General features: G+C 32.8%; 7 protein-coding genes and 1 long non-coding RNA gene across 10 annotated transcripts; 5 read left to right on the top strand and 3 right to left on the bottom strand.

Annotated features, from left to right (window-relative positions):
* Nucleotides 1-1,549: 1,549 nt before the first annotated feature.
* Nucleotides 1,550-2,677, bottom strand: LOC144557149 (uncharacterized). The gene is made up of 3 exons (XM_078305677.1): nt 2,119-2,677; nt 1,650-2,040; nt 1,550-1,566 (listed from the first exon to the last, which is right to left on the bottom strand). Exons 1-3 carry the CDS (start codon nt 2,542-2,544, stop codon nt 1,550-1,552), a joined length of 834 nt encoding a protein of 277 aa, XP_078161803.1. The 5' UTR covers nt 2,545-2,677.
* Nucleotides 2,678-19,773: 17,096 nt separating this feature from the next.
* Nucleotides 19,774-27,154, top strand: LOC144556404 (1,4-alpha-glucan-branching enzyme, chloroplastic/amyloplastic-like). Its single transcript, XM_078304753.1, has 14 exons — nt 19,774-20,065; nt 21,402-21,518; nt 21,597-21,864; nt 22,085-22,154; nt 22,375-22,644; nt 22,997-23,903; nt 24,281-24,397; nt 24,487-24,549; nt 24,666-24,773; nt 25,316-25,417; nt 25,704-25,771; nt 25,887-25,968; nt 26,277-26,393; nt 26,875-27,154. The coding sequence occupies exons 1-14, from the start codon at nt 19,997-19,999 to the stop codon at nt 26,989-26,991; spliced, it is 2,475 nt and encodes an 824-aa protein (XP_078160879.1). The 5' UTR covers nt 19,774-19,996; the 3' UTR covers nt 26,992-27,154.
* Nucleotides 27,000-27,328, bottom strand: LOC144556405 (uncharacterized). Its single transcript, XR_013512381.1, has 2 exons — nt 27,150-27,328; nt 27,000-27,094 (listed from the first exon to the last, which is right to left on the bottom strand). It is a non-coding gene; the product is annotated as an uncharacterized LOC144556405 (long non-coding RNA).
* Nucleotides 27,329-34,025: 6,697 nt separating this feature from the next.
* ATSLY1 (Sec1/munc18-like (SM) proteins superfamily) lies at nt 34,026-37,101 on the top strand. Of its 3 annotated transcripts, XR_013512447.1 has the most exons (4): nt 34,026-34,159; nt 34,599-36,445; nt 36,731-36,932; nt 36,988-37,101. XR_013512447.1 is itself a non-coding variant. In XM_078304797.1 (3 exons), the coding sequence occupies exons 1-2, from the start codon at nt 34,129-34,131 to the stop codon at nt 36,434-36,436; spliced, it is 1,869 nt and encodes a 622-aa protein (XP_078160923.1). In that variant the 5' UTR covers nt 34,026-34,128; the 3' UTR covers nt 36,437-36,445; nt 36,708-36,733. The 3 variants fall into 3 exon arrangements, 2 of the variants coding, with proteins under 2 accessions (XP_078160923.1, XP_078160922.1); XM_078304797.1 differs by lacking the exon at nt 36,988-37,101 and having other exon boundaries at nt 36,708-36,733; XM_078304796.1 differs by lacking the exons at nt 36,731-36,932; nt 36,988-37,101 and having other exon boundaries at nt 34,599-36,646.
* Nucleotides 37,102-40,105: 3,004 nt separating this feature from the next.
* On the top strand, nt 40,106-41,644 carry LOC144556441 (protein ELC-like). Its single transcript, XM_078304795.1, has one exon. The coding sequence runs from the start codon at nt 40,233-40,235 to the stop codon at nt 41,433-41,435; it is 1,203 nt and encodes a 400-aa protein (XP_078160921.1). The 5' UTR covers nt 40,106-40,232; the 3' UTR covers nt 41,436-41,644.
* A 2,110-nt stretch (nt 41,645-43,754) lies between these two features.
* LOC144556403 (uncharacterized) lies at nt 43,755-46,594 on the bottom strand. The gene is made up of 8 exons (XM_078304752.1): nt 46,565-46,594; nt 46,307-46,509; nt 45,645-45,734; nt 45,458-45,538; nt 45,240-45,371; nt 44,645-44,863; nt 44,264-44,356; nt 43,755-44,148 (listed from the first exon to the last, which is right to left on the bottom strand). Coding segments are annotated over exons 1-8 (981 nt in total). The 5' UTR covers nt 46,566-46,594; the 3' UTR covers nt 43,755-43,986.
* Nucleotides 46,595-64,159: 17,565 nt separating this feature from the next.
* Nucleotides 64,160-66,324, top strand: LOC144557428 (NAC domain-containing protein 22-like). Its single transcript, XM_078305996.1, has 3 exons — nt 64,160-64,476; nt 64,646-64,926; nt 65,698-66,324. The coding sequence occupies exons 1-3, from the start codon at nt 64,311-64,313 to the stop codon at nt 66,094-66,096; spliced, it is 846 nt and encodes a 281-aa protein (XP_078162122.1). The 5' UTR covers nt 64,160-64,310; the 3' UTR covers nt 66,097-66,324.
* An 18,731-nt stretch (nt 66,325-85,055) lies between these two features.
* On the top strand, nt 85,056-87,765 carry LOC144557248 (NAC domain-containing protein 22-like). The gene is made up of 3 exons (XM_078305794.1): nt 85,056-85,362; nt 85,727-86,007; nt 86,623-87,765. Exons 1-3 carry the CDS (start codon nt 85,200-85,202, stop codon nt 87,019-87,021), a joined length of 843 nt encoding a protein of 280 aa, XP_078161920.1. The 5' UTR covers nt 85,056-85,199; the 3' UTR covers nt 87,022-87,765.
* The last annotated feature ends 13,979 nt before the right edge of the window (nt 87,766-101,744 follow it).

The raw sequence follows: 101,744 nt of genomic DNA, 5'->3' as shown, positions 1-101,744 counted from the left end.
TACCACTATAGGCACACCACATGCAATCACAGCAACACAAAGCAATCAAGACAAGCAAATTCACAATCAAATCAATCACAAGAGTTCATACAAGATCCAAATCAAGAAAAGCAACACAAATCAAGAAAATCCATCTACAAACCCTAGAAACGAAAGTCTACTACTCACAAGTCATGGATCTGTCCAGATATACAAGAAAAGAGATAGAGAAAGTCATGAAAGAACTAGATTGAAGATCGGGAATGGAAGGTGTAGATCCGTCGATTCTCGCCTCTTCCTCTTCCTTGATCTTCTCTTCTTGCTCCTTTGCTCTCTTTCTCTCTTTCACTGAGCTCTCAATCTGGAATGAAGTGGAATCCTCGAAAATGGAGAGATCCCCCGCTATATATAGCCTCTGCCAAGATTTGAATTCTGTCAGGCGGCACCTATGTACGGCCCGTACCAATTTGGTACGGCCAGGCCGTACAAGGTGGGAAGAAGGCTGAAACGGCTAAGTTTGGTACAGGCCGTACCAAGTTTGGTAAGGGCCGTACCAAGGTGTCCAAAAACGCCGTTTCTTCGTGTATTTTGCTCCAATCCTGCAGAAAACAAACAAACTCTCAGCAGTACCAAATTCTAAGAATATATCAATGAAATGCACATGGTTTTGACAATTTAGAACGTGAATTTGGTACGAAATCAAGTCAAATATAGGCTAAATATGCGAGGTATCAGGTGGTACAGCCACATATAGAGATAGCTTCGACAGACTAGCTGATGAGACAGTTAATTGGCGACCATACGTTGATTACTATGATCAGTTACCTAGACATGTTCGAGGACAAAAGAGGTATTGGATGAGCTGCGGTTACGTGATCCATTTCTGGATGATAGAGTATCAGCATGCGGATAGGGTCATGCGCCAGTTTCGACTGAGTAAATGTCTCTATTAAACATGATACATTTTAATTTTTTTTGCATAATGCATGATACATGTTAAATTTTTTTTGCAGAGGTACCTGAAGAGTAATTAGATTGGATCCATTAATGTAAGGTTAATGTTAGATTGGCTTTAAATTTATATTTAATGGACTATTGTAACTTTAATTAGACTGACTTTAATTATCCTTTAAATTATGTTTGTTTGAATTCTCCTGTACAAAAACTGTTTTAATTATGCTCTGGACCGAGTTTTACAAAACTGTTTTGCATGCATATAGATCATGACTTAAGGGAAATTTTCATATAAAGAACACAAAACTTGGTGTAGCCAATTGGCGGGAATTAATCTTTAAAGTTCAGGTGTTCAGAAAAATGCTGCTGCCTCAAAAGGATATGCTATGAAAGATACAAGTAATAAAAATGTGATACAACTTAATAAGATACATTAATACATGTCATAACATGATACAATAAAAATGTCTAAATAAGATACATCCCTAATGATACAATACAATGTCAACACAACCAATTCTTGGAATACAATAAAAATGTCTAAATAAGAAACATTAATGAGTACAACTGTTACAAATGATGTCAACACAACCAATTCTTAGAAATTCCTAGGAGTTTATCGAGTTGATTCACCTGTTACAAATGAGTACAACTTAGTTCAAATAAAATGGTAATTATGCAAACGAATTGTCTTTTGAATTTTAAAATTGTTATACCCGAATGTCTTGCTGAAGTTGACTCTTGATTATGTTGTCGAGCATTATGCCTCTTCGCAGGGGCCTCCATTTTGTCCATAGCCATTTTAATTCGCTTGTGTTTTCTCCTACCCTTATTTACTTTATCCAGATCTGGCCTTATAATGGGGCCATTATACAATGGCCAATCCCGTTTATTTCCAAATCCATTGAAACGACCAGACCAAGTGTTTATATAATTTTGTAAGCTGTAATATGAGCTAACATAGTCGTTAGGATTTAGCCTCCTCACGAAACAAACTGCAAGAACATGGTTACATGGGATTCCTGTTAATTGAGGTCTCCGACACAAACATATAGGCATTCCTTCCGGAGGGAAGGTAACATTGTACTTCACTTCGCCCCGAACACCCTTCAATTAAAAAAATATATTTACATCAAATGTATTACGTGAAAGTAAATAATTAGATTTTTCATATAAAGAACTTACTGTCTCGAGAAGTCCATCTTTATCAATAACCTCATAGTTGTTATGGCCATAATACATCGGTCTTACATCATGTTTTCTTGCTTTCTCATTACGACGATGTAAAACTAGTGTAATGTTCATTGAAAAATCCAATCCCGTTGCCTCCCATCCAATCGCGGCCTCCCGCCTATTTACAAACCAGTCGACGCACTTATAAAAGGTCTTATCAACAATTGCACACACAGGTAGTTGCCTGGCAATCCTAAATACACTGTTTAGTACCTCAGAGCCATTACTTGTCATTATACCCCACCGATTGAGGAATCCATCATGCACTTGTGCCCACTTATGCAGAGCCAAAGGCTCTGCATCAGAGTTGCGGAGCCGTTTACCAAATTTCATAATGTAGTCATGTACAGTTGCATCTCTTTGCTTAATCAAATCCATCCCCTCTTCAAATCTCCAGATTTTTTTCTTCTCAACAAATTTCTTGAATACCTTTTTGATCCACTTTTGAGGGTATCTTTTCCAAATATTTTCACAAATATGCTGTGAACACAGTCGGTGTACAGCTTCACCTTGTTCCTCATACCATCCCAGATTAGGAGCCTCAAACACCCCTCATATACCAAGATGCTGGTCCGAGATGACACATTTTTTTTCCTGGTCCGACAACATTGATACGCAACCAATTCATAAACCAACCCCAATTTTCTATAGACTCTTTTTCACAAATTGCAAATGCAACTGGCAATAGTTGTTGCTCTGCATCGTAAGCACAACCCATAAAAAGTTTACCCTTATACCTTCCGGATAAGAATCCAGCATCGACACTGATAACGGGTCGAAGATGAGGCCATGCCTCAATGCATGGCCCAAATGCCCATGCAACCCAGTTGAAAATATTGATATTAAACTTGGTTGATGGTTCACTTTCTAGTAGATACTGTGTACCTGGATTAGACGCTTTGATGGCAGCCAAAAACGATGGCAGCACCTCGTAAGACTTCTCCCAACTCCCAAACAAGTCCGCAATTGCAAGTTCTCTACCTCTCCACAACTTGTTATACGAGGGCACTACTGTCCCAAATTTAACTTTAACCAGATGCTTGACCATTTTAATGCTTAACTCCAGATCATCTTTCAAAGCCGGTTTAATAATATCAGCAATTACTCTAGAAGTCATTTGATGACTATCCAACCTTTCAGCACTGCCAAAACATGTGTGGATAAACAGGTTGGTGGAAATTGTCCATGCACCTGTTGGTACTACAATTGCATATAGCTTCCATTTGCATTTAGAAGATTTACATTTAACTCTATACTTTGTTCTGTTGCTGTTTAGCACATCTAACTCTGTGTTTTTGGTTAGGTGAAATTTAGCAAGTTCTGATATTAGTTTGGCTTTGGATTCAAACATTTGACCTTCAGCAAATTTTTCATCTAACCTGGGGGGGTTTGCAAAAAATGCACGATCCGCGTATGGCATTGGCAATTCATCGTGGAATGAGGAACATGGATGCTTAGGTCCTCGATTGAGGAATGGGATTGAGTTGTGCCAATCCTTCAATATTTCTCGGTCGTTCATTTCAGCCTCTGCTTCATCCATATCTGCATTCCATTCTTCATCTGAATCATCATCATCAAAAGAACTTCTATCAGATTCTGTGTCTTCATCTGATTGCTCACAAAGGCCGTCACCGGCCTGAACCGGAGGTGTGTAGGTGGGTACAGGTACACTGCCCGAGTTAGGATCAAAGCCGGTTTGAACCGACGGTGTGTTACTACCTCCAGGCAAACTATCTGGACACGGATCATAACTGGTTTGGTTTCTAGCCTGGTGCGCCTCAGCTACCAATTCTATAACCTTAAATCCAGCCACTTGAGCTGCAATTTGTTTAATGACATCCCAAGTTTCCTCATTTTCTATCCGAAATAGTGAGAAATGGTACGATCCGGGCGATGCTGTGTTCATATGTACCCTGATTGTCAATTTGACTCGACTCGGAAGCAATTCAAGTCCAACGTATATTTGCCGTCTTATAATAGCAAAACTGGTAGAATCAGATACAGTAAAGGTAAATGCAGCCCCTATGTCATAACCAACACCTGTTGAAGTGCTTTGGAGGTTACCACCATAATACACATTGATCAATAGCAGTGACATTTTACTGAACAAAAATCAAACACTAAATTAATAAACATATGAGTAAAAAAAAATACTAAATAAACATATGAGTAAAAAAAACACACTAAATATATAAACATATAAAAAAACACTACATAATATATGAGTACAGAAAAACAATAAATATAAACATATGAGTAAAAAATAAACTAAATATAAATATATGAGTAAAAAAACTAAAAATATAAACATATGAGTAAAAAAAACTAAAATATAAACATATGAGTAAAAAATAAACACTAAATCAAACTCTAAATTAACTCCAAATATTTTTTAATTTTACAACACTAAATATAAACATATGAGTAAAAAAAAACTCACAATAATAATCAGGAGACGATGCTGAATACAATGGTGGTGGCGATCTATTCATATGGCAACTCCTCTATTCTATTGAAAAAAACGAAATAATGAAAAAAAAAATGAAAGAAGAATGGCGGCAGAGAAGTGAAGAAGAGAGAAGAGGGAAGAAGAAAGGTGCGGGATGCACCTGAAATACCTACATTCTCCACCGATCCACAGGATCGGTGCAGAGATGGTTTTGAGGCTCCACCGGTCCTAGGGACCGGTGTAGGGTTGATTTTGTAGCTTTTCGTGCATCCGTGTGTGGCAGGGCCAAATGGGCCTCCACCGGTTCCTAAGACCGGTGTAGGTTTTATTTTTTTCTTCTCCACCGATCCCTAGGACCGGTGGAGGCTATTTTCCGAAAATCACCCACTGCAGGGCTGGTTCTGTTAAATCATTTTACAGTAATTCTAAATAAAAAAAAATCGAGTTAGGGAGAAGGCAACTGCTCTCCTTTCCCCTCTAGATTTTGAAATTTTGTAGAAGATGTAAATGTCTATAAAATTTTGCCTCCTTGAGAATAATTTTGATCGTTCAAAATTCTAATTTATTTGAAGTCTTTATAATTGTATGTTCAAATTAAGTAAGTTAATTCCTTATTTTCTTCATTTTTTTCAATCAGAGTATTAATTAGGATTTGCTTATGAATTTAAATCCGATTCATTATTTCCTTTGCATCTTGACGAAACTTCTGAATCTGTACTTTACACATGTATCAAGCCATGAACTAAGCAAAAAGCATCAACTAAAAAAATGCTCTATGTTTATGAATTTGCTTGCACCAAATTTCATGCAATCAACTCGAGTAATTTAATTTATGTCAATTTTTTATTGTTAGGCATGCATTATCTAGCACACTAAAAATGCAGGAACTTGTTTATATCAAATTTGATCTAATATGTGTCAAGCTGGGAAATTCATATTTTCTGCATATACATAAATTATGTACGTTTTGTAATCATTGGTTATTTATTGAGGCCTGAATTAATTATAGACTCTAGTTATAATATACATTATGGTGAAATATAATTGGCAAATGTGTCATTTTTTTTTTTAGTTCAAAATATTTCCAGAAATGGATTTTAGTATCTACGATCGCAATACGTAATATGTACATAAAAAATAGAATTTGTTATGTATAGAGAATGATAGAAAGAACAGACATAATTTCAAAATATTATGGACTGGAAAATAAATTATCTGCTATCTAATTGTACAAGTATTAAAATCAGAGATTTTAGACTGATTTGGACTGTTGATTTTAGATTGGACGATCTAAGATCAACTCTCAATGTATATATACTATTTATATGTATATTCTGATTGATTTTTATTAATGCAACACTAGTTTTTAAATCTAATCCGTTGAATCAAAGAGATAACTCTTATTAGTGACAAGAATTATTCTCTATTTTATATTATCCTATTAAATATGACAACGACTATTCTTATTATTCTTTTATCTTATTTGTTATGCAATGTTTGATAGAGAGATAAAGTGTGGAATAAAAAGATAATACGACATTTTTTTTTAATTTTCTTCACTTTAACTGTCTATCAAACATAATCAGAGTCGTAATCTATTCTTGCACGTTCTCTCTCAATCAAACGTAACATTATATTTAAAATATACAATTTTTTCCTTTATTTTACTTTTCATCGTCTAAACATAATTTCGCAATATTATGAACTGAAAAATAAATATCTGTCCTTGTTGATTTTAATAATATAAGATTAGCTTTTTAATCAAATCCGTTGAATTTAAAATAATAGGCCAATATATATTTTTTTAGGCCCTGATAATTATCCCCTCACTCCCATTCTTCCATTATCCTCCAATTTTATTTGTTCAATCTCGTCCATATTTCTCATGATCTATAAGGAATTTTGCGAATCTAAAACCACGAACGTTTTCTACACAATTTTATCTTTCAAATTGATCCATGATGACATACTTTCGAGCTCTCGTCATCACCCAAGTATTTATACCTCGTCATTTAAGTATTTATACCTAGTATTTTACACATATGACATTGCTGACATTTAAAAGTATTAATATCAAGTATTACAAGTATTTATACCTATGCACTGAAGTATTTATATCTATGTGGTCAACTATTTTTGTTAGATAAAAGTTGACGCATGGACAATTGGGGAAGGTTGATGCCGAGATGCGGGGTTCACGATTAGGGATAAATACTTACAAGTATAAGTATAAATACTTGCACGATGAGGTATAAATACTTGTGTAACGATGAGCCCAAAAGTATGTCATCATGGATCTCATTTGAAAGATAAAATTGCGTAGAATACGTTCATGGTTTTAGATTCGCAAAATTCCTCATAGATCGTGAGAAATGTGAACGACATTGAAAAAAGAAAAAAATCACTTCTAAAAACGTGTATGATTATTCTCCCCATGTAGTTTGAGTGGTCCCTCATATAGTCATAACAAGTTAGACATGCAAGTATTAATATCTTGGATTGCAAATATTAATTTATTATCTTCCAAGTATTTATACTTATGAATTTAATTAAACTTAGAAGACCACAGTGTTTTGAATAAATTTAATTAAACTAGTTTGTTAAGTTAGTTTATGAAAGTTAAACACGATTGGAGATAAATACTTACAAGTATAGGAATAAATACTTACAAGTATATGTATAAATACTTGCACGATAAGGTATAAATATTTGTATGACGATGTGCCCAAAAATATGTCATCATGGATTTCATTTGAAAGATAAAATTGCGTAGAATACGTTCGTGGTTTTAGATTCGCAAAATTTCTCATAGATCGTGAGAAATGGAGACGACATTGAAAAAAAAAATTCATCTCTAAAAAGGTGTATGGGGTTTAAGAAATGGGGAGATGATTATAATTATTTATTTTTTTAACAATAAAGTCCAGGGGCTAATTGGCAAATATTTTGCTGAATCAACAACAAAAATAGATAAAGGTGTCAAGCACGAGTCCGTGTCTCCCCAAGTACCTGAGGTACAATTTATAAATATGGACGGCTCAGATTAATCCCATCTGGATCAAACTCATTCCGGAACCAGTTGGGACCATAGTGACAAATGAATAGTCTAGGTTCGGTGAGGTGATGTCAAAAATTCATAATTCAGGTATAATTCGGGAATAATTCGGTACAAATATATAACCAGGAAGCAAAAAAAAAAATTACCCAAATTTAAATTATTATACAAAATTTATGTAATTCCTAGCCACATAAGATCTTGATATCCACTCAAATATTTCTGACAAGGCCACGTGAGGAGAGAAGCTTGATATCCATGCGTTTTTTCCCGCACGGTTCTGCCAGGCCACGTGAGGAGAAGTTTTTTGAGTAGAAAATAGCTTCGGTTCAGACGAATTTTTACGGAAAAAACGCGAATAATTTGTAAAATTCGTGTTTTATTTGCATTTTATTCAGTCAAAGGTTCGGTCAACGTTTAATACGGTATTCAGTTCGGTAATATCAAAAAAACGAATTATTCGCGAATTAAACGCGAATAAAACACGTATCTTGTCACTATGGTTGGGACTGTGGGGGTTAGCTTTGAGATTAGTGCCACATGAAACAGGTACCTGGGATGATTCGGATTCGTGAAGGCGAAGCACAATGCCAAGCCAAATCCCCAGTGGCCCCCAGTTTCAGTTTCACCAACTCCCATCTCAGTGGGCCCCAGTTTCATTATCTGAAAACTCCTACCGTACACGTGGCACCGTTCACGTGGGACGAACAGTTCCAGTATCAAAAATTTTTGCTTTCAGGCAGCGTATTATTTTTATCCGAAATGCTGTATCTATCAGTTAAGATTTGAGGATGCAAACAAAGGAGGAATTTCACATTTTTTTTGGAATACTTCATAACAAACAAAAATTCGGATAGTTGATCGATATAAACAGAGAGTAATTCTGTCACACCTTCAATTTTGACAATTACCTTTCCCTTCAAATTTTCTGTGTAACAATCAGTCCCTATTTGTGAAATTAACTTAATATTGTTTAACTTTCCAGAGATAAATGCCTTAAATATATATATATATATATATATATATATATATATATATATATAGAGGATGGCTAAGCTCAAATCGTTTGTTCCTGGACTCAGGAACAAACGATTCAGTTCTCTGATTTCCGAAATTCAAATGGCCGATCCAAACCGTTAGATGTTTAATCTATATTAAAATGTGCTTGGAGACAAAATTTTATATTTTTTGGAATTTTTTTACTATTTATTAAGAGGGTTTGAAAGTCGCTGTTTTTATTAAAATTCTGCACCATAAAAAAACAGCGACTTTCAAACCATCTTAATAAATAGTAAAAAAATTCCAAAAAATATAAAATTTTGTCTCCAAGCACATTTTAATATAGATTAAACATCTAACGGTTTGGATCGGCCATTTGAACTTCAGAAATCATAGAACTGAATCGTTTGTTCCTGAGTCCAGGAACAAACGATTTGAGCTTAGCCAACCTCTATATATATATATATATATATATATATATATTATTTATAATTTGCATTTTTATATATATGAAAACAAAATGACAAAATAAAAGTTCTATTTCCAAAAATTATTAGAGAAATAAATATACACTATATGCAGAAGTAATTATCTTTGACGTTATTGTTTATATATGATCAAATTTTGGTACAATTTATTGTATTCTAATGTAAAACTAAATAAAAAATCTTCAAAATAAAAAATATTAATAAATATTATGTACTTTGAAATTATCTTTCTTAAATGAGGAGGGTTCAAATGCCTCGATGTTTTTGTGCCTCCATCACGCCTCCATCTTTCTCCATTATTTTCAAAATTCAAATAGTCGATCCGAACCGCTCAACCTAACCTCCATACTAAAATATGTTTGGAGACCAAATTTTATATTTTTAGGAATTTTTTTAGATAGGTACAAAATCAGTAAATCTGAACCATCTAAAAACAGTATTTTCCATAGTTGAATTTGAGAGGCAGATTGCATCAGGAGAGCTACTCGCCAGTGATACTTTCCAAGTGTAGATTTAAAAGCTAACTGGTTTAATTGAAAAAGAATTAATAATTGCCAAATATATAGCTTTTTTTATTTGGAATTTCTCTGTTGTCTTTGAAAATGTTATGATGGTCTTAATCACCGTTCTGGATTCAATGAATGATAATGACTACTTTACAAGAACAAAATAAGATAAACAAACAGAATTATCACCTGTACCTGCTTTTTTATTTTAATATTTTTTTGTCAATTATTTGGAATTTCTAAGATCAGCCTGACACAAACAAAATGTCACAAAGAGTGTATTATATTAGTACTAAATCATCTAAATCAACAGTTACATTTTTTTTTAAATAATTGCTTTACTTGTAAGGATGTCTTTTGAAAATGGGAAACATTACAAAAAAAAATGATTCTGAATAGAATGTCCCCGTTGCAACGCATAAGCACGATACTAGTAACTCTTATTAGTGATAAGAATTATTATCTATTTTATATTATTTTATTAAATATGACGATGGTTATTCTCGTATTCTTTTATCTTATTTGTTATATAATTTTTGATAGAGAGATAAATTGCAGAATAAAAAGATAATACGACATATTTTTTTTTCTTCACTTTAACTGTCTACCAAACATAATCAGATTCGTAATCTATTCTTGCATGTTATCTCTTAACCAAACGTAACATTATATTTGAAAGACATAATTTTTTCCTCTATTTACTTTTCATCCTCTAAACATAATTTTGCAATATTATGCACTGAAAAAAAAAGTAATTTCCTCTCTAATTGTACATATTTTTTTTATTAAAGGGCCTATGCAGATTTGGACTGTTCATTTTAGATCGGACGATCAAAGATCAATCCTCAACGAATATGTACTCTTTTTATATCTGTCGTCACTGATTTTATTAATATAATATTAGATTTTTAATCTAATCGGTTGATTTAAAATAATAGGCCAATATATATTTTTTTTAACAATAAAGTCCAGGGGCTGATTAGCAAATATTTTGCTGAATTAAATCAAATCCGTTCAATTGCAAAGGAACCGAATCAACTACAAAAATAGATAAAGACGTGAAGCACAATGCCAAGCGAGTGGCCCCCAGGTATCTGAAAACTCCCCCGAAATTTTTATTAATCGAAAAAAATAAAAAAATATATCGCTATCGAAATGTAGGTAGGACCATATTGAGAAATGAATTATTCGGATTCGGTTCGACGAGATAAAAAATTAGTGATTTGGGAATAATTCGGGTATAATTCGGAAATGATTCGAAATTATTCAGATCAAAAATCTTAATTCTGCAAGGGAGCAAAAAAAAAAAAAAACCAAACAAATAATTGTTCTTAGAAAAATTCGGAAAAAATTCGTGAATAATTCGGAAAATTCGGAAAAAGTTGATAAAATTCACGAATTATTCGGGTTTAATTCAGTCAAAATTTGGTTAACCGAATAATTCGGTATTCGGTTCGGCATCACCCAAAAAAGAATTATTAGAATATAATTTGATTATCTTGTCACTATGGGTAGGAGGGGTCCCGTGTAGGGATTGATTAAACCCGCCTACGGCAGCCCGTGACCCTAAACCCTAAAAGCCCGGGTATAGGTCGGGTAAACGGGTACATGGGTACGGGCAAAAAACGGGCCGGTCACCATTTTTTGGGCAAAAACCCGACCATACCCGGATCGAATTATACCTGTACCTGACCATACAAATTTTCGCACAAATAATTTTTATATATAAGGTACAGATTTTATTCATTTAAAAATTATAAAGATGCGACTTGGTAATTTCATGTGTATATATACACTATTTGATATCGAACTATTCAGATTTTAAAAATCGAATTATAAACACGTAATAATATTCGTACGACACTCTAAAAAAAACATAAAAAAAAAATCCGGATCCTACCCGAGGTACCCATTAGGCCATTACCCGTACCCGAGGTACCCCTTACCCCTACCCGAGACGGGCACGGGTATGAAACGGGTAGGGAAGAGTTTTTGAAAAAAAAACCCGCCTACCCGTACTCATTCTACCCGAGTACCCGTCCTACCCGTTACCCGCCCTACCCGTCCCAGGTTTACCCGAGGTACCCATACCCTACTCGAGAGCAAACCACTAGGTACGAGTACCTCGGGTAAACGGGTAGGGTACGGGTGGCGGGTACAACAGGCGGGTACGGGTATTGGCAGGTACGGATATGGGCGGGTTTTATTCAAAAAAAGGTGGGTCCGACCCGTCTCGTACCCGTGTACCCGTTTATACCCGGTCTCGGGTACGGATACCTCGGGCAGCAGGTACGGGTGGACCGGGTTCGGGTAACCCGTTACGGATTTTAGCAAACCACTAAGCACAATGCAAAGCCAAATCCCCAGTGGCCCCTAGTTTCAGAAAACTCCAATCGTAAGTGGCCCCCAGTTTCAGTATCAAAGAGATGACTTTTATTGGTAATAAAAATTATTGTTTATCTCTATTTTTTATTATCTAATCAAACATGACGAGGGCTATCATTTTATTTTTTTTCAGAGTAATAATCAGGAATTGATTAAGAGGTAGACGAAAATTCGGTGCATGTAGAAAAAACTTGAAGACTGAATTGTGGAAAAATAAGACTAATTGCACAATGTTGAATTTAATTCACCTTCATGTGGATCTGGACTTAATTTTTAATATCATAAACTAAATTTTAAAAATTCAGATGTGGTCCGTCCTGATTGTTTTATCTTATTTGTTATATTATGTTTAGTAGAGAGATAACGTGTGGAATAAAAAGATGGGGATCAACTAATTATTTTCCAATTAATTAATTTTATTCATTTCTCAGTCAATAACTATTTGTGGAGACCGTTTATTAACTGAATATCATTAATTACTTGGGAGATCACCTAATATTTGATAGATTTTACAACTGACGCGTGGAAATATGAATACATATGCGTGCAACTGTTAATATATAATATATCAAGTATTCATACTTAAGATACCAAGTATTTCGAAAAAAAAGACTAGACACAACACACACTCATCTTTTACACGTTTTTAGAGGTGGGTTTTTTTTTCTCCATTCAATCTCGCTAATATTTCTGACGATCTATGAAAAAATTTGCAAATCTAAAACCATTAACGTCTTCTACGTATTTTTCTCTTTCAAATGAGATCCATGATGACGTACTCTCGGGTTGTCTATCGTGCAAGTATTCATACCTCATCATGCAAGTATTCATACATCGTCATTCGCTAATATTTCTGACGATCTATGAAAAAATTTGCAAATCTAAAACCATTAACGTCTTCTACGTATTTTTCTCTTTCAAATGAGATCCATGATGACGTACTCTCGGGTTGTCTATCGTGCAAGTATTCATACCTCATCATGCAAGTATTCATACATCGTCATGAATACCTTGTCGTATCAGTATTTATATCTCGTTGAGCAAGTATTCATACCTCGTCGTGCAAGTATTCATATCTCGTAATGCAAATGTAAATAATTCATATCTGAAGTGTTTGTACCTAACATATATATATATTTTTTATATGACACTGAATGACGTCTGAAAATATTAATATTAAGTATTACAAGTATTTATACATCATCATGAAAGGATTTATGACGACCTGTGAGGAATTTTGTAAATCTAAACCACAAATGTCTTCGAGGTAATTTTCTCTTTCAAATGAGATCCATGATGAAATATTTTTGGGTTTTCCGTCGCGCAACTATTCTTACCTCGTCGTGCCAGTATCCATAACTCGTTGAGCAAGTATTCATACATCGTCGTGCAAGTATCCATAACTCGTCGAGCAAGTATTTAGACACTAGATGATGTATGAAAGTTTTAATATCAAGTATTGCAAGTATTCATACCTCATCATGCAAGTGTGAATAGTTCATGTATCAAGTGTTCGTATCTAACAAATTCTATCAATTTTTTTTGTATGACACTGGATGACGTCTGAAAATATTAATATAAAATATTGCAAGTATTCATACCTCGTCATGCAAGTGTGAATAGTTCATGTATCAAATGTTTGTATCTTACAAATTCTATCATTTTTTTTCCTTGTGGAACTAAATGACGTCTGAAAGAATTAATATCAAGTATTGCAAGTATTCATATATCGTAAAGTATTCATACTTATAACTGAAGTATGAATTGTTACGTTGTAAAGTATCTTAATTTAAAAATAGCGCAACCCATCAAAAAGGCGCAGCTTCTAGAAGGACCATGAAAAAGACCAAGAAGACAAGGCACACGGATGGAGGAGGACGTAGGGTCTTCTGACGTCTTGCATACTCCATGTAATGTCTCATTTTTGACACTTTTTTAGAAATCGCCTAAATATGATATTTTTGTTATGTTTTTGACCTAAATACGCAACTTCTCCAAAACCTGCTAAAATGACTCAAAAACACATTTGCGGTAAATAAATCGGAAAAATAACTACTTTGCATTCGCTTTTCGTCATTTTTCAGATTAAAAATAGTGATTAATTTGGCGCCATCACTAGAGTGGAAAAAACGCGTCATGCCGTGTTGTGACTAACACACCGTGACTTTGGTCTCGTGGCGTGCCGTGTCGTTACCAAGTTAATTTTTCACGTGCCGTGGCTAAAATGTCAAGGGATGGTCACGCCACGTGAGTCACGCCGTGCTTAAACGTGCCATGACCAAACGTTACTCGCGTGAAAGATTTAATCATAATTTAGATTAGTTTATTCAAGATTCACCATTTGGTCAAGATCTAACAACCATAATTACACGTGACTCGCGTGACTACATGTCGTGCCATGATTAAATCTTTCACTTGCTGTGTTGTGCCGTGATAAATTTTCTAAAGATGGTCACGGCACACAAATGGTCATGATATGTAACCGGCACATGTGTCGTGCCGTTCTGTGACAAAGCCGGCTTCGCCGTGCCATTTTTCCCACTAACCATCACATACCTCGTCATGTATGTGTGAATAGTTCATATGTCAAGTATTTATACCTAATATTGATTCGAATACATATACAAAATGAATAATTATCAAATAATTGAGTCCTATGTATTTGGAAAATATAAATATTAATTAATAATTTTTAGTATAAAGTTAAATGAATAATGCCTACACATAGCACTGATTCAAAATTTCAATCAATTCATTTTTTTTTTGTTAATACAAGCCTGTCAATTATTAAGCAAGAAAATTCATTAAAAAGTTTGTCAAATAAAATCTGAACACATGGCATAGAGTTGGGACAAAAGATGTCTCCACTCTTCAACCTATTGTAATGAAGAATTTCTGTTTTGAGAAAGAAACCAGTTAACTGGATTGGATTTCAAAGAACCCACGTGATTTTTTAATTTCACTTACTCACGTGATTTTACTGGATTTTACTTATCTGATTTGTTTCGAATATAACTGTGGAGAATGATTGGGGGATGGAGGATGGGGGAAATAAATTTTTATCCTAAAAGATAATACGACTTATTATTTATCTTCTTCACTGTAACCGTCTATCAAACATAGTTAAGAGTCGTAAACTATCCTTTCATGTTATCTCTCAAGTCTCAACCAAATGTATCATTATTATTCAAAAGTACAAAATATTTCTATATTTTCACTATCCAGTACTAAACATAATTTCAAAATATTATGGACTAGAAAAGAAATTATCTCCCATCTAATTGTACAAATATTAAAATCAGAGAATTTAGACTGATTTGGACTGTTGATTCTAGATTGGACGATCTAAGATCAACTCTCAATGTATATATACTATTTATATGTTCTATTCTGATTGATTTTATTAATATAACACTAGTTTTTTTTAATCTAATCCGTTGAATCAAAGAGATAACTCTTATTAGTGATAATAATTATTCTTTATTTTATATTACCTTATTAAATATGACAACTGCTATTTATTCTTTTATCTTATTTGTTATACAATGTTTGGTAGAGAGATAAAATGCGAAATAAAAAGATAATACGACATTTTTTATTTTATTTTCTTCACTTTAACTGTCTACCAAACTTAATCAGAGTCATAATCTATTCTTGCACGTTATCTCTCAATCAAACGTAACATTATATTTAAAAGATACAAATTTTCCTTTATTTTACTTTTCATCATCTAAACATAATTTTGCAATATTATGGACTGAAAAAAAATTATATCCTCTCTGATTGTACATATTTTTATTATTAAAGGGCCTATGCAGATTTGGACTGTTCATTTTAGATCGGACGATCAAAGATCAATCCTCAACGAATATGTACTCTTTATATATCTGTCGTCACTGATTTTATTAAGAGGAGGGTTCAAATGCCTCCATTTTTTGTGCCTTCATCATGCCTCCATTTTTTAAAACTTAAATAACTCAAAGTTTAAAACTTAAATGTCAAAATAAAACCGTTAGATGTAATCTATGTGCCCATAAAAAATTATCACATTTTGATTTTGTTTTTATAGGAATCAATAAGTTGAAAATTCAACGTCTAGAAATTATCCACATTTGTATACATTTTTACAAGCTCAAGATGACAATCAAAACAAAGTTGAAATGCCATAATTTTTTATATGTGCATAGATAAAATGATATAGTTCATATCCAACAGTTTTATTTTGAATTTTAAGATTTAAATTTTGAGTTATTAAAGTTTTTAAAAATAAAGACATGATGGAGGCACAAAAAATGGAGGCATTTGAACCCTTCTCTTTTATTAATATAAGATTAAATTTTTAATCTAATCCGTTGATTTAAAATAATAGGCCAATAAAAATAAAAAAATATCGCTATCGAAACGTAGGTAGGACGGGTCCCGTGAGATATCTTTTTTTTTTTTTTTTTTTTCAAAATGTAGAGCAAACGGGGATGAGTTAGTGGTACGGGTTAAAATGACCCGTCCCGTGGGACCCGCATTTTGAAATTCCGTCAAAATGATACCCAATAGCGATATCTTTTTATTTTTTTTCGATTAATAAAAGTTTCGGAAAATTTCCATCGTACACGTGGCACATACCTCTCTGGATCATGCGCAGTAATCGGAGGAGATTGTATCTGATCCAAACAGTTCAAAAGCAATCGGACGGTAGATCAATAACCTGACCAGAGGTTGCTCAAATTGACTTCTCCCCAGTACTCCTATTACTCACAACTCAAAACCGTCTGATCTATTTTTAACAGTTTGGATCAAAGAAAAATCTATCACCCTTTGTAGAGGATCTGAAGTAAGAACAATCCAATCTCCGTGGGCCCACTATACGATATGAGCGAAGAAAGCTTCACCAAAATATCACACTCATTACTGGCGCTATATTGGTTTTAGCGGGAGCCTATATTAGTCTCCAGCTGGAGCGACCGAATTTTTTATTAATAGAAAATAAATTATTAAAATATCGAGATTCAATACCGTTTGCAGTTATTTTCGAAAACTAAGAAGACCGGGTTGTGCAAACCCGTTCTAACGGACGGACCAACTAAACCCGTCCGGTGTTAACCCCTAACGTTTGATTAGTAATCAAATTCAGCCGATTAAAAACAAAAAAATCGAGACGGGGATGTCAAGCCCGTCCGAGAAATCGCAAAAAAAAAAAAAAAAAAAAAAGAAAAAAAGAAAACTCCGGACGGGAATGTCAAGCCCGTCCGAGAAGTCGCAAAAAAAAAAGAAAAAATGGAAAACTCGGGACGAGGACGTCAAGCCCGTCTCCAAATTTACAATAAGTATCTATTACAGTAGTATAAGTGTAGACATCAGGTTTTATCCCTGCCATCTCCATGTCCCCCATTGTTTTCATCGCTTGTTCTAGGTTGCCAGATTTACAAAATCCATTGATCAATGAGTTATAGGTGCACAGGTTTAATGCAAGTCCCTTTCTGCACATCTCATGCAAAAGCTCATTTGCCGTGTCCAGCTCACCTTGTTTGCACAGCCCATCAGATAGAGCAGTGTATGTCACCACATTGGGCTGCACACCCATTTCGAGCATTTTATTGTGCATATTAAAGGCTTCTTGTAGCCTTCCTTGTTTGCAATAGCCATCAATAAGACATGTATAAGTAACCTCATCGGCAATCAGCCCCTTTCTATGCATTTCTTCAAGGAGATGAAGTGCATCATCCATCTTCCCTTGCAGACAACTCACGGATCAATGTGGTAAAGGTGACTGCATCAGGCGCTAGACTTTTTTTCTCGGACGGGCTTGATGTCCCGTCCCAAGTTTTCCGTTTTTTTTTTTTTTTTTTTTGCGATTTCTCGGACGGGCTTGACATCCCCGTCCCGAGTTTTTTTTTTTTTAATCGGACGAATTTGATTACTAATCAAACGTTAGGGGTTAACACTGGACGGATTTAGTTGGTCCGTCCGCTAGGACGGGTTTGCACAACCCGGTCTTCTTAGTTTTCAAAAATAACTGCAAATGGTATTGAATCTCGATATTTTAATAATTTATTTTCTATTAATAAAAAATTCGGGACCGAGCAAGGCAAGGGAAGAGGAGAAGCTCTCTCATCAGCCGAGAATAGAGAATCCGAGATTAGATGCTGGAAGTATACATTGCTCGGAGAAACTGAGGAAGAGAGAGATTTGGGATAAATTTGATACCGAATTTCAGTAAACAATACATGAATGGAAGTATACATTTAATCTAATCCGTTGATTTAAAATAGAGGAGGGTTCAAATGCACCCAAATTTTTGTGCACCCAAATGCATTCTATTTTTCAAATCATTTTTCTCCATTTTCAAAGTCCGAATAGTCAATCCGAACCGTTAAATGTGATATATATATATTAAGATATGCTTGGAGACCAAATTTTACATTTTTTGGAATTTTTTTAATATTTATTAAGCCACTTTGAAAATCGCTGATTTTACATTTTCTGGACTATTGGATCAGTTTTCAAAGTGGCTTAATAAATAGTAAAAAAAAAATTTCAAAAAATGTAAAATTTGGTCTCCAAGCACATCTTAATATGTAGATCGTATCTAACGGTTTGGATTGACTATTCGGACTTTGAAAATGGAGAAAAATGATAGGGTACATTTGGGTGCATTTGAACCCTCCTCTTTAAAATAATAGGGCAATATATATATTTTTTTAACAATAAAGTCCAGGGACTGATTGGCAAATATTTTGCTGAATTAAATCCGTTCAATTGCAAATGAACCGAATAAACTACAAAAATAGATAAGCAAAACTAGTGTGATGTGATTATCAAGAGGGGTTGGTAAGCACAACTCTAAAAGATTATCGGATTGACTTCAAACTATGAATTCAAACCGTTGAAATCCATATACTTCGTAAGTGATGCATGTACATACAAAAAATTTATAATTTCGAATTTATTTAGCACATAGTCAAGTGGTCAAAATAATGTATATTTTTTAAATTATTTTATCTATTCATTTTTCGTTATTTTTTTGACCACTTGACTATGTACTAAATAAATTTGAAACTTTAAATTTTTTGCATATTCATGCATCACTCACGAAGTACATAAATTTTAATAATTTGAATTCATAGTTTAAAATTAATCCGATAGTCTTTTAAAAGTTGTTCACCAACCTCTCTTGTTGAGCACATTACAGTATTACACTGCTCAAAATAGATAAAGACGTGAAGTACAGTGCCAAGCCAAATCCCCAGTGGCCCCCGGTTTCAGTACCTGAAAACTCCCACCGTACACGTGGCACGTACATCTCTGGATCATGTGCAGTAATCGTAGGAGACTGTATCTGATCCAAACAGTTCAAAAGAAATCGGACGGTAGATCAAATAACCTGCTCAAATTGACTTCTCCCAGTACTCCGATCACTCACAGCTCAAAGCCGTCTGATCTATTTTCCACAGTTTGGATCAAAGAAAAATCTATCACCCTTTGTAGAGGATCTGAAAGAAGAACAGTTTCCGTGGAGTGCGTATCCTCTGAGATATCTCAACTTTTGCGTGACCGACGGTGCCTATTTGGGGGTAATGTAGGGGTCAGTATTATGTATGCTTTGAGATTCGTGCCGAGCTTATTTAAACGGTTGAGATTTTTCACAAAGTAACGCAAAGTTTGAGATATCTCAGAGAATACTAATTCGTTTCCGTGGGCCCACTATACCATAACAGCAAAGAATGCTTCACCAAATATCACACTCATCAGTCATCACTGGCGCTATATTGGTTTCTAGCGGGAGCCTATATTAGAGGGAAGGGAAGAGGAGAAGCATTCATCAGCCGAGAATAGAGAATCCGAGATTAGATGCTGGAAGTATACATTGCCCAGAGAAACTGAGAAAGAGAGAGGTTTGTGATAAATTTGACACCGAATTTCAGTAAACAGTAAGAATAGGGTCGAAGAAACGATGTTTTGCGGTTCATCTAATGCAGTTCTGCCTCATATCGCCATCTCAAATCGTAGGAGTCATAGAGAGGTGCGAGGTTTATTTTTCAGAAATGTCTCTCATTTTGTTTTTTTTTTAAATCATGGGTTGGGATCAAGCCGCCCAATACACTTTCAACGTCTTATGTATATTATAAAAGATTTTCTCACTTTGTGAGTTTCAAATCCATGATCTCATGTGTCTTTGCCACTAGATCAAATGCAAGTTCTTCTCTTATTTTGTTTTTTATTTCTAGTGGTTTTAAATGGGGTAAGCTTGGTTGATCAGATCAAGGTCTTTTATTTGTTTCTCTCCAGTAAGGGGGTTCTGGGAAAGTGACTTGGGACTTACTGGCATTAATTAGAATCATGAAAGAGTAGTTTCTGATTCACGGAGTTATTGTGATTGCAACTTTGGAAGTTGAATACAACACCGATTGAAAAAACAAATAAAGGACCAAAAGAGAAAATTAAAGAATTTAATATATATATATATATATATAGAGATAGGCTAATATACAATCGATTGTTCCTAGTCTCCCGTACAACCAAGTTGTTTTCCTATTTTTAAAGTCCAAATGATAGATCCAAACTATTAGATGTGATCTCAATATTAAAATGTGCTAGGAGACTAAATTTTACATTTTTTGAATTTTTTTTTTACTATTTATTAAGCCACTTTGAAAATTGCTGATCTAACGATAGCTTCTGATTTTATTGATTGGTTAAGCCACTGGATCAGCGATTTTCAAAGTGGCTTAATAAATAGTAAAAAAATTCTAACTTGGTCTCCTAGCACATGTTAATATGGAGATCACATCTAACGGTTTGGATTGATCATTTGGACTTTAAAAATCGGAAAACAACTTAGTTGTACGGGAGGCTAGGAACAATCGATTGTATATTAGCCCCCCTCTCTCTCTCTCTCTCTATATATATAGAATAAGGCTACGCTACTTCGCGAATTAAACGGGCTCTTTTAATTCGTGCTCATATTTCTTCGTAGCCTTACTCTCTCTCTCTATATATATATATATTTTGTTCAAGCACACCCAAAATTTTCCATGATTGAAAGTTAATTACCCGCTGTCGAGTTTCTTACTGGCACCAAAACCTTCCTTCTGTTGTATTAGGATGAATCATGAAGTTATCAGCTTAAGTCTCTCTTTCATGTATTTTTGGATGCTAAACTTCTTTCTTCATTTTTTTTTAAATTATAACAATATAAAACTTTAGGTGGGATTAAGTTCAGCACAAAATAATGATTGAGGGTCATTTGTCAGAGTTTCATTCATGTTTTTTAACTGCAAATAATGTGAGCTTCTATCTGATTTGCAAAAGCAATGGTCTAATCAATAAATTGTATCTGAATTTCTTCTATATTGCAGGGTTTGAGCAGTGAAGGAACGGTGAATTTAGGTTTGTTTGGCAATAGATCCCTGAGAGTTCCTTCTCAGCATATATGTTGGCACTTAAATAGATTATCTACTTCAATTGGTCGCAAGGTAAGATATTAACATACTACATTTCAGTGCTGTCTTGATTTCTTCCGTTAATCCATATTATTCGGGTGATATTGCAAGGTTGAGCATGATATATCTGTTAGAACGACCCTTGAAGATACCTCAACTATGACAATTGTTGAAGAAGAAACTGAGAATCTTGCTATTGTTGAAGAAGAAACTGAGAATCTTGGTATTGTTGAAGAAGAAACTGAGAATCTTGGTATTTTCGAAGTAGATCCTGGTCTCAAAGAGTACAAGGACCATTTTGCATATAGGTGGAATAGATATGTTGAGCAAAAATCTCTGATTGAGAAATATGAAGGAGGCCTTGATGAGTTCTCCAAAGGTTAGCTTTTTACAATACTGAGTTCAGAGAAAACAACCACTAAGAAATATAGTAATTATATGTTTATTTATGACATGAAAGATCCCTAAAATCTAGTGTGCTGACTGCTGATTACTATATTGTCTCACTGATTTTATGACATGAAAGATCCCTAATTATATTGTCTCACTAGTATTTTTTTTTGCAACCAATGTTTCTAATTTACTTTTTGCTTTGGTAGGTTATATGAAGTTTGGGTTCAATCGAGAAGAAGGAGCCATCATATACCGTGAATGGGCACCTGGTGCACAGTGAGTATTCAAATTCTATTTGGTAGTATATTTTCAGATTAATTATACATTCTACAGATTTGCTAGCAGGAAATTAAACTGTAATCTACTTAATAAATAAACAAGAATTGAATTTAACTTTTCTGCTTTTGTTAATCTCTGGCAATGGGTTTCCTTGGTGCTTCCAAGCATTTCTTTTACAGATTGTAAGGATATTTTTGTAATAAAAATCTTTAAATAGGGAGGCCCAGGTTATTGGAGATTTCAACGGATGGGATGGGTCTAACTATCTAATGGAGAAAAACCAGTATGGAGTTTGGAGCATCAGTATTCCTGACTTGGAGGGACAACCTGCGATCCCTCATAACTCTAGGGTTAAATTTCGTTTCAAGGATTGCAACGGAGTTTGGGTCGATCGGATTCCAGCTTGGATTCGCTATGCTACTGTAGACCCAAACCAGTTTGCAGCACCATATGATGGTGTTTACTGGGACCCACCTTCATCAGAAAGGTCAGTAAAATAGAGCTAATCAAGTTACCAGCCCATGATTTTTTTTTTTTCCTTTTTTAAATTGCGTCCATATAGTTTAAACCATAACCAGCATTTGTCCTGAATTTTTATTTTGCAAATTGTACAAAAGATTCTTTATTATTAGCAAATAAGTTCATCCCATTGGATCTCATGTGATTCCTATCCATGTGAGTTTACTTTGTTTAGTCTGTCAAATTCATAGTGCAACCAAGTGGATTTAGATGTTTGCTCTCAAAATGCATGAACAAGTCATGGGGAGATTTAAATGAAAAGACTAGGGCTAATTTTCGAAAGTAAATTGAACCTTTTCACTCTTTGTAATTTTATACAGGTATGTATTCGAGCACCCCCAACCTCCGAAACCAGAATCACCACGAATTTATGAGGCGCATGTGGGAATGAGTGGCCAGGAACCGCGTGTAACCACATATAGAGAATTTGCCGACAATGTTCTTCCCCGCATTAAATCAAATAATTACAATACTATCCAACTGATGGCGATAATGGAACACTCATACTATGCCTCCTTTGGGTACCATGTAACTAATTTCTTTGCTGCAAGCAGTAGATCTGGCTCACCAGAGGATCTTAAGTACCTAATTGACAAGGCCCATGGACTAGGTCTACGGGTCCTCATGGATGTAGTCCACAGTCATGCTAGTAATAATGTAACTGATGGCCTGAATGGGTTTGATGTTGGCCAAAGTGCACAAGAATCATACTTTCACACAGGTGAAAGGGGTTATCATAAACTCTGGGATAGCCGTTTATTCAACTATGGTAACTGGGAGGTTTTAAGGTTTTTACTATCAAATTTAAGGTACTGGTTGGAGGAGTTTAAATTTGATGGATTTCGATTTGACGGCGTAACATCTATGTTGTACCACCACCATGGTATCAATGTAGGGTTTAGCGGGAATTATGCAGAGTATTTTAGCCTTGATACAGATGTAGATGCAATTATGTATTTAATGCTCGCGAATGATTTGGTGCATCTGGTGGTGCCTGATGTGACCGTGGTGGCAGAGGATGTGTCAGGCATGCCTGCGCTTTGCCGACCTGTTTCGGAAGGTGCGGTTGGTTTTGATTACAGGTTGGCAATGGCCATACCTGATAGGTGGATTGATCTTTTGAAAAACAGAAGTGAATTGGATTGGTCTATGAACGAGATTGTTTCGAGCCTCACCAATAGGAGGTATACTGAGAAGTGTGTGGCTTATGCTGAAAGTCATGATCAGGTAACTGCTCTTCACATTGCTGTTAGTATTATTTTTTAAATAAAAGATGAGCTTGGCACCCATGAATTCTTCTTATATGAATTTGTCCAATATTTTCACATACTTTTTTATCTCTTATACCTTTCTTTAGTATACTTGTGATATATTTTATAACCTTGGAAATGCCTGTTGTTGAGAAGTATTCTGGTTTGCTGAAGTTTTCTTTTGCCTCTATTATTATTGGTATTCTGATTTTTTGCTATATTATTTGGAAGAAGTATCTCTATAATCATAATCATTGTTACTCTACAAGCTAGTTAGTTTTGATCAATTTGTACTTGCTAATCAATATTTTAATCTGTAAGGTTCTTTTGAAAATACAACCAATCAATTAACAGGCTATAGTTGGAGATAAGACGGTGGCTTTTTTATTGATGGACAAAGAAATGTACACTGGAATGTCAGACCTGGAGCCTGCTTCGCCCCTCATTGACCGTGGCATTGCACTGCAAAAGGTTTGAACTTTGAAGTCTCAGGTTGAATTGAACTATTTTTATCTTATTGATTCATTGTTGTTCATAATCTTCCAATCCCTGGTGTTTAGATGATCCATTTCATTACTATGGCATTGGGAGGCGAAGGTTACCTGAATTTCATGGGAAATGAGGTACGGTAAAATAAAATCTCCGCTACGCTTTCTCATACGTGAGTTACGGAACTATATTCTCTCCTCTTCTTCTTTATTTTGTAATGTAATTTGGTTTACTTCATTATTTCTTTTAGTTTGGGCATCCAGAGTGGATAGACTTCCCAAGAGAAGGCAACGACTGGAGCTACGACAAATGCAGACGTCAGTGGGACCTTGTCGACACTGACCATTTAAGATACAAGGTATTGTTCATGTCTGGTTGGGTCAGAACTTGTTTTGTAAAAAAATATTTTTGAGTCAAAACCAATCCATGTCAGCTTAACCTGGATCACTTTGAGTCTACCAATGGGTTGCCTGTCCAAACTACCAAATGCAGTACTTGCAATAGTATTTGCATATATATTTGCGGGCTCCCTTTTTTAACATTTCCTAAATAAACTTTTTACATTGAGGGCTAACTGGTAGCTTAGGTGTCGTTTATTTCGGAACACAGATAATTTATGATAACTTAGTAATGGTCTACTGAACCTAAACTAATCAACCAGCCAGCTGTCCAAAAGTCATAATCTACATTTGACCTTCTAATATGACTGTCTAAACCATGTTGGAAGAACTGCCCCGGTCAATATTTCATCCTTTGTATAATTCATTTCAATATTTTGTATTTCTCCTCTGACAGTTCTCCCTGTATTGACACAATTTCCAATGATTATCTATCTTTTTCTGCACAAATGTTATCTGATCGATTTTGTTTTTATCTTTTTTTTTTATTATGAAAAATCAGTACATGAATGCCTTCGATAGAGCGATGAATTTACTTGATGAGAAATTCTCTTTTCTTTCGTCAACGAAGCAGATTGTGAGTAGTGCAAGTGAAGAAGATAAGGTAATTGTGGCTTGAATAAGGTCTATTGCCATTATAACCCTGAATTAAAAGGCCTGAGTTTGTTCCCTGTTGTAAACAGTCAATTACTAGCATATACCAGCTGCATGTGCCCTGAATTTTTCTATTTAAGATGCTTAAGAGCATAGACATAAACTGCTACTGTGATCTACTTTGAAAAATAAAAAATAAAAGTAAAAGAAAAGAAAGGACAATTGCCACATGAAACTTTTATATCTTTCTTTGCATCCATTGTTATATATAATTGACCTTTTTTTTTTTTCTTAAGGTAATCGTTTTCGAGCGTGGAGACCTAGTTTTTGTCTTCAACTTTCACCCTGAAAACACTTATGAGGGGTAATTACAATTCATTCCTCGATGGATATATACTTTTTTTTTTCAATTTATTGATTAATTTTTAGAATAGTAACAATAAGTACTGAAGAGTTATTTCTTTTCTTAAAACATTCAGATATAAAGTTGGGTGTGACTTACCTGGGAAATACAGAGTGGCACTAGACTCTGACGCCTTTGAATTTGGTGGAAAAGGAAGAGTAAGTTTACATTTGGAACCTATAATTGCAATTCCATCATTACAGTAATTCTGATTGGTACATACCAATTCCCTAGATGTTCATCAGATTCATTTTGGCCCAAGTTCAGTTTAACAATATTTGCAACTAGACCTCAGTCAGCCAAGATTATATCTACACCTCAATTGTTACTTAATAATTTGCTATAGCTTCCCTCAGAATCGAATGCCATAAAGAGATCAGTTATTGAAAGCAAAAAAATTAAAGGGTTTAACTGTTATATTTATGGTACTTTAATTGATCTAACTGCAAAAAATTCACTATTACAGGTCGGTCATGATGTAGACCATTTCACAGAGCCAGAGGGCATCCCGGGCAAACCTGAAACGAACTTTAACAACCGCCCAAATTCGTTTAAGATCCTCTCGCCATCCCATACTTGTGTGGTACTACAATTTATACCTTTAAATATGCACTTTACTCTCAACCTCATGAATAATAATGGGAACTTACTAATGGACCCAAAATTTTTATTGATGAGAAATAAAAAAACAAATGGGAAAGGTTTTGGTGGATTTTAAAAAATGAGAAGACATCTTCTATGATGCCATAGAGGATGGCATCCAGGAACGGAAAAAAAAAAAATATGCTGGATGCTGTTGAAGATGGCATCCTGGCAAAAATTGAAAAACATAAAAATAAAAATTCGGGACTCCATCGTCGGCAACGTCCCATCCCTTCAATACACCCTGATTGGACCTTCTTCATTTTTCAAAACACGCACGCGCAGCCCCACAGATCTGAGGAGAGAGAGATCTTAAAACAACGTTCCCATTTTTGGTTAATTTTTTTTTTTAATTCCTACCAATAAAACATTTGGCTAATGGACTGCTCAATAATGTTTTCTTTCTATTTGTCCTGTATCAGGTTTATTACAAGGTGAATGAAGATGCTGAGACTAAAGATAAATTAAAAATCCAGGGAGTCATGCCAGTTCAGGTGGATTTAAAGGATCTGTGCCCTGAACCTTCCAAGGAGGAGTAAATAACTGGGCTGGTTTAGATAAAGCCAGATGTTGTGTTAATGTGTTTGCTTATGCTAGTTTTTTAAGTTGCTTGCTTTATATTTGGTTTCATGGGCTTGTTATCTAGTATTTGCTATTTTTTTTTTTTTTTTTTTTTTTGAATAAAGCCCTTATGCACTGGTATTTGCTACTTGCTTTATATTTGCTTTGGTAGTAGTTATGTATAGAACTATCTAAAAAATAATTAAGGTAGATGTGTTAAATTTGTATGGAGCCGTGCAGTAATTATTAAGAATAATATGCATTAAACTAGAATTATTTGGTCTTGAGATAAAGAACTGCACAATTAATGTCAAATGTTTTTTGTGTTATAGCATACTGGTCTTGCGAACGCGTATCCTCTGTATTATTTTAACCGTCTAATTTTAAACGGAGCCAATTCAGTTCCTACTTATAACATAGGAGGTCTTTCATATTAGTGTAGATCTAATATGTACAAATTTAAAATAAATTAGACGGTTGAGATTCATTAACTATAGCAGACTTTTAGGGGTGGATAGCTTTGAGATTTGTAATAAACGGTTCAGATGTCATGCATTCCAGTATTCTATGAGACGTGAAAGTCTTTATGAGTTCTGATCCTCTGCATTACCTCACCGTTTGAGTTTGAATCCAGACCATCCGATTAGAATCCTCACCAATCTAGCCCAAGCATATAATACTGGGGTCCTTTAAAGCATATAATACATGGGTCCTTAAAATCTATAACGAACGGACCGGATTCTAACTCCAATTAATCAAATCTTCTACATTCCAACAATGAATGAGTTTCTAAATAATTGTTAATTATTTTTTAAAAATTAAAGTCTTTGAATTTTTTAACTCTCACATTTCTAAAATTAATTTTAAAGTTTCTATTAAGTCACGTCATTAATCAATTAAAAATAATAAATAATTTGAACCAATCATTTAGTCAGAGAGTTTATAAACAACTTCTTTCCTCATAGTTTTCAAGTAAGAAACTCTTTCATGTTTCTGAAACTGAATTAAAAAAACTATAACATCAAATTAGAAACTCTCGTAACATCACAAATGTAGATGCCAAGATGTTTACTTTTTTTTTTTTTTTTATCCAAATATGAGATAGTATAGCAAAAAAAGAAAAAAAAAGAATCATCTAATGGATTCCATTTCGCAAATTTCCCGACATATCGTTAGAAATCTGACTCTGATTCAATGGAGGGTAGCCACATCAGCCCTTTCTAATTTAAACGCAACTCAATTTTAGGCCCTTCTTGAAATTGAAAAACGGAAAGAGTGGCTCTATTCGGCTACTCCACTTCTCTGTGGCATTATAAGAAGCTGGAAGTACTGAAAAAATTATGTTCAGAATTAGTATTATCTTTAATATTCTTATTGTATTTTTATGTATGCTTTTGTTATTGATGCATTGTACAGACTAGGTACTGCAATTATATAAGAAATTCACGTGTAATGTTTTGTTCTAGAAATTATAATACAATTTTATTAATTGTCTCGCCACCTTTATTTTACTTTAATTTTCAATTCGTGTTCTATTTTCTTTTCTCTCTTTTTTTTTCTGGTTTTTTAATGCCCTTAATTTAAAAAATAACAAATATGCTTTTAATTTTCTGGAAATTCGAAAACTGCCCCACTGTGGGGGTGGTTCTCTCTTTGTTTTTGTTTTTGTTTTTTTTTTTAAATGATGAGTAATTGAATAGTGAAATTGTTGATAAACTAATTTTTTTAATGATTAATATTAAATTGACAATACAAAATCCTGACTAAATGACAGAACAAAACATAAATATTGTATTAGTTCAATTAAAAAAATGAAGAACATTTTTTTTTCAGACAGATGTATATGAATGCTCCAACGATTATATACGGTTTTACTGAAATGATTCGTGTGTGATAAAAGAAATATAATATTTTCCCACGTCATCAATCCATGTCTTTCTGTTATAATGGATATTTATCTATTTTTTTAAGTTATTTCTCTCATTTCTAAAGCACATGTAGGTTGTATATATATTTATCTAAGACATCTCTCATAAACTTGCAAAACTAGGGCAAGAGAGAATATCTTCACTAAGACGGTGATAAATGACGAATAAACTTCAAATGACCATAAAACAACACTTGAGTGTCCGATTTCAGCAAATGACCACTTTTTAGAAAGCTTGCGAGAAGATGCTTGTGTTTGTGACAACTATGTTGTTTTTCGAAATTCAGAATTGCAAAAAAAAAAAGGAAAAAAACCTCAAAACTTGAGTTGAAGATTCCAATTAAGTTTTTCATTTCTAAATTTGATTTGATTTTTTTTCTTGTCCTTTACCATACTTCATCTTAGGCATTGTTCATGTAAATGTATGAAATCTCAGATCTAGGATTTTTTGCCATATTTTTGTTTTAGTTAGAATGTCATTCATGTAACTAATAATATGTGATATTTTTGCTTAGTCATTGTTCATTTAAGTGTATGAAGTATCAAATTTAGAGTTTTTTTTTGTTATTTTCATTTTTTAGTTCAAATATATCCATGAAAATGTTTTTATTTTGAAATTTAGTTTAGTATTTTTGGTATCCAAATCTAGGATATACTATTAAAAAAACAATCGATGAGATTTAGTTTAGAGTTTTATCAAAATTTTAATTGACTGTTTTCATTTTGAGATTTTTTTTAAAAAAGAAGAAGAAGAAGAGAGAATCGTTCCACTGTGTGGCAGTCCACTTTAGAAGATAACTGCTCTACAGTGAAACGGTCGAGACATTTTTTGAATTTCTAGAAAATCAAGAACATATTTGTTATTTTTTTTAATTAAGGGCACTAAAAAAATAAGCTTTTTCTCTCTCTAACACTCATGGTATTTTCAAAATGTCCTTATGTTATGTTGGAATGTGAGGTGGATAACTAAAGTGCTAACTATTAACTATAGAAATAAATTGGCATGAAATAATAGTAATATATTTTTTTTATCATGTGTATAATATTAATAACAAAAATGAGTCTATCTTTTAATTATATAAGTCCGGGACGGACTCAAGTAGGGCCCAGGGGGCTTGATTTTGAAATTTAGTAGAAATCTATAGGTTCAAACTAATTTTGTCTTCTTCAAAATTTTCTTTGCCAAAGTCCAAGGTTTGAACTAATTATGTATGTTACCACAATTATTTTCACAGTACAATCAATTTAGTACAAATCTATAGGTTTGAACTAATTATGTAAATTATCTCATTATTGTTATGCTAAATGTACCTCTAATTGAACAAAAAATGAAATTAAATTGCAATTGAAAGTAAATAGATGAGTTTAGATAAATTTGACACGCGAGATGTTAACGGAGTTCGGCAAAACAAAGGCCTACGTCTCCGGGGCTTCGCAACCTTGAGTGGTGCGCCTTTCTATTACCCAATACGAAATGATTACAACTTGTGAACCGTTGAGTCCTTACACACCAAGCGGGAAGTCAAACGGCCAACTCAAAGAGATGAGAACAAGGTCTCTTAGTTCAAGCTACTCAAGAGAAACACTCAATAGATCACTCTAACCTAATCTAATTTGAGATTAGTGAAGTGTGTTTGAGGTTGTTTGAGGGATTTTGAAGTTTTAAGCTCTCACAACAATGAAGTAGGCTAAGCTCTCAGAAAATCGCTTTTTAGAAGATTAGGGTTGGCTGAGATGATTTGGGAAGAAAGCCCAATCACCTATTTATAGAGTCAGCTCAAAAATGAGCTGTTTGACATAAAACGTTACCAACGTTTTATAAAACGTTACAACGTTTTAGTTTAAAGTGCGATTTTTAGGTTTAAATTTTCTGACAGCTTAGCAAAACATTATAATGTTTGTAAAACGTTATGTAACGTTTTAGCCTGTAAAAACTTGATCAAAATAGATGCTCTTTGAAGCTTAAATTTAATTAAAACGTTACAACGTATTGTATAAAACGTTGCAATGTTTAAATTTGAATTTTAATCTTTGGTACAGCTGTACTTAACATCCTGACATCCATAAAACGTTACAACGTTTCAAGTTGTTACTGTATAGTTATGCTTCAGTAGTTCTGTAACTATTAAAACGTTACAACGTTTATATAACGTTATGACGTTTTTAAATCGTCACAACGTTTATAAAACGTTATAACGTTGTAACTTGTTTCTGATTTTGATCAGTTTGTTACTTCTAACAAGTATAAAACGTTACAATGTTTTGAAAACGTTACCAACGTTTTATCCCTGTTTAGACAGCCTCACACATACTTTACCAAATTTCTGATTTTACAATTTGTATTCTTGATAAGTGTCTTCATGTCTTCTTCAGTCCAAGTATTCCATAATGCAATTTCATTCGACTTGAACCTACATATCTTTCAAAAAATAGAACACATCGTAAAATTCAATAATTGTATGTTTTTGCAAATTAGTCAAATAGACGAAAAAGATTATTGCTCAACCAACAATTATAATAATTAAATGGGATATATATAGTAATTCAATATATTTTTTTGTAGTAGTAACACCGTCGGTTAAATTGATGTACATGCATTGCCAATATTCCAATTATTTAATTATCACAGCTGCCAATCAAAAATATAACATCAGTTCAATAAGGATACCAGACAGTGTTGATCAATCTGACACCAACAAATCATGTACACAACGGATGGTAAAAGCAATGATAAGACAGTTACCACAGTTTATTATTCTTACAGTCATAATAAATATTTATGAGTGAGTCCATGGTACTATGCATATCACGGGCTGTTACCGTGCTATGTCTCTATATTCGAGTTTTCAAATCCTAATGGTCGATCCGAACCGTTCATCTTGTTCTTCATATTAATATGTGTTTGGAGACCAAATTTTACATTTTTTGAAATTTTTTTACTATTTTTTTAGATTTATTGAAAATCACTGTTTTTGGATGGTCCAGAATTTTCAGATCAAGTGATTTTCAATAAATCTAAAAAAATAGTAAAAAAATTTCAAAAAATGTAAAATTTGGTCTCCAAACACATATTAATATGGAGAACAAGATGAACGGTTCAGATCGACCGTTAGGATTTGAAAACTTAAATATAGAGCCGTAACATGGTAACAGCCCGTGATATGCATAGTACCATAGACTCACTCATAAATATTTATTATGACTGAAAGACTAATAAACTGTGGTAATTGTCTTATCATTGATTTTCTTTTCGATAATAATAGTATTAAAATATTGGTTTTGTATTAATTTCGTTAACAAATTGTCAGGATAGTTAGAACAATATAAGTCATGACATGACAGATACATGTTATGATATCTGTCAGTGTTACTGGACTAGAAATTATAAAGTTAAGAAACCAACTATTACCAGACTTAGTAATTGTAAAGATTAGGTCCCAAACGTTACCAGACTTTATAATTTAAAAGAATTTGACCCAGACCATTTATTCTGATAAGATTCTTGGAGTTCTGATTTATTTATGTAATTTTTGTTGTTCAATTGGATACTATTATTAAGCATTTACATTTGTCATTATGAAATGAACTGTAATTTCTCGTGCGGAGTTTTCATTATGAATATGAATTTCCTTCGAATCCAATAATCTGAGTGTCAATCAGCACTGAGGAATAATTTATTAATTCTCACCCGTTTTTTCTTGTGGGATTTACAAGTTTATTATACGAAGATAAAGAGCGCTTCCGGATTATAATTTACAGCAGGCCACCTAAAGATATGAGATTTTGAGTTACTTTATCTGACATGATGCAAATATTATTTCTCTAGCATCATTCGCTATAAAATTCAGATAATTCTTGTAAATAAATTAGGATGTGGCAAATAATGGATGCTATTGGTAATGCATAAAAAAGATTCATGTCTTGTGTTACGTATTTTGAATGGTAAATCGATGCGATAGAGTTGTTGCACCTCTGGATTGGGAGCGTGACAAAGTTGGTATCAGAGCACGGTTATGCAGTGTCAATAATCCATTAGCTGTCTAGTGAACGTTAGTGAGATCGTATTAAGTTATTAGTATTATTACGAACTCCCTTTCTAGTCTATTAACGTTATCTCTAATATGAAAAATGAACTGTATGAAAAGTAAACTGAATATTGTAAGAATTTATTAATCGTAAATAATGTAAAGATGCGTACATATGGTAAACGTAAATTGTTACATATATGATACTATTGTTAATGAACTAGTGACATGAATATGAAGTTTACTTCTAACAATTGATTATAAGAATCCTTGATATAGGTACGTTTATTTGAAAATATATTATATACTAGATCGTATCATAATAGTTCGCCTTATTAATTATAAATTAAAAGGAATCAATCGATTAGTATATACATATGAAATAATTGATTGTCAAAGTATATAAAATATATAAGTACACTAGAATTGTTAAACTAAACATTGTATACATTGTGAATGATTTTTCAAAGGTTAAACAAAATTTTCAAACTTGTCAATGTGACACAGATTTCTGATCCTTGAATCTATCTCATATTTTTGTTTGATTCCTTCTAAGATTGTATATTTTGTTCCTGAATGTGATATTATTTCTTGACACTGAGATCAGCTAGTATTAATATTGTTCTTGTTTTTCTGATATGGATTGTAATCTGTTTAGAATCAAACTGTGAAAATTAATGTCTAGTGAGGTACTTTATATAAGGTTCTCTGATTAGATCTTATCAGGACAATTGAACTGAAAATTTTAGTTAAAAAGATTAAGATAGGAAATGCTAATTAAAATTAAGTGAACTTGTTAAGTCAGATAATAACGTTAATAAAACAAAAGGGACTAGGTGAAATTTGGAATTCATCTCACCGAGGTAACAGAAATTTGAGTTCAGATCTGGACTGTCCAGATCTAAATTTGGCACGAATGTTAAAGAGAGCCCTTGCATTCCTCCTCGGATCGGATTGATTCGGATGCTTATTAGACGGTCCAGATCTAAATTCAAATATTCTGTTACTTCAGAGCATGGGGACTCGAAAATTTGCGGGTCTGTTCTCTTCTCAACAAGATTTATGCGAAAAGGCCCCCATTAAAATAGGGAGGCAACCGATGCATCTATTCTTCTTCCCTGATCTGTAACTCCTCTCTCGATCTCCCATCAGATCTCGCTCCCATGGCGCTCAATCTCCGTCAGAAGCAAACAAGTAAGTCTCACCAACTTCTCCTTCAAGTACCTCTAAGTCGAGACTGCTTGGAACCATTCTCTGATCGGTTTTGAACCTTTGGCTTCGTCTCAGTATGTTAGTTCGTCATAGATATATTGCATTCTACAAGCTGTGTATTCAGTCAATTTACTTTCCTTTAGAGAGGTTTTTACGATCCAAAGAATTAGTTTAATCTGTTGTCTCAATTTATTGGAGGGATCTGAGATATTCGATCAAAACCAGAACCCTGATTCGCACTGAATCTGGCATAAATGACAAAATCTGTTCATGCATTTTTTTCTTAACCAATTTGTATGCTTTCTGATCTTGTCTTGCACGTGAGAATACCAATTATAGCTTACTTATAAATATAACACATTACAACAAATTAATTAACCAATGATTTGCAAGTTATTTTCATTAACCAATTAATTTTCAGGTCTAATTGTAAGAATGCTAAACCTAAACCAAGCCCCTTCAACAGCCTCTTCACTCTCCCCAACAGAGAATGAAGAAGAAATTTACAAAATTCTAATCATGGATTCCTTCTGCCGCTCCATTCTCTCCCCGTTAATTCGTGTGAATGATTTGCGCAAACATGGTGTGACTCTCTACCTCCCAATTGAGAAGCCACGTCAGCCTGTACCCGGTGTACCTGCTGTTTACTTCATTCGTGCCACTTCAGAGAACATTGACCTCGTGGCAAAAGATGCTTCTGCTCCTTTGTATGATTCCCTGCATTTAAATTTCTCCTCCTCCCTTCCAAGACCCCTACTTGACCACCTCGCATCAAAAACAGTTCAGACCGACTCTGCTGCACGGATCTCAAAGCTGTATGATCAATACCTGGAATTTATTTCCCTTGAGGAGTCGCTATTTTCTCTAGGCCAGGCTGATACATACCTCCAGCTGAACGACCCCAAAGCCGGTGACCAGGAAATCGAGGCGATAATAGAGAAAATTGTGTCAGGTATTTTTTGTGTACTCGCCACTCTGGGTGTTGTACCAGTGATTCGGTGTGCTAGAGGTGGACCCGCTGAAATGGTTGCCTCAGCATTAGATAGCCGACTCCGTGACCATTTGATTGCAAAACCTAATTTGTTCACTGAAAGTGGCCTGGCAACCTCGTTTCAAAGACCAGTATTGTGCCTTTTTGACCGCAACTTTGAACTTTCGGTTGGTATACAACATGACTGGAGCTACCGGCCACTTGTACATGACCTACTCGGCTTGAAACTCAACCGGGTCAACATGCCACCAGGCAATGCAATGAAATCCTATGAATTGGATGAATCAGATCCATTTTGGGCGGCCAATAGCTGGTCACCTTTTCCCAAAGTGGCAGAGGAGATAGAGTTGCAACTAAAAGCATACAAACAGGATGTAGATGAGGTGAATAGAAGAACCGGTGGCCAGGGTGGGGTTGAATTCGAGGGCACAGATTTGATTGGCAACACCAAGCATTTAATGAACGCTGTCAATTCCCTTCCTGAGTTAACTGAGAGAAAAAATATTATAGATAAGCACACAAATATTGCGACAGTTTTATTGGGTCAGATAAAAGAGAGGTCGCTTGATGGCTTTTGTGATTGCGAGAGTGACATGTTGGCAAAAGGGAGTGTTGACAGGAGTGTTTTGTTGTCTCTTTTGAAAGGGAAGGGAACAAAAGAGGATAAACTGAGGTTGGCTATAACTTACCTCCTGTCATTTGAGTCTCCAATCCCATCTGAATTGGAGATGATTGAAACTGCTTTGAAAGAGTCGGAGGTGGATATAAGTGCATACCAGTATGTCAAGAGAATTAAGTCATTAAATGCATCTTTCGCAAGTTCTTCAAGCGTGGCTAGCCGAAGCAACATAGTTGACTGGGCTGAGAAGTTGTATGGCCAGTCAATCAGTGCTGTGACAGCTGGCATGAAGAATCTCTTGTCAGCTGGTCGCCAGCTGGCATTAACACGCACAGTTGATGCATTGATGGAGGCAAGACCAGGTACAGAGGTGGATTCTTATCTCCTATTTGACCCACGAGCGCCCAGAGCAGGTGCTGGTGCGCAGTTCAGAGGCCCGTTTAGAGATGCTATTGTGTTTATGATAGGTGGTGGAAATTATGTGGAATATAGGAGTTTAATGGAGCTGGCGCAGAGCTCGCAACCAACCAAGCATGTGGTGTATGGCACAACTGAGATTTTAAATGGAAGGGAATTCATCGATCAGTTGGCTGCCTTGGGGAAAAAGATGGGGTTTGGTGGTGCCACCACGGTGAATCCAGGGCAATAAGCAGAGCTGGTCAGTTATGCTTTGTTTTTTGGTAGAACTATACGTGGTTTTATGTGTGTTCATGCGGGGGCTAAACAGTTGATTTTGGGACTTTGTTTATGAGCAGATTTTTAGAAGATAGATAGTGTCTTTGTTTGGAGATTTATGTGATATTGGTCGGAATGCTCGTGTATTCATCTTACTTGTCAATTTTTATAGCAATTTTCCTTGTAGCTTGTTCTGTTATTTTATTTTGTAACCATTCGAGCTTTTTCTATGCTGGTTTTAACAGATGATATTATTTGAATTCCGTAGTGGTGATATGGTGCCCCCCTAAAGCTGTCCTGGTATTCTTTGTGCACAGTTGAACTTAGACACCTACAATGTTCTGCCATCATACTAGCATTTCTTGGCTGTTGAACTTAAATGTTCGGCCGTCAATCGAACGAATGCATGCGGGGAAAATGCTGGAGGCACCTTAAATTATTCCATTCGATCATAAGAAACATTTACCTTGGTAGCTACTACCAAGTTTTCAAAAAAAAAAAAAAGATCATAAGAAACATTTAGAGAGACTTCTGGTGCTGTAGTTTTCAGATGATAATTATTAATTTTTTAAATGAAATCTGTAATGGTGGTTGGAATTCAATGAAGAGCTTGAGTGACTTTATATATAGGTCGCAATTAAATTTATATTGTACAGTTTTCTCTTTTTAAAAAAGCGACATACACCTGCTTTTATTTTTTCACAAAAGCACGTATTGCACAGTAACACAACCAGAAAGGAGGAGGAAAAATACCGTTCAGACAAAACCTGAATTGGTACCAAAACATACAAGTCGGGATTTTTTGTATATTATTTGAATTGTAGATGAGAATAGAGATAAAATAATAATTTTCGAAATAGTTGTAGAAATAGCCTAATGTGGTGCTATTTGAATTAATGAAAATATTGTTTGAATTGTGCATTAGGAATAGTGGTTTTTTGTAACTCCTCTTGCGAGTGAAACAGTGGAGATCTAAGGAAAAGATAGACAACTGTAGTTTCAAACAAACTATCACGATGCAAAGATGACAGAAGCATTGTCAACTTCATTAAATATGAAATGTGTTGGTAAAAATACAAGAAAAAAATATTTCTTTTTCTATCTTTACACTCGGAAATAACTGCTATTCCATCCGGCATAAGAAACATCAAATTAGTTTAGGTACCCATAATTATTTTAAACAGTAGTTATTTTCGGAACAATGCAATTTCTAGCAATTCAGACACACCAAGATCTGAGTGCTGAAAATTGAGATTTGGAAGCCCATTTCTTAAATAAATTGAGGAATAAAAGCGAATGACTGTCACAAGTAACCATCACTGTTATGCAACTTCTTTAATTTAAAGGATTAGAAAAAAAGAAAACCGTGTTCGAGGCCACATCGAAACATAAATGGGTCAAGCCCGTTTCGTTGTTGACCCGAATTGTTCAAATCCTCTAAGACTTTTATAAGCATGCGGATCACCGACTATAGGGTCCCACAGCCATAATTTTCCTCTAACAAGGTAGCTGTCAAATGTCAATTCATTAACTAGCCACACAAAATGGCAAGTCCTAGCATGCATCAGAGAATCCGAACTTTGAATTAGATACCTGGTATGTATCCTCTGAGATATCTCAACTTTTGCGTGACCGACATGTCCGATGCCTATTCGGTAATAGCGCAGGGGGCTTTATTATTTGTGCTTTGAGAATCGTGCTGAAGGTATTTAAACGGTTGGGATTTTTCATAAAGTCACGCAAAGTTTGAGATATCTGAGAGAAGAGTAGGTGCGATGTCCGATGGACGTACTTTGGTTTAATGGGTTAATTAATGTCCGATCTGACCTAGGATGCGTGTACTTCGCTTTAAAAGTCGTGTGCATCTGTGTCAATTTTAGTGTGCACATATCATTAATCAGATCGGACGGTCTTAGAGCTCTTTACTCAAAAGTAGGTCCGATTCCAATTGGACCTACTCTATTGCTGACATAAACAAGGTTCTCAAACTCGAATTCGTATCCTCTGAGATATCTCATATTTTGCGTGACTTTTTGGAAAATCTCAACCGTTCCAATACGTTCTGCGCGAATCTCAAAGCTCAAATAATACTGACCCCCTACGTGACTCCGAATAGACACCGGACACGTCGGTCACTCAAAATATGAGATATCTCAGAGGATACGCACACCTCAAACTCTCTGTTCTCATCTCCGACCCAATTTTTTTTTTTTTTTTTTTGACAGTTGAAGCCCTTAGGCATATTTTATTGAATTGACTTTAATACTGTTACATTTTCCTAAATCGAGTAGTAAAAATCTCCTTTTTTTTTTTTTTTTTTTTTGAGGGAAAAGCCCGTAGGCGAGTAGTAAAAATCTCCTCCTATCACTATCAGAGGAGTCATGATATCAACACTACTAATATTTTTATTAACACAACACTATCTAAATATTTTAATATATAGACAAATTTACCCTTTATTAACTATTTCTTAAAAAACTGTATCTCTCATTCATCATTATTATAGGATTTTCTTTCCTTAAAAGTTTCTTAGAAAATAATAATATTCCTTCACTCTCATACATTACTATATATTTTTATTTCTTTAAAAGTTAAATTAGTAAATTAAATAAATATTTGATCATATTCGTTATTTATAAATTTTATCATACTTTTAAGATTTTTAAATATATTACAAATAAAATATTCTATTATATTATTGAAAATCTATCATTATATTCGTTTATTTTACCCAACTCCACAAATATCTACTTAAAGAAAAAAAATTGGCAAAATATTTTTTGTTGGATATATATCTATGGATACTAATTAATATGTATAAATTTCACCAACAATACTTTTTTCAGACGGAATCTTTTCAATTACTTTTCATTGAATATATTCATTGCTATATTTGTTATAGGTAATAAAACTCATTTAAATGAAGAAATCAAGAAAAACCATCTTAGCAAAAAGGGTTTTTCAAAATGAAAAACGTTTATAATATATCTTTTAAATGAAGATTCCATGATCTATGTTGTAATATTTTGAATATTTGTGTTATAATTAAATTTATTAATTGTCAAAAAAATTATTTTGCTGTTGAGAAAAGAGATATATAGATAAGTTTTTAATTTTATTATTATTTTTGGATGGGGAGAGGGTGGGAAAATTTCATGGGACGGTGGAAAGAGAGTATATGTGCTTTTTGTGCACAATATTTCAATTCAGATAATAGAAGGCGATCTATAAAAATCAGTTTGTTTTAAAAAAAATAGCAAAAAAGAACCTTCTAATAGCTTGATAAATAACAATAGAATCATTGAAAGCTCCAATCTATTGTTTTTTTTTTCTCTATGAAGAAGATAGACAGATTAAGAAAGTACATAAAAATATATTAGCATTAAAAAGTTTCCAAATTAAGAAAGCAACAGAAGTAATTGATTGTGGAGGGCAATTTTTGTCTATCAAATAGAAATTTTAAATTGTGTTGTGTTAATAACATATTTTATAGTGTTAATATCAGTTCGGACGACTTTTCCTTGAAACTAAAAAGACAAATAGATTGAAAGTAAAGCTATTGGAGATATTAATAGACCCGCTCCGTTCCATCTTGCGAATTTCTGAGAGTTTAGGGGATCTGTCGGTAACTTTCTCATTTTGTCCACCGACCCAATCTCTCCTCCGTGTCGAAGAAAACCCAAAACAACACGCTCGCTCTGTTGCTCATCCCTTTTTCTCCTGCCTCTCGCCGTACCGATTCCAACCTACAATCCACCTCTCAAAATCCGATGGCGCCGCCTCCTACTCTTCCGACGGGCTCCACCCAGGCGGCGCAGTACGCCGCACAGTTCCTCAACCAAGCCCTGTCTCAGCGCGGCCCCTCCTCTCTCCCCTACTCCGAAGATGTCAAATGGTTGATTCGCAACCATCTCGTTTCCCTCGTCGAGACTTTTCCATCTCTCCACCCCAAATCGTCTCTCTTCACACACAACGATGGCCGCAGCGCCACCCTTCTCCAGGCTGACGGCACCTTTCCCATCGTCTTCTCCGGCGTCGTGTATAATATCCCGTGCGTGATCTGGCTCCCAGAGCCGTACCCCCGCTCCCCTCCCCTCGTCTATCTGAATCCGACCAGAGACATGGTGATCAAACCTAATCATCCCCACGTGGATCGGTCGGGACTTGTACACGTGCCCTACCTCAGGTCGTGGATATTTCCATCGGCGAATTTAGTCGATCTAGTGCGGTCAGTTTCGCATTTGTTTGGGCTTGATCCTCCTCTTTTCACTCGGCAGGCACCAAGCCCTAGCCAGACCCCTACTCCAAACCCTAGTGTTCGGCCAGTTGTGTCTCAACCTGTTACTTCTGCTGCTTCTCCTAGTAATTCATATGGGGGACGGATGTTCCCGCCACCTCCACAGCCTACACCACCTGTGGCTGCAGAGGATCCTGCAGAGGTATTCCGGAGGAATGCAATTGGGAAGCTTGTAGGCATGGTGCATGAAGACATATCAGCACTGCGGCGTGCCAGAGAGGCAGAGATGGATGGGCTTTGCTCTGTACAAGCTGAGCTGAAAAGGAGAGAAGAAGAACTTTCTAGGGGCTTACAAGAGATGACCGAAGAGAAAGAGACACTTGAGCAACAGCTCCAGATGGTTTTGATGAACACTGATGTAATTGAGGGATGGGTTAGAGAGAATGAAATGAAGAGAAGAAGAGAAATTGACATTGATGATGTATTTGTACCGGCTGATGATCTGTCAAAGCAGATGGTGGAGTGCACAGCTGCTGACCTGGCTGCTGAGGATACAGTATATGCACTCGATAAGGCGGTCCAAGATGGTGCAATTCCCTTTGACACTTATTTGAAGAGTGTCAGAATGCTTTCTCGGGAGCAATTCTTCCACAGGGCATTGTCAGCTCGGGTGAGGGCCGCACAGGTCCAGGCCCAGGTCGCCAGCATGGCAGCACGGGCCCCACATTATGGGTGATAGCTGAATTGGAGGTTAGTTTGGTTGGTATTATTTGCTATTTTTGTAAAACCTCCGTTATGACGATGATGCGATTTCCTTGGGTATACAGGTGTGTTGTTTAGTTGATAGTTTTTTATGTGCTGTGTTAATAAGAAGTTTATAATTTTGATTGATTTGTCTCATGTATCGGTTCAGTTTTTTGCATGATCTAATATAGGAATTTTTTTACTCTGCCTCATTCTATTTATGTAAATCTCATAAATCAGTATTATGTGTCATGTAGATAGTTTATGCTAATAATGAATTCTGCAATTGCATTTAGCATTTATTCAATGGTAATTTTAGGAGGAAAATCTTTATCCTTATATTTTTATTATTTGTAACATTATATGTACATCTCAGGCGACAGGCAATTTGTGCAGCTTTTTTCATTGATGCGTGTTTCTAGAATTAACAATTGTTATGTGGAAAGTTCAATTTGGAACTTTTTCTTAATTGATTATGGTGGGATGTTGTTGGAAGGGTATTAGACATTAGAATACCAGTGGAACTGTTAGCTCAATTGATTTCAACTGTTGATATAATTAATGCGGGATGAATTTTTGTTTGTCCGAAATTTTTGGGTGTTCATTGTTGTAAGTCTGTTTGAGATTGTTTGTGAGTTATTTCAGGCTCAATGGATCCTTTATTTTATCCACAGAGAAAATAAACATAGTTCAATTTTGTGCTGAACTGGTATTGTAGTTTGGTGAGTCTGAAATTAACCATCCAATTGTACCTATAGGTGTAAATTGTACCCAATTACTTGAATTAGAAGCAAAGTCAACTAAATTGCATTGGTAGATTTTTCTTCCAATAGTTTATAGGAATATTTTTTTTTCTTTCTTAAATATATTTTGAGCTGTATATATGAATATCTTAGTTGTTATTGCATAAAGATTAAAGAATCATATTAGATAATCTTTATCTGGTAACTAACTTGCTGATTTTACTATTATACATCCTGTAGCGGTGGATATCATGGAAATGAGTCATTCAATCCTAGTAGGATAGGATTTTTTATGGAAGTGCCAGGCAGTAATTTATTGTACTGTTTAAAGAGGGTGTAATGTTCCCTCCTATAGTCTTACTTCAATGGGCTGTGTCCATTTGAATAATACATTGTACTTGCAAGCCCATGAATAATGAGAATATTCCAGTCTGATAAAAAAATCTGTAAGCATTTACTGTACTTAATTTTAATGATGCAAGGAAATAATCTGAGAGACCAAATTTCTGTTGTAGGTTATTTCATTTGGGTTGCTTTTTGCTTTATATCGTTCATATCAGTTGATCAGATGCAGTGGTATTCTTTTTTAATTTTTTGTGAACTTGCAGAATTTTGAGGGCACTTCTTCGTGTGAACCATTTTTCAAGGGCATGATTGCAACTTGCCAGAAGCAAATTTTAGTTGCCAAATGTTTCGTGTTACAGCTTAGAAGCAACTACATCTGGTTAGTTGTTACTGACGCATCAGTACGTTTCTGCCTTAGCAGTTAGCATTCTATTAGAACGGGATTTTATTTTGATCAGAAACTGAGTTGGGCGTTGACGCCCTGTTCCATTCAATCAAAACATTCTCTCGGCTGTTTCATTTTCCTCTCATAATATTTTCGTTACTTGCAAATTTTGTAACACATACCACGTAGTTGGAAGAGTTATTCACTCAATCGGTAAGATCAACGAATCATTTTAGAGCTAGTTTTTAATTTTTATCACTGCTGAAAGACGCCTGAGAAAAAACAAATGTTATTTTAAGAACCAAAATAGTGCGACCAATGCTTGGTGCTGATAAAAATCTTGTCATGTCCCTTTGTTATGAGATTATGTATCTTTGATCTTTGTTATTGACAAAAAAAAAAAAAAAAAATCTTGTTTTCACTTTTCACTTATTTCAGTTGGGACTTCTAACTTCTTACTTTATGTCATTGTTTCGTCCCAAGAATTTTTTACTGGTAGTCAAAGATAATCACAGTAAGATAAGGTCAGCATAGATGAATAGTTTATTACGCATGAGTTAAAACCTTGATTTTGTATACTGTACATAGATTTCTTAGAAACAGAAGAGCGATTTAGTCAATGGAATATTTTATTTGTAGCTAATCAATTGAATATTTTTAATAATTTCTGCTAGTCTTTCCTCAAAATAATTTCTGAAGTCGTCTCCGTCAACACGGAGAATTGGGCTCCACTTGTTTAATAATTGCACGAAAAGTTAACATTATTAATAATACTATCACAATTAAGTGCCAACTATGGAAATACTGTGGCTGACAGTGCATTTATAGTTTTACACTGTTTTAAAAGCACTCAGCAAACAAAATTTTTTATTGCAAGCATGTCCTTGTTTAGGATCATTAATTTTTGAAAATTTTGAAAAAAAAATTAAAAAATAGAGCCACATGCTAAATATTATGAAGCACAGCGGCTTCTATGAATCTGTCAAAGGCCAAGTGCCAAAAAATCACTCCAAACTCTAGCTTTGATTAGCATTATTAATATTCCTATATGTTCACACAAAATAAAAAATTCAAATATTTTCTCCAGGAGGAAGCTCCTGAAGTTTTGGAACAGCACCAAGAACTCTCTCCATGTCAAAACGCACTTCTATGTTGCGAATGCTATAACCAACTACCATTAACCAATATAGCAAATTTGCCAACTCAGGCGCACTTGATTCAGCCCTGGTTGTCTGAAAAAAGATTGACATAATTACGTTAGACCGGCAGCAAAGGACAAGGCAAAATTACCAACAAAACAGGATCAGCTGTCCAAAATGATCCAAGGATTACTATAAAGGATATAACCTTCATTTTTGTTGGATCTGAGACTGCCAAAAGACGTCTTATGAATGCATTCATGGCAAACACAACATCCTCTCCAGCACTACTAGTCAGTTCCTACAATAACAAAAAAAAAAATTATTACAAATTTTAATTTGTTCCATCATTTGATGTCTAATTTCTGTCAAGCATAAAAAGAGAATAGCACGTGTTCCTGTTAGCAACACAAGTTAACCCCAGTTATTAATAAAGACAGAACAACCACAACCAAAACAAAATGAAATTTTAAATTAGATAGGTACTCGGACCTGTATGTTACTGACTGAAAATACTGCCACTGTTATGAATTTTAATTCAGTTTCTTTCTATTTTAATCGTTATTGAAAAAATTTAAAATGAGAAAACCTTCAAATTTTGAGGTTCAAGGGATTTCAAGTAATCCAAGATCGGATTGGACCCACTTGTAGACTTCCTTGCCACCTGGCGGTTCAATTCCTCAATTTCGGCCTCAAGTAGTTCAATATATTTTTTTGCTTCAATTTTTTCAGGACCTGTAACATTATTCCACCTAATAACTTCTCCTGTCACTTTCTTTTGTGTCCCAGGTGCATAATCTGGAGGGTCCTACAGTAAGAAAAATCATCTATACAATTAAAGTAACTTATAACAAGGTAAGCTAAAAGCTATTCAATAAGATTGGCAGTTAAATAACACATTACAAAATTCCTGACTAGGTCCTGTAACAGTTGAGACTAGTAAGAACCACTGTACAAGACTGGTTTCAGCCACTCAGGTTTAACTGATCTTCACCTTGGTTTCTTTCTTTAGTTCCATCTGGTTCTAAGTCTTAATCCTATTCATGTCCAGTTGGGCTTAATGATATACTGGTTACACTAATCCATGTTAAAAATTGCCATCCGCAAACAAATTGATTTAAAAAAATATTTACTGCCACAGGAAAACATTTTAATTTGATACAACAACATAGAGATAGAAGTACCTTCTTCTCTGTTGATTCGGGAAGAGCAATCTGCTCCAAGCTCTGTTGCAACTCAATTCGATGCTGTGCATTTCTGAACATGTATCCAGTCATCAGAACACTGTACATAAGTTGTGCCAGATTCTCTGCAACCTTTACCAATTATAAGAAAATTTCAAAAAACAAACAAATATGTAGATACATATTAACATAAAATCAAACAAGGGTTCAGAAATTACCGTGGTAACAGTAACAGCAAAAAATTGGGGAGGAAGTGTGCCGATCATGTTTGTCACAGTCTGGCGCATTGCATCAACAACCTGAATTTGTGCCAAAATAGAAAAAAAAAATGAGATTATATTTGAATTTGGAGTAAAATCACAAGGTTTATCTCAGGTAGCACAGATAAAGGATATGTTAACCCACCTGAGGTGGTGCCCTCTTTAGAAATAGCTCCAAAAACTCGGGTTGCACATTTTTGACATATTCCAAAAGAATCTCTCTTCTGCTCTTTGGCTAACAAAAGAAAAGTAATGCTTCAGAAAAAAAAACGTCTTCCTATTTGCATCTAATTGACCTCATCTACCTTCTAGATATAATGCACCATGGTTTATCTCAAGTGGATTGTTTAGTCTAAATCTCTCTTCAAACTTGACCAAACTAATGCCCAATAAAAATCCCACTCAACCCTACAGACCAAGAAAACAGTTTCTTAATATATCCACAAACCCAGAACTAATTTGTTGGTGGCTATTCACAAAAATGATAGCAAGGACCAAAATGGGAAACACCAAAACAACATTTTTACTAATCCGAATAACATCATTTTCACACTAATTTTTTTTCTATTCTCATTACTTTTCTCAAATTTCACTATTCTAACTATTCTAGCTCCCATCCAAATGTACTCTAAAAATGATAGCAAGGACCAAAATGGGAAACACCAAAACAACTCGGGCAAAATGTTATACTCGAATAACATTTTACACACCTAATTTACTCCTCTTTTGTTACCTGTTCACTGTTAAACTGAGGTTCTTTCATCAAGTAAGAAGAAGAAAGAGAAAAAAAAATAGACCATATTATACCATATTGCCACTGGATGGTGACTGGGAATCAGCGTTGGAGGCGGTCCCATTCGGATCCGAGGCTTCGGCCCGAACAATCCTCAACCTACACCTACCATTAACGCTCTTCTTCCCCAACGAGAGGGCGAGCGGCGCAGATGCCAAGCGCGAGAAGTTGAGAAATGGCGAGCGGGAAGGTGCACCCGGCACCGAGAGCAGCTTCACTGAAAATATAGACGACATGAAGAAGAAAAAAAAAAAAATAGAACTCAATCTCACTATTGCTCTTTCTCAAAGAAATCGCCGTTGAAGGAAAATGCTTCAACGGGAGTTTGGGTGTCTCCGAATTCGCATCCTCTGAGATATCTCATATTTTGCGTGACTTTATGGAAAATCTCAACCGTTTCAATACGTTCTGCGCGAATCTCAAAGCTCAAATAATACTGGCCCCCTACGTCACCCTCGAATAGGCACCGGACACGTCGGCCACGCAAAAAATGAGATATCTCAGAGGATACGCACTCGGTATCTCCGGCTTTATCCTTTAATTTGGACTTCTTTATGCGGCAAATGGGCCGGAGCCGAACCCGGGCTGAGTCTAAGAGAATTGAACCAGTTCGGCCCGAATTTAGGTTATTAGTTCTTTTAGGCCTTTTGTAACTTCTGAGAGTTATGTTGGGCCTGACTTGAACGTTATCATATTTTTCATTTTCTTATTTTCATTACACTCCAATTTTAGAGAGAACAAAAATATATTTTTAAGAAGTTACATAACGTTAAAAAAGTAATCTCCATTAGTCTTATCCTCCAATTAATAAAATAAATTATTTCTACACTTCATTCACATAATAAACAGTGGCATAGTCAGGATTTGAATCAGGGGTAGGTAGAAATTGGGTTGGTTTTTTTTTTTTTTTTTTGATGAACGGATTCGGATTTGAATCGCCTCCATAATTCTCTTCTAGCCTCCGCCTGCGTACCAAATTGCATCTCTGCCTACTAAATCGATTATAATTTTTAAATTACTAATTGGTTCCAAAATTACTAAAACAATTACTTGTAATTTCTAAAACAACTGGTATCAATTGAGCAGAGAAGAATCGCTACTCCAAATTGAACAAAAATTTAAAAATACTTTTCTTCCCTAATTAGATTAAATGACTCACAGATCTATCTCTGAAGTATAAACTGACAATTCCAACTCTGAATTGAATCCTGGGGAGTAGGCAAATCAAATCTAGGAATAGACAAAACCTATTGAAGAACCTAGTCCAAAAATAAAAAATATATATATATATATATATATATATAGAGGTTGGCTAAGATCAAAGTGGTAGTTTCTGAGCTTTTGTGCTACCAATTTGTTTTTCAATTTTCAAAGTTCAAAACGTCAATCCGAACCGTTCAAGTTGTTCTCCATATTAAATTGTGCTTGGAGACCAAATTTTACATTTTTTTGAATTTTTTTACTATTTATTAAGCCACTTTGAAAATCGCTGATCCAACGGTGGCTTAACAAAACAGTAAAATCAGAAGCCACCGTTGAATCAGCTGTTTTCAAAGTGGCTTAATAAATAGTAAAAAAATTCAGAAAAATGTAAAATTTGGTCTCTAAGCATAATTTAATATGGAGAACAACTTGAACGGTTCGAATCGACGTTTTGAAATTTAAAAATTGAAAAACGAATTGGTAGCACCAAAGCTCAGGAACTACCACTTTGATCTTAGTCAACCTCTATATATATATATATATTCAGGGTAAACAACCGCCTACCCCTGCAGCACTGTAGCTCCGCGACTAATAACAAAAAATATTGGATTTAAACACTTCATTCACATAACAATGGATCTGGAATATTTAGCACTTCCCATTTAAGAAAAAGACAACATAAGAGGTCTGCTAAAGTTTGTAATTTGAGAAATGAGAACAAGAATCATTGAAAATGATTCATAAAAGCTTGTCATATTTTCCTTCCATTATTTAATTCCTTTCTTTAAGTAAACATGATATCAACAAATATTTGAAAATAAAACCAACTTAATGAGTTAATGTTACTTCCAAGCCATGTAGCTAATTAATCTAACTACAAATCACCAACAATTACTCTTCTTTATTTCTAAAGATAAATGCTCTCAAAATTAGGTCTCTTCGTAAGTGAGTAGCCAGAGGTTTGGGCATCAGACCATATTTGATTCGATGTCCGATCAGAGCCATCCGATTATTATCTTAAATTTGTTTGTACAAATTTTGATACTGATAAAACGGCTTTGATCGGACATCGGACCGTCTCTGATTTCATCGGTCAGAGTTTAACACAGAATTTTGGTCATCATTTCGTGGAGGCCCTCAGAGTCATAATTATAAGGTTTACTTCTTTCTGAGTCTTTTGTATGGACTTGAAAAATTTGAGAAAGAATGAAGAAAGAAAGTTAGTTGCAATTCATCCAAAAATATCCTTGTCTGCCACTATAAAGACTTCTCTCTTTCTAGAGAGATTTCACCATAATTCCTGCCAGAATATGATCCTAGTGAAAGCACCATTTAGGCAAAAGATTCGTCAAAATTGATCCTGGAAAAATAATATTCTCCCAGTGGACTGAGAACCAATGAACAAATGTTGTTACATTGTTCTTAAAAAAATGGTATCTTTTGTTTTCTTCTTCTCCTAAACATGATCAAATAAAATTAATCAGTTATGTGGTCTTGTGGAAATATCAAATTTTTCAAATTTTGTACTGTTGCAGTCTAAGTCAAGTGAAATGGAGAAAATTCATGAGTTATGTGGCCCCCAGTCAGTTATGTGGTCTTTATGCCCGAAAATTTTACAAATTCTCTCAACAATATAAAGATAAATCAAAAGACTACTGATTTTGGAGAATTCTATATTTATTCGAGCCGCAACGTAAAATGGTGAGCTTCAAGATTGGGGGCCACCATTTGTAGTTGCAGCCTCGCAAAAACCAAAAACCAAAAATTGTTACGGTGAATTTTATTGATATGTTTAATAATTTTTAAAAATTGAAAAAAAAAACTAATAATTTGAATATGTTAGAAATAATATCAAACAAAATATATAAAATATGTTATAATTTTAGATGTACTAGAAGGGCTCCAAAATATTTTTCAGGCAGGATTTTTCTCGGCCGTAAAAAAAATTAAACTATTTCTTAGTGTGTTACTGGAAAAAAAAATGCTTTGGATCTGAATTATTGATCTCGGTTCAAAAGTCACTTCTAGATAAATAAATAAATTATCGAGATCTTTCTAGTACATTCAAATTGTAAGATACTTCATCTATTTAAAAAAATGATTTGACATGTCGTAATAATGGCAACTTATTTATTCGAAAATAGATGGAGTATCTTACAATTTGCATGTACTAGAAAGACTATAGTAATTTCTTTATTTACTAGAAGTTACTTTTGAACCGGGATCAAAAATTCAGATCCGAAGCATTTTTATTATTTTCCAGTAACACACCAAGAAATAGTTTAATTTCTTTTTACAGCCAGGAAAAATTATGCCTGCAAAATGTTTCGGAGTCCTTCTAGTACATCTAAATTATAAGATATTTTATCTATTTTGTTTGATGTTCTTTCTAACATATTCAAATTATTAGTTGTTCTTTCTATTTTCAAAAATTATTAAAAAAATATATTAAAATTAACCGTAACAATTTTTGGTTTTTGGTTTTTGCAGGGTTGCAATAACAAATGGCAACTCTCAAAGAATGCATCCGCTATTTTATGTTACGACTCAGATAAATATGGAATTCTCACATATCAGTGGTTTTTTGATTTTTTTTATTGAGGGTATTTTTAAAAATTTTGGTTTTAATGCAGCAGAAAATGTACATAGAAATTATGAATTTTGAACCAGTCAAGGAAGAGAGAGAGAGAGAGAGAGGGGATAACGGCAAGTGGGTTGAATACTTGAATACCACAAAATAGTATTATGGCACTTATAGAGTGGGGCCATGGCATGCCAAAATATGCGACAAATAACTATAATCTATGGTCTATTTTAGTAACAACAAATTGGTGTATATTGGATAGTCTTATAAGCAATTGCAGTTTGAAATTTTCATAATAAGCAAGCTATACCAAAATTTCAAAGATATATATATTTGAACTAGGCACCAACATGACAATTATGGGCTGCATGTTATTATTATTATTATTATTTTTTTACTGAAGTACATTGACAAATAATGAGTGTCACCATACATTATGATTTATGATCAAGGTTCTAATTAAATAGCGATTACCGCGTCATAGCAGAAAGGCTAAAATAAAAAGCTATCGCGAATAGCGTAGCTATAGCGAAATCTATTTTACATAGCTTTTTTTTGTTTAAAAAAATTATATTATATATTTCTACTAATTATAAATATTATCTGAAGTCTGATAAAGCAATAAATAACACAAAATTGATTAAGAAATTATAATATTCATATTAAACCAGTGTAAAGTTCAAATTATTACTCAAAATATCTCTAATAATATCATAAATTACATTGATAAATAATGAGTGTCACCATACATTCTGATACATTAAACAAGGGATACAAATTTAAATAAGAGAGAACACGAGCTAGCATGTTTGTGAAAGAATTAAATTCTGTCTGTGTAGCTTTCGGTGTAACTTTTGCAGAATTAACATATTGACCCAATTGTGAAGACCAACTTTTCAACTGAGTTGAAATTTGAAAAATCAGCTCTGAGCATTATATTTGTTCAATATTAATGCCCGTTCCTTTAATTTTCTAACAAAAAATTGCAAACTTTCTCAACTAAATTTAATATTTCAACCTTTTAGATATCCTTTTGTTGAGTAAAATTGCAATCATTGTTCAAGAATCTTTTAAACCATTAACATTATATAAGTGTCATTCTCATTTAGTTAGATAGGGGTGTAAACGGAGCGGATTCTCATTTAGTTATATAAGTGCAAGTGTCATTCTCATTTATACCTTAGTATATATTCACTGTTTAAACTTGCATAATCAGATATCTATAGTTCGTATCATAGTGTTTAACATGATATATGAATTTAACTTGCACTATTTAGTGTTTAAACTTGCTTATATATATAAGTATTTATAGCTATTGTTGTAGTGTTTATTATATTTTTGAGCATTTTTTTTTGTAAAAATCTACTAATAACTGCAAATCTTAAATATTGTTGTAGTGTTCTTAAACTCACCGAGGTGTTGAGTGAGCTTAACTCCAAAATATATTATATCAGTTTCAGACAACAAATCCAAGCCGTTGAAATCCATTTACTTCACAAGTGATGAATTTACATGCAAATATTTTAAGTTTTCGAATTATTTTAGTACGTCAAGCAGCCGAAATTAGAAGGTTTATAAATTAATTTTAATGCATTTATTTTTTGAACATTTTTTTATCACTTGATTTTATACAAAATTCTAAAAATTTTACATGTTAAATTCATCACTCATGAAGTAAATTGATTTCAACAGTTTGAATTTATTATTTTAAAACCAATATAATAGATTTTGGAGTTAAGCTCACCAGACACCTTGGTAAACTTATAAACACCCTAGTTCTACCCTGGCTACAGATATAAAAGTCTCCTTATAACAATAAGAAATAAAGGGTGCGTACATAAATTAGAGTCCGCATCGTCTGCATTAACTCAAAAGAGCATCTTTTCAGTTAATACTTAACACACATCTTTTGAGCCCATCCAGCTCTGACCTGGGGAATCTTTAATATTAGTGTGGATTTAATTTGCATGAATCTTAAAGCTGATCGCACAGTCCAGATGCATTAACTCAAAATATTTTTTTTTGAGTTAATGCAGAGGATACGAATTTCAAAATTTATGGGGAAGATACTTGCTAAAAATGAAGGAAGAAAGGGTGGAACTGAATCCTCTGCCCCTCTGGGGGCAGGAATTTCCTACCCCCAGAGTCACTGCGTGTGGGTCTGAGGTGGGCCCCCAGTTCAAAAATTAACAGTAACCGGCCCCCTTTAACAGTAACCGGCCCCACACGTAGTGACTGAAAGGGCAGAAAATTCCTGCACCCAGGGGGACAAAGGATTCGGTGTCTGAAAGGGTGACGACTGACGAGAAGCAAAAAAAGGAAGACAAAAGATGAAATTTGGTAGGTATGAATGAAAATTTTCTAACTGTTAGTCTATCCCTATTGTATTCAATAAGACGATGTACTTAATTTTTTTTTGTTAGTATAACAGATACAAATTAATACAGATTAAAAACACTTTCAATAACTTATTGAATAGTATATAAATAAAAAAATTATATATGACAATTTAGTATAAAATTGTAACGAGTTATTTCGTACTTGTCACCCTACACAAATGAATACACATAAAATTATATATGATAATTTTTATTTGTATAAATAACTATAAATTTTATCACTGTGATGAGATTGATTAATTATACAACATTTTATATACTTCTTTTAGGACCTGTTCAACTGTTCACTGTGTGTGGAAAAAAAAAATTCACTCAGATTTCGTGAAAATTAGCCCACGTGCACAGTATTTCGGATATTCAAAAATTTCCATTCCTATACCCATTCCCGTTCTCTTTAGACGGCCGAACAGGTCCTTAATTAGTAATGTATGACAAGATTGATTTATACAAAGAACTAAAGTAGAATAAATTGAGTTGACAACTTTGGACTTTGTCTATTACTTCGAAATATAAAAAAGTCTTCTTCCAAAAAAATATATAAAAAAAGTTTTAGATGAAGCAATCAAAATGATTTTATCCTTACACTAATTAAATTTTAGTTAATTACTATTAGGACTGCATACTTATTTAGACTACATACTATATTCAAGTCAAATCAAATAATATAAAACACTGGTCGAAATATGCACACTGTATAAAAATAGGAGACAACAAGGATAAGAATATACTTGGTCAGAAGTCAGAACTAATATTTTTCAATGGTTTTTTCTTGCTGGTATACATTTTCTCAAAAGAGTTGGCATTCTTTCTTGCCAACTGACAAAATCATAAAAAAAAAAAACAGAAATGTTAAATCTGAGATTTGCTGTTTGAGATTTAATCTCAGTCAGTTTGAAATTCGGGCTAGCACAGCCAATCATGGCTAAGAAGAAGAGAAGGTAGGAGAAGAAGAAGAGAAGAAGGGAGGCTATTTTAGTCATTAATTATTTGAAGTGGCAAGATTACAAATTAATGAAGTTTGGAGTGGTATTTTTACAATTTCAAATTTTCAAATGACATTTTTACAATTTGAAAGTTTTGGAGTGGCAAATAACCAATTTTCTCTAAATTTTATTCTGATTATTATTAAGAGATTGTAAAAATATACTAATGTGAAAAATTTCTGCATGTTGAATCAAATCTAACCGTTTTATTTTAACATATAAATTTGAAATTTTTTATTAAATTTTTTTAAAATAAAAACATTTAAACCCTACTCTTTATTTTATCCCAATGTCATAATTATAAAATTAATACATTATCAATAGCCTCACTCTTTCCTAAATCCTAAAAACTACATATTACACACTTAATTCGTTACCAAAAGTTAAGACGGCCCATTAGTAATCTATTTTGTTACTATCAGGGGTGGATCTAGAATTTTCGTCAGAGGAGACAAAAAAATATCTAATCGAATTTAAATAACTAATTGTATTTAAATCCATTAATTAATTGAATATTCGATAAAAAAATAATACTTTGACTTATATTTTTCAATACTCTGACTTATAAAATTTAATTCTTTAAATTATAATTCTAATTACGAATCATAATTCAAGAATTTATTTTTGATTTTAACCGGAAATTTAATCTAAATTACGAATCAAGTGTCCCAAAGAGGGACAAATTTTTTTTTAAGAAATAACAAAATCGATCGGAACCACTAAATCAGTTACTATGTTTTTTTCAAGAGGTCTTTTACTATTGATAGTACCGATCCTGTGGCCATGTCTAAATTCATCTGGGGATTTCATGACCAGATCACATCATCTTCTCGTCGCTTTCAAAGACTCCAAATTAGGCATACTGGAATTAATGGCACACTAACGGCCACTAGAGCAACACAGCAAGTCTATGCACCAGACTTTTATAGTTTGATTGCGTCAAAAGTTAGTTCGTTTCGATTAGTATTATCGTTGAAGAATTCAACGCGTTTGCGAGAGATCAAAAGTAAGGCGCTTCTGCCTTGAATTGGAGAAACAAACAAAAAGACCATGACTTCTTCAGTGCGCTATAGCTATTGTTTGGATAGGTACAATTGACATCCTCTGATCCTCTCCGTGCAGATCAAAACAAGAGCTAGAGGATAGCTTTGAGATTCGTGTTGAGCAGATCATGCAATTCAGTTCGTACATTTTAGATGTATTCAAATCAACGGTGGTCAGATCGACGCGTGGGGAGGAGATTTGTTGTTTTTCTTATTTCTTTTTTTTTTAATAAATTGAATCAATGGCGGTTGAAGCGTACATTGTAGTACCTACGGCCTGTGGTAGACTGTTTGCTCGTTTCTTTCTCCTTCAGTGCACGAGTTTTCAAGGGTAAAAATCAGGGGGCGTAGTCAGGAGCAAGTAGAAATTGGATTTTTTATTTTTTTTCATTTTTCTAAACGGGTTTGGGTTCAAATCATTTTTATAATTCTCTTTCCGTCTTCGTCTGTCTACCAAATTGCATCTCCAGCTTTCAAATCGGTTGTAATTTCTAAATTATTAATTGGTACCAAAATTACTAAAACAATTACTTGTTATTTCTGAAAAAATGGTATCAATTGGACGGAGGAGAATCGCTGCTCCGAATTGAATAAAGATTTAGAAATATATTTTTTTCCTTACATCCATCTTTGAAGTCTTAACTGACAATCACTACTCTGAATTGAACCCAGGAATAGGCCGAATCAAATTAAAAAATAAACAAGACCCATCAAAAAACCTAATCCAAAAAATAAAATAAAATTCAGGGGTAGACAGCTGTGGCACTGTAGCTCCGCCACTGGTAAAGATAGTGGAGCAGCAGTTTTTATTTAATGCAGTGCGTTTATATGTAGTGTTCTTTTAACTTTATTGTTTACGTGCTGTATAAAGCAAAAACTCCATTGTTAATACTTTTACCCCTAATTTGAGGGAATTCGAATATCACCCCTGGTACCTGACTGAGAAAAATTTGATCTGAACAGTTAGAAATTCATTCCAAGTACCTAAACAATTTATAGAACCATTACATCAGGTACCTGAATCTACTGTTTGGATCTTGAAAATAAAGATAAAGAATATGAGACATGCATGTCGAGACATTTAAATCCTCCTATTATATATATAACTAATTGTTGTAATCAGTGTTCTAATTAGTAGTGTTATAGTATTTTCAGACCTTAAAGCTACAGCGCTATCAGTCGTTTTCGACCTTAAATCATTCTAGTAGTGAAGCGATATAGACCTTAAATCATTCTAGTGTGAATTAAAATTAAAGAGTTATGAGAAGTCTTTTTCATTTTGTCTATTTTGGAATAGATTTTTTATTACTAGGATGATTTTGAACTTCGTCTGAAGAATAAAATTTTGTATTGAAGAAAAGAAATTAAATTACTCCTCATTGATTATAAGAACTTTTCATATTTTATTTTGGTTCAATATAAAACAAATTAAAATACTCCTCATAGCTTCTGGCAACATAACCTACCATGTTAGTTGTTAACTTGTGGTTTTATATTAAAATCAATTGTCGTTTAATTAAGTTATAAGGTTGGTTTTAAGAGGTCTTGAATTCAAACCTTCATTGGCATACTATGATGAGCAACTCATGAGCCTTCTTTCTCAATTAACTCTTTGTTTCACAAATTGATTAACATCTTGTTTGGTAATGGAAAAAAAATAAAACTTTCTGTCGATTTGTATTTGGTTGACAAAATATTATGTCAAGCATGAAAGGTGCAGGAGGTGAAAGATTTAACCTTATATTATTGTAATCAATAGAATTGATTTCCTTTTCAATTTAGAGGGTAACGGATGAAAATAAATTTTATTCTAAATATTTTTAAAAAAAGTAATACAAATGTCCAACTATGTATTTTACAACAATCACCAAATTTTTCATTAACCTTCTAAATTTTAATCAACCAAACAAGAAATAAGACGAAAAGAAAAATTAAATTTATTTTTCTTCATTAATCATCCAAACACAAAGAAATTAAATACGTTAATCTTTCTTTCTATTTCATTCCTTTCTCCACCTCCCATTCCTTCCTCTACTCTTCATCCAAACAAGTTGTGGACGAACTGCAGATTGCCACATAAACAAAAGAGAGGTGTATAAAGAGACACTTGTTGGGGACAATAATAAATAAGTGTAATTTCTCACGTCTTTAGAAAGAACTTTTCAAAGCATTTATTACCGAGGAGGGTTATAATACCTCTATTTTAAATCTTTATAGTGCTTTAATTTTTAGAACTAAAATAACTTAAAAATTTAAATTTAAATTAATATCATAATAAAACAGTTAGATATGATATATAATATTTTCTGCATGTACACATAAAAAATTATGACATTTCAATTTTTTTTTGATTAGTATTAAGAACTTGCAAAAATACACTAATGTGAATAAATTATGGACATTGATTTTTCAACTTATTGATTCATATAAAATAAAATCAAAAAGTAATTTTTTTATATATATGTAGAGAAAATAATATATATTAAATCTAATATTTTTTATTTAACATATAAGTTTTGAAAATTTTATTATTAAAAAATTAAGATATAATAACACAATTAAGATACAAAAAATAGAAATATTTGAAACCTCCTTTTTATCATTAGCATACAAGCATCGACTCCTAACAACACACCAATCAAACTTAATTCAGACCCCCCTAAGGTAACCCAATTTTTGAGTTTTGATCCAAACTGTCCAATCCGCTCTCACACAGAATATTAAAGAGGCATTGAGCATTCCACTACGACTGGACTGGCCCGAATTTCTGATCGGATGGTCTGGATCAGAACTAAAAAATTAGGTTACTTTAGAGGATAAGAATTCAACCAAACTTGTATAAATTAAGCAAGAATTGTGAACTAAATTAAGTCAATTTTTTGTTTTTGTTTGGTTTCTTCAGTCAAAATGAAATATTCAGATTTCTTATGTAAAAAACAGTGTTTTAAATAGCGGCGCTATAGCGCCGCTATAGCGTTTTCCGACCAAAAAAGCTATGGCGCTATGCCCAAATAGCGCCGCTATAGCGCGCCATTCCGCGCTATAGCGCCGCTATTTGAGCATAGCGCGATTTTTTTAACCCGTACGCTATTTCGCGATAAACGCTATTTAAACCAGTGTAATAAAATGCGGCCTATGCGGCCGCATATACGGCCGCATATGCGTATGCAGTCCTCGACCGCATAGAATCCGACTATGCGGATTAATATGCGGATTTTAGTCCACTTCAAATATTTTACATATTTTAATTCTTAAGGGATATCGGATCACATAGCTGATACAATCCGAAATCCCTATTTAAATATCCATCCGGACAACAGTCCAGTCAGATGCTTCCTCCTCTACTATCCAGCTTCTTTTATAGGCTACCCGACGTTATATTTGTTTTGTTTTGGTGCTGTGGGACTAAGTATTACTTCTATTATGCCGGATACCTCCGAAGTCCAAACTCCCAAGCGATTCTCTTATTTTATTATTAAATACCAATACACTGAATGTTTGTTGGGCCGAAGGTTTGGAGACCAAATTTAATATTTATATTGTTGCGCTCAAGCCTGGAGCCGTTTTTGAAACTTTTTATGAAATGTTTTTTAATCAATCATATTTCATTAATACTGGAGACCTCGCATTGTTAATGAAATTTAATTAAATGCTCAAATATATTTGATATAGATGATTTTATTCAAATATTTGATTAGATTAAACCATATTAAAATATTAAATATTTAATTAAGGGTGTTATATTTAATATTAAATGAAAAAAACCCGCATATATAAATCCGCATAAAAATCCGCATATGCGGCCGTATACCGTATATGCGGTATGCGGTGGCCTTCCGCATACCGCATAGAAACCGCATTTTATAACATTGATTTAAACCATTGGTAAAAAATGATTGTGGTGTCAGCATTTTTTTTATCACAATAATAATATGACTTTTACGAATATAAATGATAATTACAATATTTTTTTTATTTTCAAATACGAAACACTATGTAGAAGTGTAAAATATGAAACCAAATTATCTTGGGACATTTTGGGCAATAGTAGCAGCCCCAAAATAAAAGAAACCCAGTGCATTTATTTTGAAAGCATTTGGAGTCAGTGTCAAGTGTCAACGGCTCAACATTTCAGAAAACAACACATCGATCTGGGTTAATTGAAAACCTCGAAATTACGTGTTCACATTTTAAATATCATAATGTAGCATTTGGCTCCGATTTTTTTAAAAATATTCAAAAAAAAATTATTTTATTTAAAATAACCAGGTTCTGAGTGGAATTTTAAAAATAATCAGGCAGCACATTTTTTCCGAGCCCCAGAATTTTTATTCTGGGCCGCGGAAAAAATTCGCACCCCGAAATTTTTCTTTTAATTTTTTATTCCGAGCGCGGATTTTTTTTTTTAGAGTTTGGAGAAAGAAAATATTGTTTTTTTTGGCCCAACTTGTTAACATATCAAAACACCTTCAAAAATCATGAAAATTTACCGACATTCATTATTGACTACATAGAACAATACTGTGAAGTTTCATACAAAATCTTAAAACAGATCGTGAGATATCGGCTCTCAAAAATTGCCCGAACTGCTGAAGGAGTGCTTCTGAGCCCAAATTTGCACCTCTGATTAACATATCAAAACACCTTCAAAAATCATGAAAATTTACCGACATGCATTCTTGACTTCATAGAACAAGACTGTGAAGTTTCATACAAAATCTCAAAACATATCATGAGATATCGGCTCTCAAAAATTGCCCGAACTGCTGAAGGAGTGCTTCATGATTTTTGAAGGTGTTTTGATATGTTAATCAGATGTGCAAATTTGGGCTCAGAACCACTCCTTCAGAGAGAGTTCAGTTTTGTTATGTTTGAGTTTTGATTTGTTATGTTCAGTTTTATTATCTTCTTAGTATATGTTTTATTATGTTTAAGTTTTCAATTTTGTTATGTTTCATTATCTTAGGATCTGTTTTGAGATTTTGTATGAAATTTCACAGTCTTATTCTATGAAGTCAAGAATGTATGTCGGTAAATTTTCATGATTTTTGAAGGTGTTTTGATATGTTAACCAGATGTGCAAATTTGGGCTCAGAAGCACTCCTTCAGCAGTTCGGGCAATTTTTGAGAGCCGATATCTCACGATCTGTTTTGAGATTTTGTATGAAACTTCACAGCCTTATTCTATGAAGTCAAGAATGCATGTCGTTAAATTTTTACGATTTTTGAAGGTGTTTTGATATGTTAACCAGAGGTGTAAAGTTGGGCCAAAAAAACAATATTTTCTTTCTCCAAAAAAAAAAATCCGGGCCGCGGAAAAATTCCGCACTCGGAATAAAAAAAAAAAAAAAATTTGGGGCGCGGAAAAAATGTGCGGCCTGGGTATTTTTAAAATTCCACTCAGAACCTAGTTATTTTTAATAAAATAATTTTTTTGGATATTTTAAAAAAAATCGGCATTTGGCTCCTCCTATATTTCAAAAATTCACAATTTTATCCAATTTATTGTTTTCTTTAACTAAAATTAATTTTAAATTTATAAAATTTTCATTTTATTAAAAAAAATATGTAACATGCCTCAGCAAAATATGCAATCTTCTAATTGACATGTCTATGAGAGCAAATGAATAATTGCCGATTTTGTTATTAATATCCAAAAATAAATAAAATTTAAAAAAATATTCAAATTCCGAACGAATTTCAAAAACTACCCAAACCGGTTGTCCAATAACTGAATTTGGGACAAATTTCCAGTTAATGGTTTTCCGGACTCAAAACAGTACATCCGGTTAACCATTAACCGGAAAGTTATATTTTTATTTTTATTTAAAAAAAAATAACATATCCGGTTAATGGTTAACCGGACTTGTATTTTTTTTTAAACAGAATTTTTTTAATTTTTTTAATTTTTTGTATTGAAATATTAGAAATGTTGAATATATTTCTTTAAAAATAGATGAAATACAATATAATTTGATTTATTAGAAAGACTGCAACAAATAACCCGGATCAATATTTTTCAGGCCGGATTTTTCGCGGCTGTAAGAAAAATTAATATATTTCTTTATGTGTTATTGGAAAAAAATAAAAATGCTTAGATTCTGAGTTATTGATCCCGGTTCAAAAGTCACTTCTATGTAATCCAGGAAATATTGTGATCCTTCTAGGACATTTGATTTATGAAAAGTTGTATCTATTTTGGAAAAAAAAACAAAAACTTTAAGTTATTTAATTATTGTTATTAAAAAAGAATTATTTATTAAAATAGATACAACTTTTTGTAAATTAAATGTTCTAGAAGGATCATAATATTTTCTGGATTACATAGAAGTGACTTTTGAACCGGGATCAATAACTCAGAATCTAAGCATTTTTATTTTTTTCCAATAACACATAAAGAAATATATTAATTTTTCTTACAGCCGCGAAAAATCCAGCCTGAAAAATATTGATCCGGGTTATTTGTTGCAGTCTTTCTAATAAATCAAATTATATTGTATTTCATCTATTTTTAAAGACATATATTCAATATTTCTAATATTTCAATACAAAAAATTAAAAAAATTTCTGTTTAAAAAACAAATACAAGTCCGGTTAACCATTAACCGGATATGTTATTTAAAAAAAAAAAATATAACTTTCCGGTTAATGGTTAACCGGATGTATTGTTTTGAGTCCGGGAAACCATTAACCGGAAATTTGTCCCAAATTCGGTTATTGGATAGCCGGTTTGAGTAGTTTTTGAAATTCGTTCGGGATTTGGATATTTTTTTAAATTTTATTTATTTTTTGGATATTAATAAAAAAAATCGGGAATAATTGCTCTACTTATGAGACACACAAAGTACCTAAATACCATTGTGTATGCATCACATACAAAGAAAAAACTATTTGTCCTCACAAACTAGCCAATTATAATACTGAATATTTTTATTACACATGCTTGCATATTTTTTATTTTTTAAATGAAATGTAAAATGAGAACTTTATAAATTTAAAACGTGTTATTTTAGAAAAGACAATAAATTGAATAAATTTGTGAATTTTTAAAATTTAGAACGATAGATATGATATTATGAAATTCAGAAGGAAAAAGTAAGTAATTTAGAGATTTTTGAAGAGTATACATGAAAGTGTCCCTTAATTAGTTATTAAATGTTGTTTACTTTCTTGGGCAAAAGTAGTTGGGAAGATGTCAATTACCGCGCGCAGATCAATTTTGCAAGAAAAATTTGCGGCAGAAAAAGTCCATTGTAGAGTTAACTGTCCCCATTATAACTAGAATTTTATTATTTAATATCAAATATTTAAATAGCGGACATAGCGGAATAGCTAAATGACGCTATATATGTTTATATAACGCCGATAACACCATAATTTTTATGGTCTGAAATCACTATAGTGCGCTATTTAGAATCTTGTTTAATATATATCATACATTTTTTTTATTATTTACTATACTTGCCTTTTTTCCGTGTTAGTGAAAGTGTGGGAGTTAATTCACTATAAAAGTTGTATTAAATAATATGAATTTTAGATAACATTTTTAAAGAAGAAACAAGTTAGGTTATTGTAAAAAAAAAACAAAAATTGTATTTTTTTTTGTCGGAATATTAGCTAATAGTTATTTTATTATTTAGAATTATTTTACTTTATTTTTATTTTTATTTTTGAAGATGACGCTACTTAATGTGCTGCTGATTTGTATATATAACCAGTGTTATAAAAAACAGTTGTTTAGGCCGATTAGTTGTTGGTGGCGATCAAATCGTCACAAATTTTCTCAACTAATTAACCAATTATTTCCAATTATAACTAATTATTCTTAATTATTTATAACACTGATGTATACTCTGTACGTAGTCCAGTTCATTGACTTTACAAGCGCAACAACGACTAAAATGACAGAGAGGCTCTAACATTTATAGCACAAATGAAAATGTCAAATGGCATACTGTGAGCCCAATAAATTCAGGCGCCGCCAAAACAATTGTTTATTATAGAATAACTTAAGATCATTAAATTACTATGCTGTACTAAATCAACACTAATCCGTGGGACTGTATTAGGGGTGTCAATGGTACCTTTTTAGCCGTTTACCTGACCCGTATCGTATTCGATAAGCCGGGTATGGGTAAGGTTTTTTTTTTTGTTAGCTTATTGGGTATGGGTATGGGTATGGGTAAGAATTTTTTTTCGTTAAATAAATGGGTAAGGGTATGGGTAATGACTATTTCGTACCCGTTACCCTATAGGGTAATTATAAAATTCAAATATATATTCAATTCAATTCTCAACCCACTTAAATGTATATTTAATTCAATTTCCAACCCACTTAAATGTATATTTAATTCAATTTCCAACCCACTTAAATGTATATTCATGTTTTTGAATTTTTATTCTTTATAAAAAATAATTTAGTTGGAATTGATTGCACATTTATTTTATTTTTTATTAGAAATGCAATTATATATGTGAATGAGTTTTTGATATTTAATTTGTAAAATATAATAAAACTAATTATTATACTAGTATTATCCGTTATTCACCCGCTACCGTTTCGTTACCCGATAATATTAACGGGTAAGGGTAGGGTAGGGTAGGGTAAGATCAATTTTTAATGGGTATGGATAGGGTATGGATATGGGTATGAAATATCTCCACCCGACCCGTACCGTACCCATTGACACCCCTAGACTGTATGATGTAATACTTGGTCAAAGAAGACATATATTAAAATAACTATTTCTTTTCTTCTTTTATATATTGTTCAGTATATATGAATATGATCATATATAAGTAATAATAATTTCAGATATTAATTGTTTGTAGCCAACTAAATTGACTTGCTGATAGGGGTGCAATTAAAATGATCGGATATTAGACAGATACAGATACGAATCGGATATTAACCGGATACGGATACAGATATCCGTTTTTTATAATAGTAAATAACATAATTTTTTTTATAATATATATTAAACTATATAGTATATATCTACTATTCAGATATGGATAATTAAAATTTAAAACCATATCCGTATCCGCATCTGCACGGATATTCGGATATCGGATATGTGTATCAAATTTTCAGATACAGTTGGATAATATCTGATCCGTTTGCACCCTTACTTGCTGAGGTTGTTGCTTGCATCATCATTTGCAGTAATACAAAGTCAAAAAGAAATTTGATCTGAAGCCGAACTTATAATACCTACTAAATCCGGTTCTGCTATAATATTTTAATATTCTATCGTAACCATTTAATATAGATATTAGCTAGATCGTTTAAGGATTTATCCAAATATATATTAATTAATAACTTAACCATTTAAGGGTTTATCCCAATAGATATTAACTTGATCGTTTTAAATATTGTCAAAAGTAACTGGTAATTTTAAAATCTAATGTAAGAAAATGATCTATTCAGTTTCCTGTTTAATTTAGTCCACACTCCACACTAGATATATTCTCCCAAGAATAAAAAAAAAATCAAAAAGAGAAAAAGAAATGCCACGGTGTCCGATATATATTTAAAATGGTACTCGGTAAAAGTCCAACACAAGAAATTCAAAGTAATCGGAACTTATATGTGGGCCCAACTTCCCTCATCCCCGATCTATAAAACCATCATTCCGTCTCTCTCTCTCTTCACACCACATCAGGAGCTACTTAACAGCGAGATCGTTACAATAACATTGTACAACGAAAAAGGAAACTAAAGAGAGGAGAAAAGAAAGCGAGAAATTAAGAACCATAGCTACTGTCTAGCTAGCTAGATCTAGTACAACAATAAATTGAGAGAAATGGAGAAAGGATGCGCAGAGATGGAGTTGCCAGGGTTCAGATTTCACCCGACAGAAGAGGAATTGCTGGATTTCTACTTGAAGCGAGTGGTGCAAGGGAAGAAGCTCCAGTTTGATATCATCCCAACCGTTCATCTCTATCGCCATGACCCCTGGGAGCTCCCTGGTAAATTTACTCTTTCTTCATTTAGTGCGCCATTTTTTTATTCTCGATATATGCACTAATTTTGAAAGATTGTATTTTTCTCATGATACAAACATGAACGGGAAGAACATAATTCCTCATGACGCTATAGCTAACTATATATATATTGCATTACTTTGACAACACACAGGTTTGGCAAGGATAGGGGAGAGAGAGTGGTACTTCTTTGTGCCAAGGGACCGAAAGCAGGCTCATGGTGGCCGGCCCAGCCGTACCACAGAGCATGGATTTTGGAAGGCGACTGGGTCCGACCGACCCGTCAGGAGTGTAGTCGACCCAAAACGACTCATAGGGCTAAAAAAGACGCTTGTCTACTACGAGGGTCGTGCACCTCGTGGCACCAAGACAGACTGGGTCATGAACGAGTACCGCTTGCCGGAGTCCAATTCCTCATCAGGATTGCTTCCAAAGGTAACTAATAGATCAAGAATTATGTATGTTTATGTGGGCTAATTTGATTGCCACAGAGAATCATGAACTAAAGCAAGACATTTTTGAGAGATGAACTGGAGATGTCCAGTTTGAGTTGGACTAGACTAGGGAATAATTGGAATTTGGGTCCATTCCTATAGTCAACATTTGCTTGACTTTGTGAAGATTAGTCATATTGAAAGAGACAAGATATGGAAATTTGGTTCCACGCCAAGAATTAAGACTGGTATTATGTCAGTATGATATATATCTTAATTTGTTGATAAAAAATAATTCATCCTGCACAGAATTTCTCATAGAAGTCAAATTAACTTTGGAATTGAAAAATAAACCTAAACTTTCTCACAGCAAAAAAGAGAGTATAAACTATAAAGTAATATAACTTCCATGGCAATAGCTCTGAAGGTAATTTTGAATGAAACAAGGAATAGAGCAAGAATATAATAATAGAGCTAATTTCAAATTTGAGAAGTAGCTAATCTAATATTTGATTGGATTAGTAGAATAGTTAGCTAACTCATATAAGACAAACAAAGAATAGTGAATTAGTGCTATTCTTGCTCCATCCAAACATTGAATAGCTCAAAAAATTAGTGTTATTCTCGGATTAGTGCTATTCTTGCTCCATCAAAATAACATCACATTAAATTTTTGCACGTATAACGTAAATTTTGTAATATTGCAAAACCAGGAACAACTAGTTGTAACATCATTGACTAAATAATTAATTATTGGTTGTTCAATATGCAGGAAGATATAGTGTTATGCAAGGTTTACCGAAAAGCGGTCTCACTCAAAGAACTAGAACAGAGAGTTGCCATGGAGGAAACAAAACATTCGAACAACTCCGATACACCAGTAGATTCATTTTCTTCCTCTGATCATGATCCCGTTCAAAATTGGATGCTTGTGGAAGATGCTATAAGTGTACTTCCAGAAGAAACCAAACAAAAGAAAATCGAAGAAGAGGTTGTGAAACTAGAGGAAGAGACAGTTGCACTGCCACTAGCCAAAGAGCTCAACTTGCCAGAACTCGAGTTGCCGAAATTTAATGAACTCGAGTGGATGCAAGATCCCTTCCTGACACAATTGAGGAGTCCTTGGATGGATCAGTGGTCTCCTTATTATTCTGGGGTGTTAAACTTTTAGAAGATTAGTAGGATCTTTTAATGGCCCACAAACTTTGATAACAGTCGATCTATATCCATGTAGAGCGTGTGACTAAACATCTAATGTTTTTTTAATAGACTGTTATGAAAGATTGTGGTGATTAAAGCGGAAGGCATACTGGTACAGACAGCTCTAGCGTTCAGGATAAGATCCTTGTCTCCAATATGCAAGCTGTGTGGTAAACTGTCATGCATTCGACATTTCTCTGTGATTTTGCAGGGGCAATGTGGATTGTTTCCCCCTTGAGCCTAAGATCCGATCGATCAACTAACTGAAGGCTTCAAAGAAACAATTACTGTAACAGGATGTGCTTTCTAAAAAAAAATGAATGGAGAATTTCTAAGTGCTTACTGTAACAGGAAAATAGCAGAATCAGGATTGTACATGGACTTGCAAATTAGGGTAGAAAACATTGTTCGAATAGGAACGGTTTTTCAATACCGCCGTTTAGAATTGAGGAAGTATAGCAAGGGGCCTACAGTCTGTGTAATCACCAAAAAAAAAACAAACAAACTGTGAATATTTTTTTTTGAAGGTCAGGAAAACCTGACATTTCTATTAGATTAAAAAAAGTTATTTACAGAACTCATTCTAATACTTACTATATTACAGTATTATTTATTTACCCGAACTCTCTATAACTCCCTGTCCTAATATATCAGCCTACTCCCTCCCTATTTACTGATAGCCACTGAGACACCTCTTGCCTGGTTACCTAAGCTAGGTGTTCGACCCGTCTCCTTTTGCTAGTGAAAAGTCTTCTATTTCTTTCCTTCTATAGGTTCCAGCATCGTGCTGCCCACGTCGCATCCCATTCTGCTTTGGGTGCCTCTGACATGGTCTCTCTTGGAGTTCACCAGAACAGATTAAGCTCCTCGGTTTGATTTGGCGTTTGGAGTTGGGGCGCCAGTAGCTGCCATAATCTGTTTGCAAAAGGGCAGTTATAAGCAGATGTCCTGTTGTTTCCATCTCCGTGTTAGTGCATAAATGGCAACCTATTGGCACACTACATCCCTTTATCCAAAGATTCTGTTGAGTGAGTAGTTTATCCTGAGATGCCACCCAAAGGAAAATCCTGATTTTTCTCAGGATTTTTATTTTCCACAGCACCAAATTATGCGGTATTGAGATCCCAGTATCCATCAACCGCTTGTATGCTGATGAGGATGAGAAGGCTCCACTGTCTGTCCATTTCCATCGCGGTTGTTGTCATGCCACTTCTGACTCTTCTTGCAGACTTATTATGGACACCTTGTAAAACCCTGCTAACTCAGTTAGTGATAAAAGGAAGGAGTACCTTGAATTAATGTTGAAATGCGCATGGTTGTTGATGCCATATAGCGCATTCAGTGTCTGCGCCATTTAGTTAGTAAGGCCTAATTCTGTGTTTCTAGATCTAGAATTCTCATTCCTCCATTTCTTGTCAGTGCACATACTCTATCCCAGGCGACCAAACAGTTAATTCCTCTACAGATTTGGTTACCTTTCCAAAGAAATTGTCTCCTGGCGGCTCTGTCTATTTGTTTTATATCTCTTTTGGAATTTTAATGGCCTGCATGTAGTGTAACGGTAAGGCCGTGCCTTCACCAGCGTCAACCTACCCCTGTATAACTGTGAATATTTTAGATCTATAATTTGGTGTTTAAACGACTGATAAGGTTCTTGAATTTACTATCACGATTATCAAATGTGAATTTCATCAAAAAAATTCAAAATGATTAAATATTGAGATTAGCTAACCATTCGAGATTAAAAAAAAAAAAATGATGCTCCAAACTCATACATTATTAAAGGTTCGAACACGTCTCATTGTACCAATTAAGATTGATTATTTAATCAAATTAATTTCCTTCTAATGATTTTTTTTTCTAAATCATCTATACCATAATTATTATTGTACTCGGACTTAACTAATATTTGTTAAGAACTTAAGATACGGGACAACATATTTAATTTTTAAGAGGTGAAGGGCTTGCGAGGGAAGAGATTGATAAATATATTGACAGAGCTATTTGGACTTTACACAGCATACGATCAATATATAGAACAAAACGAATGAACATATAATTAGTGCGCTGCGTGAAGTTTAAATAACTCTGCTAATATCTTTATCCGGAAGAGAGGAGGAAACACCCAAGGGGTGAGAAAAACAAATTATCATATTTTAATTTTATTCTCTTCTTAGATTGATCATGTTTTCTTTCCTTATACTCTAATCTAGAAGGTGGGATAATGCAAACTTTAAGAGGTTAAAATAATAATCTTCTTTAACCTTATCTTTCCATTAAAAATTCAACTAAAAAAATTATTTTTACACTTCTTTCCCTCTCCACTTTCTTTCTTTACCACCTATCAAAATAATTAAGGTATAAAGATATTTTGGATTCAATCTCTTCATTCACATAACAATAGGTCTGGATTATTTATCCATTTCAGAAAAAAAAAGGAAACAGAAAAGGTAAGCCAAAAGTTTTGTACTTTGAGAAGCAGAAATATTGAAAATGTTTATGAAAATTGTTTTTTTTTTTTCATTATTTAATTTGTGTTTTCCTTTCTTTAAGTAAATATGATATCAATAATTATTTGCAAAAGAACCAGCTTAATGTAACTTACAAGCCATGTTGCCAATCAATCTAATTATTACAAATCGCCAACAATTACTCTTCTTTATTTCTGATCAAGAGAAATGCCCTCAAAATTAGGTCTCTTGTTCAGAGAGCAGGGGCATGCAGTCTGATGGACATGAGATCAAATTTGATTTGATGTACAGTTAGAGTTATTTGATTCTCAGCCAACTCGTGCGCATGTCATTCATAAGAAAATTATAATTTTCCGCACAAAGCTTAATCCGAATTAAACAGCTTTTATCGGACATCAGACACCCCCCTCTCCTGGCCTCCATTCTATTGGTCAATATATTACCAACAATTACTCTTCTTTATTTCTAAAGATAAATGCTCTCAAAATTAGGTCTCTTCGTAAGTGAGTAGCCAGAGGGGAGGTTTGATGGGCATCAGATCATATTTGATTCGATGTCCGGTCAGAGCTATCCTATCATTATCTTAAAGTTGTTTGCGCAAATTTTGATGCTGATCGGACGGTTTTGACTGGACATCGGACCGTCTCCGATTCCATTGGTCAGAGTATTAATTTCGTGGAGGCCCTCAGAGTCACAATTATTAAGGTTTACTTCTCTCAGAGTCTTTTGTATAGACTTGACAAAATTAAGAAAGAAAGTTGGTTGCAATTCAATCCAAAACATCCTTGTCTGCCACTAGAAAGTCTTCTCTTTGTAGACTGATACACCGCAAAGTGAAAGCGCCATTTAGGAAAAAACACAGTAAAAGTAAACAGAGGTTGACTCATCAAAATTGACCCGGAAAAATAATATTCTCACAATGGACTGACAACCATAAAAAAAAAAAAAAGCTTGCTACATGTTCTTTAAAAAAAAGGTAATTTTTTTTCTTTTTTTTGGTCTTCTAAATAGGATCAAATAAAACTCATCAGTTAATGTGGTCTTGTGGTTATCCACTTTTTTTTTTTTAAAAGTGTGGTCTTGTGGGAATATCAAAACTCAAGAACATATTTTATATATGGATCCATGGATTTTTCAAATTTTGTACTGTTGCACTCTAAGTCAAGGGAGATAGAAATTATGAATTTTGAACCAGTCAAGGAAGACAGAGGGGATAACGGCAAGTGGGTTGAACACCAGAATATAGTATTATGGCACTTATAGAGTGGGGCCATGGCATGCCAATATTAGTAACAACAAATTGGTGTATATTGGATAGTCTTATAAGCAATTGCAGTTTGAAAGTTTCATAATAAGCAAGCTATACCAAAATTTCTAAGTATGAATTTTTTTTTTATGGTTGGCGGCGAAAAACCGACAACAGATATATTGATAAGAAAATATAATAATTACACAAATGAGAGTTTAGAATTTTAAACTACCAAAATCGGCTCTCACATAACTATATATACAATGGAGCTGCCTCAGTTTTGTACTTGTTCCTAGCTCCAGCCCGCATTCGGCCCCAATTGAATGCATGCCCTCCATCTATTAATCTCTAAAGCCGTATCATTTATTAGACGATACATCAGTTTTTGTTTGTCGGAGAAGAGTCTTCTGTTTCGCTCCCTCCACACATAGTCGGCCAACCAGGGCGACTGCTCCAGACGTTAAGATCAAAGGGTCCCAAAAAAAAATTGTATATATAAAAAAAAATAATTTGTATATATTAAAAGTAACTAAAATATTAGAGCTCAAATTTGTACATATAAATGACTCAAATTTTTCTATAAATAGGTATGATCTATTGACGTATCAATAAAAAATTAGACCGGTTATTCGCTTTTATAAGTATTTCAACATTATATGCTTACAAGTCATTTTTGTGTTTTAAAAGTTCAAATAGTCGATTCAAACTGTTCAACATATATGATAGCCATATTAAAACGTGTTTGGAGACCAAATTTTACATTGTTTTGAACTTTTTTTACTATTTTTTAAGGTAGGTAGAAAATCAGTCTTTTATGATTCGGAATCTTTTGAATCAATGGATTTTCTACCTATCTTAAAAAATGGTAAAAAAAATTAAAAAAAAATGTAAAATTTGGTCTCCAAGCACGTTTTAATATGAATATCATATTTAACGGTTCGGATCAACTGTTTGTACTTTGAAAATACAAAAATGACTTAATAAGCATATGATGTTGAAGTACTTGTGTAAGTGTATAATTAACTGATCTCATAAACAAATTGTATATATAAAGGGTTCAAAATTTTCTTTCTCTCCGGATTTCAAAATCTTCAGGACCGGCCCTGCCTCCACAGCCCCCATACACCAACATGGCAATTAATGAGCTAGCATGCATGCATGTTATTTTATTTTAATGAATTACATTGATAAATAATGAGTGTCACCATACATTCTGATACATTAAACAAGGGATACAAATTTATATAAGAAAGAACATGAGCTAGCATGTTTTGTGAAATAATTAAATTCTGTCGGTGTAGATTTCGGTGTAACTCTTGCAGAATTAACTTATTGGTCCAATTGGAAGACCAAATTTTCAACTGAGTTGAATTTTGAAAAATCAGCCCTGAGCAAGATTTTCTAACAAAAAGCGGAATATTATTCATTGAGCATATATACAAATTAAGCTATAAATATTGCAAACTTTATCAACTAAATTTAATATTTTAATCTTTTGAAGCCTTTTGTTGAGTAAAATTGCAATCATTGTCCATGAAATCTTTTAAACTCTTATTGACCTCTCTCTAATAAGACCTCCCTTGAAGAGAGAAATGAAAGAGAGAAGAGGATCCGAAAAGTTTTTGAACTTTATTTGATGAAAACATGTAATTTACGAAATATTAACAATTACTAATTCAGTCTTCGTAGATATCTCAATGAGACCGAATTATTGATTTGATCTTATTTAGTGGATTGAAAAAAAAAGTAATCAATTTTGTTTCTCATGATTTAATTTTTTAATTTCCAAAAATTAAGAATTGCAATATCTCTGATAGTGGTGAGCTCATAGCAACAAATCTTTCTGTCTTTCCCCCACCAGACAACATCAATCCAGGTAGGAGTGTCAATGGTACCTTTTTAGCTGTTTATCTGACCTATATTGTATTCGATAATACTGGTATGGGTAAGGTTTTTTTGTTAGCTTATTGGGTATGGGTATGGATAAATTTTTTTTTCGTTAACTAAATGAGGATATATATATAAATTGGAGATTTTGTCCAAAGGGTTTTGGACAAAATCTAATCTAAAGTCAGTTATAAACTGTTTAATCTGTGTTAAAATTTACACAGATGGTTTAGATTTACAATACCATTTAAAATTATTATGTTTTAAATATGTTGGCACAAATCTTAAAGCAAATCAAACGGTAAGGCCCGGCTTTGAATGAGATTTTGTCCAAAGCTCTTTGGCCAAAATCCAATCCCTTTCAAGTGCCAAATTTAGTATAAATTTGTAATTGGATAAATTGTTAATCTTTAATATATTCAGGTATGAGCTAACTGATGTAAAAGTATTGAAGTACTATATATACCTTCCCAAGTCCTCGTCAAAATTACCATTCACTTCTTTTCTTTCAACTTTCTAAAGAAAACTAAATAAACAAATGTACATTATGCATTAGTCAAATGTGCATTGAAATAATACTTAAATATTAATTTTATGAGGTTTAATTCAAAAATGAGTTCAAAAAAAAAAAAAAAAATCTGCTAATAGCTATTATAATATATATTTGGACTTGGTCAAAATTATGTAACAGCTGTTAAACAATTCTATGTTAACTAAAATAGATAATGAAGCATTGACACATGTACACAAGTGTGTTATAATATGTGAAAAAATTATGAGAAATGTTTAGAGAGTAAATTTAGGGGAGTGATTATCATGATTGAAAAATATTAATATTTTTAGTTATTACAGGTATGTGATTTGCAAATTACAGCGAAAAGAGTATCAAGTATATTAGTATTATGCAGATGTCATTCTATATACAAATAACTAAGGTTCTAAATAGCGATTATCGCGTCATAGCGGAAAAGTTAAAAAAAAACCATCGCGAATAGCGTAGCTATAGCGAAAGCTATCTTACATAGCGTTTTTTATTTAAAAATTTATATATATTTTATATTTCTACTAATTATCAACATTATTTAAAGTCTCATAGAACAATAAATAACACAATATTGATTAAGGAATTAGAATATTCATATTGAATAAGTACAAAATTAAAATTGCTATTAAAAATATCTCTAATAATATCATAAACTATCTATCTTTTTTCTTTTCAAAATAACCTAAGCATTTTGGTATAAACTATATTTTTTTATTAAAAAAAAACTAGGCAACATAAAATAAATTATTTATATTTTTCTATTTAAAAGCAAAATCAATCTTGAGCTTCAAAAAAGTTGATCTTTAAAATAATTTTAAATTTGGACCTTTAAATAAAAGTCTATGTAGCATAGCGCAGATAACGGACCGCTATTATCGCTATAGCAGTCGTAGTTAAAATAGCACACTTTTATCTCATAATTTAACGTTTAAGATCTAAAAACACTATAGCGCCGCTATTGTGTCATTATAACACGCACTATTTAGAACACTGCAAATAACTAAAGTAGAATATATAATTGAATATATTGATCTGACAACTTTGGACTTCGTCTATTATTACTTCAAAACTTATAAAAAGATTTAGACGAGGCAATCAAAATGATTTTATCCTTACACTAAATTATAATTAATTATTATTACTGCGTACTTATTTAGACTACATACTAAATACAAGTCAAATCAAATAAAAACAAAACACTGGTCGAAATATGCACACCGTATAAAAATAGGAGAACAAGGATAATAATATATACTTGGTCAGAACTAATATTTTTCAATGGTTCGTTCGTGCTGGTATATATTTTCTCAAAAGAGTTGGGATTCTTTAATAATAAATATATTGACAAATTTTACTAATATATATTTCAAATCAAGCACGAAAATTTAAAAAATCTAAAAAATAATAATAGAGATGTTGAACATATATATTGAACATGTATATAATTTAAGTGTTATTATGATATTTCATCAAAAACTGACCATCACAAATTTGAGGTTATTTCATTAATGGTAAAACTTATATCATTTTTATATGGATGATAAAGTTAATAGATCATATTCAAAAAATAAAATTCCAAAACTATATATTATTGTAGAGAAAAGTTTAGATGTCTTCACTTTTGGAGCCTCTAGTGTGTCTTTATTTTTAAAACTTTAATAACGTATGAAATACTAAAAATTGAGAACTTAAATATCAAAATAAAATCATTACACATGATATTTTCTCTATGAACATGTAAAATATTATTATATTTAAACTTCGTTTTGATTATTATCAAGAGTTCGTAAAATACATAGTGGATATTTTCTGAACATTAATTTTTTAACTTAATGATTTTGTATGTGAATGTAGAAAAAAATAGAATAAATAAAATTTAATAATTTTATTTTAACATACAAATTTTAGAATTTTGTTATTACAAAATTAAAAATTAAAAACATAATAAAACACAGAAAAATGAAAACATTTAAACCCTACTCATTATTTTATTCAATTGCCATAAATATAAAATTAATACATTATCAATAATTTTCACCCTTTCGAAAATCCTAGTAGGACTATATATTATACAGTTAATTCGTTACCAAAAGTTGAGATGACTCATTAATCATTAGTCTTCTCTTTGATTGAGGCTATGGTACTATGTATAGTGTGGATTGGTCGATGAATTAATATTTTAGTTTGCAAAATTCAGATAGTCAATTTAAACCATTCAACATGAATCTTTGAAAATGTACTTGCAAATCAAAATTTATATTTTATAGAATTTTCTTAGATACATAGACTTGAATTAAAAAATGTAGACCATTAAAAACTAGTGATTTTCTACTTATCTAAAGGGGTTAAATTTTTTTAAAAGAATGTTAAATTGTTTGTAAGTAAATTTTCATACGGAAATCATGTTAAACAATCAAATTGATTATTATTTGAATTTTGAAAAATAAAAATATTAGTCCATTGTAGGGTTGCAAACGAATCGAACCGAATCGAACTTATTCCAGTTTGAGTTTGAATAAGATTTGAACTGAATTGGTTTGATTTGTTTCAGAACGAATTAATTTTGAATCAAATTAATTGCGAATTACAAATTTTTCGAATCAAAGTCAATCAAATTAGGAACTACATTTTTTTTTGACAACCCTAGTTATATTAGTAGTTTATGCATTAGTTATGATCTTCTCGCGGAACAAAATTCACACGGTTTTCTTTTACCTTTCACGAATTCACACTAACGGATTATGGGCTAGCTCAAGATTTCCTTACCTTTTACGCTGCTGAATTGATTAAAATCATGGCATGGACCTAATCAAATGAAAACTTATTTCACTGTTAATTTGTTACGATTTTTCTATAATAAGTTACTGTTATATTAACAATTTTGAGATCTGATATAAATTTGGTTCCTGCATTATTAAAGATTCATGGTTGAATCCATTAGTTGCATTATTTGAGATTCGAACCTAAATAATTAATTTGCGAATCAATTTCGAAAGAATTATATCGAGTTTGAGTTTGATTTGAATAAGATTCGAACCAAACTAGTTTGATTTGTTTCATAATGAACTAACTTCGAATCGAATTAATTGCGAACTTTTTTCAAATCAAACTCAAATGAAATCACGAACCACGAACTTTTTGTGCAGTCCTAATCCATTATATGGATCAATGCGTTTATCCATAGCACCATAGTCTCACTCCTCTTTTGTTACTATTTTTTAAGAGGTGTTCTACCATTGATACCCCTCTACCAAAGTTAACATTCCAGCTAGTATATCCTGTGGCCATGTCTAAATTCATCTCTGGATTTCATGACCAGATGACGTGAAGGCTGAAGTATAATTTTGTCGTCGCTTTTGAAGACTCCAAAGGCATACTGGAAGTCTGGAATCAAGGGCACACTAACGGCCACTAGAGCAACACAGCAGGTCTGTGCACCAGACTTTGATAGTTTGATCGCGTCAAAAGTTAGTTCGTTACAATTAGTACTATCGTTCTATCGTTGAAGAATTCAACGCGTTTGCGAGAGAAAAATAAGGCGCTTCTAGACCATGACTTCTTCACTGCTAGACTGCTAGCTTTTTGTAGGTACAATTGACATCCTCTGATCCTCTCCGTGCAGATCAAAACAAGAGCGGACAGCTTTGAGATTCGTGTTGAGCAGATCATGGACTCGTACATTTTAGTTGTACGCAAATCAACGGCGGTCAGACGCGTGCGGAGGAGATTTGTTTATTTTCCTATTCATGAAAGATGGTAAAAAATAGCTTAAAATATTGACAAATTTTTATTTATTTTTAATCCTTGTTTTACCATCTTTCATAAATCATAGAAAAATAGTAAAAACAATTCTAAAAATAGTAAAAATTGGCATTCTACAAGTTCAATATATAATCAATTTATCGAGCTACTTAGTTCGAAGTTTTGAATTCAGTTTTTTGAAATTTGGCTCGGTCACACTTCGGCCGAAGTGCTACCGAAAGGCGAAAGCATATTAGCCAATCTCTCACTCTCTCTCTATCTATATATATATGAAATTTTGTTACCAAATATACTTTAATATGGATGTTATGTTAAACAGTTTAGATCAACTGTTTGGACTTTGAAACCTCCTGTATATAGCTAATTGTTGTAATAGCATGTAAGGAGTGAATTAAAATTAAAAAGTTATGAGAGGCCTTCTTCATTTTGTCTATTTTTGGAAAATGAGCTTTTTATTAATACCAGGATACTTTTGAACTTCGTCTGAAGAATAAAAGTTTGTATTGAAGAAAATTACTCATTTATTATAAGAACTTTTCATATTTTATTTTGGTTTAATATAAAACAAATTGAATTACTCCGAGCTTCTGGCAACATAACCTACCATGTTAGTTGTTAACTTGTGGTTCTATATTAAAATCTGTTTCGTTTAATTAAGTTATAAGCTACAAGGTTGGTTTTAAGAGGTCTTGTATTCAAAACTTCATTGGCATAATATGATGAGCCTTCTCTGTTCTCTCTCAATTAATTTTACTTTTTTTAATTGTGGTCCTAAATTAGCTCTCTGTTTCACAAGTTTAGTAAAGGAGTTATCTTAAGAAAAATAGGAAAAAAAGAAAATTATTTGGTTGGTTCAAATTGGCTAGTAATTAATGTGCTTGTCCACGAACTGCAGGTTGCCACATAAACAAAAGAGAGGTGTATAAAGAGACACTTGTTGGGGACAATAAAAGAAAAATAAGTATTGGTTCTTACGTGTCAAAGTATCAATCATTAATAAATTAATAAATAAGTGTTATTTCTTAAGTCTTAATGAGAAATAATTTTTAAAGTATTTATCCTCCTCAAATGTCTTTATATTTTGTGTCTCTATTATGCTTTTAATTTAGAACTAAAATAATTTAATTTAAAATTTAAATGTCAAAATGAAATAATTAGATATGATCTATATCATTTCCTCTACGCACACAGAAAAGATCATGATATTTTAATTTTGTTATGATTAGTATTAAGAGCTTGCAAAAAAACTAATGTGGATAAATTATGGATGTTATTTTTCAACTTATTGATTCATATAAATCACAATTGAAAAGTGATAATTTTTCATATGCGTGTGGAGAAAATAATATAAATTACATCTAATGATTTTGTTTTGACATATGAATTTTGGAACTCTTGTTATTAGAAAATAAAAAAAAATAGAGGCATGATAGAGGCAAGATAATAGAGACATTTGAACTCCTCTTTATCATTAGCATACAAGCGTCAACTTCTAACTTAGAAAAATATTAAGAAATGAACAACATGCCAGCCAAACTTGTATAAATTAAGCAAAAATTGTGAACTAAATTCAGTCAAAATGAAAATATACAGAGTCCTCATGTAAAAAAAAATGTGTTGACAGGAATTTTTATCACAATAATAATATGGTTTTTAAGATTTTAATGATAATTACAAGAAAAGATCTAAAATATGTAACACTATCTAGTGGTGTGAAATATGAAACGAAATTATCTTGGGACATTTTGGGCAATTGTAGCAGCCCCCAAAGGAAAAGATGCCCAGTGCATTTATTTTGAAAGCACTAGCATTTATGAGTCAGTGTCAACGCTTTAGAAAACAGCACATCGATCTGCTTTGATTAAGGAATAATATGGGAAGCCGACTGTATATTTAATTATTAACATCGTTAACATGCGAATCTTACACAGGATATATAATTTTATCCCGTTAACACGCGAATCTTACCATGATATATAATTAGGGATGGACTAACTATCCCCCAGTCAATTTTCCTCATTCACCCCCCAATCAATAACTACTTGTGGAGACCATTAACTAACTGAACTTCATTAATTACTTGGGGACCACCTAATATTTAATATAATTTATAACTGACGCGTGCAAATATGAATACCTATGCGCACAAGTATTAATATATAATATATCAAGTATTCATACCTAAGATACCAAATATTTCAAAAAAAAAAAATGGGCACATTACACACACATCTTTTACACGTTTTTAGAATTGAGTTTTTTTTTCTCCGTTCAATTTCATCAATATTTATGACGATCTGTGAGAAAATTTGTAAATCTAAAATAATGGATGTCTTCTACGTAATTTTCTCTTTCAAATGAGATCCATGATGACATACTTTCGGGTTGTCCGTCGTGCAAGTATTCATACCTCGTCATGCAAATATTCATCGTTGTCGTGTAAGTATTCATATCTTGTTCAGCAAGTATTCATATCTCGTAATGCATTACCTGTGGGGACCGCTAATTAAGTGGGGGATCACTAACTACTTAGGTAACCATCTAATATTTGATAGATTTTACAACTGTCACGTGTAAATATGGATGCATATGCGCGCATGTGTTAATATATAATATATCAAGTATGAATACTTGCGCGGTGGACAACTCAAAAGTACTTCATCATAGATCTTATTTGAAAGAGAAAAATTACGTAGAAAATGTCTGTGACTTTAGATTCGCAAAAAAATTCATAGATTGTCAGAAATATGAGCGACATTGAAGTAAGAAAAAAAAACCATAAAATGTGTAAAAAATGAGTATGTGATAAGAAAGATTATTTAAAGAAATACTTGATATCTTACATATGAATACTTACTATATTAGATGTTAATGCTTGCATGTATAAGTATACATATTTATGCGCATCAGTTGTAAAGTTTTTAAAATATAAGTGGTCCCCCAGTTAATTAGCGGTCCCCCACATTATTAATGACTAATACACGTTTTATTTTGTCTTTTTGTGCTGGAAGTTGTGGTCCCCTCATATAATTAATGATTGGAGAATGAATGGGGGAAATAAATTGGGGGAAAGAAATCTTTATTCATATAATTAAGGTGTGCAATTTTATGTATACCCTTCAAAAAGGTAAAAGGTGAAATAAATATGGGATAATATATAATCACTTCTATCCGGAGTAATAAAGTTAAATCTAATTGGGAGTAATTTCAGATCCGGATAATTGCGGATATGGATACAGATATTCACTTTCATGAAATTATCCGCATGTGTATCCGGAGCAATCCATTGTAGGGCTGCAAACGAATTCAAATTCGGATAATCTCCGGATACGGAGCGAATACGAAGCATATTATCTGTATCCGTTTACACCCCTAACAAAAGCGTATGTATAAATGCTTCTGTGTATGCATCATATGTAGAGAAATGAACCCATTGATCTTCACAAACCAGCTAAATTAGAAGACTAAATATTTATCTTGTACAAGCTTAAATATTTTTTTACTAAAAAATAAAATGAGAACTTTATTTACATTTAAAATGTGTTTTTATAGAAAAGGTAATAAATTTGTGTATTTTTTAAGTTTAAAAAGGATAAATATGAAATTATAAATTTTAGAAGGACAAATATGTAATTTAGAAATTGTTGAAGAGTATACATGAAATTCACCCATAATTAGTTTTGTTTTTTTTGAGTAAGAATAGGAGTCGTGCTCCTATTTTATTAACCGCAATTGGTTACATTGTTTGTTGAGAGTTGTGAGAAATAACCCTCTGATGGATATACATGTGATTGCCAAAAAAAAAAAAAAAAAACCGTAGAACATAACAGAAACATGATGATCTTCTTAATCATCTCAATCTTTGATTTGTATAATTCCACTGGGTTTTCACTTCCTCCGTCAATTCTTCAACCGACTTTGAACGCTCTCTGAACAATCTTGTACAACGCTCCCTCCATAGTATAAACAAAGTGATGAGCACTAATTCTCTGAGTTCCTTCGGCTTACTTCCGTCAATCAGCAAAGTTGCATAATCCATGTCATGGAACAGTTGCGTACTGCAATGCAGCATGTCTGAATTGAGGACCCGATTGTATACCTGTCTTGCAATTATACAATCTCTAAACAGGTGTATTGTGGTTTCCTGTTCTGCTCGGCATAAGTAGCAAATACTGACAAAATTAAAACCTCTCCTGTTAAGATTTTCAATGGTTAATACCCTGTTTAATAGAAGTAGCCATCCGAAGATTTTGAAACGAGGTGGTGCTGTTAGCTTCCATAATCTATGCAAAGGACTTCTTCCTCGATGTCCATCTTTCAGCAAAAAATACGCAGACCTAACCGAGAACATGCCAGTGGATTGTCCCTTCCATATTGCACCATCAAGTAAACCTTGAGATGCTGTCATTCTTGCTTGCACCACAATTTGGATCAGAATTTGCAATTCAGAGATTGCTTGATGTGTACTTACTGGTCTGAACAAGCTACCAATATTTGAAATTCACCCATAATTAGTTATTAAATGTTGTTCATTTTCTTCGGCAAAAGTAGATGGGATGTAAATTACTGGAGATCAATTTTCTGCTGCTACTATCATTAATACACTTATTGCGAGAAAAATTTGCGGCATGAAAAGTCCATTTTAGAGTTGTAAGTCCACATTATAATTCCTAATCTGGTTAGTACATTTAATCTTGTTCGTCAAATGTACTATTATACATGTTTTTTATTGGTATTTATTATTTTTGCCCTTTTCACATGTCTTTTAGGTACATAGATTTTGCAAGCCATAATGTTTAGTAAAAGTTATGTAGAACTAATTAGGGGTGAAAACGGAGCAGATACGAAGTGGATATGAGACAGATATGGATAGAAATCTGGATTAGATCAAATATTTATAAAAATAATATTAAAAAAATATTAAAATTCATAATATTTATCTAACTATAATGATGAATAACATAATTTTTTCATAATATATATTAAAATATAGGGTATATATCAACAATTCGGATACATGTAATTGAAACGTAAAACCATATCAATATCCTTATCTACACATATATTCAGATCTAAAGTTTCAAATACGGATCGAATGCAGATCATATATTATACTGTTTTCACCCCGAAGAACTTAATTCACTTCACTAGTAAAAGTTGTATTCAATAATAAGTAGGGTTAAAATGTATTATTGATTTTGTGTCCTAACCATACTTTATATTTTTATTTCTATTTTCAAAGTTTAAACAATCGATTCGAACCGCTCAATATAATATCTATATTAAAATGTGCTTGGAGACCAAAATTTATATTTTTTTTGGAAATTTTTTACTATTTATTTAGACCCTTAACGGCGTCAAATATCAAACGCCGTATGTAGGATCGTCATCGGTTCATTACAAAGTAGATCCGATGGTGTTCTACATTAAATGACTTATTTAACGATCGGAAAACTATTACTCCCATCGGTCCCTAATTTTTCAACATATGGCGTTGGTGCTTAACGCCATCGGTTTCCACCAATGGCCTAAGTCTGTGGATTTCCTATCAGGGCGATATGCATCGGATTGGACCCCGATGACGGAACGCGATTCTAACCGATATAAAAGGTTTTTTTTTTTGTAGTAGTGTGTATAAATATTTTTTTACATTGAACTATAAATCACCGGATTCAAAGTCCAAATAACCGATCCAAACTGTTTATCTTGTTCTCCATATTAATATGTCTCTGGAGATCAAAATTTTTTTTTTAAAAATTTTTTTACTATTTTTTTTAGATTGATTGAAAATAGTTGTTTTTTAGAAAATGTGGACCATAAAAAAAATAATAAAAAAAAATCCTAAAAATGACAGAGAGGCTTTAACTCTGTACACATACATACTGTGTACGTAGTCCGGTTCATTGACTTTACAAGCGCAACAACTAAAATGACAGAGAGGCTTTAACATTTATAGCACAAATGAAAATGTCAAATGGCATACTGTTACTGTGAGCCCAATAAATGATTACTTATTGCAGGCGTCGCCAACAATTGTTTATTATAGAATAAGTTAAGATCATTAATTAAATTACTATGCTGTACTAAATCAGGACTAATATGTGATGTGTACCTTCTGGCTGCCCGAGATTTTTAAATATACCATACTCTCAAAAATGATAAACTAAATAACCACAATTTCTGAAAAATTCAAATTTTAACACAGTCGCATTCCTTAAGTGTGACCACCCCTTTTTTTCTAGGTGATGTGACCACCCCTTTTTTTCGTTTAGATTGAATTGCCGCACGAAAAAAAAAGGTGGCCGCATCTCCTAGATGCGGCATGCAGAAAAGTGGTTGCATCTAAAGGATATGGCTGTGTCAAAATTCAAAATTTTTAGGAAACGTGGTGGTTTGGTGTATTTTTTTTGGATTATGGTATATTTAAAAATTTAGGTCTGGCTGCTTATCATGCACTGAACAAAATATATAATATTTGGTCAAAGAAGACATATATTAGAATTAACTAATTCTTTTTTTTTATATATATATCTCAGTACATATTTATCCGATAATATATGTAAGTAATAATTTCAGATATTAATTGTTTGTAGCCAACTAAATTGACTTGCTGAGGTGTGTGCATCATCATTCGCAGCAATAAAAACTCAAAAGGAAATTTGATGTAAAGCCGATTGAACCACAACAATATACTTCTAGGTATTTTTGGGTGTGTTAAGAATATGAGCTATTTTAGAATAGTACTATTCGGAATAACAATGCACATTTAAATAATATTTTTGTTATTCGGAATATTTAGAATAATTACTATTCTTTATTAATTCTTTATAAATATTATAATAGTTACTATTCGAAAAGTGTGAAGAGAGAGGGGAAATTGATTTTTTTTTTTCAAATTTCCACCAACACTCCGAAATGATAAAATTGATATCACTTCTATTATCTCCATACCATGACAATTTGTTTGAGACCCCACTTGCTTATCTTTCTTCTTAATTAGCACATTGTTAACACTATTATTTATCAGCACAGCTATTCATTATTCCAAATGTACAATCCAAATAATATTTTTACTAATTCGAATAACACCAATTTCACATTAATCTAAAAATCACTATTCTCAAATTTCACTATTCTAAAAGATATTAAATTAATCGTTTTAAAGATTGTCAAAAACAACTTTATAATTTTAAAATTCTTTTTTCTTAAATGACCTTTATTATATTTATATCGTGTACATGTAAAATAATAGAGCTTGATTGAAGTGTCAAAGTCAATCAAACAATTTCAAACTTACAAATGTTCATTTTTAACAATTTTTAATAGAGTAACAACATGTCTATAAATAATTTTCAATTTCTCTAAAGTATTTCGGCTTCATTCAATTTTTTTTTAACTCTTATATTGTGTGTTTAACTGTACCAAAGTGTTGTAAGGTATTTTATAATGCACCAAATGAAATGTTTTAAATTGGTTTTAGTGTTTAAATGTTTGGCTCTTTAATTCTTACTATTTCACTTGACATATATAATACTGATTCAAAATTGTTTCATCTCCTTACTTCACTGCTATCAAATACCAACAATTGAAAAGTAATTAATTATCTACTTTGCTTTGACCTTACTTAATTGTGAGCAACAATGTGAATGTATTAATTGTGAGAAGGATAGCATATAAACACAGTCAGTAGCAAAGTTAAAAATATTTATTCAATAATATCAAATAATACAACTTGTCACTTTTGTTATCAACTTGAGACTGTGGATCATCTATTTGTAACTTGTCCATATATCTCATCTATTTGGTGTTGGATAGCTTCTCATAATGATTTTACTTTTAATTGTACCTCAATTGATGATTTATGAGACTTAGATAAAGAATTAAATACCACTTAGAAATACATTACTTCTAGAATTGATTAGAGCTGCTATACTATGATCTTTATGATTAATTAAAAATAAAATTTGTCTTCGTAACAGTCTAGTTATTTACGGCAATGATCCGCATTAGATTCTCCAAACAATTAAAAAAAAAAGTGCCACAGTGTCCCATATTATTATATTTTAGAATAATTATATGAATCTCCCCACTCCCATTCCCACATCTCTTAAACATATTTTAGAAGTGGATTTTTTTTTCCTTTTTTCAATGTCGTTCACATTTCTCACGATCTATAAGGAATTTTGCGAATCTAAAACCACGAACGTATTCTACGCAATTTTATCTTTCAAATGAGATCCATAATGACATACTTTCCGGCTTATCATCACACAATTATTTATATCTCATCGTGCAAGTATTTATACCTATACTTGTAAGTATTTATCCGCAATTGTAGATCCTGCATCTCCGCATCTCCCCATCATCTCCCCATCTCTTAAACAGATTTTAACTTCCATAAACTAACTAGTTTAATTAAATTTATTCAAAATATGGCGATCTTCCAAGTTTAATTAAATTCATAGATATAAATACTTTGAAAATAATAAATTAATGCTTGAAAACTAAGATATTAATACTTGCATGTCTAACTTGATATGACTAGAGGGGGATCACTCAAACTACATGGAAAGAAAAATTATATACGTTTTTAGAGGTTGATTTTTTTTCTTTTTTCAATGTCATCCACATTTCTCACGATCTATGAGGAAATTTGTGAATCTAATACTACGAACGTATTCTACACAATTTTATCTTTCAAATGAGATCCATAATGACATATTTTCGGGCTCATCTTCACACAAGTATTTATACCTCATCGTACAAGTATTTATACCTATACTTGTAAGTATTTATCCCCAATCGTAGACCCCGTATCTCTACATCAACCTTTTCCAAGTAAAAGTCCAACAGAAGAAAGGGGACAATTATGAGGACTATTTTTTAATGGGTACACGGCTAGTAAAAGTCCAACAGAAGAAATTCAAAGTAATCGGAACTTGCCCCCCCCCCCCCCCCCCCCCCCCCCCCCCCCCCGGGTCCTATAAAACCATTACTCCGTCTCTCTCTCTTCACACCGTATCAGGAGTTCATTAACAGCGAGATCGTTACAACATTGTAAAACGCAAAAGGGAAACTATAGAGAAGAGAAAAGAAAGCGAGAAATTAAGAACCATAGCTTACTGTCTCGCTATATCTAGTACAACAATAAATTGAGAGAAATGGAGAAAGGTGCAGAAATGGAGTTGCCAGGGTTCAGATTTCACCCGACAGAGGAGGAATTGCTAGATTTCTACTTGAAGCGAGTGGTGCAAGGGAAGAAGCTCCAGTTTGATATCATCCCAACCGTTCATCTCTACCGCCATGACCCTTGGGAGCTCCCTGGTAAATTTGATTCTCTTAATTTAATTCTTCAATTTGTGCGCCATTTTCTATTTTGTTGTCGATCAATTTGGTTTCTGTGTGACTAATTTAGAAATCATAATTGCAAATTAATATCTAGAATTGAGTATTGGCGTGAGCATATATAAGTTATTAAATTACACAGAAAAATTAGAATAAGAGAGCATTAATAGTCAACTTCTTGGGTTAACAACTAATTATTTGCATTTGGTTGGGAAATATATACATATATAATATATATGCACTAATTTTGGAAGATTGCATTTTTCTCATGATACATACATGAATGAGAAAAACTTCGTCGTGACCCTGTAGCTAACTATGGTATTACTCTGACAACACACAGGTTTGGCAAGGATAGGGGAGAGAGAGTGGTACTTCTTTGTTCCAAGGGACCGAAAGCAGGCTAATGGTGGCCGGCCCAGCCGTACCACAGAGCGTGGATTTTGGAAGGCGACTGGGTCCGACCGACCCGTCAGGAGTGTAGTTGACCCAAAACGACTCATAGGGCTAAAAAAGACGCTTGTCTACTACGAGGGTCGTGCACCTCGTGGCACCAAGACAGACTGGGTCATGAACGAGTACCGCTTGCCGGAGTCCAATTCCTCACCAGGATCGCCTCCAAAGGTAACTAATAGTCAGATCAAGAATTATGTATGTTTATGTGGGCTAATTTGATTACCACAGAGAATCATGAATTAAAGCAAGACATTTTTCAGACATGAGCTGGAGATGTCCAGTTTTAGTTGGACTAGACTAGGGAACAATTGGAATTTGGTTCCATTACTAAAGTCATAATTTGCTTGACTTTAATTGGTAAATTAAAGTGAAAACGGAATATTGAAAGAGACAAGATGTGGAAATTAAAGTTGGTTTCCCACCAATTAAGGCCAGTAGTATAATATCTTAATTTGAGTACAGAAATGACGAGAGAATAGCATATATTTGTGTACATTTGACTAGAATTGTGATGTAAACACATTTATATTATTCATACTTGGTAGTCTCTACCAAACATTTAAAAAAAATATAATATCTTAATTTTTTGATATAGAAGTCAAACTGAACCAAATTTCTTATAGAAGTCAAATTAACTTTGGAATTAAAAAAAAAAAAATCTCACAGCAAACAAAATAAAATCAAGTATTAATATAGTTTAAATTTTGCAATATTGCAAAACCATAAAATACAAATCGTAACATCCTTGACTAAATAATTAATTATTTGTTGTTCAATATGCAGGAAGATATAGTGTTATGCAAGGTTTACCGAAAAGCAGTCTCACTCAAAGAACTAGAACAAAGAGTTGCCATGGAGGAAACGAAGTATTCACACAACTCCGATTCACCCCTTGATTCATTTTCTTCATCTGATCATGATCCCGTTCAAAATTGGATGTTTGTGGAAGATGCGGTAAGTATACCTCCAGAAGATACCAAACAAAAGGAAATCGAAGAAGAGGTTGTGAAAGTAGAGGAAGAGGCGGTAGCACTGCCACCAGCAAAGCAGCTTAACTTGCCAGAACTTGAGTTACCGAAATTTAATTCACTTGAATGGATGCAAGATCCCTTCCTGACACAATTGAGGAGTCCTTGGATGGATCAATGGTCTCCTTACTATTCTGGGGTGTTAAACTTTTAGAAGATTAGTAAAATCTTTTACTGGCCCACAAACTTTGATAACAGTCGATCTATATCCATGCAGAGCGTTAGCAAATCTAAAATTCATCACTTTCATGTGTACAACATGGTCAATCTGGAGAACCAGAAATAAAGCCCTATATGGAGGGAAGCAACTGACTTTCAAAACTTGGGAGTACCTCAGTAATACATAAGCAGCATCCAAACTGGCCTACTGGTGCAATGCGCAACCTAAAGGAGCCACACCAAGCAATCAAGGCGATCTGCTGCAGGCAGGTAGCTAGGCAATTACCAGAAAACTCTTACACTGTTTTATGGTAGAATAGGTATTAAAGATAATTACGGCTGCAAGTGCAAGTCAGGCTGATGCGCAAGTTGTGTTGGAAGGGTGCAAATTGTTGATTAAGCATGCAAAATGGGTCTGGGATTGTGTTATCGGGTTCAATGGAAACAATTCAATCCATTATGGTGGTTCAACCAATCATCCAAGACTGGAGGGCGTATGCGAAAATATGACAGATGTGCTTTCTAAAATAAATGAATGGGAGAATTGCCAAGTGTTTACTGTAACAGGAAAATGGTAGAATCAGGATTGTACATGGACTTGCAAATTAGGGTAGAAAACGAATAGGAACGGCAATACCGCAGTTTAGAATTGAGGAAGTATAGAAAGGGGCCTACGGGCTGTGTAATCACACACACACACACACGCACACACACAAAAACTGTGAATATTTTAGATCTATATTTTGGTGTCTAAACGACTGATAAGGCTCCAACACGTCTCATTGTACCAATTAATTTTTTTCTAAATCATCTAATATCTATACCATAATTATTATTGTACTCGGACTTAACTAATATTTGGTAAGAACTTAAAATACGTGACAACATATTTAATTTTGAAGAGGTGAAGGGCAAGCGAGGGAAGAGATGGATAAAGATATTGACAGAGCTATTTGGACTTTACACAGCATACGATCAATAGAACAATATCAATGAGCATATAATTAGTGCGTTGTGTGAAGTTAAAATAACTCTGCTAATATCTTAATCCGGAAGAGAGGAGGAAACACAAAGGAATGAAATAAACAAATTATCATATTTTTTATTCTCTTCTTAGATTGATCTTGTTTTCTTCCCTTATACTCTAATCTAGAAGGTGGAATAATGCAAACTCTAAGAGGTTAAAATAATAATCTTCTTTAACCTTATCTTTCCATTAAAAATTCAACTAAAAAAATTATTTTTACACTTCTTTCCCTCTCCTCCACTTTCTTTCTCTACCACCTATCAAAATAATTAAGGTATAAAGATATTTTGGATTCAATCTCTTCATTCACATAACAATAGATCTGGATTATTTATCCATTTCAGAAAAAAGGAAACAGAAAAGGTAAGCCAAAAAGTTTTGTACTTTGAGAAGCAGAAATATTGAAAAGGTTTTATGAAATTTTTTTTTCATTATTTAATTTATGTTTCTCGAGCTAAATACCTCCTTTTCTTTTCTGTAAGTAAATATGATATCAATAATTATTTGTAAGAAAACCAGCTTAATGTAACTTACAAGCCATGTTGTCAATCAATCTAAGTATTACAAATCGCCAACAATTACTCTTCTTTATTTCTCAAGAGCAATACCCTCAAAATTAGGTCTCTTGTTCAGGGAGCAGGGGCAATCCGATGGACATGAGATCAAATTTGGTTTGATGTCCAGTTAGAGTCATTTAATTCTCAGCCAGCTCGTGCACACATCATTCGCAAGAAACTTATAATTGTCCGCACAAAGCTTACCGGACATCAGACACCCCCCTACCCCGGCCTCCATTCTATTGGTCAATATATTCCCAACAGTTACTCTTCTTTATTTCAAAAGATAAATGCTCTTTGGAGGATGTCATGATTCAAAGAGGATTCCCATCAAGATGGGTGAAATGGGTGAAAGAACTTCTTTATTCGGCCTCCTCTAGAGTGGTTATAAACGGTGAAGTTTCCGATTACTTCCAACATAAGCAAGGTTTGAGACAAGGAGATCCTCTTTCTCCTATGCTTTTCATATTGGCAGTGGATGTATTGCAACGGATGATAGGAGTGGCGAATTCAACGCTTACCACTTCAATTTCTGCAAAAATAAGGGAGCCAATTCTAGCACTACAATATGCCGACGATACGGCTATAACATCCAATGCAGAAACTGAGACTTTGATCACGCTTAAGTTCATTCTAAGGCTTTTTTCAAAAGTCTCTGGGCTTAACATTAATTATTCCAAGAGTACTTTTGTTGGCCTCAACCTGTCAGTACCACAAGCTCAACTCATAAAGATCATTCTAGAGTGCCAAGAATCCTCACTGCCAATAACGTATCTTGGAATGCCTCTAACCATTAAGAAGCCCACAAAGCAATGCTTTATGCCGATAGTTGAAAAATTGGAGAAAAGGCTCCAAGGATGGAAGGGTAAACTGATATCAAGAGGAGGTCGTGCTCAACTAGTTAATTCAGTCCTCTCTTCTATCCCAATATATTTCATGAACTGTTTTAAATTACCAAAGTGGGTTGTGAACAAAATTGACAGGGTGCGTAGACTCTTTCTTTGGGGAAGAAATGACCGAGATGGTACGACCATTTTCTTAATTAATTGGAAAACATCTTGCTTGCCCAAGAAGTGGGGAGGTTTGGGCATCATGAACATAGAATTGCAAAATGTTGCGCTTTTATTAAGATGGTGGTGGAGGTTATATCATCAACCAGGGGCATTGTGGTCATATTGGGCTGAACGAATTCGGGATTTACGTGCTACACTAAGGATTTGGATGAGGAGTGGATCCTTTTTTTGGGCACAATTGCTTAAATTGGAGCCGATGTTTCAATGGTGTACAACTTGGATTATAAGAGATGGAAAGTTAGTATCCTTTTGGTCCGATAAATGGCATGAAGGAAGTTTGAGACCTGTTTCTGATGGGATGCCAAGACCGAGCAATAGAAGACTCTCACTAGCTGATGCATTGCCTGACATTGAAATGTTAATACCTTCTCTGCAAGAATTACCAGTTTTATGTAGTGGTCAAGATGAATTGGTATGGAGATGGAGCTCTACTGGTAGCTACACGGCAAAAAGTGCTTATGATATGTTACTGTCTGGTGGTAAGGTGTGTTGGGGTTATCACAAGCTGTGGGCCGCTAAGTGTCCTAAAACGACAAAAAATTTTGCTTACTTAATGTTAAGAGGAAGAACACTTACTCAGGATGTGATGAGGAGGAGGAGGATACAATGTGATTTAGGATGTGTTTTGTGTCTAAATTGTCCAATCGAATCGGCTTTGCACTTGTTTTTTTATGTCCCTATGCAGTGCATGTGTGGTTTTTGGTTTCCTCTGAGTTGGGGTTCAGAATTTTCTCTCCTCAAGGCACAGTTGAAAGGATATGGCATGAATCTTTAACAGCATATAAACATTCATCAAGGGGCAGTGTAAAGACTTGGATTATGTGGTTTGTTTGTGTGATTTGGTTTCTATGGAAAGAAAGAAATGAAAGAATTTTCAGAAGAGGGAGGAGGCCACCTGATGTAGTTGCTGGCAAGATACTGGTAGAAGGCCGCCTATGGGCTCTGTATTGCTAGAGAAAAGAAAGGAAGGCGCCTAGTCTGGGAGTTTTTTTTTTTAATTTTTCCTTTTTTCCTTTTGTGCTATTTACTTTCCTTTTATTTCTTTACTGTATTGGTTTGTTGTGTGAAGTAGTGAAGCCAGAGGATGCGGCATAGCTCCTCAAAATGTATTAATCTGGCAGTAACTGCCATTGAACTTTTCAAAAAAAGAAAGATAAATGCTCTCAAAATTAGGTCTCTTCGTAAGTGAGTAGCCAGAGGTGAGGTTTGATGGGCACCATATCATATTTGATTCGATGTCCGATCAGAGCTATCCTATCATTATCTTAAATTGTTTGCACAAATCTTGATGCTGATCAGACTGTTTTGACTGGACATCGGACCGTCTCCAATTCCATTGGTCAGAGTATAACACAGAATTTTAGTCACTATTAATTTTGTGGTCATGGAGGCCCTCAGAGTCACCATTATTAAGGTTTACTTCTTTCAGAGTCTTTTGTATAGACTTGACAAAATTAAGAAAGAAAGTTGGTTGCAATTCATTCCAAAATATCCTTGTCTGCCACTAGCTAGAAAGACTTCTCTTTCTAGACAGATACACCGTAATTCCTGCCAGAATATGATCATAGTGAAAGCACCATTTAGGAAAAAACACAGTAAAGGGAAACAGAGGTAGACTCATCAAAATTGACCCTGGAAAAATAATATTCTAACAATGGACTGAGAACCAATTAACATAACTTGCTACATGTTCTTAAAAAAAAGATATCTTTTTTTTTGTCTCCTAAATAGGATCAAATAAAACTCATAAGTTAATGTTGTCTTGTGGAAATATCAAAACTCAAGAACATATTTTATATATGGACGCATGGATTTTTCAAATTTTGTAGTACTGTTGCACTCTAAGTCATGTGAGTCTTTATGCAGCAGAAACTGTACATAGAAATTATGAATTTTGAACCAGTCAAGGAAGAGAGAGAGGATAACGGCAAGTGGGTTGAATACCAGAAAATAGTATTATGGCACTTATAGAGTGGGGCCATGGCATGCCAAGATTAGTAACAACAAATTGGTGTATGTTGGATAGTCTTATAAGCAATTGCAGTTTGAAAGTTTCATAATAATAAGCAAGCTATACCAAAATTTCAAAGTATGAACTAAGCACCAACATGGCAATTAATGGGCTAGCATGCATGTTATTTTATTTTATTTTATTTTAATGAATTACATTGATAAATAATGAGTGTCACCATACATTCTGATACATTAAACAAGGGATACAAATTTATATAAGAAAGAACATGAGCTAGCATGTTTTGTGAAATAATTAAATTCTGTCTGTGTAGATTTCGGTGTAACTCTTGTAGAATTAACTTATTGACCCAATTGGAAGACCAAATTTTCAACTGAGTTGAATTTTGAAAAATCAGCCCTGAGCATGATATTTGTTCTATGCTTGTTCCTTTAATTTTCTAACAAAAAGCGGACTATTCATTGAGCATATAGTCATATACTAATTAATTAAGCTATAAATATTGCAAACTTTATCAACTAAATTTAATATTTTAACCATTTGAAACCTTTTGTTGAGTAAAATTGCAATCATTGCCACGAAATCTTTTAAACCCTACATTATTTAAGTGTCATTCTCATTCAGCTAGGTTGATCAATATCTACCATTTTTTTTAGACATTAAAAAAAAATTTGTCGGAAATAAGATTGATTATTTTTTATCTCGGTAAATGAATGAGACCGAACTAATGGCTCGATCCCGTTGAGAAGATGCTAATAAAGCAGAACTAATGGCTCGATCCCACTATTTTTCACAATTTATCACACAACAGCCACATGCACAGTGTAAAAAATCAGTATGATCGAATCATTGATTTGGTCTTATTGACCTCTCTCCAATAGAAGCTCGTTGGAAGAGAGAAGAGGATCCGAAAAGTTTTTGAACTTTATTTGGCGAAAACATGTAATTTACGAAATATTAAGAATTACTAATTCAGTCCTAGTAGATATCTCAATGAGACCGAATCATTGATTCGATCTTATTTAGTGGATTGAAAAAAAAAGAAAGTAATCAATCTTGTTTATCATGATTTAATTTTTTAGTTTCCAAAAATTAAGAATTGCTATATCTATGATAGTGTGCGCTGGTGGCAATAAATCTTTTTGTCTTCCCCCCATCGGAGACGACATCAATGCAGGTAGGGGTGTCAATAGTACTTTTTAGCTATTTATCTGATCCGTATCATATTCAATAAGACGGGTATGGGTAAGATTTTTTTTTTTTTTGTTAGCTTATGGGGTATGAATATGGATAAGAACTTTTTTTCGTTAACCAAATGAGTAAGAGTATGGGTAATGACTATTTCATACTAGTTACCAGGCCTATAGAGTCATTATAAAATCTAAATATATATTCAATTCAATTTCCAACTCACCTAAATATATATTTGTGTATTTAATTTTTTTAATAAAAAATAATTTATTTGAAATTGATTGCATATTTATTTTTATTTTTTTATTAGAATCAATTGCATATATGTGAAATGAATGAATTTTTATGCTTAATTTTTAAAATATAATAAAACTAATTATTATATTAGTATTATCCGTGATTCACTTGCAATCGTTTCATTATCTAATAATATTAACAGATAAGAATAAAACAGAACAAGATCAACTTTTAATTAATGAGTATGGATATGAAAATTTTAATAGGTATGAATATGAAAATTTCCTCCAACACACTTTGCCACGTGTCATTTTTCTAGTTCCCTGGTCCCGTTCAAAAATTCTGTTTGTCAAACTGCTTTTATATTTATTGTAAAACATGGTTTTTTGCAGTTCAGAAAGAGAAATTGAGGTTTAAGATATTAACAGATCAGTTTTATCTTCATGCAGTGCATGTACCTTATGGATTGTTGTTTTAAATCTATATTCCACGTACAACAATTTATATAGTTTATTAATTAGTAATTTATGACAAGATTGATTTATTAACAATTTATTCATTTAGTAATTTATATATTTTCTAAATAATGAGATCGATAATTATAATTTGTCAAATTTTTTTTATATATACAATATGTGTTTAAATTAACTATGTTATATTAATTAGCTAGATACTTAAATTGTATGACCTATTAATTTATTCAAAAATTATCCACTATTCACTTGTTATCCATTAATATTAGCGGATAAGGGTACATGCAAGCTAGGCTTACTTATCCTGGTAGCTAGATTATGAATAAGTCTAATTATAGACAAATATTAGCTCCTATATATATATATATATATTTTATCCGTTGACACCTCTATCGTATATATGTATCTGAAAGACAGAGGACGGGAAAATAATTATTTTTCAAGTGCCAAATTTAGTATAAAATTTGTAATTTGGATAAATTGTTAATCTTTAATATATATATATATATTCAGGTATGAGCTAAAGTATTGAAATATTATACATACCTTCCCAAGTGCTCGTCAAAATCACAATTAATTCACTTATTTTCTTTCAACTTTCTAAAGAAAACTAAATAAACAAATGTACATTGTGCATTAGTCAAATGTGCATTGAAATAATACTTAAATATTAATTTGAGAAGGTTTAATTCAAAAATGAGTTCAAAAAAAATAAAAAAAAACATCTGCTAATAGCTATATTATAATATATTTGGACTTGGTCAAAATTTTGTAACAGCTGTTAGACAATTCTATGTTAACTAAAATATATAATGAAGCATTGACACATGTACAGTGTACAAGTGTGTATTTTATAATATGTGAAAAAATTATGAGAAATGTCTATAGAGTAAATTTAGGGGAGTGATTGTCATGATTGAAAAATATTAATAATTTTAGTTATTCATTAACAGTATCTGATTTGCAAATTAATTACAGCGAAAAGTGTATCAAGCATATAAGACCATGCATCTACATCTCTCGTAAATATTACGAGAGTTTATAATATAATATGGCAGCTTCTAATTCAGTTTCAGAGATGTAGTAGAGTTTCTTATATAGAAACTATGCAAAAAAATTTTTTTATTGAGAAACTGTTTATAAACTCCACGCTAGCCAAATGATTGAGTCAAATTAGATATGTTTTTTTAATTTATTGCTGACGTGTCTTAATAGTAACTCTAAAATTAAGTTCAGAGAAGTGAGAGTTAGAAACTTTAGAGATCTTAATTTCTAAAAAGTTATTAATAATTATTTAAAAATTCATTTGAATTGCTGTGATGTAGATGCTTATATATATTCTATATACAAATAACTAAAGTAGAACAATTGAATTGATCTGACAACTTTGAACTTCGATCGTCTATTACTTCAAAAGTTATAAAAAGTTCTAGACGAGGCAATCAAAATGATTTTATCCTTAAACTAAATTATAATTAATTATTATGACTGCGTACCTATTTAGATTACATACTAAATACAAGTAAGTCAAATCAAATAAAAACAAAACACTGGTCAAAATACGCACACTGTATAAAAATATGAGAACAAGGATAAGAATATATACTTGGTCAGAACTAATATTTCTCAATGGTTCTTTCCTGCTGGTATATATTTTCTCAAAAGAGTTGGGATTTTTTACTAATAAATATGCAAAACGTAGCATAACACGTAACATAGAGAGTCTTCATATAACGACTCAATATTTAAATTTTTAAAATTATAACGATTGATCCAAACCGTTCAACATAATCTTCATATGAATATGTACTTGTAAACCAAATTTTATATTTTTTAGAATTGTTTTACTATTTTTTTAGATAGATAGAAAATCACCTGATCTGAATGTTACATAATTTTCAGATCAAGTGATTTTCTACCTATAGTAAAACAATTCTAAAAAAATGTAAAATTTGGTTTGCAAGTACATATTCATATGGAGATTATGTTGAACGGTTTGGATCGACCGTTAAGATTTTGAAAACTCAAATACTGAGCCGTTGTATAGAGGCCCTCTATGCAACCCATAGCACTATAGCCTTACTCATTTCATTAATGGTAAAACTTTTATCATTTTTATATGGATGATAAAGTTAATATATCATATTGAAAAAAATAAATTCCACATCTATGTCTTCACTTTTGAGGCCTCTACTGTGTCTTAATTTTCAAAAACTGACCGCCACAAATTTGAGGTTATTTCATTAGAGTAAGGCTACAGTGCTGTGGGTCACATAGAGAGCCTCTATGTAACGGCTCAATATTCAAGTTTTCAAAATTCTAACGGTCAATCCGAACCGTTCAACATGATCTCTATATGAATATGTACTTGTAAACCAACATTAATATTTTTTAGAATTTTTTTTACTATTTTTTTTAGATTGGTAAAAAATCACTTGATCTAAAAAATTATGCACCATTTAGATATTTAATTTTACCTATCTAAAAAATAGTAAAATAATTCTAAGAAATGTAAAATTTGGTTTGCAAGTACATATTTATATGGAGATCATGTTGAACGATTTAAATCGACCGTTAGAATTTTGAAAACTCAAATATTGAGCCGTTGCATAGAGGCCCTTTATGCAACCCATAGCACTATAGCCTTACTCATTTCATTAATGGTAAAACTTATATCATTTTTATATGGATGATAAATTAATATATCATATTGAAAAAAATAAATTCCACATCTATGTCTTCACTTTTGAGGCCTGTAGTGTGTCTTAATTTTTAAAACTTTAATAATGTAAAATACTAAAAATTTAGAACTTAAATATCAAAATAAAACCATTAGATATTATATTTTCTCTATGCACATGTAAAATATTATTATATTTAAACTTAATTTTGATTATTAACAAGAGTTTGCAAAATACATAGATGTGGATATTTTTTGAACTTAATAATCTTTTATGTACATATAGAAAAAATAGAATAAATAAAATTTAATAGTTTATTTTGACATACAAATTTTAGAATTTTTGTTATTACAAAATTAAAAATTAAAAACATAATAAAAACATTTAAACCCTACTCACTATTTTATTCCATTGCCATAATTATAAAATTAATACATTATCAATAATTTTCACCCTTTCGAAAATCCTAGTAGGACTATATTGTACAGTTAATTCGTTACCAAAAGTTGAGATGACCCATTAGTCTTCGATTGAGGCTATGGTACTATGCATAGTGTAGATTGGTTGGTACTATGAATTAATATTTTCAATTGCAAAATTCAAATAGTCAATTTGAACCATTCCACATGGACTTCTGTATGAAAATGTACTTGTAAATTAAAATTTATATTTTTTAGAATTTTTTTAAATACATAGACTTGATTTAAAAAATTTAGACCATTAAAAACTAGTGATTTTCTACGTCTAAAGTGGTTAAAAAATTCTAAAAGAATGTTAAATTGTTTGCAAGTAAATTTTCATACAGAGATCATGTTAAATAATTCAGATTGACTATTTGAATTTTGAATCAATCCGCCTATGCATAGTACTAGGGCTGTAAATGAATCAAACTTACTCCAGTTTGAGTTTGAGTTTGAATAATATTTGAATCGAACTGATTTGATTTGTTTCGAATCAAACTAATTTTGAATCAAATTAATTACGAACTACAAATTTTCGAATTAAAGTCAATCGAATTACGAACTACAAATGTTTTTGGCAACCCTAGTAATACTAGTAGTTTATGCATTATTTTTCTTCTCGCGGAATAAAATTCACATGGTTTTCTTTTATCTTTCATGAATTCACACTAATGAATTATGGGCCAGTTCAAGATTTCCTTACCTTTTATGCTATTAGATTTATTAAAATCACAGCATGGACATAGTCAAATGAAGCTTATTCCATTGTTAATTTGTTACGCTGCTGAAACATTTTCCTATTATAAGTTATCATTATATTAACAATTTTGAGCTATGATATAAGTTTGGTTACTGCATTATTACAGATTAATGGTTGAATCCATTAGTTGTATTATTTGAGATTTGAACCTAAATAGTTCGCGAATCAATTTCGAACGAATTATACTCAATTTGAGTTTTATTTGAATAAGATTCGAACCGAACTAGTTTGATTTGTTTTCAGAACAAACTAATTTCAAATTGAATTAAACTCAAATCACGAACTACAATTTTTTTTGCCACTCCTACAGAGTACCATAGTCTCACTCCTCTTTTGTTACTATTTTTTTCTAAGAGGTGTTCTACCATTGATTCCCCTCTACCAAAGTTAATATTCTAGCTAGTATATCATGTGGCCTTGTCTAAATTCATCTCTGGATTTCATGACCAGATGACCTGAAGGCTGAAGTATAATTTTGTCGTCAAGGCATATTGGAATCAAGGGCACACTAACGGCCACTAGAGCAACACAGCAGGTCTGTGAACCAGACTTTGATAGTTTGATCGCGTCAAAAGTTAGTTCGTTTCAATTGGTATTATCGTTGAAGAATTCAACGCGTTTGTGAGAGAAAAATAAGGCACTTCTTCCTTGAATTGGAGAAACAAACAAAAGGACCATGACTTCACTGCTAGACTGCTAGTTTATAGTTTGGATAGGTACAATTGACATTCTCTGATCAGGGCGGACTCATAATTTTTGTGAGGAGAACAAAAAAAATATCAAATTAAGTTTAAATAACTTATCGGATTTAATCCATTTACTAATTAGATACTCAATAAAAAAAAAAAATAATTTGACTTATATTTTCTAATGCTCTGACTTATAATTTATAATGCTTTAACTTATAATTCTAGTTACCATCATAATTCAAGAAATTTATTTTAATCTTAACATTAAATTTAATCTGAATTACAAATTAAATATCCAGAGGGGGAAATTTTTTTCAGAGATGAGCAAAGTCGATCAGTACCAATAGATCATCACTAAAACTCGAAATCCAGAGGGGACGGCTGCCCCCCTAGTTCTATACTGGATCCGCCCCTGCCTTTGATCCTCTCCGTGCAGATCAAAACAAGAGAGGAAAGCTTTGGGATTTGTGTTGAGCAGATCATGGAATTAAGCTCGTACATTTTAGTTGTATGCAAATCAACGGCGGTCAGACGCGTGCGTAGGAGATTTGTTTGTTTTCTAATTTTTATTTTTAATAAATTGAATAATGGCAGTTGATGTATGATCCAGAAAAGAAAATACGTGACACGCTGTGTTGTGACAGACACATTGTATATGGTTATGCGATGTGACGTGATCAAAATAGTGGTGGACGGTCGCGTCACGTGTGATCACACCGTGACCATACGTGACGTAACGTTACATGACATGACATGACATAAATTTGCGACGTTAATTTTTTTTATATTTTAATTAAAATTGTTGAAAATTCAAGAAAAAAAAATATATACAAAATATGAAAATTCTAAAAATTCTTAAATAAGTAAATAATATTGTAAATTTTTTTTTTTTTTGAGAAAAGAAACATCTAACATTATTATAAAAATTCAAATTACAAATATTCATTAGAATAAGCTACAGAAAATAAGCCAATACTACACGTGTATCAGCATCAATGAACCTACACTAAAAAGAAAATTGGGATACTCTATGCATATAAAAAAAAGCTGAAAATTAACTAGAAAAAACTGGATACTCTATGTGTACTGGAAAAACTAAATACTATATGTTTCATACCGTGACGTGACGTAACTGGTTCGAGTGACGTGATGTCTAATTTTCACTTGAATGCGGTCATGTCACGCGACACACAAGTCACATCACGTGATCGACACACGTGACGTGATATGACGTAACGTGAATGGTTATAGTGTGATTAATTTTCTTCTCTAATTGGTACCAACATATTGTCTAGAGTTTGCATCATCTGCATTAACTCAAAAGAGCATCTTTTCAGTTAACGCATATCGGCCATCTGATTTTAAATGGAACCAATCCGACTACAGTCTATAATTCAAGGGCCCTTTAATATTAGTGTGAATCTAGTTCGCACAAATCATAAAGCGGATCAAACGGTCCATATACATTAACTCAAAATATTCTTTTTCGAGTTTTTTGAGTTTTTTGAGTAAAGGTTGAAGGTCAAGCCACCCAACTATTTAATGCTCTTGTTATTACGACAAATAATTTTCTCCATTCAGATTTCGAACCCATGACTTCTCACATAGACCATGTGTCTTAGCCACTAGACCAAAGGCTGAAAGATCCTTTTTTGAGTTAATGCAGAGGATACGTATTCGTGGTAGACTGTTTGCGCGCTTCTTTCTCCCCCAATTAATTGATGTCGTGCACGAGTTTTGAAGGATAAAGATAGTGAAGGAACAGTTTTTCTTTAATGCAGTGCGTGAGTTATCCGTAGCGCTCTTTTAACTTTATTGTTTATGTGTTGTATAAAGTAAAAACTGTTTTGTTAATATTTTTACCCCCTAATATTAGGGAACTTGGATCCCAGGTAAACTGACTGAGAAAAATTAGATCTGAACCGTTTTTTTTTTTTTTTTTTTTTAAACTTGATATGAATCTCAAAATGGACCACAGTTTCTATAGTTTCTATAGGCATCAGATTAAGTTTAATCCAACTGAGATTAATCTGACCATCCGTTGCTAATTTTTCTTTATATTTCTCAATCAAGTACCTGGGAGGATAAAAAATCAATTTGTTTTTAAAGTTAAAAGTGAATTAAAATTAAAAAGTTATGAGAAGCGTTATTCATTTTGTTTATTTTGGGAAAATGAGCTTTTTATTAATAATACCAGGATACTTTTGAACTTCGGTCTGAAGAATAAATGTTTGTATTGAAGATAAATTACTCATTGATTATAAGAACTTTTCATATTTTATTTTGGTTCAATATAAAACAAATTGAATTAAACCGAGCTTATGGCAACATAACCTACCATGTTAGTTGTTAACTTGTGGTTCTATATTAAAATCTATTTCGTTTAATTAAGTGATAATTAAGCTACAAGGTTGGTTTTAAGAGGTCTTGGATTCAAAACTTCATTGGCATAATATGATGAGCCTCCTCTCTTAATTAAAAAGAAATTTAATTGTGGGCCTAAATTAGCTCTCTGTTTCACAAGTTTAGTAAAGGAGTTATATTAACAAAAAATAGGAAAAAAAATAAAATTATTTGGTTGGTTCAAATTGGCTAGTAATTAATGTGCTTGTCGACAAACTTCAGGTTGCCACATAAACAGAAGAGTGGTGTATAAAGAGACACTTGTTGGGGACAATAAAAGAAAAATAGGTATTGATTCTTACTTGTCAAAGTATCAATCATTAATAAATTAATAAACAAGTGTCATTTCTTAAGTCTTAATTGGAAATAATTTTCAAAGTATTTATCCTCCTCAAATGTCTTTATATTTTGTGTCTCTATTATGCTTTTAATTTAGAACTAAAATAACTTAATTTAAAACTTAAATTCAAAATAAAATCATTATATATGATCTATATCATTTCCTCTATGCACACAGAAAAGATGATAATATTTCAATTTTGTTATGATTAGTTTGAAGAGCCTGCAAAAAAAAAAAAAAAAAAAAGCTAATGTGGATAAATTATGGATGTTGATTTTTCAACTTATTGATTAATATAAATCATAATCGAAAAGTGATAATTTTTTATGTGCGTATGGAGAAAATAATATAAATTATATCTAACAATTTTGTTTTGACATATAAATTTTAAAACTCTTGTTATTAGAAAATAAAAAGATGAAGGTACAATAAAGGCAAGATAATAGAGATATTTGAACTCTTCTTTACCATTAGCATACAAGTGTCAACTTCTAACTTGAAATATATTAAGAAATGAACAACATGCCAGCCAAACTTGTATAAATTAAGCAAAAATTGTGAATTAAATTCAGTCAAAATGAAAACATACAGAGTCCTCATGTAAAAAAAAATGTGTTGCAAGGAATTTTTATCACAACAATAATATGGTTTTTAAGATTTTAATGATAATTACAATAAAAGATCTAAAACATGTAACACTATCTAGTGCTGTAAAATATGAAACGAAATTATCTTGGGACATTTTGGGCAATTGTAGCAGCCCCCAAAGGAAAAGATGCCCAGTGCATTTATTTTGAAAGCACTAGCATTTATGAGTCAGTGTCAACGCTTTAGAGAACAGCACATCGATCTGC

Source organism: Carex rostrata, chromosome 7 (genome assembly GCF_964058835.1).
Source record: "Carex rostrata chromosome 7, lpCarRost1.2, whole genome shotgun sequence".
NCBI classification, from domain to species: Eukaryota; Viridiplantae; Streptophyta; class Magnoliopsida; order Poales; family Cyperaceae; genus Carex; species Carex rostrata.
The sequence above is the reverse complement of the archived record's forward strand: the minus strand, read 5'-3'. Positions and strand labels throughout refer to the sequence as shown.

What these genes read in the sequence shown, in the direction of transcription:
- LOC144557149 (XM_078305677.1), bottom strand. Translation starts at nt 2,544, where the DNA reads ATGGATTTGATTAAGCAAAGAGATGCAACTGTACATGACTACATTATG. An exon ending in AAGATGGACTTCTCGAGACA is followed by an intron (nt 2,041 to 2,118) that starts GTAAGTTCTTTA and finishes TTTTAATTGAAG; the next exon opens with GGTGTTCGGGGCGAAGTGAA.
- LOC144556404 (XM_078304753.1), top strand. Translation starts at nt 19,997, where the DNA reads ATGTTTTGCGGTTCATCTAATGCAGTTCTGCCTCATATCGCCATCTCA. An exon ending in CTGACCATTTAAGATACAAG is followed by an intron (nt 24,774 to 25,315) that starts GTATTGTTCATG and finishes ATGAAAAATCAG; the next exon opens with TACATGAATGCCTTCGATAG. An exon ending in CCTGAAAACACTTATGAGGG is followed by an intron (nt 25,772 to 25,886) that starts GTAATTACAATT and finishes TAAAACATTCAG; the next exon opens with ATATAAAGTTGGGTGTGACT.
- ATSLY1 (XM_078304797.1), top strand. Translation starts at nt 34,129, where the DNA reads ATGGCGCTCAATCTCCGTCAGAAGCAAACAA. An exon ending in TCTCCGTCAGAAGCAAACAA is followed by an intron (nt 34,160 to 34,598) that starts GTAAGTCTCACC and finishes ATTAATTTTCAG; the next exon opens with GTCTAATTGTAAGAATGCTA.
- LOC144556441 (XM_078304795.1), top strand. Translation starts at nt 40,233, where the DNA reads ATGGCGCCGCCTCCTACTCTTCCGACGGGCTCCACCCAGGCGGCGCAG.
- LOC144556403 (XM_078304752.1), bottom strand. An exon ending in CACCATCCAGTGGCAATATG is followed by an intron (nt 45,735 to 46,306) that starts GTATAATATGGT and finishes TTCTTTTGTTAG; the next exon opens with CCAAAGAGCAGAAGAGAGAT. An exon ending in CCGAATCAACAGAGAAGAAG is followed by an intron (nt 44,864 to 45,239) that starts GTACTTCTATCT and finishes TTCTTACTGTAG; the next exon opens with GACCCTCCAGATTATGCACC.
- LOC144557428 (XM_078305996.1), top strand. Translation starts at nt 64,311, where the DNA reads ATGGAGAAAGGATGCGCAGAGATGGAGTTGCCAGGGTTCAGATTTCAC. An exon ending in TGACCCCTGGGAGCTCCCTG is followed by an intron (nt 64,477 to 64,645) that starts GTAAATTTACTC and finishes GACAACACACAG; the next exon opens with GTTTGGCAAGGATAGGGGAG. An exon ending in CATCAGGATTGCTTCCAAAG is followed by an intron (nt 64,927 to 65,697) that starts GTAACTAATAGA and finishes TTCAATATGCAG; the next exon opens with GAAGATATAGTGTTATGCAA.
- LOC144557248 (XM_078305794.1), top strand. Translation starts at nt 85,200, where the DNA reads ATGGAGAAAGGTGCAGAAATGGAGTTGCCAGGGTTCAGATTTCACCCG. An exon ending in TGACCCTTGGGAGCTCCCTG is followed by an intron (nt 85,363 to 85,726) that starts GTAAATTTGATT and finishes GACAACACACAG; the next exon opens with GTTTGGCAAGGATAGGGGAG. An exon ending in CACCAGGATCGCCTCCAAAG is followed by an intron (nt 86,008 to 86,622) that starts GTAACTAATAGT and finishes TTCAATATGCAG; the next exon opens with GAAGATATAGTGTTATGCAA.